The 144,179-nt window shown below is 42.7% G+C and overlaps 8 protein-coding genes and 1 long non-coding RNA gene across 15 annotated transcripts in view; 3 read left to right on the forward strand and 6 right to left on the reverse strand.

Annotated features, from left to right (window-relative positions):
• Nucleotides 1–18,992: 18,992 nt before the first annotated feature.
• ehd1a (EH-domain containing 1a) lies at nt 18,993–29,834 on the reverse strand. Its single transcript, XM_024428779.2, has 6 exons — nt 29,298–29,834; nt 26,546–26,643; nt 25,062–25,303; nt 22,296–22,466; nt 21,729–21,893; nt 18,993–19,910 (listed from the first exon to the last, which is right to left on the reverse strand). The coding sequence occupies exons 1-6, from the start codon at nt 29,684–29,686 to the stop codon at nt 19,371–19,373; spliced, it is 1,605 nt and encodes a 534-aa protein (XP_024284547.1). The 5' UTR covers nt 29,687–29,834; the 3' UTR covers nt 18,993–19,370.
• Nucleotides 29,835–37,860: 8,026 nt separating this feature from the next.
• On the forward strand, nt 37,861–41,672 carry LOC112255932 (UBX domain-containing protein 1). The gene is made up of 10 exons (XM_024428783.2): nt 37,861–37,948; nt 38,607–38,669; nt 38,774–38,827; nt 38,945–39,075; nt 39,234–39,318; nt 39,592–39,783; nt 40,396–40,447; nt 40,565–40,714; nt 40,912–41,095; nt 41,334–41,672. Exons 2-10 carry the CDS (start codon nt 38,611–38,613, stop codon nt 41,372–41,374), a joined length of 948 nt encoding a protein of 315 aa, XP_024284551.1. The 5' UTR covers nt 37,861–37,948; nt 38,607–38,610; the 3' UTR covers nt 41,375–41,672.
• A 142-nt stretch (nt 41,673–41,814) lies between these two features.
• Nucleotides 41,815–48,020, reverse strand: si:ch211-114c17.1 (pre-mRNA-processing factor 39). Of its 2 annotated transcripts, none has more exons than XM_024428780.2 (14): nt 47,915–48,020; nt 47,100–47,341; nt 46,757–46,882; nt 45,793–45,911; nt 45,464–45,631; nt 45,092–45,254; nt 44,799–44,903; nt 44,398–44,664; nt 44,166–44,292; nt 43,809–44,080; nt 43,388–43,572; nt 43,087–43,161; nt 42,758–42,935; nt 41,815–42,672 (listed from the first exon to the last, which is right to left on the reverse strand). In XM_024428780.2, exons 1-14 carry the CDS (start codon nt 47,976–47,978, stop codon nt 42,598–42,600), a joined length of 2,166 nt encoding a protein of 721 aa, XP_024284548.2. In that variant the 5' UTR covers nt 47,979–48,020; the 3' UTR covers nt 41,815–42,597. The 2 variants fall into 2 exon arrangements, with proteins under 2 accessions (XP_024284548.2, XP_024284549.2); XM_024428781.2 differs by lacking the exon at nt 47,915–48,020 and adding an exon at nt 47,650–47,905.
• A 1,147-nt stretch (nt 48,021–49,167) lies between these two features.
• On the reverse strand, nt 49,168–66,029 carry LOC112255935 (neutral alpha-glucosidase AB). The gene is made up of 22 exons (XM_024428785.2): nt 65,862–66,029; nt 64,754–64,864; nt 64,420–64,528; nt 64,139–64,266; nt 63,621–63,800; nt 61,895–61,970; nt 59,099–59,177; nt 58,784–58,880; nt 56,682–56,862; nt 56,373–56,526; nt 55,150–55,385; nt 54,848–54,974; nt 54,637–54,716; nt 54,417–54,557; nt 52,722–52,920; nt 52,186–52,494; nt 51,990–52,066; nt 51,798–51,872; nt 51,517–51,630; nt 51,307–51,419; nt 51,106–51,206; nt 49,168–50,872 (listed from the first exon to the last, which is right to left on the reverse strand). The coding sequence occupies exons 1-22, from the start codon at nt 65,879–65,881 to the stop codon at nt 50,763–50,765; spliced, it is 2,817 nt and encodes a 938-aa protein (XP_024284553.1). The 5' UTR covers nt 65,882–66,029; the 3' UTR covers nt 49,168–50,762.
• Nucleotides 66,030–66,474: 445 nt separating this feature from the next.
• Nucleotides 66,475–70,500, reverse strand: LOC112255934 (integrator complex subunit 5). The gene is made up of 2 exons (XM_024428784.2): nt 70,284–70,500; nt 66,475–70,059 (listed from the first exon to the last, which is right to left on the reverse strand). The coding sequence occupies exons 1-2, from the start codon at nt 70,361–70,363 to the stop codon at nt 67,086–67,088; spliced, it is 3,054 nt and encodes a 1,017-aa protein (XP_024284552.1). The 5' UTR covers nt 70,364–70,500; the 3' UTR covers nt 66,475–67,085.
• A 79-nt stretch (nt 70,501–70,579) lies between these two features.
• LOC112255936 (phospholipase A and acyltransferase 4) lies at nt 70,580–84,191 on the forward strand. The gene is made up of 6 exons (XM_024428786.2): nt 70,580–70,699; nt 80,495–80,594; nt 80,849–80,957; nt 82,121–82,257; nt 83,064–83,195; nt 83,398–84,191. Exons 2-6 carry the CDS (start codon nt 80,580–80,582, stop codon nt 83,527–83,529), a joined length of 525 nt encoding a protein of 174 aa, XP_024284554.1. The 5' UTR covers nt 70,580–70,699; nt 80,495–80,579; the 3' UTR covers nt 83,530–84,191.
• Nucleotides 84,192–86,423: 2,232 nt separating this feature from the next.
• Nucleotides 86,424–112,693, reverse strand: LOC112255937 (N-terminal kinase-like protein). 6 transcript variants are annotated; one of them, XM_024428791.2, is made up of 19 exons: nt 112,242–112,693; nt 111,236–111,376; nt 111,100–111,105; nt 110,802–110,924; nt 108,618–108,838; nt 108,372–108,462; nt 108,054–108,209; nt 107,760–107,918; nt 107,265–107,372; nt 107,037–107,150; nt 106,704–106,859; nt 94,191–94,379; nt 91,592–91,667; nt 89,988–90,194; nt 88,983–89,152; nt 88,733–88,819; nt 88,061–88,366; nt 87,788–87,866; nt 86,424–87,660 (listed from the first exon to the last, which is right to left on the reverse strand). In XM_024428791.2, exons 1-19 carry the CDS (start codon nt 112,347–112,349, stop codon nt 87,533–87,535), a joined length of 2,625 nt encoding a protein of 874 aa, XP_024284559.1. In that variant the 5' UTR covers nt 112,350–112,693; the 3' UTR covers nt 86,424–87,532. The 6 variants fall into 6 exon arrangements, with proteins under 6 accessions (XP_024284559.1, XP_024284557.1, XP_024284556.1 ...); XM_024428789.2 differs by having other exon boundaries at nt 86,424–87,657; nt 88,724–88,819; XM_024428788.2 differs by having other exon boundaries at nt 88,724–88,819; nt 112,242–112,692.
• Nucleotides 112,694–128,705: 16,012 nt separating this feature from the next.
• On the reverse strand, nt 128,706–132,588 carry LOC112255938. The gene is made up of 2 exons (XR_002954351.2): nt 130,497–132,588; nt 128,706–130,381 (listed from the first exon to the last, which is right to left on the reverse strand). It is a non-coding gene; the product is annotated as an uncharacterized LOC112255938 (long non-coding RNA).
• A 5,349-nt stretch (nt 132,589–137,937) lies between these two features.
• LOC112257020 overlaps nt 137,938–144,179 on the forward strand; it is a 14,193-nt gene continuing 7,951 nt past the window's right edge. The window contains exons 1-4 of the mRNA XM_024430605.1: nt 137,938–138,519; nt 138,658–140,218; nt 141,243–141,271; nt 141,637–141,765. Of these exons, the coding sequence (XP_024286373.1) occupies nt 138,239–138,519; nt 138,658–140,218; nt 141,243–141,271; nt 141,637–141,765 (2,000 nt within the window). The 5' untranslated portion in view covers nt 137,938–138,238. The remainder of the gene's footprint in view (nt 138,520–138,657; nt 140,219–141,242; nt 141,272–141,636; nt 141,766–144,179) is intronic.

Genomic DNA, 144,179 nt, shown 5'->3' on the forward strand with positions numbered 1-144,179 from the left:
CTAGTATATTACAGCTAGTATATTACCACTAGTATATTACCACTAGTATATTACCACTAGTATATTACAGCTAGTATATTACCACTAGATAATTACCACTAGTATATTACCAGTAGTATATTACAGCTAGTATATTACCACTAGTATATTACCACTAGTATATTACAGCTAGTATATTACCACTAGATAATTACCACTAGTATATTACCACTAGTATATTACAGCTAGTATATTACCACTAGTATATTACCACTAGTATATTACAGCTAGTATATTACAGCTAGTATATTACCACTAGTATATTACAGCTAGTATATTACCACTAGTATATTACAGCTAGTATATTACCACTAGATAATTACCACTAGATAATTACCACTAGTATATTACAGCTAGTATATTACCACTAGTATATTACCACTAGTATATTACCACTAGTATATTACAGCTAGTATATTACCACTAGATAATTACCACTAGTATATTACCACTAGTATATTACAGCTAGTATATTACCACTAGTATAGTACCACTAGTATATTACAGCTAGTATATTACAGCTAGTATATTACCACTAGTATATTACCACTAGTATAATTACCACTAGTATATTACCACTAGTACTAGTATATTACAGCTAGTATATTACCACTAGTATAGTACCACTAGTATATTACAGCTAGTATATTACCACAGTAAATCACCACTAGTATATTACCACAGTAAATCACCACTAGTATATTACCACAGTATATTACCGCAGTATAGTACCACTAGTATATTACCGCTAGTATTTTACAGCTAGTATGTTACCACAGTATATTACCAATAGTATAGTGGGTCTCCTGAGAGGCGCAGCGGTCTAAGGCACTGCATCTCAGTGCTTGAGGCGTCACTACAGACCCTGGTTCAATTCCAGGCTGTATCACAACCGGACGTTATTGGGAGTCCCATAGAGCTGCCCAGCGCAGTCTGCGTTACGGTTTGGCCAGGGTAGGCCGTCATTGTAAATAAGAATTTGTTCTTAACTGACTTGCCAAGTTTAAAAAAGGATAACTCAAATAAAAAAAGAGTACATCTAGTATATTACAGCTAGTATATTTCCACTAGTATATTACAGCTAGTATATTTCTACTAGTATATTACAGCTAGTATATTTCCACTAGTATATTACCACTAGTATATTACAGCTAGTATATTACCACTAGTATATTACCACTAGTATATTACCACTAGTATATTACCACTAGTACATTACCACTAGTATATTACAGCTAGTATATTACAGCTAGTATATTACAGCTAGTATATTACCACTAGTATATTACAGCTAGTATATTACAGCTAGTATATTACCACTAGTATATTACAGCTAGTATATTACAGCTAGTATATTTCCACTAGTATATTACAGCTAGTATATTACCACTAGTATATTACAGCTAGTATATTACCACTAGTATATTACAGCTAGTATATTACAGCTAGTATATTACCACTAGTATATTACAGCTAGTATATTACCACTAGTATATTACAGCTAGTATATTACCATTAGTATATTACCACTAGTATATTATCACAGTTTATTACAGCAGATATATTACCACTAGTATATTACCACTAGTATATTACAGCTAGTATATTACAGCAGCTAGTATATTACAGCTAGTATATTACAGCTAGTATATTACCACTAGTATATTACAACTAGTATATTACCACTAGTATATTACAGCTAGTATATTACCATTAGTATATTACCACTAGTATATTATCACAGTTTATTACAGCAGATATATTACCACTAGTATATTACCACTAGTATATTACAGCTAGTATATTACAGCTAGTATATTACCACTAGTATATTACCACTAGTATATTACAGCTAGTATATTACCACAGTAAATCACCACTAATATATTACCACAGTAAATCACCACTAGTATATTACCACTAGTATAGTACCACTAGTATATTACAGCTAGTATATTACCACAGTAAATCACCACTAGTATATTACCACAGTAAATCACCACTAGTATATTACCACAGTATATTACCGCAGTATAGTACCACTAGTATATTACCGCTAGTATTTTACAGCTAGTATGTTACCACAGTATATTACCAATAGTATAGTGGGTCTCCTGAGAGGCGCAGCGGTCTAAGGCACTGCATCTCAGTGCTTGAGGCGTCACTACAGACCCTGGTTCAATTCCAGGCTGTATCACAACCGGACGTTATTGGGAGTCCCATAGAGCTGCCCACCGCAGTCTGCGTTACGGTTTGGCCAGGGTAGGCCGTCATTGTAAATAAGAATTTGTTCTTAACTGACTTGCCAAGTTTAAAAAAGGATAACTCAAATAAAAAAAGAGTACATCTAGTATATTACAGCTAGTATATTTCCACTAGTATATTACAGCTAGTATATTTCCACTAGTATATTACAGCTAGTATATTTCCACTAGTATATTACAGCTAGTATATTTCCACTAGTATATTACAGCTAGTATATTTCCACTAGTATATTACCACTAGTATATTACAGCTAGTATATTACCACTAGTATATTACCACTAGTATATTACCACTAGTATATTACCACTAGTATATTACCACTAGTATATTACAGCTAGTATATTACAGCTAGTATATTACCACTAGTATATTACAGCTAGTATATTACCACTAGTATATTACAGCTAGTATATTACCACTAGTATATTACAAGCTAGCATATTACCACAGTATATTACCACTAGTATATTATATATAGTATATTACCACTAGTATATTTCCACTAGTATTTACCAGCTAGTATATTACCACTAGTATATTACAGCTAGTATATTACCACTAGTATATTACAGCTAGTATATTACCACTAGTATATTACCACTAGTATATTACAGCTAGTATATTACCACTAGTATATTACCACTAGTATATTACAGCTAGTATATTACCACTAGTATATTACAGCTAGTATATTACCACTAGTATATTACCACTAGTATATTACAGCTAGTATATTACAGCTAGTATATTACCACTAGTATATTACAGCTAGTATATTACCACTAGTATATTACAGCTAGTATATTACCACTAGTATATTACAGCTAGTATATTACCACTATTATTACAGCTAGTATATTACCACTAGTATATTATCACAGTATATATTACAGCAGATATATTACCACTAGTATATTTACCACTAGTATATACAGCTAGTATATTACAGCTAGTATATTTCCACTAGTATATTACAGCTAGTATATTACCACTAGTATATTACAGCTAGTATATTACCACTAGTATATTACAGCTAGTATATTACAGCTAGTATATTACCACTAGTATATTACAGCTAGTATATTACCACTAGTATATTACAGCTAGTATATTACCATTAGTATATTACCACTAGTATATTATCACAGTTTATTACAGCAGATATATTACCACTAGTATATTACCACTAGTATATTACAGCTAGTATATTACAGCTATATTACAGCTAGTATATTTCCACTAGTATATTACAGCTAGTATATTACCACTAGTATATTACAGCTAGTATATTACCACTAGTATATTACAGCTAGTATATTACAGCTAGTATATTACCACTAGTATATTACAGCTAGTATATTACCACTAGTATATTACAGCTAGTATATTACCATTAGTATATTACCACTAGTATATTATCACAGTTTATTACAGCAGATATATTACCACTAGTATATTACCACTAGTATATTACAGCTAGTATATTATAGCTAGTATATTACAGCTAGTATATTACCACTAGTATATTACAGCTAGTATATTACCATTAGTATATTACCACTAGTATATTATCACAGTTTATTACAGCAGATATATTACCACTAGTATATTACAGCTAGTATATTATAGCTAGTATATTACAGCTAGTATATTACCACTAGTATATTACCACTAGTATATTTCCACTAGTATTTACCAGCTAGTATATTACAGCTAGTATATTACCATTAGTATATTACCACTAGTATATTATCACAGTTTATTACAGCAGATATATTACCACTAGTATATTACCACTAGTATATTACAGCTAGTATATTATAGCTAGTATATTACAGCTAGTATATTACAGCTAGTATATTACCACTAGTATATTACCACTAGTATATTACAACTAGTATATTACCACAGTATATTACCACTAGTATATTACCACTAGTATATTACAGCTAGTATATTACAGCTAGTATATTACCACTAGTATATTATATATAGTATATTACCACTAGTATATTTCCACTAGTATTTACCAGCTAGTATATTACCACTAGTATATTACAAGCTAGCATATTACCACAGTATATTACCACTAGTATATTATATATAGTATATTACCACTAGTATATTTCCACTAGTATTTACCAGCTAGTATATTACCACTAGTATATTACAGCAAGTATATTACCACTAGTATATTACAGCTAGTATATTACAGCTAGTATATTACCACTAGTATATTACAGCTAGTATATTACAGCTAGTATATTTCCACTAGTATATTACAGCTAGTATATTACCACTAGTATATTACAGCTAGTATATTACCACTAGTATATTACAGCTAGTATATTACCACTAGTATATTACAGCTAGTATATTACAGCTAGTGTATTACCACTAGTATATTACCATTAGTATATTACCACTAGTATATTATCACAGTTTATTACAGCAGATATATTACCACTAGTATATTACCACTAGTATATTACAGCTAGTATATTACAGCTAGTATATTTCCACTAGTATATTACAGCTAGTATATTACCACTAGTATATTACAGCTAGTATATTACCACTAGTATATTACAGCTAGTATATTACAGCTAGTATATTACCACTAGTATATTACAGCTAGTATATTACCACTAGTATATTACAGCTAGTATATTACCATTAGTATATTACCACTAGTATATTATCACAGTTTATTACAGCAGATATATTACCACTAGTATATTACCACTAGTATATTACAGCTAGTATATTACAGCTAGTATATTTCCACTAGTATATTACAGCTAGTATATTACCACTAGTATATTACAGCTAGTATATTACCACTAGTATATTACAGCTAGTATATTACCACTAGTATATTACAGCTAGTATATTACCACTAGTATATTACAGCTAGTATATTACCATTAGTATATTACCACTAGTATATTATCACAGTTTATTACAGCAGATATATTACCACTAGTATATTACCACTAGTATATTACAGCTAGTATATTACAGCTAGTATATTTCCTAGTATATTACAGCTAGTATATTACAGCTAGTATATTACCACTAGTATATTACAGCTAGTATATTACCACTAGTATATTACAGCTAGTATATTACCACTAGTATATTACAGCTAGTATATTATAGCTAGTATATTACAGCTAGTATATTACCACTAGTATATTACCATTAGTATATTACCACTAGTATATTATCACAGTTTATTACAGCAGATATATTACCACTAGTATATTACCACTAGTATATTACAGCTAGTATATTATAGCTAGTATATTACAGCTAGTATATTACCACTAGTATATTACCACTAGTATATTACCACTAGTATATTACAAGCTAGCATATTACCACAGTATATTACCACTAGTATATTACGACAGTATATTACATCTAGTATATTACCACTAGTATATTTCCACAAGTATATTAAAGCTAGTATATTACCACTAGTATATTACATCTAGTATATTACCACTAGTATTTTTCCACTAGTATATTACAGCTAGTATATTACCACTAGTATATTACCACTAGTATATTACCACTAGTATATTACAGCTAGTATATTACCACTAATATATTGTCACGAGTATATTACCACTAGTATATTACAGCTAGTATATTATAGCTAGTCTATTACCACTAGTATATTACCATAACAATTTATACACTGAGTATGCCAAACATTAAGAACACCTTCCTAATATTGAGTTGCACTTGCACACCCCATTTTCACTCAGAACAGCCTCAATTCGATGGGCTCTACAGGGTGTCGAAAGCATTCCCCAGGGATGCTGGCCCATGTTTACTCCAACCACTCCCAGAGTTGTGTCAAGTTGGTTGGATGTCCTTAGGGTGGACCATTCTTGATACACACGGGAACCTGTTTAGGGTGAAAAATACAAATCACTGCACGTCTCCACAGCTGCGTCTGGCACCTACTACCATACCCCGTTGAAAGGCACTTAAATATTTTGTCTTGGGCATTCACCCTCTGAATGGCACACACAAAATCCACATCTCAATTGTCTCAAGGCTTAAAAATCCTTCTTTAACCTGTCTCCTCCCCTTCATCTACACTGATTGAAGTGGATTTAACAGGTGACATCAATAAGGGAACGTAGCTTTCACCTGGTCAGTCCATGTCATGGAAAGAGCAGGTGTTCTTAATATTTTGTACACTTGGTGTATAGTCCTGCAACCAGTCACTTTTCAGCCCTGTTTACATATATCTGCGTATCACGCCTACACGGACACTCTGGCACACACACTCACCACCACTTATGCTGCTGCCATACTGTTTACTATTATTATTCTTATTGTTTATCCTGCTACCAGTGACTTTCTCCTCATCTCCCACCTACATGTAGATTTCTACCTCAATACTCCAGTATCCCTTCACATTGTACATGTGGTATTGGCACTGACCCTGTATGCAGCTTCCTCTCTTATGTCTCATGTTTTCTTTATTATACAGTGCCTCTGGAAAGTATTCACACCCCTGGACTTTTTCCATGTTTAAATCATCAATCTACACACAATACCCCATAATGACAAAGTGAAAACAGGTTTTTAGAAATGTTTGCAATTTTATAAAAAAAATTCAAACAGAAATACCTTATTTACATAAGTATTCATACCCTTTGATATGAGAATCGAAATTGAGCTCAGGTGCATCCTATTTCCAATGATTATCCCTGAGATGTTTCTACAACTTGATTGGAGTCCACCTGTGGTAAATTCATATTGGACATGATTTGGAAAGGCACACACTTGTCTATACAAGGTCCCACAGTTGACAGTCCAACTGAGCAATCGGGGGACAAGGGCCTTGGTCAGAGGTGACCAGGAACCCGATGGTCACTGACAGAGCTTTAGAGTTCCTCGGTGGAGATGGGAGAACCTTCCATAAGGACAACCATCTATGCAGCACTCCACCAATCAGGCCTTTATGGTAGAGTGGCCAGACTGAAGCCACTCCTCCATAAAAGGCACATGACAGCCTGCTTGGAGTTTGCTAAAAGACACCTAAAGACTCTCAGACCATGAGAAACAAGATTCTCTGGTCTGATGAAACCAAGATTGAACTATTTTCCTGAATGCCGAGCGTCACATCTGGATGAAACCTGGGACCATCCCTACGGTGAAGCATGATGGTGGCAGCATCATGCTGTTGGGATGTTTTCAGTGTCAGGGACTGGGATACTAGTCAGGATCGACGGAAAGATGAACGGAGCAAAGTATAGAGAGATCCTTGATGAAAACCTGCTCCAGAACGCTCAGGACCTCAGACTGGGGCGAAGGTTCCCTTCCAACCGGACAACGACCCTAAGCACACAGCCAAGACAACGCAGGAGTAGCTTCGGGACAAGTCTCTGAATATCCTTGAGTGGCCCTGCCAGAGCACAGACTTGAACCTGATCGAACATCTCTGGAGAGACTTGAAAATAGCTGGGCAGCGACGCTCCCCATCCAAACTGAGCTTGATAGGATCTGCAGAGAAGAATGGGAGAAACTCCCCAAATAAAGGGTTTGCCAAGCTTGTAGCGTCATACCCAAGAAGACTCGAGGCTGTAATTGCTGCCAAAGGTGCTTCAACAAAGTACTGAGTAAAGGGTCCGAATGCTTATGTAAATGTGATATTTCAGCTGTTGTGTTTTTATACATTTGCAAAAATTTGTTTTTGCTTTTTCATTATGGGGTATTGTGTGTATATTGATGAGGGAAAATGTTGTTTTAATACATTTTAGAATGAGGCTGTAAAGTAACAAATCGTGGAAAAAGTCAAGGGGTCTGAATACTTTCCAAATGCACTGTATCTGTGACCAACAGATGCATATCTGTATTCCCAGTCATGTGAAATATATAGATTAGGGCATAATGAATTTATTTCAATTCACTGATTTCCTTTTATGAACTGCAACTCAGTAAAATATTTTAAATTGTTGCATGTTGCGTTTATATTTTTGTTCAGTGTAGTATATTTAGTCTACACATTTACTAGGTCTGTTATTGTGAGTCTTCGGAAATTAAAGGTTCACATTATAGTTGCATCAATCACCTATTTGGGTTACAGTATGGGATAAGTTCTGTCCCTTTGGGTTACAGTACGGGATAAGTTCTGTCCCTTTGGGTTACAGTATGGGATAAGTTCTGTCCCTTTGGGTTACAGTATGGGATAAGTTCTGTCCCTTTGGGTTACAGTATGGGATAAGTTCTGTCCCTTTGGGTTACAGTATGGGATAAGTTCTGTCCCTTTGGGTTACAGTATGGGATAAGTTCTGTCCCTTTGGGTTACAGTATGGGATAAGTTCTGTCCCTTTGGGTTACAGTATGGGATAAGTTCTGTCCCTTTGGGTTACAGTATGGGATAAGTTCTGTCCCTTTGGGTTACAGTATGGGATAAGTTCTGTCCCTTTGGGTTACAGTATGGGATAAGTTCTGTCCCTTTGGGTTACAGTATGGGATAAGTTCTGTCCCTTTGGGTTACAGTATGGGATAAGTTCTGTCCCTTTGGGTTACAGTATGGGATAAGTTCTGTCCCTTTGGGTTACAGTATGGGATAAGTTCTGTCCTTTTGGGTTACAGTATGGGATAAGTTCTGTCCCTTTGGGTTACAGTATGGGATAAGTTCTGTCCCTTTGGGTTACAGTATAGGATAAGTTCTGTCCTTTTGGGTTACAGTACGGGATAAGTTCTGTCCTTTTGGGTTACAGTACGGGATAAGTTCTGTCCCTTTGGGTTACAGTACGGGATAAGTTCTGTCCCTTTGGGTTACAGTATGGGATAAGCTCTGTCCCTTTGGGTTACAGTACGGGATAAGTTCTGTCCCTTTGGGTTACAGTATGGGATAAGCTCTGTCCCTTTGGGTTACAGTATGGGATAAGTTCTGTCCCTTTGGGTTACAGTATGGGATAAGTTCTGTCCCTTTGGGTTACAGTATGGGATAAGTTCTGTCCCTTTGGGTTACAGTACGGGATAAGTTCTGTCCTTTTGTATCGGACAGGTGCACCTCCCCCTGTCTACTCTGCTGAACACCACTCTGTTATGTCAACCTTCAACCAGCAGAGCGCAATCATTGCCTACGGTATACAAATGTGGTTCATTCCAAGAGCCGTTTTGGTTTGGGTCTACAGTAGCTTCTTTGCTCTCTAGATCAATTCTATCATTCATGTATTCTCACAGTACAACAAAGGTGAGAACATTTCAAAGGGGATTGTTCTCTAATTGTGTAGGTGGAGCAACATTCTCCTACCTAGAGAGCAAGATAAACAAATCCCTAAAGCGCCACTTTACCCCCTTGGGCTTTTCAAGGTGCATACAATGCAAAGGGAGAGATAGAGTTGAAATGTTACAATTTTGAGTTTGCATCCCAATATTATACATCACAGAAGAATGAAATATAACAAAACTGTTTGACATAGAAACACTGGATTTTCTGAGGGTTTTTTAAACTATGTTTATTAGTTATAAAATTATGAAAAATAGGAATCCCGGAGGCTACAAGGTCATTTGACTGCAGGAAAGAGCTATGGCCTCTAGAAGTGCCAATGATATAAAACACAAAATATGAAGTAATATGCTGTAATGTTTGTAAACACTTTACCTAGCAGCCAACCTGCTTGCACCAATCCCTTGTAATTAAAGTAAAATACTGTGAAATATAAACCCCCCCCTTCTACTAATTTCATTCAGTCATCCATTAATTGATTCATTCCAATTATGGTAGCATTGACCTTTTTCAGTATAATACAGTACATTGTACAATATTGTGTTGTGTCATTACACAGTACTTGCTTTGATACCATATTCATATTACAGTAGGTGTACAGTAATATAAAATACAGAATTTTACTTGCCACCAAGCTGCCTGTAAGCTACTGTCAAAATCACAGTAACCCCTTCACAATGTATATCCCCGATAATGGGATGGTGTGTACATGGTGTGTGTGTGTGTGTGTGTGTGTGTGTGTGTGTGTGTGTGTGCACAGAGGGAGGGAGTTAGAGAAAAGGAGAGAGATTGTGAAAACTTCAAAAACAACAAACTCATGCAGACCAACAATGGGCGTTGTGCAATGGTAGTGTATGTTCCATTCTCACCATTCCAGAATGCTGCCCCCATATATCTGTTTCCAAATGTACCCTGTGTGTAATAAGAAACATGAATACAGTGTCACGTTCGTTATAAAGGATCGGACCAAGGTGCAGCGTGGTATGTGTACATTCTTATTTATTAAAAGAATGAACACTGAACAAAATAACAAAACAAACTGTGAAGCTATACAAATGAGTGCTGACAGGCAACTACACATAGACAAGAACCCACCAACACAAAAGGGAAAATGGCTACCTAAATACGATCCCCAATCAGAGACAACGATAAACAGAAAGAAGAAAAACCACCCCGAGAAGAAAAATGCCTCCCTTCCAGAAATCTATGGAGCTGATGCATTTCAAACTAAAAAAATTCCTTGGTTGGTTCCTCTATTATAGTCTATTGTTCTATTCTATAGTCATTCTAGTGGTCTATAATAAGGTGGTAATGTTCTTCTGTTATGCTTTTTCAAGTGACAAGAAAACATTAAGTGTGCAGTATTTGTATTAAATTCCCAAACAAGTTACCTGTGAGCAATTTTGCTGCTCTTAACATTATGGTAAATTATTGTGTCCAATAAAATGCAAGGAATGCTAACAGTTGTCTATTTGTGTGCTGTAACTGCAAAGGTGAATGTAGAGTGTTTACCCCCGTGAGAAGACCCTTCCCCTACTGGACAAGACCAAATTCCTGGTTCCATTCCAGCTGACCTTGGCTCAGTTCATCTGTCTACTCAGGTGAGCACTGTTTGGGTGTGTGTGAAAAAGGATGTGTATTATGAGGAAATCAATGTGCATTTGCTGACAGTCTGTGTGTGTGTGTGTGTGTATCTCAGGCCAATGAAGCGACATGCAGATTGTTCAATGCTAGGAGGCAGTATATATACAGTATAGGTTATATACTGAATCATAGGCTGCAAGAGGTTACTAAATGACATTTCCAGAGGCACACTGACACACCTAATGATGAAGATGAAGCCATAGGCTGCGATGGCAGATGCGCTCGTCAAGGCAGCCTATCTCAAGATGATCTACTTTGAAAAACAGTGCTGCTGTTCGACACAATTTGGGAGTTGTTGGGAAAATATTTTTCTATTGGTTCTACAGACAGATTAGTCTTCTCTTTTCAGCAGTAGGCATTTGCTTTCCAAACGTTTTTCCCCACAATTGTATTTTGAAATCTGCAAAAGGCAAACTGACAGCCGCAACCAACCATAGAAATATAAACCATAGACAGCAGTTTCCATTGAAGTCAGGACTGGCATCCATTGCTAGTTTAACAGTCATATTGCCAGGGTTAGAGGTTACAAAATCCGTCTATGGAATATTTGTCTATGATCATGAAGGAACAAGCTGTAGCCTATAGTTAGTATGCTGCCCAAGCTGCGGCCTTCCCAACTATAGACATACCATAACTGCCAAAATAAAGGAAACACTAGCGTTTACAAGGGATACAAAGTATATGTTATCGTGTGGGGTGCATTTTTCTGGCATTGTTTAGGTCCACTTGTAGAATCTATGCCGAGGCGCATTGAAGCTGTACTGGCATCTGGTCATTGCGCAACACCCTTTTTACTTTTTAAGACACTTTATGTTGATGTTTCCTTAATTTTGGCAGATACCTGCATGTGCTTGTGATAAACTTAAGCTACCTGCCTCCTCTTGTGGTCCTTTACAATAAACACTTGCTGCACCCTGTGCTTGAAACCAGCTCTCTGTCTCCCATCGTGTTCATTACACTCCCAGTACAGCGACCCAGGTGGCTTCCTCTTCATCACCTACACCTCACAGGACATGTCCAGAGGGGATGTGAATGCTACCCATCCCCGCTGAGCCCAAACTATGGGCTCCTTCTTCACTGTCTGAAAGATCTGTCCTCACCTTGCTTCCTCTCTTTCACTGCACTGATCTGGAAGAACTCTCCAGGTGAAGCCAGTCCAGGCAATGATGAGCTTCCACCATATTGTTTTCACCTGTCAAGTCTTTGACGAGGAAGTGACAGTGTAGGGGAAGAAAGGTTGGATTTTCAATCAATTGAGATTAAACTATGGGTTCTGTTCTCCCAGCCTTCTACCTGATGAATGGCCTGTGAATCACTGTACTGCACCTCCGTCCTTCTCTTGGTTAGTTTCTGACCCGTTCCTGCTCTGCCGGAGTTGGACTGAGATGATTGGACTCTATTTGATTTATTGATTTATTCAATGAGATTTAAGAAATAGAAAGAAACCTCTATAATAACTCTCTAATAATTGAGCAAAATATCAATAGAGATCATTAGCGTAACAGCAGAGAGAAATAGGTTGAAGAGGGATGTCCTAGCTTGTGGGTACTCACCCTGACACAAGTGAAATTCCCTCCTGTTGGGATATTGTATCACCTCCAGGAACCACTGAGGTCTGTTGGGTGATCTGGGGTCCCTCCCAAAGAAACATGTTGAAACTTGCATACTCCTTGCATACTCGCTCCTCCTCTCCTTCTCAAAACCCATTGGAGGAGAAGGTCAGAGGGGCGGGAACTTTGGCTTTCAAATCAAATGGGTTTTGTGAAGGAGACGAGGAAATAGGACGCGAGGAGTATGCAATTAAGATCATCCCATCGTCTGGTCTTACGTTTTAGCACGTAGCTCCTTTAAGCTCTCCTTTCTGTCTTCCTCATAAAACATTATCATCCCTTTCTGTCTTCCTCATGAAACATTATCATCCCTTTCTGTCTTCCTCATGAAACATTATCATTCCTTTCTGTCTTCCTCATAAAACATTATCATTCCTTTCTGTCTTCCTCATGAAACATCATTCCTTTCTGTCTTCCTCATAAAACATTATCATTCCTTTCTGTCTTCCTCATGAAACATTATCATTCCTTTCTGTCTTCCTCATAAAACATTATCATTCCTTTCTGTCTTCCTCATAAAACATTATCATTCCTTTCTGTCTTCCTCATAAAACATTATCATTCCTTTCTGTCTTCCTCATAAAACATTATCATTCCTTTCTGTCTTGCTCATGAAACATTATCATTCCTTTCTGTCTTCCTCATAAAACATTATCATTCCTTTCTGTCTTGCTCATGAAACATTATCATTCCTTTCTGTCTTGCTCATGAAACATTATCATTCCTTTCTGTCTTCCTCATGAAACATCATTCCTTTCTGTCTTCCTCATAAAACATTATCATTCCTTTCTGTCTTCCTCATGAAACATTATCATTCCTTTCTGTCTTCCTCATAAAACATTATCATTCCTTTCTGTCTTCCTCATAAAACATTATCATTCCTTTCTGTCTTCCTCATGAAACATTATCATTCCTTTCTGTCTTGCTCATGAAACATTATCATTCCTTTCTCTCTTCCTCTGTTATTACACACGTTACAAGTTTGACAAAGTGTTACATGTGTTATTATTAGATGTGTTCATGTTGTATATCTGTGTTTTGTAAAATTCAATCTAATTGAAATTCCTAAATGAACTCCGTCCTTTTAGTGTATACTATGGTTTGATTTTTGGCTAGTCAAACAAGCTTGTAATTTACTATTCCCCATCCTGACAGCCTTGTGATCATGTAACAACATGTCTTTTTTTGTTCAAGGACACAAAGTCATGACTTCACATGCATCACCCGAATCTCAGTAACTTCAGAGAGTCATGAGTTATATTAGTCATGTGTGGGAAAGAGGGATAGCTAGTCAGTTGTACAACTGAATGCCTTCAACTGAAATGTGTCTTGTGCATTTAACCCAACCCTTCTGAATCAAAGAGGTGGGGGGGGGGTGCCTTAATCGACATCTTTGGCACTGGGAAAACAGTGGGTTAACTGCCTTGCTCAGAACTACAGATTTTATGTTGTCAGCTCAGGGATTCGATCCAGCAACCTTTTTCCTTACTGGCCCAATGCTCTAACCACTAGGCTACCTGCTGCCTGTATGGTTACTGGAACTAGACATGTGCCCCAGACATACCATCTCTCTCTCTCACACACACACACACGTGTTACAAACCCCCTGGCTGCTTCTAGTGCCATTTTGAAGTAGTCGACTGGGTGGGATTTTATATGGGTTAAAGACGGATCACATAATTCCATCCAGGTCATCAGGAGGGATCAGCCAATGAATGATACTGGTGAGGAAACATTCCATAACTGCAGGTGGCAGTAAGTCGCCAACCTTGGCTTTATACCTGTTCTAACAACACACTATAGATGGCAGTGCACCCTTTCAGTTGGTTTGCCAACTCATAGAAGTAGTAGAAGAAGAAAATGTATTTATTTCAAAATGATGTGCAACATCAATGGCCTCAATGGCACTGCCCATGCTCTCACAGACGGCATAGTGGAACCGATACAATGTTGCAATGTCTATCTAGGTCTATGGGGCCGAGGTACTTTCAGATAAGCACAGAATGACAGTGACGCAGAAATGGACTGATGGAGGTAGAGAGAAAGAGAAGGAGAGAGAGAGACAGCTTTACAAACAGGGGTAGAGAGAGACAGCCTTACAAACAGGGGTAGAGAGAGACAGCTTTACAAACAGGGGTAGAGAGAGACAGCTTTACAAACAGGGGTAGAGAGAGACAGCCTTACAAACAGGGGTAGAGAGACAGCTTTACAAACAGGGGTAGAGAGAGACAGCTTTACAAACAGGGGTAGAGAGACACAGGGGAAGAGAAAGACAGAGGGAGAGAGACAGGGGAAGAGAAAGACAGAGGGAGAGAGACAGGGGAAGAGAAAGACAGACAGGGAGAGAGAGACAGGGGAGGGAGAGAGAGAGACAAACAGGGGTAGAGAGAGACAGCTTTACAAACAGGGAAGAGAGACAGAAAGACAGAGGGAGAGAGAAACAGGGGAAGAGAAAGACAGACAGGGAGAGAGAGGGAAGAGAAAGACAGAGGGAGAGAGACAAACAGGGGAAGAGAAAGACAGAGGGGTAGAGAGACAGGGGAAGAGAAAGACAGAGGGAGAGAGACAGGGGAAGAGAAAGACAGAGGGAGAGAGACAGGGGAAGAGAAAGACAGAGGGGTAGAGAGACAGGGGGTAGAGAAAGACAGAGGGAGAGAGACAGGGGAAGAGAAAGACAGAGGGAGAGAGACAGGGGGTAGAGAAAGACAGAGGGGTAGAGAGACAGGGGAAGAGAAAGACAGAGGGAGAGAGACAGGGGAAGAGAAAGACAGAGGGAGAGAGACAGGGGAAGAGAAAGACAGAGGGAGAGACACAGGGGAAGAGAAAGACAGAGGGAGAGAGACAGGGGAAGAGAAAGACAGAGGGAGAGAGACAGGGGAAGAGAAAGACAGAGGGAGAGAGACAGGGGAAGAGAAAGACAGAGGGAGAGAGACAGGGGAAGAGAAAGACAGAGGGAGAGAGACAGGGGAAGAGAAAGAGAGGCAGTCGGAGGATAAGGGTTGAGTTAAGAGGACGATATGCACATCGACTCACTTCACACCACCGTAGCCATTCTAGCACCCTTTGCACAATGTGGTCGAAAACTGAAATACTGCTTTTGAAGAGTGGTTTAAACCGGACAACTGGGTGGGTCTCTCTCGGCTGTACATTCAGGCCATGGTGGAGTCAATGTTATGAGTGGCAAGGTTATTTTTGACATACTCTACTGTGCATGGCGTGTTATCTGTTCTATTTAATCAAGTGTGTGAAGAACACAGAGCGATGCTAAGGAAGATTTGTGAAATGGCTAATTAGTGTCTTGTCACATGTCTTACATAATGTGCTGTTGGTTTACTTTAGAATACTGATAGCTTTATACTACTACTGTTATTATGATGACTTTGAAGTATAGAAGCAAGATCATTTGAGCGATTAACAGATTGTTCTAGTTTAAGTGTGCTGTACAGATACTTTCAACACAGACATACAGTAGCCCATTACAAACACATCACCAAACACTGGATTGATGGAAACTTTTGAAACAGTATCTCACCCATATCCATTACTCACAAGAGGAACTATAGCATTTACAGGTCAGTCAGCAGAACAGTAACATATACATCGTGTGTAGGAATAACTCAAGAGATTGCCCAAGTCCCAATCAAAATGAAAACAGTGTAAACCAGTTCAAACCTAATCCTGTCTCACCAGAGGCATGTTGTTGGGATCATGTGGAACAGGGTCAGAGCATAACAGAGTAACACACAGTCTGAGTTTCATGCTGGGCCCCTAGCTGAGGGTTTGACACAAGGCGTGTGTGTTTGATGCTAGCGAAAGATAACATAAACCCCCAAAATCAGGTTCTAAAGGGGATAAAGATGCAGACAAATTCCAAGCTGTCATGGAGACACAAAGGAAACATAGAAGAAATCAAGTGCAGTCACCATTGTGCAGTAGGTATAACCTTTGTGTGTAATGGGCATCAAGTTCAAATATTAAGCGGTGCAACAGAGCACAAAAACAAGCTTCAAGGTGTAAAGACACAGCTGCTTCTACAGATGTAAAATAACCCACATGCTGCATTCAAACAGCAGATGAGCCTGCCATACATGCACCGACTAACACACAGGAAATCAGATCAGAGTACCTCTGCGTAACTCATCATAATGGTATGTGAGTTGTGAAAAAGTAAACATTGTCAAGTGCAATCAATCAAGTACATAAACTCAGCAAAAACAGAAACGTCCTCACTGTCAACTGCGTTTATTTTCAGCAAACTTAACATGTGTAAATATTTGTTTGAACATAAGATTCAACAGAGACATAAACTGAACAAGTTCCACAAACATGTGACTAACAGAAATGGAATAATGTGTCCCTGAACAAAGGGGGGGTCAAAATCAAAATAAGTCAGTATTTGGTGTGGCCACCAGCTGCATTAAGTACTGCAGTGCATCTCCTCCACATGGACCGCAACAGATTTGATAGTTCTTGCTGTGAGATGTTACCCCACTCTTCCACCAAGGCGCCTGCACGTTCCCGGACATTTCTGTGGGGAATGGCCCTAGCCCTCACCCTCCGAACAAACAGGTCCCAGACGTGCTCAATGGGATTGAGATCCAGGCTCTTCGCTGGCCATTGCAGAACACTGACATTCCTGTCTTGCAGGAAATCACGCACAGAACGAGCAGTATGGCTGGTGGCATTGTCATGCTGGAGGGTCACGTCAGGATGAGCCTGCAGGAAGGGTACCACATGAGGGAGGAGGATGTCTTTCCTGTAACGCACAGCGTTGAGATTGCCTGCAATGACAACAAGCTCAGTCAGATGACGCTGTGACACACAGCCAGACTATGACGGACCCTCCACCTCGATCCCGCTCCAGAGTACAGGCCTTATTCCTTCGACGATAAACGCAAATCCGACTATCACCCCTGGTGAGACAAAACCGCGACTCGTCAGTGAAGAGCACCTTTTGCCAGTCCTGTCTGGTCCAGCGACGGTGGGTTTGTGCCCATTGGCGATGTTGTTGCCGGTGAGGACCTGCCTTACAACAGGCCTACAAGCCCTCATTCCAGCCTCCGGCGGACAGTCTGAGCACTGATGGAGGGATTGTGCGTTCCTGGTGCAACTCGGGCAGTTGTTGCTATCCTGTACCTGTCCCGCAGGTGTGATGTTCGGATGTACCGATCCTGTGCAGGTGTTGTTACACGTGGTCTGCCATTGCGAAGACGATCAGCTGTCCGTCGTCTCCCTGTACTGCTGTCTTAGGCGTCTCACAGTACAGACATTGCAATTTATTGCCCTGGACACATCTGCAGTCCTCATGCCTCCTTGCAGCATGCCTAAGGCACATTCACGCAGATGAGCAAGGACCCTGGGCATCTTTCTTTTGGTGTTTTTCAGTCAGTAGAAAAGGCCTCTTTAGTGTCCTAAGTTTACAGAACTATGACCTGAATTGCCTACCTTCTGTAAGCTGATCGTGTCTTAACAACCATCCCACAGGTGCATGTTCATTAATTGATGGTTCAAGCATGGGAAACAGTGTTCAAACACTTTACAATGAAGATCTGTGAAGTTATTTGGATTTTTACTAATTATCTTTGAAAGACAGGGTCCTGAAAAAGGGACATTTTCATTTGCTGAGTTTAGTTTGTTGAGTGGAAGTGTAAACATTTGGTTACTCTCTCAAGTGCTCACAGTTTGAATCAAATATATGGAAATAAGAAAATTTGAATTATGCTAAACTGGCACATCTAGACATGCCAACAATATCTAGGGTTGAGGTGAAACCAGTCTAGTAGTTTAAAACCTGCTTTTGAAAGCTTCAATAGTTTCAACCCAAAAGTTTCTCTTTATATATGTCAAAGTTCTGGAACTTTCTCAACTGTGCTTCCAGATTTCTAAATGATCTCCACATGTTCACCATGAATGTGTTCCAGAATCTCATAATCACTTCCTTCTTTCTCTGTCAGTATCTTCAGTTGATCAGTAGGCCTACAGCTGTATCTCTACACCCTTGGTCAAAACATATTTAACAAGCAGATACATAAGTGGAGTCCTGTCCTCAGGTGCTTGTGTCCAGCTCAGCTGACAGTGACCGGTTCTCACCTACAGGGGGTACTTATGTATTCAATTCAATATAGGTAGACATTTCAAAATAAGAGTTTCCAACATACACTACTTAATTGGGATAAATTAAATGTTTATTAAATGGGAGAAAATAATCAAACGGAAGCATTTGAAAACATCTCATAGTAAACTGACAGGAAATACAAAAATATAGATAAAACAATTCTAAGTTAGAATCTTTTTTCTCCAAAAAGAACAAGTTCATTATGTTTCTTTGGATCAACATATGGACAGTATATTTTAAATGTCTTTAACCCGTTTCCCATCTCCTCACGCAGCATCAACACATTATGTTGCATTACTCTCCACCCGCCCAACCCTCCCTCAGCAAATATTCATTAACATTTCCCCCACAACGCAAAACAAGCCCTCCCTAACCCAGCCCTCCCCAGGTTCATCAGATTGCATTTCCCCCCCTTCCTCCCAGCCCCACATCACTCTCCCATATCAATCTCCTGGTGGCGTTTAGAAGGTGGCACCAGGTGTTCCGGAAGTTTACCCGGCAGCTCATGTCCCTCCAGCTTCACTCTGATCAGGTGATTGGCCAACGCAAACTCCTCGTCGTCTAGGTAACCATCCTTATCCACGTCGGCCAGCTTCCAGATCTTGCCCAGGACCGTGTTGGGCAGCTTGGACTTCACCATCTCCTTCTTGGCTGCCGCGCCCGACACTTTACCATTGATCGGTGACAGCGTGTAGAAAATCTCATCGTACGAAGGTTTGTCCCGGGCCACCACCCACTCCAGCTCATCGATGCCTTCCCCGGCACCCTCTCCGTAGCCGTGACCGAAGGGGCCAGACATGGTGCCCTCAAAGGCACCTCCGTGGACAGCCTGGCTGGGCATGGCGGCTTCCTCCTGGCGGACCAGGGTCATGAGGCGAGCGATGTCGTTGGCCAACATGTCCTCCACAGCCTCCAGTAGCTTGGGCTTCATGGTAGGGAACTTAGAGAAGTCGTGGCCAGCCAGGAGCTCCTACAGAGACGAGAGAGAGTGGAGATATATACTATACTGCTCTAAAAAAATAAAGGGAACACTAAAATAACACATCCTAGATCTGAATGAATTAAATATTCTTATTAAATACTTTTTTCTTTACATAGTTGAATGTGCTGACAACAAAAATCACACAAATTATCAAAGGAAATCAAATTTATCAACCCATGGAGGTCTGGATTTAGAATCACACTCAAAATTAAAGTGGAAAACCACACTACAGGCTGATCCAACTTTGATGTAATGTCCTTAAAACAAGTCAAAATGAGGCTCAGTAGTGTGTGTGGCCTCCACGTGCCTGTATGACCTCCCTACAACGCCTGGGCATGCTCCTGATGAGGTGGCGGATGGTCTCCTGAGGGATCTCCTCCCAGACCTGGACTAAAGCATCCGCCAACTCCTGGACAGTCTGTGGTGCAACGTGGCGTTGGTGGATGGAGCGAGACATGATGTCCCAGATGTGCTCAATTGGATTCAGGTCTGGGGAACGGGCGGGACAGTCCATAGCATCAATGCCTTCCTCTTGCAGGAACTGCTGACACACTCCAGCCACATGAGGTCTAGCATTGTCTTGCATTAGAAGGAACCCAGGGCCAACCGCACCAGCATATGGTCTCACAAGGGGTCTGAGGATCTCATCTCGGTACCTAATGGCAGTCAGGCTACCTCTGGCAAGCACATGGAGGGCTGTACGGCCCCCCAAAGAAATGCTACCCCACACCATGACTGACCCACCGCCAAACCGGTCAAGCTGGAGGATGTTGCAGGCAGCAGAAAGTTGTGATAGAGTCGGTAGACACCGTTGACATCTGTCACATGTGCTCAGTATGAACCTGCTTTCATCTGTGAAGAGCACAGGGCGCCAGTGGCGAATTTGCCAATCTTGGTGTTCTCTGGCAAATGCCAAACGTCCTGCACGGTGTTGGGCTGTAAGCACAACCCCCACCTGTGGACGTCGTGCCCTCATACCACCCTCATGGAGTCTGTTTCTGACCGTTTGAGCATGCACATTTGTGGCCTACTGGAGGTCATTTTGCAGGGCTCTGGCAGTGCTCCTCCTGCTCCTCTTTGCACAAAGGCGGAGGTAGCGGTCCTGCTGCTGTGTTGTTGCCCTCCTACGGCCTCCTCCACGTCTCCTGATGTACTGGCCTGTCTCCTGGTAGCTCCTCCATGCTCTGGAAACTACACTGACAGACACAGCAAACCTTCTTGCCACAGCTCGCATTGATGTGCCATCCTGGATGAGCTGCACTACCTGAGCCACTTGTGTGGGTTGTAGACTCTGTCTCATGCTACCACTAGAGTGAAAGCACCGCCAGCATTCAAAAGTGACCAAAACATCAGCCAGGAAGCATAGGAAGTGAGAAGTGGTCTGTGGTCACCACCTGCAGAACCACTCCTTTATTGGGGGTGTCTTGCTAATTGCCTATAATTTCCACCTATTGTCTATTCCATTTGCACAACAGCATGTGAAATTTATTGTCAATCAGTGTTGCTTCCTAAGTGGACAGTTTGATTTCACAGAAGTGTGATTGACTTGGAGTTACATTGTGTTGTTTAAGTGTTCCCTTTATTGTTTTGAGCAGTGTATGTTAAAGGTCTGACATCAGTAACAAATAATATATTCATCATTGGATGGTCTTCATTACTTCAACAACATAATACAGAGGACGGGATAAGACCTCAGTTTATAGAGTCACATTGATTAACCTCTGGTGTGTACCGAAAATATTCCAGCAACATTTCTCTGAGGAAACAAAGGCTAAACTAGATATTGATTCAGAGGCTCCATCTCACCTGCATCTTCTTGAGTTTAGGGAAGTCTCCAGGGGAGATCTGATGTTCCCTCTCTATCTTCAGGTACGTCTCTCCCAGGTTGGCGATCAGTTCCTTCTTCTTGTTCTCCTTTCCAAACACACTGGGCATCTCCTTCTTCAGAGAGATGATGATGTAGGCATGGACCTGGACAAAGGTTAAAAGTTCACACAACCTACAGAAACAAGCTATTGACCAGACTGACATTCTGCCATAATGAACCATCTAGTTGAGGATGTAGACATGGACAAGGGTTCAAACATCCTCGAGAAACTACCTGTTGGCCCACAACAAAACACTACTAGCTTTAACGCTGCTCCTTTCTGTAAAAGTGCCCTCTTGGATATTCCCTTATTCCAAGTCCCATTCTTTTAATTTAGCTTAAATAGAACGAGTAAATAATGGTGAGCGAGTGTTGCAGCTTTTCAATAATACATTAAAAAAATATATATGTTGCACCTCGACTCCCGTTGGTTGAGTGCCCTCCACTTCTTTCTCTTTTCCTATACCCCCATACATTCCTACAAACATCTGGACCCCTCCCCTCACCTTAGCCAGCCGTGCCCTTTTGATGAGGTCGTTGAGTTTCCGTATCGCTGCATTCCGGGGCAGCCCCTGGATGTCCTGGAACAAGTCCTGTTCCTCAGCCTCAAACAGCTTCCTGTTGTCAGCGATCAGGAGAGGCTGGGCCCAGAACGACCCGATGTACACCCTGACCACCTAAGGACCACAATACACATAAATCAATAAAGACAAAGACAAATAAATATATGGGCTCCTGAGTGGTGCAGCGGTCTAAGGCACTGCATCTCAGTGCTAGAGGTGTCACCAGACACCCTGGTTCTGTGGTGGTGTTTGTGGCTCAGCGGTCTAAGGCACTGCATCTCAGTGCTAGAGGCGTCACCAGACACCCTGGTTCTGTGGTGGTGTTTGTGGCTCAGCGGTCTAAGGCACTGCATCTCAGTGCTAGAGGCGTCACCAGACACCCTGGTTCTGTGGTGGTGTTTGTGGCTCAGCGGTCTAAGGCACTGCATCTCAGTGCTAGAGGCGTCACCAGACACCCTGGTTCTGTGGTGGTGTTTGTGGCTCAGCGGTCTAAGGCACTGCATCTCAGTGCTAGAGGCGTCACCAGACACCCTGGTTCTGTGGTGGTGTTTGTGGCTCAGCGGTCTAAGCATTAATGCTCAGCATTAACATCTGCTAACCATGTGTATGTGACAAATAAAATTTGATTTGATTTTTTTTATATCACAACTGGCCATGATCGGGAGTCCCATAGGGTGGCGCACAATTGGCCCAGCGTCGTCCAGGTTGGGGTTTGTCCGGGTTCGGCCGTCATTGTAAATAAGAATTTGTTCTTACCTGACTTGCCTAATTAAATAAATCAAACATATATACCGTACCAGTCAAAAGTTGGACACCTACTCATTCAAGGGTTTTTCTTTATTGTAGAATAATAGTGAAGACACCAAAACAATGAAATAACAAATATGGAATCATGTAGTAACCAAAAAGTGTTAAATCAAAATGTATTATATATTTGAGATTCTTCAAAGTAGCCACCCTTTGCACACTATTGGCATTCTCTCAACCAGCTTCATGAGGTAGTCACCTGGAATGCATTTCAATTAACAGGTGTGCCTTGCTAAAAGTTAATTTGTGGAATTTCTTTCCTTCTTAATGCGTTTGAGCCAATCAGTTGTGTTGTGACAAGGTAGGGTTGGTAAACAGAAGATAGCCCTATTTGGTAAAAGACCAAGTCTATATTATGGTAAGGACAGCTCAAATAAGAGAATAAGAGAAATGACAGTCCATCATTACTTTAAGACATGAAGGTCAGTCAATCCGGTAAAATTTCAAGAACTTCTAAAGTTTCTTCAAGTGCAGTCGCAAAAACCATCAAGCGCTATGATGAAACTGGCTCTCATGGAGGACCACCACAGGAAAAGACCCAGAGTTACCTCTGCTGCTGAGGATACGTTCATTAGTTACCAACCTCAGAAATTGCAGCCCAAATAAATGCTTCACAAAGTTCAAGTAACAGACCTCTGAACAGTTAATGTTGAGATGAGACTGCGTGACATCAGGCCAAAGAAACCACTACTAAAGGACACCAATAAGAAGAGACTTGCTTGGGCCAAGAAACACAAGCAATGGACATTAGAGACAGGTGGAAATCTGTCCTTTGGTCTGATGAGTCCAAATGTGAGATTTTTGGTACCAACCACCATGCCTCTGTGAAACGCAGAGTAGGTGAATGGATGACTTCCGCATGTGTGGTTCCCACCGTGAAGCATGGAGGTGGTGGTGTGTGGGGGCTTTGCTAGTGACACTGAGGGTGATTTATTTAGAATTCAAGGCACACTTAACCAGCATGGCTACCACAGCATTCTACAGCGATACTCCATCCCATCTGGTTTGCGCTTAGTGGGACTATCATTTGTTTTTCAACAGGACAAAGACCCAACACACCTCCAGGCTGTGTAAGTGCGATTTGACCAAGAAGGAGAGTGATGGAGTGTTGCATCAGATGACCTGGCCTCCACAATCACCTGACCTCAACCCAATTGAGATGGTTTAGGATGAGTTGGACCGCAGAGTGAAGGAAAAGCAGCCAACAAGTGCTCAGCATGTGGGAACTCCTTCAAGACTGTTGGAAAAGCCTTCCAGGTGACTACCTCATGAAGCTGGTTGCTTTGGTTGCTACATGATTCCATGTGTTATTTCATAGTGATGTCTGCACTCTATTCTACAAATGTAGAAAATAGTAAAAATAAAGAAAAACCCTTGAATGACTAGGCGTGTCCAAACTTTTGACTGGTACTGTGTGTCTGAGATATAGATAAGTACTCAGATCCAAACTCATTGAGAAAAAACTAACATCCATGGGTGTGGGGTAGCATTTGCCGTAGCAAGGAGTCTGGGTAGCCAGGCACGGCCCCAGCAGGACCACAATGGAAATAAGTTGGTTGACTTTCCGGTAAACTTGACGGTACACTTCACATCCTTAATGTTTGTGCTGTAGTCTGATGACTAAGGCAACTCTATATGCATTTTAAATTGTCTGCATCTGAAATGGCATCCTATTCCCAAAATAGTGCGCTAATTTTGACCATGGCAAAGTAGTGTACTATATAGGGAAGAGAATGCCATTTGAAAGACCTGTGGACCCTGTTTAAAATAGGTGCACTATATAGGGAATAGGGTGCCATTTGGGAGACATGTGTGGACCCTGTTTAAAATAGGTGCACTATATAGGGAATAGGGTGCCATTTGGGACGCACTTGGTCGAAATGAATGTTTTTCAAATTTTACCTCGGGGGTGTTAATGATCTTTCCCAGCGACCACATGAGGGCGCCGTAGACCCTCATCAGCTGCTGCGTGTTGATCTGGTCAGCCTTGTTCAGCACCACGCGCATCTTGTCCTCGTGGTTCTTCAGGGCGCGGATCACCTCAGAGAACTCGTCTGAGATGTCCAGCTTGTGGGCGTCAAACAGGAGGATGATGCGGTCCACGCGCTCCGCAAACCACTCCAGTACCGCCGCAAAGTCATACCCTTCAGAGATGCAACGGGAGGAGGGTTATGGTGTACACACACACACACACACACAGCAATAATTATGTTGAGGAGGAACCCCAAATGAGACTGAGGAGAAAGATGAGATGTTGGAGACAAAATAAAGAGGAAAAGTGGGTTTGGGGTTTTGGATTGTGGTGTATTCTGAGGGTTGGACACGAGCATGATACTATAATTGACAATTACACACTGAAACTATAGACAATATATAACATGTTTCAAAACGTTGCTAATGCAGCGATGAGACAAGATCGTAATTGGGGGGGTGTAAAATACATACATATATAAAAATAAATAACGTATTCAGTTCCATCCTCTTTGACCTATTTAAAAAAACAACAGGAAACGGGCTGAAAAACAATTGGAACAGAGGCCTTTTGCTTTTCTGAACAGAAGTCTGGGGAGTTCTGGCACAGCGAGCCGAGGCTCTTTAAAAATAAAATAAAATAAAGAAATAGAGAATGATGGTTTTGATTGGTGCCGGTGTCATCTGATCTGAGAAGAATGCAGTCAGTCTGTCTAAAAATCTCATCTACGCAGCTGACCACACAACCAGCACCAGCTCTGCTGCACATGCATTGCAGGGGGACACTTTGTGAGTGCGTGTCGTGGGGGGGGACCAGGGGAAAGAGTGTGTGGGAGACAGTCTACCAAGTGTCCCCACAATGACAACTACACCACTCTCTACAGTCTACCCATGTTCAGGCCTTCCCCACTATCGCTGCACAATGCCAAGTGTTGCTTCTAACCCAGTCCCGGGGACGGTCATACTGCTGATGAACAATACAGTCAGCCCTGTGTGTGGAATCATAGCCGGTAGGAATGCGGTATTCCAGTATCACACCCCCCCGGTAGGATCCATCTCCCTCTTTCACTTGTAGGGGAAAAAACTGACCCAATAAAAGATGATTTTACAAAATCAGCAGAATCAGCCAATAAGGAAAATATTGGCGGAGCAATATCTGAAGAATGCAAAATAAGGGGATATGGGGAAATTCAGTCATCTCTAGTCAGCTTCCCTTCCTAGGACCAATGTCATACAAGACAGTTGGATTAGATGCACTCCTCTTGACAGAAAACATAAGTATTTGATACTATTCTCTCCTCTTAGGTGAGTTTTAAATGGCGTGTGTTAACTCTGACCTGCTTTGAGTGGTTGACACTGTCAGGCTTAACACATTTATTGAGATAACGGTGATATATTGTTCGTGTGTGGCTGACCTCTGCTTATTCTCTGTTTCTCTCCTGACAAGATTCCAGGGGGATCGATGATACTGATGCTCTCCAGGACTGGGTTGGGCATCTGAGCACACATAAATCTACAAGGAGAGAGAGGGAGAGAGAGAGAGGTGAGGATGTTGAAACTAAACTAGGCATTAATGTAGGCCCAAACTATGCTTCCAGTCAACCTGTCACTGCTGGAAATGGAAACTGAATGGTTTGACTGGAAGTGGAACGAAGCTCAATTCAAACAAGGAGAGAACTGTTTTCTGTTTGAGTTGAATGCTGCATCATTTCTTCAATTGTCCATAGAATAACCTTGATTCACTGTCCAAGCCCATACAACACATGATGTTGTCATCTTGCATTAGTCACCCCAAACAAAGGTTTTTCAACAAAGTTGGAGCAAACAATGACACAGATATAATCACATGTTTTGTATCTGGAGAGAGAGGGCAAGGTCAGTCAAACAGACAACTGCAGTTCCCTCAAGCAGGAACAAAGAAGGGGATTGTTACGCTTTACAATTTCTATTCCTTCTCAACCCAGAACTCTGCTGTCACACCGCTCCCTCGGGAACAGACATTCCCGGACACCGCTCCCTCGGGAACAGACATTCCCGGACACCGCTCCCTCGGGAACAGACTTTCCCGGACACCGCTCCCTCGGGAACAGACTTTCCCTCGGGAACAGACTTTCCCGGACACCGCTCCCTCGGGAACAGACTTTCCCAGACACCGCTCCCTCGGGAACAGACTTTCCCGGACATTATGCTACAGGCATTAGGTCACAAGACTACTAGAACTAAGCTCTTAACTTACATTTTGCCAGGAGAGCAGATCTATCCTACAACTGGAGAGGGGGAGGGAGAGAACCTTTAAGGCCAAACAACAAGTCAAAGAAATATGGGGGAGGGTGGGAGATCCTGTGGTAGAGTAGTATCATATTACAATGAGAATATTTGCCAAGTATAACAAAAACGTAAATTTTTCCACTTCAGCTTTTCGTATGTTATACATTCTGTGGCAGTCTGTCCAAGCCTTCCCGTTTATCTAACATTTTCCACACAACGCTCCACACAATTGGGCTAACCTCAGAATCTCTCTCCATCACACACTCAAACAGTAACTCACATCCTGCTGTCCCCCTCCTCACCCCGAGCCCCCACCAGGCAGACCTTCAACTTCCCAAAGTGAAGAAATACTATCAGCATTGCCATTCATTGTATGAGCGATGAGGACGTGGTGGAGTGTACTTCTGTGCAAGACAAGTAGGCCTGCGTACTTTACAACACATTTCACTTTGAGTGTTACTGGAAGCCCACATGCAGTAATGTGCAGTCAGTCAGTGTCCTGAAATAACAGGCTGAGTTCAGTAAAACGGAACCCCAACCCATTCCCGCTGACTCTTACTACTCCATCTCGGTTACAAAAGTCATCAGTCTTGTTGTGAAACAGCCCGTCTCATGGGCCTTGTGATGCCTTGTTCATCTCATCAATTAGCCTCTAAGCAAGGCTAATTATCAATTGACTCTCATTGACCTTCACGGCTATGAATCAACAAAAATCAATTGTACATATGCATCCTGGGTAATGTAGTACCCTAGAACAGGGATGAGGAGGAGTTTAATCCAGCATCAGTGTTGACCCATGTGTCTTGAGCTAGCATATGGCGGTGTGTGAGGCACCACAGCTAATCTGGGGTTGAGGAAATCCCCTATCGTCGCCAGGTTGAGCACAGGACTTCCTCCAAAACCCTTAGTCAGTCAGTCTGTGTCTCTCCAACATGGAGAGAGACAAGGCCAGGGTTATCAGACCATCTGTTTGAGTGCTGTGTATTGTGGTGCCAGCAAAGCTCTCACAGAGGGGAGATAGACCTTCTCTCTAGAAGATACTTCAGCAAAGGACACTACAATAAATACAACCTTGAAGGATTGTGTGTTTGAAGCCACAGAACAGACAGACAGACTAATCGACTGCTGTCATAATGCCACGTTGAACAACTGACTGTGGTGTCAGAATGCGCCATAGAGCAGTCTGGATTGCTGAATCACTTTGATGTATCATGATAATGAGTAACTCAACACACAAGACCAGCTGAGACCTGAGAAGCCATAGCCTAGATGCTGACTGACTGTGCTGTCACACTACCATAAAGAACATACCAGCACTGCAATTTGACTAGGATTTCCTAATGCCTCATAGCAGGCAGAAGCCTCAGTGAGAGTTGGCCAGCTGTTACTACTGATGTGGCAACTGTAGCCTGCCCTGGGGTGTGCAACTAAGGAGAAGACAGATAACACACTTTTGCCTGGCTACTCAAAACACAAACCATTATTTCCCATTTACCTTACAGTGCTGCTGCAGGCTAAACAGGCTAAACAATGCTGACAGACTAGGTCGTGACTATAGTTTAGATTAGGCTAGGTATTGTTATACTGTTCAAACAGCCCAAGGGGAAAAGGATGTCTCAACTTGGCAGGGTGACTTTTACAGGTGGGTTAACAGACATGGTGGATGGAACAGATACTACAATCTGTTGTGGTGATGAAATAAAGGGGAATGACAGGAGGAACAGTAGAGATCGTTTTGTTTCAAAGAGTCCCTACATGCAGAGGCTTGTGAGGGAGGTATTATGGAATGTTGAGAGAGGTGTTACCATAGAGATCCTATTAAATTCCTCATTTATGAGTGTCACCTGACAGCCATAAGCTCCCCTGGGGCCTGGGAATGTGGCATGAGTATTTATTTACCTGTTGAGGAACGCGTTACCAAATGCGTTGAGTTTGCGGAAGGGTTTTTTGGGGTCGACAACCAAGGCGTTTCCAGGTATCATCCCGTCCTGGTCACCGTGCATCACGGCTATGAATGAGTCTGTCGTCGGCTCGGGCCCTATCCTCATACCGGGAAAATCCTGCTCCATCAGGTGCCGAATAAAGGTGGTTTTCCCGGTCGAGTACTGACCGACCAAGAGAACCATGGGTTTGTTGTCGAAGTCGGCATCTTCGAGCGACGGTGAGTGAAAGTCGTGGAATTGGTAGGTGTCCTCCAGGGGAAAGAGTTTAGTCCGATATAGTTTTTTCAACCCTTGCGAAACATCCTGGAACTGTTCAGGCGTTTTTTTGTCCCTACTGCGGAACATGTTGAGCTGGTTTGACACAGCAGTGTCACTTTCGATCTGAAAACAAGAGAGAGATGGCGAAGTAGCTAGCGCAACTCTATCACATGCAACAGTAGGAGAGTAACATTAGCTAGAGATGCTAAAGTAGGCGAGGTCTGGAAGTGTTGATCGTTCCTCCTTCCTGACTAGCCAAACACGCCCCAGCTAGTTATTACTAGTAGCCAATCAACCGCCAAGCACAAATCCCACTCCATTACCTTGAGAATTAATGTATCTAGACAGCTATCTTTGTAGGAGTTGCAAGCGTAATTTAATTTTTTTTAAATATTTTTTTTATTAATATCAAATCAATACATAAAGCACATGAGGGAACACAAGCATACATAGATTACAAACAATGGACAATCGAGCTAGGGGCGGGGCTGGGGCGGGGCTAGGGGGTACAATATCCCATTACAATTACACAAGGACCTTAAGGGACATGCATATACTTACAATTCTAACAGCTTTTTTGTTAGTAGAGCATTTAACCGTCTTAAAATACAGTTCAATTTCTTTTTGTAGGGTACGAAAATGTGGTTTTCTGTTTGTAAATTTATATTTGTGTATATGAAATTTGGCCAAAAGAATAATGAAATTAATTACATAAAAATGATTCCGCTTATTTCTATTGTATGTAAAGAATCCAAACAGTACATCTCTCCACAATAGTGTAAAATCTTCATAAATGTGTTCAATTATAAACCTACTGATGTCACTGGCTGGCTGACACTTGCGTGTGTGTGAGACACGCAGGAAGCGGAAGTGGAATGTGAACGTCAAAATAAATGTCCCAGCGAAATAATGAAGTGCGTAGGCCTATGATTGCTCAAACTCATTCAGATGATGATGAGGAATCAGGATGAAGTAACAGCCAATTAATACCTGACTTCTCGTCGTCTCACCAAGTCTTGTGACAGCTGCTGCACATTGCTTGTTTGGCCTCCCTATTCTGCAATTCATTAAAAGATGGACTCAGCTTTATAGTGGCCCATCTGATAGCCAAAGAAAAATCTGCTGTGTGTATGATTGTGTGTGTGTGTGTGCGTGTTCATTGTTGGCCCAAATATGTGGTAGGCTGTGTTAAAGACCAGATACCGTGACAAGGAGAGACAATTACCATAAATACCAGTATCTTTATTGTGAAAAGAAACATTATACAAATACAGTAGAATTGAAAGTGCTATTCAAGTACATACAAGTACATAGACAACGTCACATACAGTAGATTTAGGTCTACACCGTGCATCCAGGGTGATGACCAGAGGTGTCTCTCCGCCCATAACAACAGCTCCACTGGAACTCTGAGCTATTCCATATGGAGATGCTGTTACAGCCAGCGAGCACCAGACACTGGAGCTACACTGCACCTTATCACACAGCCATAAACCCACAATATTCAACAGTAAACCATTTAAGTACTGTATCACAAGTCTCAAGGAGTCATGTCATATAATATGTGTGTGTGTGTGTGTGTGTGTGTGTGTGTGTGTGTGTGTGTGTGTGTGTGTGTGTGTGTGTGTGTGTGTGTGTGTGTGTGTGTGTGTGTGTGTTTTTTTGCTGGCCTATTGTTTAGGTAGCATCATTGCAGATAGGCTGTGATGTACAAAGACCAGATACAGTGAACAGGATACTTTATTGTGAAGGGTGCAATGTTACATCCACATTACAATGGAAAACACATTTCTAAGGATCCTGGAACTAAACACCTCCCTCTGCAACTAGATCCTGGACTTCCTGACGTGCCGCCCCCAGGTGGTGAGGGTAGGTAGCAACACATCTGCCACGCTGATCCTCAACACTGGAGCTCCACAGGAGTACGTGCTCAGTCCCCTCCTGTATTCCCTGTTCACCCACGACTCCAACACCATCATTAAGTTTGCAAACTTAATGATGGTGTTGGAGTCGTGGGTGAACAGGGAGTACAGGAGGGGACTGAGCATGCACCCCTGTGGAGCCCCACTGTTGTGTTGTCTGCAAACTTAATGATGGTGTAGGCCTGATCACCGACAACGACGAGACAGCCTATAGGGAGGTCAGAGACCTGGCTGGGTGGTGCCAGAATAACAACCTATCCCTCAACGTAATTAAGACTAAGGAGATGATTGTGGACTACAGGAAAAGGAGGACCGAGCACATCCCCATTCTCATCTACGGGGCTGTAGTGGAGCAGGTTGAGAGCTTCAAGTTCCTTGGTGTCCACATCAACAACCAACTAGAATGGTCCAAACACACCAAGACAGTCGTGAAGAGAGCACGACAAAGACTATTCCCCCTCAGGAAACTAAAAAGATTTTGCATGGGTCCTGAGATCCTCAAAAGGTTCTACAGCTGCAACATTGAGAGCATCTGTACTGTACTGGTTGCATCACTGCCTGGTACGGCAATTGCTCGGCCTCCGACCGCAAGGCACTTCAGAGGGTAGTGCGAACAGCCCAGTACATCACTGGGGCTAAGCTGCCTATCATCCAGGACCTATACACCAGGCGGTGTCAGAGGAAGGCCCTAAAAATTGTCAAAGACCTCAGCCACCCCAGTCATAGACTGTTCTCTCTACTACTGCATGGCAAGCGGTACCGGAGTGCCAAGTCTAGGACAAAAAGGCTTCTCAACAGTTTTTACCCCCAAGCCATAAGACTCCTGAACAGGTAATCAAATGGCTACCCAGACTGTTTGCATTGTGTGCCCCCCCAACCCCTCTTTTTACACTGCTGATACTCTCTGTTTATCATATATGCATAGTCACTTTAACCATATCTACATGTACATACTACCTCAATAAGCCTGACTAACCGGTGTCTGTATGTAGCCTCGCTACCTTTATAGCCTCACTACTGTATATAGCCTGTCTTTTTACTGTTGTTTTATTTCTTTACTTAACTATTGTTCACCTAACACCTTTGTTGCACTATTGGTTAGAACCTGTAAGTAAGCATTGCACTGTAAGGTCTACTACACCTGTTGTATTCGGGACACGTGACAAATAAACTTTGATTTGATTGTAGAATAATAGTGAAGACATCAAAACTATGAAATTAACACATGGAATCATGTAGTAACCAAAAAAGTGTTAAACAAGTCCAATATATTTCAGATGTTATATTCTTCAAAGTAGCCACCCTTTGCCTTGATGACAGCTTTGCACACTCTTGGCATTCTCTCAACCAACTTCACCTGGAATGCTTTTCCAACAGTCTTGAAGGAGTTCCCATATATGCTGAGCACTTGTTGGCTGCTTTTCCTTCACTCTGCGGTCCAACTCATCCCAAACCATCTCAATTTGGTTGAGGTCGGGTGATTGCGGACGCTAGGTCATCTGATGCAGCACTCCATCACTCTCCTTCTTGGTCAAATATCCCTTACACAGCCTGGAGGTGTGCTTGGTCATTGTCCTGTTGAAAAACAAATTATAGTCCCGCTAAGCGCAAACCAGATGGGATGGCGTATCGCTGCAGAATGCTGTGGTAGCCATGCTGGTTAAGTGTGCCTTGAATTCTAAATAAATCACAGACAGTGTCACTAGCAAAGCACCCCTACACCATCACACCTCCTCATTCATGCTTCATGGTGGAAACCCCACATGCAGAGATCATGCTTCAGAGACCGTGCTTCTACACCAGCATTGCTTGCTGTTTTGGGTTTTAGGCTGGGTTTCTGTACAGCACTTTGAGATATCAGCTGATGTACGAAGGGCTATATAAATAAATTTGATTTGATTTGATGATCCATTCACCTACTCTGCGCCTCACAAAGACATAGTGGTTGGAACCAAAAATCTCAAATTTGGACTCATCTAACCAAAGGACAGATTTCCACCGGTGTAATGTCCAATGCTCATGTTTCTTGGCCCAAGCAAGTCTCTTCTTCTTATTGGTGTCCTTCAGTCGTGGTTTCTTTGCAGCAATTCGATCATGAAGGCCTGATTCACGCATTCTCCTCTGAACAGTTGATGTTGAAATGTCTCTCCGCCCATAACAGCAGCTCCACTGGAACTCTGAGCTATTCCATATGGAGATGCTGTTACAGCCAGCGAGCACCAGACACTGGAGCTACACTGCACCTTATCACACAGCCATAAACCCACCATATTCAACACTAAACCATTTAAGTACTGTATCACAAGTCTCAAGGAGTCATGTCATGTAGTGTGAGATTAGACTGCCTCCTGTTGGTCAAGGACAATTACAACACAGAGCTTCAAAATTGATACATACATCATGTTGTTACTTTTTGATCTAGCTTTTTGCTAATTTTCAATACAGATTGTGTATCACTTATTATGGCAATAAAATCATGGTGATTATCTGAATGATAGAATATGACTAAAGGGCATGGTGATTATCTGAATGAAAGAATATGACTAAAGGGCATGGTGATTATCTGAATGAAAGAATATGACTAAAGGGCATGGTGATTATCTGAATGAAAGAATATGACTAAAGGACATGGTGATTATCTGAATGAAAGAGTATGACTAAAGGGCACGGTGATTATCTGAATGAAAGAATATGACTAAAGGGCATAGTGATTATCTGAATGAAAGAATATGACTAAAGGGCATGGTGATTATCTGAATGAAAGAATATGACTAAAGGACATGGTGATTATCTGAATGAAAGAGTATGACTAAAGGGCACGGTGATTATCTGAATGAAAGAATATGACTAAAGGGCATAGTGATTATCTGAATGAAAGAATATGACTAAAGGGCATGGTGATTATCTGAATGATAGAATATGACTAAAGGGCATGGTGATTATCTGAATGATAGAATATGACTAAAGGGCATGGTGATTATCTGAATGATAGAATATGACTAAAGGGCATGGTGATTATCTGAATGATAGAATATGACTAAAGGGCATGGTGATTATCTGAATGATAGAATATGACTAAAGGGCATGGTGATTATCTGAATGATAGAATATGACTAAAGGGCATGGTGATTATCTGAATGATAGAATATGACTAAAGGGCATGGTGATTATCTGAATGATAGAATATGACTAAAGGGCATGGTGATTATCTGAATGAAAGAATATGACTAAAGGGCATGGTGATTATCTGAATGATAGAATATGACTAAAGGGCATGGTGATTATCTGAATGATAGAATATGACTAAAGGGCATGGTGATTATCTGAATGATAGAATATGACTAAAGGGCATGTTGATTATCTGAATGATAGAATATGACTAAAGGGCATGGTGATTGTGCCCGCCAGTGCAATGTTCTCAAAGGGTTGGTATCAATCAGCACATAGGTAGTCTGGGAGTCCTGCAAAGGGGATTCAGTTATTCAACTTCAATCAATGAAATACTTTTTTATGCATTCATGAATGAATTTCAATTACATTTATTGAATTGAGAGGATTTCAAACAGTATTGAACTTACTATGATAAACATAGTATAAATCCTAGACCTTCTCTAGTTCCAAAATATTAGGCCTTCTCTTTTTTCTGCCCTTCCCAGAATCTCTCTAGACTTTGACTCACTGATCTTTACCCCCCACCCTTCCAGCTTTGCAAAACTAAAACAATAAAAAAACAGAGTGACTTTGGACCCTTACTGCCTCCTTCAACTTTGTTCACCTTTCTGTCTTACATGTTGCTCTCTTTCTATATTTTTGCATTCATTTGAGTTTCTTTGTCTGATCAGTGAATTCACATATCACAAAATATAATTTGTAATCATTTAGAATTACAAGTACTTCATCCGTTAAATCAAGTACGGAAACAAGTTCGGAAATTAGCCGACTTTCTCTGTGCCTGTCAGTTACAATAAGAGAAAACCACAAGATGAAAGGCTACCAGTGTTCTAAATAAAACTGACTATGGATGGAATGATCTATTGCACTTTACTACATTTCTTAATCTAATAATGTAGACAGATTGATTTAAACATAAGAATTTGAAAACAAACTGAACCTACTCACGCTCAGGAACGGAAGTTCAGTAAAGGACTGGTCAAGGAAGTGAGTGAGGGCTGCTTAAGGCTGTGAGAGGGAGAGATAAATGAATAATTATATGTACAGTAAATATGTAACAGGCCCTGCCCATAAACTCTGCATCCTGTTTGAATACCTACAGGTATACAGTCATACAGTAAAACCTTAGCAAACACACAAAGCCTACACACATGGGCGCACACACACACACACACACACACACACACACACACACACACACACACACACACACACACACATGCTCACACACACCCTAAACCCAAATAGTATCAGTAAAAGCATGCTCAGGAATCAGATATAGCTTTATATATAATACAGAGGGCAAACAAAAGTGGAGATTACCCATAATGAAACTATAATGCGTGTGTATAAATCACACAGTGTTCAGAAAATGTTAGAAAGACCCTGTTAGTGTAGTGTTACCTGGCTACCCCATTCACATCGCTCCAGCCAACTGTTTCTTCTCCGTGATCGTTAGAGCAGCAGCAATTAAATTCAGGGTGACGTCAGGGAAGGTGTAAGGTCCACTAGACAGGGATGTGTAAGGTCCACTAGACAGGGATATGTTAGGTCCACTAGATAGGGATGTGGTAGGTCCACAAGATAGGGATGTGTAAGGTCCACTAGATAGGGATATGTTAGGTCCACTAGACAGGGATGTGGTAGGTCCACTAGACAGGGATATGTTAGGTCCACTAGATAGGGATGTGGTAGGTCCACTAGGGGATATGTTAGGTCCACTAGATAGGGATGTGGTAGGTCCACTAGACAGTGATATGTAAGATCCACTAGACAGGGATGTGTAAGGTCCACTAGACAGGGATGTGTAAGGTCCACTAGACAGGGATATGTTAGGTCCACTAGATAGGGATGTGGTAGGTCCACAAGATAGGGATGTGTAAGGTCCACTAGATAGGGATGTGTAAGGTCCACAAGATAGGGATGTGTAAGGTCCACTAGATAGGGATGTGTAAGGTCCACTAGATAGGGATATGTAAGGTCCACTAGACAGTGATATGTAAGATCCACTAGACAGGGATATGTTAGGTCCACTAGATAGGGATGTGGTAGGTCCACAAGATAGGGATGTGTAAGGTCCACTAGATAGGGATGTGTAAGGTCCACTAGATAGGGATGTGGTAGGTCCACTAGATAGGGATGTGTAAGGTCCACTAGATAGGGATGTGTAAGGTCCACTAGATAGGGATGTGGTAGGTCCACAAGATAGGGATGTGTAAGGTCCACTAGATAGGGATGTGTAAGGTCCACTAGATAGGGATGTGGTAGGTCCACTAGATAGGGATGTGTAAGGTCCACTAGATAGGGATGTGTAAGGTCCACTAGATAGGGATGTGTAAGGTCCACTAGATAGGGATGTGTTAGGTCCACTAGATAGGGATGTGTAAGGTCCACTAGATAGGGATGTGTAAGGTCCACTAGATAGGGATGTGTAAGGTCCACTAGATAGGGATGTGTAAGGTCCACTAGACAGGGATATGTAAGGTCCACTAGATAGGGATGTGTAAGGTTCACTAGACAGAGATATGTAAGATCCACTAGATAGGGATGTGTAAGGTCCACTAGACAGAGATATGTAAGATCCACTAGATAGGGATGTGTAAGGTCCACTAGATAGGGATGTGTAAGGTCCACTAGATAGGGATGTGTAAGGTCCACTAGATAGGGATGTGTAAGGTCCACTAGATAGGGAGGTGTAAGGTCCACTAGATAGGGATGTGGTAGGTCCACTAGACAGGGAAGGCATAAGGGCCACTAGACAGGGAAGGCATAAGGGCCACTAGACAGGGAAGGCATAAGGGCCACTAGACAGGGATGGCATAAGGGCCACTAGACAGGGATGTGTAAGGTCCACTAGACAGGGAAGGCGTAAGGGCCACTAGACAGGGAAGGCGTAAGGGCCACTAGACAGGGAAGGCGTAAGGGCCACTAGACAGGGATGTGTAAGGTCCACTCGATAGGGATGTGTAAGGTCCACTCGATAGGGATGTGTAAGGTCCACTCGATAGGGATGTGTAAGGTCCACTCGATAGGGATGTGTAAGGTCCACTCGATAGGGATGTGTAAGGTCCACTAGACAGGGAAGGCGTAAGGTCCACTAGACAGGGTAGGCGTGAGGTCCACTAGATGGCAGCAATGAGCTATGAATGAGAATGTTTGGAAAATGTGGTCATTTTCTTTTATCCTATCGGGCCTCCGTACTTGCATGTGGACTGTACGGTCAGAAAGCGGTGTTGTGGATTGACTGATTCTGAATGTGAGTTGCTAACGTTAGCTAATGTTGCACAAACAAATAATGCTATTTAGTAAAATAACGTTTATGAAATGGTTGAGCGCCAACATTTTCACAAGTGCAATGTAATAGTCACCCTAGATATATTTTACAGGCTATCATCAATTTACTCTGGAAACAGTGTTCTTGTTACAAGCTAGCTGGAGAGTCTAACTGAAATTAGCCATCTCATTCCTCCATCATACTAGCTACCGTCAGTTTACAGCTAGATAGCCCGCTAGCCAGCTATATGTGAACACAGATAATACGGCAAAGTTACTGGACAAATCTTATTTGGTTTATGAATGATTTTCATGTGATGGTCTGTAGATACTAAAATGTTTCCTGCGGGACGTTACCTAAGTGATGCTGCTTTGTTAACTTCATAGCCAGTTCAGTCCAGACAAGTACGTTAGCTAACTTAACGTTACACAACTTGCGAGCCAGCACATTCTGGACCTATGTAACAGCCCATCTAACTAAACTAGTTATACAGGTAGCATGTAAGTGGTTAAACCTGAATCTCAATCATATAGACATAACGATACATGTTTGTGGCCCTTGGATCTACTTCACATGCCCAGCTACTTGCTTACAGTATCAGACTACAAAGTAAAACTCTTCTTCACTTTCATATTCTCAGCAAGATGGCAGAACAAACAACATTGGACAGCCTGCTGGAAATGGGCTTTGACAGAAACAGGGCGTAAGTAGCTAACTGAATTCATGTGGTTATTCTTCTACAAACTAAAGATCATGATAAGATGATGTGATCAACTCTGATCCTGTCCATATTTCTTCTGCTTGCAGGGAAAAGGCTGTGGCACACACAGGAAACCAGGGCATAGAGCGGGCCATGGACTGGTAAGTCAACTGATAGGGCATTGGTGAGCTGGTCTCTGAGCATTTTTCATCCTCAGTTAAGTTATTCACATTGGATAACTGATTCATGATGTCTCTTCTATCATGCTTCTTCCACAGGTTGATGGAACATGAGGGTGACCCAGACATTGATGAGCCCTATGTACCTCCTGTGGGGAACGTGCTTGGAGGAAGTGACCCACAACTGCCCAGTCCAGCAGCCCAGCCCACAGCAGAGGGAGCAGACCCTGGTAAGTGGTCAGTTGTCGTGACAGCATTTTGTATTATGGTAACTTATGTTGTTATGATCGAGTTATAACAATGGCTTCCCATTACATAGGTTAACATGGTTGTTGGTTTACATTGTCTTCTTGTCCCTCACCTCTTATATGTTAACTCTACCTTTTAGCTACAGATGGGGGTGACCAGATGATCCATGACGGGGATACCAAACAACCAATGACAGAGGAGGAGAAACGTGAGCAGATAAAGAGGTCAGATAATTAACCTCTACCTCTGTTTACACACATCTTATTCTGTCAGAAACTGGGGTTTGGTCAAAAGGTGTTACTCAATGAGATCAGCAAAAGGGTAGACCTTCTGTTGGAAATACAAAGAGATGGCATACAATGAAACCTGTGTGTGTCTGCCTGCGTGTCTGCCTGCGTGTCTGCCTGCGTGTCTGCCTGCGTGTCTGCCTGCGTGTCTGCCTGCCTGTGTCTGCCTGCGTGTCTGCCTGCGTGTCTGCCTGCGTGTGTGTGAACCAGGCTAGAGGATCTGATGCGGGTGAAGCAGGAGGAGCGGAGAGAGAGGGAGCGAGCGGAAGAGGTGGACAGAGAGAAGCAGAGGAGGAGGCAGGGCCAGGAGCTGCTGCAGGTCAAACAGAAACTGCAGGAGGATGAGATGAAGAAAATGGTCGACCTGCGCCAGAGAGAGAAGAACGACGACAAAATGGCCAAGTAAGCCATGAAGTCAATGGGCTTGTTAGTCATTTCAGTCAGCATTGCAGGTGACTGCCAATTTTCTGATCTACAAAATACTTATTATATTATTTGTAGATCATTTAGTCAGTCACAATTTACCCACAATACATCACGGATGGATTTGATGCTCTCGACATGGCCAGTGGCTGTTGTCTCAAAGCACATTGGAGGAGAGGATCCAAGGTTCCTCCCTCGAACCTCTTCCAATGAGCTTTGAGAGGAATTTAGGAAACAAAAATAGCTAGTAATGTTTTCAGACACAGCCAATAGTTGCTTCTCCTAAACGGCTTCGTGCAAATTAGGTCTATTCCCACTCCACAACTCTTCCCTTGCTCCCGAGTGGCGCAGCGGTCTAAGGCACTGCATCTCAGTGCAAGAGGCATCACTACAGTCCCTGGTACGAATCCAGGCTGTATCACATCCGGCCGTGTTTGGGAGTCCCATGGGGCGGTGCACAATTGGCCCAGCATCATCCAGGTTTGGCCGGGTTAGGCCGTCATTGTAAATAAGAATTTGTTCTTAACTGACTTGCCTAGTTAAATATATATATATATTTTTTAAATCAAATGACTGCTCTCTCTCTCTCAGGCAGCGGGTGCGAGACAAGATAGCACGTGACAGAGAGGAGAGAGCACTTAAGGTACTGACTGCACCTACAGCATCTGACCCGTATGCTGAACTGTTGCAAAATAACGTCTCCATGTCTTTCATAGAAAGAGTTGAACGCACTAACCCCTTCTACGCCTCTCTTCTCCAGTTTGGAGGTGGTTCTTCTAGTAGAGCTGTAACCTCCCCTTCAGCAGAGGGCCCTCCCTCCTCTCCGCCCAGTCAGGGCCCGCCTCCCTCCTCTCCGCCCAGTCAGGGCCCGCCTCCCGCCAAGAAGGACTATAACGAGTGTAGAATCCAGGTAAGGGGCCATGGATGTCTATGGCTTAGTTCTCATTCTGTTCATACTCACAACAGATGTACAACGCATTTGACACAACAGTTGTAATACAACAGATCTTTTTTATGAGTTTGTTTGCACAATAATCTTTAAGACAACCGTTGTTTGGTGTCTCTCAACAGTCAATAAAGTTTATTCATTCATCCTCCTGTCCGCAGGTGCGTATGCTTGACGGCTCGGCACTGACCTCCGTGTTCAAGGCCCAGGAGCCGCTGGCTGCCGTGCGTGTCTACATCCAGATGAATGGCGACGCCCCCGAGGGCCAGGACTTCACGCTGCTGTCCCCGTACCCACGCCGCGTTTACACAGAACTGGACATGGAGAAACCTCTACAGGAGTTGGGTGAGCAGACAGGACGATGCCCCTCTTACTGGGCTTGTACAGTTACAATAGTCCAAAGTGACTTCCTCTGCACTAATCTGAAAGGACTGGAGAGGTCAAAACCAGCCAAAGACATATTGCTTTCTTCTATGCTGTGTTGCAGTTATAGATTAATCTAATATGAGATTGAAGGTGTTCTAGTTTGTGTAGCGACCAATAACATTTGATACGGTCTTAAATGTTTTGTGTCATTGTTCAGGTTTGGTGCCTTCAGCTGTGCTGGTCGTTGCAAAGAAATAAGGACCTGAAGTAATAAGATGCTTTATGAGCCAACATCATTTATCACCCCCAACAGGACAGAGACCAGGATGTCAACTATGGATTGATTCTCCTTCAACAAACACTTTGAACTTTAATCTGAATCTTTAATGGCAACACAAAATGGATGACTGTATTGATTATCATGGGGCCTAAAGTTAGACCTGGCGCGTTGACACTGTCCACTGCATTGTAAATTGTAGTTTTTCAAAGTTAAATCATTTTACAGTGGTGTTATTGCATACTCACTCAAACTTGAATAAACTTACTTGGAGAGTAATGTGGTGGACTGAACATACTTTCCACAGAGAATGCAACAACTCAAAATGTACAGGAATAATCTGTTATTTTTTATGAAGCTGCACAATCCAGGGCTCCAAATCAGTTTAACAGATACTTAATCTACATACATCGAATTCACATTAAGCTGCACTGAAATGGTTTATTGAGCAAGGTTAAAAGTGAAGATTAAAAAGTTACATTTTCAAAAACAGTGATAAAGGCAAAAGTTTGGTTTAAGTGGATTGACAAACATTTAACAGTTTCCTACTCCTAAAATTTGACCAAACATGACCAATGCTGTTAGTTTTGGAAATGTCCATTAGGTACAGCACAGCGTACATCCACTTATTACGCCTTGCTTGACCAGAGGCACTGGTACCTGCATACAACAACATGGCTTCCCTATCTTCTGTCTGGAGGACTCAACTGGGCAGAAACTTCAATGGCGATCCCCAAGCTTTGAATGAGGGACAATAGATTGATCTTAACCTGCTCGTATATGAAAGAGCTCCGACTTCATACTATAAAACACCATTATGTACATTAGAAAAAAAGACTAGCCTATACTTCTGGAATGATGCAAGACTTTAAATAATACAGGACCTGTGGAGAGAGGGGTTTGCTTAAATTGAAAGGGGCTGCATGTAGAAGAGAATACAAAAATAGTTTATCATTAAAACAATGTACAAGAGCACATTTTCAAAGACCAAACAAGTAGTAGATGTCACACCCCTGTTCCTGATATTAGTTAAATCCCTAATGGCAACCTATTCCCTACAAAGTGCACTACTTTTGACCTGGACCCTGGTCAAAGATAGTGCAATACATAGGAAATAAGGTGCCATTTGGACTCATCCGTGGAATTTAAAGTGAGGTGGTGGTGAGTTCACTGAACAATGGTGTCACAGCATTTCTCTTCCCCCTTAGCTGGGAGGGTAGTAACCCTGATTGTAGTTCCAGGGTTGCTGGTAGCCTCCGTATCCCCCGTACTGTGGTTGCTGAAAGAGAAAAAAACATTAATCAACACTTGAGTGCAGGGGCATTCAAATCTTACCCTATGAGGTTACCCTATCCCTGTCGTACCTGATACCAGCTTCCATAGCCTGCGTAGCCTGCATGAGCCGCACTCATGTCCCCACCCATCATAGGTGGAGGTGGTGTCGTCATGGGAACATGGGGCATTGTGGGAGGGGCTGGTGGTGGAGCGGGCACAGCGGAGCCGTCTTCTCCTTTACTCATCTTCTCTGGGTCCTCGCTGTCTCTGCAGATCAATCAATACAACAACTACGTCAATAACCAATCCATGAAGTTTATACATTTGCTTCTCCATGGTTGACTGTCAAATCTCAATATTGAGTCACCACATCACACTATTTTATTGGTAATGATAGACAGATGTGCTATAATCTCACCCGTTCTCAGCCCTTCTCTTCTTGTTGCCAAGCTCTTTCAGCAGCTTCTGATGCTCCTCATAGACTGTTAGCACACTGCAGGCCAGAGGACAGCAACAGTAACATTTAAAACATGGTAAAGTGATGCTCTTCATAGACTGTTAGCACACTGCAGGCCAGAGGACAGCAACAGTAACATTTAAAACATGGTAAATTGCATTTCTCCCACTTTCATTCATTCAATAAAATGCCTTGACATGTTTATTTTTCTCTGGGTTCCTGATTGTATCTAAAAACAACAAACAATCCTGTGACCCCTGACCTTTGCACAGAAGTCCCATAGTCCTCAGCGTACTGTAGGCCCCTCTGGGAAAAGAGGATCTTGGTCCGTGGGGAGAGGGGTGCGGCCAGCGCCCGAGTCACACACTGCTGCACCCCCTCGGGTGACCCTCTGGGGTCACCAGACACCTCCAGCTCCAGCAGGTTCAGGTGCAGTTTACCGTTATCCTGGGAAAGGGAGAGAGAATAGGTGGAGAGTAAGGGAGGAAAGAGTGGGACAGAGAGTTATAGCCTACTGCTTGGTCAAGAGATCATCAAGAAAGGGAGATCTGGCATCAAACCATAAGTGATATCTTCTCTGAGGTTTAGGTTAAGGCTTCATGTAAAAATTAGAGCAAGTGATCTTCTTCCCCTCTGTACTAAAAGCTTCCAGCTGTTATTCCCTCAATCCCCCCTTCTCTCACTGGGCTAATCTCCAGCGCCTCCTGCAGGACACCCCGGGCCTTGCTGGGGTTCTTGCAAAGCTTCAGCAACAGCCGGGCTAGTTTGATGGAGTAGAATGCATGGAGGTGAGGAGTCTCTTTGGCTTGGTCCACCGCGTCCCTGAGCAGAGCTTCTGATTCATCTAGCCGGCCCGCCCGTCTCTCTAGCCCTGCCCTGCGCAGCCGGACCATGGCCAATCCTGGGATAGAGGTTTCCAGAGATTCTAGAACACGCCGTGCCTCTGTTAGATCACCTGGGAGGAGGAGGGGAGGAGGGCGTGAGTGAGCTACAACACTGGGTAATGATATCCTGTAGTTTCATGTCTCTTCCTCTCTCACCATGCCTCTCCTCAAAAGTGGCCCACTGCAGGTGCATGGTGTGTTTGTGTGCCAGGTGGATCTCACAGGCTCGCCTGAACACTCCCCGTGCCTCGTACAGACTCTGAGGTTCCAGGTACTGAACATACTGAGAAATATGCATAAAGCATATATTAGTTACACTGACATACAAACATGTTACTGACACACACACATGCGCACCCACACACACACCCCTGCAGCCCCTCCTTACCTTGGTCCAGAACTCCTCGTAGAGCGCGCAGGCAATCAGACAGCGCTCAAACAGGATCCGTACCCTCCGGTCACCCCCGGAAATGATCCCACTGCTCTTTGACCCCTCTTTTTGCTCCTCTTCCTGGCCCTCCATGGAGTCTGGTTCGGTCTCCACCTCCTTTTCACCCCCCCCTCCCAGCTGGGTGAGCTCCCAGTCCAGGTAGGAGTGCCAGGCTTTCAGCTGCGTCCGGTCCAGAGGTTTCACGTGGAAATAAGGACGCTTGATCTGGAATGGAGGGAGGAATGGGAACAGAAGAGAAGTGAGTCAATGTTTCCAACCAATGAAAGTATCACACTTCAATCGTAACTTCGGAGTTGCACATAGAAGGGATGTGTGTGTGTCTGTCCGGGGTAACTCACAGCTTCCTCAAAGTTCCACCTCTTCCTGACCTCTCCCTCAAGGTCCTGGTACACCTTCTCCCTGCGAGCCAATAGGAGTTCTCGCATCTTCGGAATCACCTCTTCCTGATTGGGTGAACCATAACATGACAGTTATAATGACAGACTTTTAAATCAGTTTAACAGAGTTAGATCCTACGCCGTAACCTCACTCCACAACTTGAAATGTCTCCACTATCTGCTATTTTGGCAGCATCTGACATTCATGTTAAATCTTCTCCAACACTAGCAGGGATTTGTCATTTGTAAACCACCTCTGTAGGTTCCTTCTCTTCCCCAGGCGGTAACTCATCTTCCCCCTCAGCCAACTCAGCCTTCTCAGTCTTGTGTATCTGTTTAGATTCCTCAAGCAACCCCTCATACTCCACTGCTGAGAGGACGTCCTTGGGCGCATGAGCATTAAGATGAGTCTTGAATCTGTGAGAGAGGAGGGATGGAGAGAGTGGATAAGATTCACCAGGTCAGCAAATAAGAGGTCCGCATTAAGAAGTGAGCATGATAATCATACAATTATCAAAATCTAGAATTTAATAAAATGTTAACATTTCATAATTTTGACTGATTTGAAGCTCTACTATTTCTCTTAGTAGAGAAAATGTACTGTTTGTGACTGTGTATAGTCTCACTTCTCATAGTGGCTGCTGTACAGCTGAGTGGGGACTCTGAGGATTCTGTCGTAGACTCCAGTGGCAGCCTTCATGTCTCCCTGCTCCTTCTCCCACTCGATGTACAGCTCCCACAGACGGTCAGAGTGGAAGTCTAGTCCTGCCGCTGCCACCGCCTCTTCAAATGCACTGGGGAGAAGAGACAAGAATCAGTCAATCAGATTGATAGAAAAAAATTGTTGAACAATAAGTATGGAAAAAGGTGGTGTTCTGGCTAGAGTTGAATGTAAAGCTGGCAAAAGAAGTAAACAAATGTGTATAAGTGTGACACTGAGTTTGAGAGTGTATACCTGCGAATGCACTGAGAGGACTCTGGCAGGTTCATGTTCAGCGTGCCCAGTAGCAGGTTAATGTAGTGGATCCACAGATCTACGCTCAGAGGGATGGCCTTCAGACCCTGAACACACACCTGGAACAACACAAAAACATTATGAAGCAATCATGTCACTTACATAATTTCCTAGTGCCAAAGACTTTCAAAGAATGTAGCACTTACATAATTTCCCCTTGTTAAGTCAATGGCTATTAAACATAGCAGATGCTGGTTATTAAACAACTAATTGACCGACATCGGTTCAATTACTGGAATTCCATTTAGTGTGTAATATATATATATATATATATATATATAAAGAGAGATAGAGAGAGATGAAAGTATAGCTTATCTACTTTGAAAAACTAGTAAAATAATTGTCAGACAGCATACCTCGGCAGGCTAGTTAAATAGGATGACTACTGACAGTTCAGTATGGGGAGCACAGAGATAACGGTAGATTGTTGGCTGGCAGGATGCTACTGCCTGTGCAGAGATTAGTCAAATGTTTTATTTAACTAGGCAAGTCAGTTATTAAGAACAAATTCTTATTTACAATTACGGCCTACCCCGGCATAATCCGAACACGGAAGACGCTGGGCCAATTGTGCGCCGCCCTATGGGACTCCCAATCATGGCCGGTTGTGATTGGGAATCCCATAGTAATTTCCTTTTTTTCTATATGGACCTGATAGAGACAATGAATATTTTCAATGTTTTGGCAATTGAATGTTTGCTATTTTTGGCTTTCAAATGTCCATTAAATAGGTATTTCATAATGCATTTAATGTTTTAAAAAATAATTGAAAGAGAAATCGAAAACAGTGATTGTTTTTTAAATAATCTAACCAAAACATCAACAAACAAAAAAATCACGAATCGCTTAGCACTACAAGACACACATCCGTATCACTTTTACCAAACACTCTTCTTCATCATACCTCCTGAGCTTTGTTGGTGTAGCCTGCACGTCGCTCCAAGTCGGCAAACTTCTTCCAATATCCATAGCACAGGGGGTAACGCGCCAGAAAGGCAACCAGCGCTCGACGTGATGCCGTCATGTGACTCTGGGGACCATTAGAAATCTGGGTTAGCTGCAAATTCACTAGGTAAAAATGAGTTTAGTTGTCATCATTATTGATGTGAAGTGTTGGTTTCAACTTCAACACTGCATTCCTTAACAACAGTGGTACGGTTAGCTACGCATTAATTATTCATGCAGAAGATCTTTGGTTATGTCAAAATGCCAATAGGAATCTTGTCTGTCCCCTCAGCTCTTCTCACCTCTTGCTCACTGTACTGCAGCAGGTCAGTCCAGCTAGAAAAATCCTGTGGATTGTCATGGGCCAGCTTCCAGAGTCGGTCAAAGTCCGCCGGCAACTCTCCGTCCTCTTCCTCCTCATTCTCCACCAGAGGCATGTTGTATGCTGTCGCAGCTGCTGCTTCTGAAGCCTCTTCTCCACCATTTTCCTCTGATACCTCTTCCATCTCTGTTGAATGTTGGACAGCCTCCGTGGCTTCCGGAGCTTTCAAATGAGAAATTGAGAAAGTTACACAGGGAAGAAAACTGTTTTATCTATAACACAAATAAATGGCTGGCCTGCTCGATAATACATAAGCAGATGTCATTTACAGACTAAATGTAAATTAATGCCATTATAAAGGAAATTTCAGTCACTGATGGTGTTTTTAGCCATTCATTCATTAGGATTTCAACATACTACACAGAGATCATGACGTCGGCAATGTCAACAAACGGCATAAACTTCCGAAATTCTGCAGGGGAACAGCGATTTATGTCTGCTTCTACAGTCGTTAGATCAGATTAACATACCATAACAAAATACCCGGGCTAGCAAGTACTAGCTAGTTGATTTACTCTGGTACTAGCTAGGGGAAAGACGATTTCTGTTTCGCCAGTTTGCGCACCAAAAATTAATGTTAGCCATGTCAGCTAGTTAGAAAGCTAGCCATCGTTTCACATGCGTCCTTGCGACTGCTAGCTGACCTGTGAAGTTACAAACGACTATTCGTATGATCACTACGTCACTATCGAATAGCTTCATCAATATATTTGTATTATTTTATGTTTTTACAACCCGAAGGACCCTCCATTAGCCCGTTGCTGCTCAGGTCTTCTAAAACGGAGCCTTCGGCCGCCATGTTTGAAAATGACAGAATAACGTCATTCCTATGCGACAAGTACCTTCTGCAAGAGGTAGTCACTAGTTACCACAGCCACAAAGTCATAACCCCCACCCATTTCTAACCCAAACCCTATTTATATTCTTTAAAATGTTGATTTTAACCCTAACCTTAACCACACTGCTAACCTATTGACTAACCATAACTTTACATTTAGACTAAAAATATGTTTGTTTTCATGAACGTTGACGATATAGCCCATTTAGACTTTGTGGCTGTGGTAACATTGGTCCGTGCTATCCGGGGTCCTTGGGACGGCCATACCCCCCCCATTACTCCATTGAAGATGACATTTAAAATGGGTTAAGGTTAGAGTCGGTGTTAAAGTTACGGCACAAACCGTGCAGTATGAATATAGGCTAAAACTGCTTATTCAATAGAAATCCCCGATCACACTTGTAGGCGATGTCATTGCGACGTTGGCTAGCAAAGCTCATGACGTCTACCACAAGGCTGCTGAATGGAGATCGGCTCTTAATAATGGCTTGGAATGGTATCAAACGCATGGAAACTGTGTTTAATGTGTTCGACTCAATTCCATTTATTCCGCTACAGCCAGTAATATGAGCCACGTCCTCCCTAATGTAGGTGCCACCGGCCACAAGTAATCGGGTCTAACGGTCGTCTCCCGTCGAACTGCACATGTGCAGTCCGTCAAAATCAAAACTCCTTCGATATAAAGTTGTTTTTGACGGAAATTAAAACATGTCACTTCACGAGGTTGGAGAAATAACATGTTCAACTACTTAATTGGCTCGAATCTAGGTTGTGCTTTTAGATTTCGAGAAAATTATCTTAAGGAATCATTTTTCACTTCTCATTGACAACTCAAACCCTGGCGTGGTCTATTTTGCAAGTGTTTTCGGAAGTCTCGCGATGTTGCATATCTGGGTTACGGTTTAGGATAGTAGATATGTTCCTAGGTTCCCGAAAAGCATTGACCGAATAAAATTGGCACCGAGCGTTGTTTTAGGGTCAGTTGATATATTTCACAGAAAGTATTCATAGGAATAATATAAACCAGCCTTTCTTAAAAACGTCCGGTATTATTGTAGTCCAAATTCGTATTCGGCAGACACAATTGTATTGAAAAGCTTTAAGTTTACAAAATATATTTCTTATGTACAATAAATAAACAGACATTTGATTGGGAATGTAGTTACTTTATTACCCCTATCTACGTAAGCTGCATGAATTCATATGATTAAAAACAACAATGCTCTCACATTTGGTCAAGTTTATTTTCACTTGGTCTGCCATCTTATCACATACAACTGGCCTCCTTCCTTCCTGGTTCCAACACAATTGCTGAGAATGTTGCAGTAAGATTTTAATTCTCAACCACAAAATAAATCAAGAAAAACTATTCTAAAACACTTTATCGACAAGGACAGTAGGGAACGCAACAACCCCATAAAGAGGTGCTATTATCAACCAGGACCGGTCCCTTGTCTCCAGAGTGAACTGCATCTTTGTAAACTAACTGAATATATCATTATTTATTTCCTTAGTCACATTTAATACATTGACAAATTTTATGAAAAATATTAAGAGCAAGAGACACTGAAGACACTGGACCGTGAACGCCAACCCACAAATTAACCCCAATGCCTGACCCTAACTGCTTTGAGTTCAATCTAGGAAAAAAAGCTCTCACCTTCCTCTCAAGTGCATTTGATAATCAAGTAAACAAATTGAACAAGTCAGAACAGAAACATGTTATTAGGATGAGTTTCCACAAAGTCAGTGGTCCTAACCCCTGAATAATTCCAATATGAGCAAACTTAAAAAGCCAAATCCTCTTCCATTAAGTTGTTACTGACCATGTGTTTGTCTTTTACCACCAGTACATAAAAACATGGCATAGTAATGACTGATGTAAGTGCACACAATCTTATCAGAAACTAATTTGGGGATAAATTAGGAGGAATGAGTAACCTTAAATTAGGGATATCAGAGGTAAGACTCAATACACCTTATGGCAATAAGAAGAGAAATGCCACGACATTTACAGATGGTCTTGGATCAGTGCTGCATTGTTGCTTGGTGGAGTTTCTAATAAAACTAAATAGAATGTGGCACAAGTTGAAAGTAAAGGGAGCGGTTTGGCTATCCTGTTGATTGCTCTTCAGTAATTACAGGGGGTAATGGAATGAAAACATGAAATAAGAAGAAATAAGAATTTAAAGTCATAAGACATGGCCAGATATGGAATTATTAACACATACTAACTACACTACAGCCTCTGAATTGAGTGTCTTAATTTTGTTGTCAGCAAACTTATTCAATGATCTCTTACATCTAAAGCATACTTGACAGAAAACCTAAAATAATCATCCATCAAACTTGAATGTCTTTGAGTACTTCCAAACATTCACTACAACATCATGATTTGAACTGTGAAGAATTTCCCTAAAATGCAACTAACAATAAATCTACCTAGCAACCCTTCAGTAACTTGACCAACTGTCAGTTTGACTGAACGCAAGATGGACATGGAAGAGACACGGTTTTAGATCTACAGGCAGTGTTTGTATGCAAGCCTGGTATGAAATATTGTATGCTTGGTATGAAATAGTGTATTTGGATAGTCCTCTATCCCCTGTCCAGTCTGTGTACCACATTAAAGCAGTTGGTCAAATATCTTGCTTGGTGCGTTACAATTGCAACCCGTGTCCACTAAGTTCCTCCATCTCTCGTTCAGTCCGGTTCAGTCATCGTCGTCCTCCCCCTTCTCCATTGTTACTGAAGCACCACAGTCCAGTCCAGCCCTGCGTTGACACCTGGCTTGCGAAGGGTTAACACCGACATGGAGGCATCAAACTCAAACTCCAGCTGACTCTCCTTGCCATCTACAGAGAAAAGACATCAGAATAGATCAATAACAGTCATTTGAGACAGACCTGCCATTATACACACACAGTAATCAATAACCACAAAGAATGACAGTTTATTGGCCAACTGTTTCCATCTCATAATTGCCTACTTGGGTGTGAAAACAGGAAACATTCAAACACAATGACTTACTGGCATCTTAACTTGGTACACTGACCCATAATATGAATAAGACACTGGAAAAACTCACCAGGAGTTTTCAGAGTGGCCTTGCTGGGCTTACTGGCCCCCAATATGACAATCTTCTCAACCCAGGAAAAAGTGGTGAACTGAGAGCCAGGGGCCAGGTTCCTGCAGGGAGAGAGAATTCAGTTACATTCAACATAGACAAAAATCAAGGAGAGTAACAACAAAAATAAACAGAATATGTAAGAGAAATGATTTGACAGACCTGGAGGACAGGGCGTTATTGGCAAAGGAAAATCTTCTGTGGATGAACTGCTTCTGTTTGTCAAAGTTGAAGGTGTGGCCGTCGTCTATGTAGAGCTCACCCTGGGCAAATCGCTAACAGACATAACATTTGAAAATGTTTAAAGGTCAAATCCTGAACCCATCCAAATTTGGGGCAACAGTATAAGTGACACGGTGTGTTTTGTGTTACCTTGGGGCTGAGAGCAACGAATAAGGTGTAGGGGTCGTGTTCCATGCATGAAGATGACCTTCGAACCCGGGCCTTCCTGGGAATAATGGAACCACCGCGTTGGAATACCGGAATCTGGTAAGGAGAGAGAGTCAGTCAGGGAGTGTCTTTCCAATCTTACCCAGTTCTCTCAACAGAACTTTCAGGATATGGTCTTAACTGTATGTGACTGTTTGACTAAGCATGTAGCCCCCTGGGCGTGACTGACTGGTTGTTAGTGAGTGTGTTGTAGAGTTTCTTACAGAGCTGATGGTGACAGGGATGTAGAGGTTCTGGGCTCCGTTGTGTTTCTGGAACGTGTGGACGTCAAACCAGACCTGAAGGACACAGAACAGAGCAGCTAGGAGAGGGTTTCAATTAGACGGCTGACATATAACCTACATAAGACTGTTATAATAGTGACAATGTTATGACAGTTCCTGAGAGAGACTCACCTCTCCTTTTCCAGGCAGGTAGGCAGTAACACCCCTAGCCCCCTCCTCAGTCACGGGGTGCACCAGCAGATCTCTCCCTGAAACAGCAGGATAGAAGGAATGTGACTCAGTCATGGTATCAGTCATAAAGGGTACGTAAAGACAGGAATATCTATTGACACTGAGCTATACTAGGGAATAACACGATCTCACTCACCAAGCAGGAACTGGTCATCCATGGAGAACGTGGCCGTATCCTGAGGATACTCCACCCACAGAGGTCTCATGACGGGCTGGCCAGAGTGGTGGGCGTGGTAGAACAGCTGGTACCAGTAGGGCAGGAGGGCGTAACGCTGGCGGACAGCCTCCCTGATCAGAGCAGTGTTCTCTGGGCCAAACAGCCAGGGCTCCCTGCGGGGGGTGTCCAGATGGGCATGGGCTCGGAAGAAGGGCTGGTACGCCCCCGTCTGGTACCAACGCACCAGGAGCTCAGTACTGGGAGACTTGAAGAAGCCACCCACATCAGCTAGGAGAGGGGGAGAGAGAGGAGGATGAGGAGTGGTACAGAGATAACAATGTAGTGAGGTGTAAACAAACAGGCAACGAACCATAATAATGTAATGTAAACAAGTCATGTAACACCAAAACACCAAAATAAAATGTAGCAAAATATTTCTGATGTATTAATTGCTTAGCTGTGACTTTTAGTAGAGGGGGAAATAGTGGTATTAGCTAAGATTGAGTCAGACTCACCTCCACAGAAAGAGACACCAACCAGGCCCAGACTGAGACACATGGGGATGGAAATCTTCAGATGTTCCCACTCAGCAGCGTTATCACCTGTCCACACAGCACCGTAGCGCTGGGAGCCAGCAAAGAAGGCTCTGGCCAGGACAAAAGGTCTCTCCACTCCCCCTGAGCGCTCAATCAGACCCTCTGCTGTGGCCCTTTGCTGAGGGAAAGAGAAGAGGTGGTTACTGCAAGTTCAAGCAGCAAAGCTCGGTAGAAACATTAACAGTAATTTCTTTTTAAAAAAACAGTAAAATGGAGGTCCTACTACTACAGAGGGAGGCTTACTGGATATCCTGTCTAAAAACATTGACCCCTAGTGGTCTGAATATTGACTTTGATCTCAGGCCCTTCTCATGAACAATTATTCCCTCTTCTTTATGAACAAGTCTAATAAATTATTATTATAAATGTGGTTTGAACCCTGAATGCTGATTGGCTGACAGCCGTGGTATATCAGACAGTATACCACGGTTATGATAAGTTATTTTTATTGGTCTAATTACATTGGTAACCAGTTTATTATAATAGTAACAAGGCACCTCAGGGGTTTGTGATATATGGCCAATATACCACGACTAAGGGCTGTCTCCAGAAACTCTGCGTTGCGTCACGCAAATGAATAGCCCTTAGCCATGGTATATTGGCCATATACTACATCCCCTTGGGCCTTATTGCTTAAAATGTATTCTTTCTACAGCTTATCAGCGTACACTCAATATGTTCCCCCTGTTGGTGATGCTTATTATGCATTATGGCATCATGGAACAAAAATAACACTGGAAACAATGAAATTTAATTAAAATTTTAATTTATCCGTTATTTTACCAGGTAAGTTGACTGAGAACACGTTCTCATTTGCAGCAACGACCTGGAGAATAGTTACAGGGGAGAGGAGGGGGATGAATGAGCCAATTGTAAATTGGGGATTATTAGGTGACCGTGATGGTTTGAGGGCCAGATTGGGAATTTATCCAGGACACCGGGGTTAACACCCCTACTCTTACGATAAGTGCATGGGATCTTTAATGACCTCAGAGAGTCAGGACACCCATTTAACGTCCCATCCGAAAGACAGCACCCTACACAGGGCAGTGTCCCATTGGGATATTTTTTTAATATATTCTTTTAGACCAGAGGAAAGAGTGCCTCCTACTGGCCCTCCAATACCACTTCCAGCAGCATCTGGTCTCCCATCCAGGGACTGACCAGGACCAACCCTGCTTAGCTTCAGAAGCAAGCCAGCAGTGGTATGCAGGGTGGTATGTGAAATTAAATTAAACAATGTATGTTGATGCTAATATTATGTAAAATATCTAATTATGTTTCCATATGATAACAGCCTAATATATTCTATATGCTGTAACCTATTGTCTTTTAACAGTTTCACTCAATTCATTCTAATCAACTTAATGAATATGACACACCCTTCTCTATTGTCAATGGTTGCACTAATTGCATATTTTGTCTACATAACCTGATTCAAGCATTCATGACATCACCCTGAAGGCAAAATGATGCCGAGACGGTGTTTCACCAAATACATTACTGGGTTAAATATATAATGTGCGACTCTATTATTCAAGAAAAAGTCTACCATTGCAAGTCCAAGTTCTACTAGAGTGACGATGTGCACATACAACACAGGCAAACACTCACCACATATAATCCGTAGAGGTTGTGGAGATCACGGTTCTCCCAGTTCCCATGCAGGGCATCTTTATGCATGGTAACCTCTGGTCCATTAAACACTGACGGCTCGTTCATATCGTTCCATGTATACATGTTCTCCATGGAACCCTGAGATCAGAGATGGGGGAAGAGATATTTCATCAATAGAACGACACATATGGGTTAAACCCGGGCAGAATGGACTTACCTCATACTGATCGTAGGCAAACATACTGGCCCACCAAGCTCTCATCTCAGGGTTGGTAAAGTCTGGGTAACCAGAATTACCTACAATAGAATGAGGAAAGATTAGAGGGAGATGTTCAGTAATTGCAATGTGTTTTTATGCAATGTGTAGCTGCAATTAATTTCCTTCCCTTTCTTTGATTGTGGGTCAGACCAATTTCGCCATCTCTTACCAGGCCAGCACCAGCCCTCATAGTCTCCGCCATCTTTGCTTTTGACGTAGAAGCCTTTGGAGCGGATCTCATTGTGGATCTTGTAGCTGCTGTCCACCTTGATGTGGGGGTCCACAATGGTCACCATCTAAATCGTACAGGGAGAACATGAGGGAGAAGGAAAATAGCAAAAATGAAACGAGATGACTTGTCAACGTGTCTCAGAACCTTTTACTTTCTCCATTCATCCAGTCGACAGAACCCAGAAACATCTACTACAAGGGAGCCCTGGCCAGACAGCTGTAACACATTAATGTGCTCACCTTGCGTCTCTTGTCTAAAAGACCCTGCAGCATGTCTTTGGGCTGGGGGAACTTGTGAGGGTCCCAGGTGAAGTAGCGCTTGCCGTCCGTGTGCTCTATGTCCAGCCAGATGAAGTCGTAGGGGATGTCGTGGTCATCAAAGCCCTGGTCCACCGCCGCCACATCCTCCTGGTCGTTGTAGTTCCAGCGGCACTGATGGTAGGCCAGCGCAGACAGGGGAGGGAAGGCCTGGGTACCTGGTGGGGGGAGAGAGCTGGGTGGTCATATACAGACAGTTGTATTATGAGGGACCCTGGTGGCAGGCCAGCGCAGACAGGGGAGGGAAGGGTACCTATATGCAAAGGCACAAGGTCTGGGGAGGATGTCAGGTTCTCTGACATTTGAAAATGGGAGAAAAATATTCTGGGGAGTGGCCTCCCAAGACGTTGGTTGACGTTTATTGGGACGAATCTTGTCCTGAAGGCAGAGTTGAGCGGATATAGAGAGAGAGATCTATATATATTAACAATTCCTGAAAACACAAATGTGCTTTTTTGTTCTTAATTTAAGGTTAGGTCTCAGGTTAGCAGTATGGTTAAGGTAAAAAAAAATCTGATTTTATGACTGTGGCCATGCCAGCTGACCGTTCCAGCTAGTGACTACCCTGCTCCCGAGTGGCGCAGCAGTCTACCGCATCCCAGTGCTAGAGGCGTCACTACAGACCCTGGTTCGATCCCGGGCTGTATCACAACTGGCCGTGATCGGGAGTCCCATAGGGCAGCGCACAATTGGCCCATCGTCGTCCGGGTTAGGGTTTGGGTTTGAAAAGCATTGTAAATACAAATATTGTTTTCTTTACCGACTCGCCTATTTAAATGGTTAACAAATAATAACAACACTTTTTTTAAACTACCCTGCAGAGCTGCCTACAGTACCATGAGTCATCTCAATAAATGCCAACCTGCTCTTCAGATAGACAACTCTAAGCGGGCCTTGAAATTCAGGTGGGAATTATGCTAATTTGTAGCTAGGGCAACAAGCGGATACGGCAGCGATGTTACTGGTGACTCGTCCCATTTCCGACTGGTCCTCTCGGTCCCAATTGACGCCAGAACTTTTAGCTGGAGCGATGATACATTGCCAGAAGAAAACCGTCTGCCTAGAGAGACTAGGTGTGTGAGGGTGATGAGGGAAGTGGAAATGGACTGGGAATATGAACTGGGTTTCTGTAGTGGGAGTCTGACCTGTGAGTGAGGCGTACTGGGAGAAGACATCAGTGGGAGTGGGTCCCAGCATGATGAAGACGTCGATGATGCCGCTCTCTGAGATCCAACGCACGTCTGTCTGTGGCGTCTCACTGGAGCCCTGAACGTAGTCCAGCATCTGGCCAAACACTGTCTGCACCACCAGAGAGAACCAGCATAGGGGTAAGAGGGTGTGTGTTCTCTCTGACTGTACCCTTCAATGTCTATACACAGGGTGGCTCAGATGTGTTTGTCTCACTCAGAACCTGAAGAAAGAGGATTGAATGACTGTGTGTGTGTCGGTCTTACCTTGCCGGCGGTGTTGGAGCTGATGTCCACCCAGGTCTCAGCAGCGTTGAGCCAGAAGATGCCCATGGTGCGCTGTGCACTGTGAGACAGCATGACAGGGATGGCACCGTACAGGGCCATGGGGTTGAACACCTCATACTGGAACACGTCTAGGTTAAACAACCGGTATGGATCCCCTCCACTGGAAAACGCATAAGTATATATATATATATATATATATATATATTATTGTATTGTCATATAGTCGGTCATTTCGTGTTATTTAAAAATCTTCAACCCACAATGTTGAAAAAGATCAAATCAAATGCATAAGGCTGTCCTGCACCGTTAGAAAATACATACACTAGTTCTTAGTTAACTACTGTCTCAATGTTTTTTTTTTTTCACCTTTATTTAACCAGGTAGGCCAGTTGAGAACAAGTTCTCATTTACAACTGCGACTTAGCCAAGACAAAGCAGTGCGACAAAGCAGTGTTACACATGGAATAAACAAAACGTACATATAACAAAATAGAAAAGTCTATGTACAGTGTGTGCAGATGAGGTAAGATAAGGGAGGTAAGGCAATAAATAGGCCATAGTGGCAAAGTAATGAAAATTTAGCAATTAAGCACTGGCGTGATAGATGTGCAGAAGACGAATGTGCAAGTACAGATACTGGGGTGCAAAGGAGGAAAAAAACAATATGACAATATGGGGAGGAGATAGTTGGATGGGCTATTTACAGATGGGCTATGTACAGGTGCAATGATCTGTAAGCTGCTCTGACAGCTGATGCTTAAAGTTGGTGAGGGAGATATGAGTATTCAGCTTCAGTGATTTTTGCAATTCGTTCCAGTCATTGGCCGCAGAGAACTGGAAGGAAAGGCGGCCAAATGAAATGTTTGCTTTGGGGGTGACCAGTGAGATATACATGCTGGAGCGCGTGCTACGGGTGGGTGCTGCTATGGTGACCAGTGAGCTTAGATAAGACGGGGCTTTACCTAGCAAAGACTTATAGATGACCTGGAGAGCCAATGGGTTTGGCGACGAATATGAAGCGAGGGCCAGCCAACGATAGCATACAGGTAACAGTGGTGGGTAGTATATGGGGCTTTGGTGACAAAACGGATGGCACTGTGATAGACTGCATCCAGTTTGCTGAGTAGAGTGTTGGAGGCTATTCTGTAAATGATATTGCCGAAGTCAAGGATCGGTAGGATAGTCAGTTTTACGAGGGTATGTTTGGCAGCATGAGTTAAGGATGCTTTGTTGCAAAATTAGGATGCCGATTCTAGATTTTTGGATTGGAGATGCTTAATGTGCGCCTGGAAGGAGATTTTACAGTCTAACCAGACACCTAGGTATTTGAAGTTGTCCACATATTCTAAGTCAGAACCGTCCAGAGTAGTTATGCTAGACGGGCGGGCAGCGATCGGTGGAAGAGCATGCATTTAGTTTTACTTGCATTTAAGAGCAGTTGGAGGCCACGGAAGGAGTGTTGTATGTCATTGAAGCTCGTCTAGAGGTTAGTTAACACAGTGTCCAAATGTAATTTTACGTCCGTCCCCTCCTCCTCTTTCCGCAGCAACCAGTGATCCGGCTCAACAGCATCAATGTAACAGTATAACTTTAGACCGTCCCCTCGCCCATACCCGGGCACAAACCAGGGACCCTCTGCACACATCAACAACAGTCACCCACGAAGCATCGTTACCCATCGCTCCACAAAAGCCGCGGCCCTTGCAGAGCAAGGGGAACCACTACTTCAAGGTCTCAGAGCAAGTGACGTCACCGATTGAAACGCTATTTAGCACGCACCACCGCTAACTAGCTAGCCGTTTCACATCCGTTACACAAAGAAGGGCCAGATGTAAACAGAATGGTGTCGTCTGCATAGAGGTGGATCAGAGAATCACCAGCAGCAAGAGCGACATCATTGATGTATACAGAGAAAAGAGTCGGCCCGAGAATTGAACCCTGTGGCACCCCCATAGAGACTGCGAGAGGTGAATGTGGCTGTTGAGTCGAAAACCTAGGCCAGGCCAATGAATACGGCTGCACAGTAGTGTCTTTTATCGATGGCGGATTAACCAATGTCATGGTCAATGTCAGTCACTTACTCAGTGGCTTTGAGTTTGAGGCTGTCTGCGTGTTCTGGGATGCCATAGACGTTCTCCACCCCTGGCAGAGAGAAGTCTAGACTGATGGAGGAAGGGCCTAAGAGAGATAACAGCCAATCAAGATACACTCAGAAAAACACATCAACAATGACTGGTCACTGTGCCTAACGCAAGTCATAAAACTCATCCAATCATAAAATAATATCTCCAGGAGATGAGCGGTGAGTACTCAGGATCAGAATACCAAGTACTCAACTGCAAGCCGCCTCATTCACCTGTCAATTGAAATTAGGGTCCACAGAAAAGTATACGTACCATTGGGTTTGCTGTCTGTGTGCGATTTGAATGTCTCCTCCCACATTCCATCTTCCACTTTCTCATCCTCCTTCGCCTTCTAGGAAGGAAGGAACAAAAGAACAAAGGTGGAGACAGATGGAAATAATTGCAGAGGAGCCTTGTGGTGCGAGAGAGAATGGGAAAAGCAACAAGGGGTTTGATTTCAGCCCAGAGGCAGTAATGTTACAACTAGGGATGAAATGGTTACCGGCTTCACGATAAACCATGGTAAAATTCCCGAAGGTTAGTATTACCGTTTCAAATTTTATATAAATCATTAAAACCGTGTTTGATTGCCACGGTTTGAAAAACACACGGTAAACACTGTCCAACATCAACCAAAGTTAGCAACAGTCTGGCGCAGCATGCAACATGGGTTTTGTTTTGTGTGAAAACATGGCAGAAGGCAGTGACAGCGCTCGGGAGATTTTTCTGCCGTCTAAGAGGACCAAATCTGAAGTGTGGTCGTATTTTGGGTTTTACAAGAGTGCTGAGGGAAACTTAATCGAAGATGGTCACCATGTCTGCAGAATACGCAACAACAACAAAAAATGCATATAAGGGGGCAACAATTCAAATCTATTGAGTCATCTTCGTAACCACCACCCACTACTTTATAGCGAATGCAAAGTAAGTTAAGTTTTAGCTCAATGCATGATGTAGGGACTTTGAACGGGGGAAAATGTCATGTGTCTGTCTAACTTGCTAATAGCTTGTCAATGATGTAAACGGAAAATGTCAGTGTTTCCTACTCTGGTAAAAACACTACATGTTGTTCTGCTGCTGTATGCGCCGTGTGTCTGCAACTACTGACCTCTGGACCAGTGAAATCCGGGGTGGTCAACCATACATCAGCTTCACTATCTATTACCTCACCCCAGACTGGCAACTGGAATCAAAACTGCCTGGAAACACAGTTCTTCCCAGAAGATCACTCGGCTCACAGTTTGAGAATATGCTGGAAGAGTGGGGGATCAGCAAGAAAGACCTGGTCTGCATAACCACAGACAACGCAACAAACATGACCAAGGCTTTTGAAGAGTTCCCAGATCTGTGGCTTGGGTGCTTTGGCCATAATTTGAACCTGGCCATCTCAAAGGCTCTGAAAATTCAGAGAGTTGACACAACAGTCAGGGCCTGCTGTCATCTGGTCCAAGGCTTCTCACTTAGCTGGAAGGAGAGAACTGAGAGAAAAGCACGCTGCCCTTAACATGCCACAGAAGGCTCTGATCCATGTGGTGACCGGATGGGGATCTACATACAAGATGCTTGAGCGTTTCCTCAGCCAACAGCAGCCAGTCTGTGTGACACTGGCTGGAGAAAGAGGAACATGGCACCTGATGGCCAAGGATGCCGACATAAGTGTCATGGAAGCAACTGTGCCAGCTCCTTGAACCTCTGAGCAAGTTTACAGATGCACTTGCCTCAGAGACATGAGTGACACTGTCAGCCATCAAGCCTGTCCTGGACCACATCACCTGTGATGTTCTGGTGGAAAAGGATATGGATCCATCCCTGACCAAGGAGATGAAAAGGGTAATGAGAGAAGAGCTTAACAACAGATACACATTAGGCAAAGAGTCAGGCACATGGCTTGTTTCATTGACCCCTGCTTCAAAGGGAGCTTTTCAAGTGAGCCTGAGGCTGCAAAAGTTGACACTGACAGCCGTGTCCAGGAGGCCTTGAAGCTGGCAGCTGCACAAGTCAGGGAAGAACCACAAAGCAGCACCTCCACCACCCCCACAGCGGCATCAGAGGGGAAAGGCCTGGCTGAGTTGCTGAGAAAGATCACCTCTCTGCTGCCTTGTTGAGGTAAAGAGGGTCAGATTCCAACCTCCCCAGAAGACAGAGTGAAAGAAGAGATCAAGATCTACCCGTCTCTGCCACCCATTCCAGCAGAAGAGGATCCACTGGTGTGGAGACACTATGTATCAGAGCTGCCTCAGCTTGCCACGGTTGCCAGGAAGCTTTTGTACATCCCAGCAACCAGCGTGCCAGCGGGCACATAGTCTCCCCTTGTAGATCACTACTTCAACCAGACAAAGTAAATATGCTGACATTTTTACATTTCAATCTCACGTGAACAACGACGCATACATACAGGATGTTAGGCCAGCAGCACCTTTTTTCCTTATGAAGCAGAGAACGGACATACAATCAGTGCTGTTCATTTGATTTCTTTACATATTTTGTGTTTAATGTCAACACCTGCACATTGGATGTGTTTACATATGGTTGTATTGTTCTTACATTCACATTGCTTTACTTGTGTTGCTTTTATATGCACATTTGATTTGCTTACTTAAGGTTGTGTTCATTAAAACCTACACAAGGGAAACTTTTACCTCATGGCCACATGGTGCCATCTTTAATGATATTATTTAATGTTTATGCACACAAAAAGTGCATAGTGCTGCTAATTCATTGTTTGTTGGTTTTCAATATAAAACTTGGTGAAATGATTTCAGTGTGTGTGAGTATCAGTACTTTCTGCACGTTTTAACAATACCGCAATAATACTGCTAACCGTGATTATTTTGGTCACTATAATCGTAATATGAAATTCTCATACCATTTAATCTCAGAAAGGGTTCGATTTCAGCCCAGGGGCAGTAAGGTTACAACATAAAGAAGTTGATTTCAGCCCAGGGGCAGTAAGGTTACAACATAAAGGGATTGATTTCAATATTTAAAAAAACCTTTAACTGCATCTTTTGTTCAGTTTACTGATCCTGATCAAAAGCCTGGGGGAATCCTTCGTTACCCCTCCCATACCTCTTCCTCTCCTTCTGCCGGTTCGTTGGCAGCCTCAGTTTCTTCTTTATTCTCAGTTCCTTCTGGGTCTACCTTGCTGTGGGAGAGAGAGAGACACATAACCTGCTGACAACTGAGTAAATAAAAATCCCAAATGGAATAAGAGGCACACATGGAAAAGAGAACAGAAGGAAAATCATGACCCCACACAGCCTTCTCACTAGAATCAAAATAGTGTTCGTGTCAACCTACATAACCTTTTAAAATTTCACTCTAATGACAAAGGGGAACAAGAGGAGAACAATTCCCTACCTTGTGGTTATTTTGATGTAAACACCAAGGGACTAACCCCCAAGTGACTACCGGTACCCTGCCTTACACAGACTTCCTCAGTGAACACATACATACTACCCCTGTGAAAGCACACACTGACCAGAACAAACAAGCCTTGAGGGGAGAGACATCGTGGTCTACTCAGTGCTATGGGATTAGACTATGCCGCCTCTACATATGACATGACTGTTGGGTCAACAGTGTGGTGAAATGGCTGTATCATGAAGACATTTGAAGTTAAGAGAAATGTGGAAATGTGGGAGGAAAAAGGCATGTGAGCATCTCCTCTGAAGACCGGTAAAGAGCAGACCAAATGGAAGTGAGCCTAGAACTGGCCTTCATGCCTAGACAGGAAAATATTTCAGAAAATGCTACCAGCCCAAGTCACCACATCCTTGAGCCATTTGGTCATGTCATTTTTGGATGTCTAAACTTCTTGGATGTCTAAACTACAACTCAATTCCATACTCCTACATTGCCAGCACAGACAAATACAAACCTACAAAAGGTGAAGGAATTTACCTAGAGAATACCCACTTGATGTTTTCCCACATGCTATTAACTTTGGTTTTTATCTTATAGGAGATGCTGAGAGGTAGAAGAGAAGAACGGGACAGAATGGAGGAAAATAATGATGAAATGGAGAACAATAGCAAGCAGTGAAAAAGCAAGAAAACAAAGAAACATGTATAATAAGGGGTGTGTGGGATGCGAGGGGTGTGTGGGATGCGAGGGGTGCGTGGGATGCGAGGGGTGCGTGGGATGCGAGCGGGGGATGCGTGGGATGCGAGGGGTGCGTGGGATGCGAGGGTGCGTGGGATGCGAGGGGTGCGTGGGATGCGAGGGGTGCGTGGGATGCGAGGGGTGCGTGGGATGCGAGGGGTGCGTGGGATGCGAGGGGTGCGTGGGATGCGAGGGGTGCGTGGGATGCGAGGGGTGCGTGGGATGCGTGGGGTGCGTGGGATGCGTGGGATGCGTGGGATGCGTGGGATGCGTGGGGTGCGTGGGATGCGTGGGGTGTGTGGGATGCGAGGGGTGCGTGGGATGCAAGTTGGTGCGTGGGATGTGTGGGATGCGTGGGGTGCGTGGGATGTGTGGGGTGCGTGGGATGCGAGTTGGTGCGTGGGATGTGTGGGGTGCGTGGGATGCGAGTTGGTGCGTGGGATGTGTGGGGTGCGTGGGGTGCGTGGGATGCGAGTTGGTGCGTGGGATGTGTGGGGTGCGTGGGATGCGAGTTGGTGCGTGGGATGTGTGGGGTGCGTGGGATGCGAGTTGGTGCGTGGGATGTGTGGGGTGCGTAGGATGCGAGTTGGTGCGTGGGATGCGAGTTGGTGCGTGGGATGCGAGTTGGTGCGTGGGATGCGAGTTGGTGCGTGGGATGCGAGTTGGTGCGTGGGATGTGGGTGTGACTCACGTATCCTTGCGGATCCGGAGGTGCTCGAAGGCCAGCAGGCCACGGGAGTTAAGTGACAGAAGAACCTCCCGCCCCTCCATGATGTCCAATCGGAAAGGCTTAGCGCTGACGATCAGCCGCTGAGAGTCTGCCCCCAAAGACAGAACCACCCCGTTCTCATCCCGAGACAGGAGAGACAAACTGAAGGAGAGGGAGAACAAGATGTGTGAAATAGGTAAATTGATGGGCGGAAGAAACAGAAAACACCCAACAAATAAATTATTCTGTGCCATCTTGTCTCCACTGTCTATTCACAGATGTATTCTCTCTTGGTGCTGGAGGTTATGATATTATCAACTGAGAGACAGGCAATTTATCTACTGCATGCCCTCAGGTAGTGTTTGCCTGCTTCCTCCACTAACTACATTTTCTTTTAACTCCATTGCTGGTCTCTGTCCTAACCAATTATTTAATTCTCCCCATCCACATGGCTCAATGTCACCCATCCACTACTCCAGATAGCTCCCTATGAGACTTACGGCTCTGTGGGTGGGTCATTGATGAGCACATCGGGGACCTCAAAACGAGGCTTCAGTGGCTTCAATTCATTTATCTTCACCCTGGTCATGTTGCCCTGGAGACGATAGAGCTCAAGCAGCAGACGCACCTGAGGGAGCGGGGGAGAGGTGGAGGGGGGGTAAAAAAGACGAGACCAGGACCCAAAGGGGTTTCAGCACACCTGTTAATACATGTATGGATGTATGTACAATAACATATTACATCATCTGTGAATTAAAGTCTGTGTGTGTGTCTAACAAACCTTGTTGTTGTCATTGATGAGCTGCAGTGTGAGTTTGGTGTTGGTGAGCTCCAGGGTCTCCAGCAGGGCTCTGTATGGGGACTGGCCAGGCTTTAACGCTCGCTGACGCCTGAGTGCACAAACAGAGTTAAAACATGTTTATTAAGGTTTGTGTTATGCCAACGTAGAAGTACATATTGTGAACACTGGACCATAAGTGTGGAAGAGAATGGAGGTAGACTTGTTGACTTACACGTTACCATCAGTTACTTAGACTGACAGTCTACTCTCATTGACTGTGTACAATCTCTATGAAGGTGCTAAGTGGTGTAGCTGCGTATCATCTAGAACTCACTTGCAGAATGCACTCTGGTCACAGGTTTTGAAGTTCCCCCGGTCCACTGCCCAGGTCCCACTGAGGCAGCCAGCCAGCCACAACACTAACAGAGGCCCCATCTTGAGAGGGCTGATGAGAGAAACAGAAAATTGGAAGTAAATGTTAAGTGGAAAAATACTACATACATTCAGCTCTGTAACGTTAGTGATAGATAACGCTGACAAAAAGTCATAAACATATTCCAACTGAGATCCTCGAGTACTCCCAACAGCACATGTCTGTTGTGCCCCAAGACAAGCAGACCTGATTCTACTGGTCAACTGGTGCACCCGATTAGACTACAATCACCACATTAAAAGGAGGAAATCATCATAGCAATCACACCCTTCACAACATGAATGTTGTACCCCACATGTGAGATACGCGTTACCTTTGAAGTGAATCAGACAAGTTGAATCAAGTGTTTTTGTCTGGGGTTACAACAAAAATATATGTTGTACTCAAGGACCCGAAGTTGCTGCTTCCGGGTACCATATCCTGTTGTTGATTAACCTCGTCTAACTGTTTTATGAATCACTAACGTTATAGCTAGTTAACTTAGCTATATATGTTAATTAGCTAGTATGCATGGTTAACAGAAAGGCCATCTTTGGCAAACTATTATCTGGCTAACATGGCTTCTTGTCATTTGCGCTCGCTGCGTCCTAAAATGCTGTTAGAGCTATTCATCTGGCAAGCTAACGTTAACTGCTAACGTCGATTTGGTCCTGTCAAATCTGGCTAGTTAGCCAACACCGGTTGCTAGCTACCTAAATCCCCGTCGTAATACAAGATGTAGGACAGAGATACGCACATATGATATTTCACCGATCGAAATAGTTACCAATGTATGTCCATCATTATCTAGCTAGATAGATCATCATCCCAAAAGGTTAACGTTAGCTGCTTAGAGAGCGCTGTCAGGCCGCTATTTCAATTAAAGGCTCGAGCTGCTAGCTAGAGACAGTAAAAAGATAACTCAACCTGTCTACTCCTGGATATTGCAAGCAAATCACTGTGCATGCGAAATATTTTTCGAAACCACTAGTTAAATGCATAATTTAACCGCAGAAATGCTTTGTCTTACCTTACTACGAAGGCGGCCATCTTGGTTTAGTTTCAACCTTAGCCCACCCCGGTTTCACTCAAACTAGCAAATATCGTGGAGTAACAATATTTTTTTGTAGTCTTTAAATATGTAGGACGAAATTCGATATTGGTGGATTATTTTCAGTATTTATTTATTATATATATTCAATTTTCATCGGCAATTAGATTTGAAACTGTTATTTTGTATTTATGAGTCTTCTGGAATTATTCACAGTTTATCCCCTCCTTGTATTTCTTTATCCTCTCAGACAAGGACACGTCAGCTTGAGGTGGTCAGTTCTGGAGCAATTCTCTGTGATTATTTTGTACTATGGTTGCACTGCACTTGCTTATTTTTCCTTCAGGGACAAACACACTTACAGGCTCTACCAATATAAAACTACATTGTGAAACATTTGCACAGAGCATATGGAAGTCAGAGACAATGATCTTTTACAGATATGTAATGGCTCTGTTTAGAATGGCATGCACATTTGGGGTCAATTCAGATTAATTCAAATCCAATTAATGAATTGAAAATGGCCCATTAAGTGTCAAAGGTGTAGTGTTGATAGAATTCCCCTCTAGGTTGACAAAATAACAGTCTCAGCTTTGCTACACTCTTGCACATTTATTAGGAGATCTGGTTCAAACATAAATTGTGCTGTATGTAAAGACATTTTAAGGAATGTTTGTGTGATTCATCATATACCTGCAGGCTGTGTTAGTTGATGTAAAATGATTACATTATCATTGATGTACCTTCTCATTAAAGTTGTACTTCTGTTTCAATTCGAGAAAAAATAAGTTGAATTGAAATTCAGAACTGCTGTAACTCGAAATGTAGACAGTCAAGTTCAAAGGCCAGATATTTGAAACAACAAAATTATGATCACTCCCCTTTCTGCTAATTTATTTATGGTATACTACATGTTTTTATCCCCCTACAGTAACAGCTACATAAAAAATTATACTTAATCTATAAAAATGATACAAAACAGGAGAAAGATAAACAGTAGATATAACATGCTCAACTATGCTTCAGAGCGCATATAGATCTAGATTCAAGTTAGAGCAACAAACAAGAAAACAGCAAAGCAACATCTCCACAATTCCCGATCACCAACCACCCCTATCCTCATCTTTCACAAACAATTCCAACCGTCCCACTTCTTGCACCTTTTTCCTCTCCATCCCGCTATCAGTTCTCTCCTTCCCTTGTTCAGAGCTGGAAACGCCAGCATAGATGCCCCAGCCGGTCAATGTTCTTATGCAGGACACTGTGAATGGGTGCTACGTATCTCGCCACATCTCCGTCCCGCGAGAAATCCCGGCAGAACAGGCCCTTCTCGGCACTGAAGACAAACTTCTGTGGCATGGGGCCATTACCCCTTACATATTCCCACACAGCCAGGAGGAGAAGCCTCACTTCGAACGGCGTCAGGTAGGGGAAAGCCTCGTGGACGTTGCCCAGCACAGGGGGCAGCAGCTGGCCCTCGCCCATACAGGACACCAGCATGCATGAGGCCTGGAGGTGCCACGGGGAGTCCATCGCCAAAGCCTCCCTCGAAGCCTCCCAGTGGGCCAGCAGAGTGGCCAGCAGGCCCCGGAGCACCGCAGAACAGTAACAGAGAGCAGGACGCCCGGCAGCCACAACATGGAGTAAAGGGAAGAGGACAGGGTGGGCCTCGAAGCAGCGGCGGATGTGTATGTCACGTTCTACAGTTGTGCGTGCATGTTCCTCTGGCGGCCATGACAGTTCCCCGTTGGCCACGTCGGGGCAGATATACTCCACTAGCGTCACTGCCATCATTTTGGCCGCCTCAGCGTTGATGGGCGGCGGCTCGTCTGGAACGGAGGGCTGGTGTCGGGTGCCTCCACCGTTGCCGCCATTCCCGGATGGTGCACTGCAGCACTGGACAGTGACAGCCAGCAGGGTCTGGACATTCTGTATGACACTGGCGGCGTCGGGGTGAGGGGTAGCGCTGCGCTGCTTCAGACCCTTCCCTATCACCCCAGCATGGAACACAGACCACACACTGCCAGAGAAGTTGACCGTGGTGCCGAACCTGCAGTTGATGTCCAGCAGGGAGCCCACCCGGTCAGGGGCCAGGGACGGGGAGATGGGGGTGTCCCCTCCAATGTCCTCACTCTGCCCTCCGAACAAGTCAGTGTTTCCTTTATGTAGAGCTCCCTCTACCAGGTGCTGCAGGACACATTTGAGGGTTAGAGGGGAGTAACCTACCAGACGGGACAGGAGGAGCACCGAACAGTTCACCGCCTCTCCTCCCTGGCCTTCGTCTCTCCCCTTCCCTGTCTCTCCTCTCCTCCGCAGTGCCAGAAAGAAGTGTGTGACGGCAGCCCGACAAACAAGCAACAGGTGGGAAGGCAGGGCAGCACGGGGGAGGGGGCTGCGGGACAGGAGCCGCACGGCAGCGTGGGATACCGCCGGGTCACCGTGGAGGAGCAGAGGACAGAAGTCATGGAGGTGTCCTGAGACCGCTGCTCCAACCTGCACTGCCATGGAGGACTGAGGACTAGCACCTCCTCCTCCCATGCCTCCTCCTGGGCCCCTCCTCTCCTCCTCCTGTACACTCTGCATGGCAGAGCCCAGGTTGAGAAGGAGCTGGCAGAGCTGCCTGGGTCCCAGGGTGTGTGTATGGATCTGGGCCACGCAGCGGATCACTGCGGCAGGGATGAGGCCCGGCAGGCAGGCGGACAGTGGGGTGTGGAGCTGCCAGGCCAGGGCCAGCTGGTCTGGGTTCCGGGCCAGGGTGAGCAGCTGACAGAGGGCCTCCGTGGCCACGCTAGGGCCCCCGTATACAGACAACAGACACAGCAGACACAGCAGCTGGTGCAGCCAGAGATGACGCTTCCTCTCCAGTCTCAGCATCTCAGCACAGAGCTCTCCCACGTGGGACTGCAGCTCCTCTAGGAAGGGGACCACACGGGGCGCCTGGGAGGAGGGAGAGTGGGGGCGGCTGTAGTAGCCATCATCCCCTTCTGAGCGGGTGTAGACCAGCTTGTGGAGGTGCAGCAGGAGCATCTGGAGGAGGAGGTCGCAGGCCTCCCGGACCCCCTCGTGAGGGGAAGACGTGGGGCCGGAGATGATGACAGAGGCGGGGGTGGCCGTGTCAGCTAGGAAGCGGAGGATGCGTGCCCCTCCAGCAGGGCTCTGGGCGATGAGGTGGACAGCCAGCCTCAGCATGTTGTCAAGCTCGTCCCTGGGAAGGCCCTGTAGAACAGCCTGGAGCTGGAGCAAGACTGGAGGCCGTAGAGACTCCACCAGCTCTGTAGATACGGCGCCCAGAAGAGAAGGAGACAGCGCCGCCAGCTGGAGAAGGAAGGGCACTGTGGCTCTGCGGAGCTGGGCTAAGTGCTCCAAGGAGGTGGACCCAGAGCTGGGGGGTATAGTCGGGGGACTGAGGCTCTCCTGGAACATCCTCAGCAGCTCCCGCTGGATGCTGTCAGAGTGCCGCGCCTCCAGGTGGCCTAGGATCCCCACCACAGAGACGATCTTAGGCACTCGGCTGCTCTTGTCTCCCTGACACTTGTCAGCCGTCCCGTGGGAGCAGAAGTCTTTAAGGCCACAGGCCAGGACACGGCTGATGATGGTGCCCGGGAAGGAGGATCCGATGTGAGCCACCACCCAGTCGAAGTGGGGGGAGTGCTGCACGGAGGTGTCCAGGAGAGCGTCCACACATTGGTCAGGACACCAGGCTATCATAGCTGCCAGGCACTGGGTATAGGCCTCCATGAGGGAGCGTGTAGCCGCACAGGACATCCACAGCTGCAGCAGCTCATTGAGGCTGGAGGAGTGGGGAGCTGCCCTGCGGCCAGCATGCTTGGAGCTCAGCTGCCCCAGCAGGTCTACAGCCCAGGTTGAGACAAGGGGAGCCCAGGCTCGGGGGTTGAGCTTAATGAACTCCGCCAGGACGCCATGGACCTCCGTGATGACATCCTCCAGGTTTGAGTCCCCGTCGCCATCGCCGTTTGTCTCTAGATTGTGAAGAAAGGCTGAGACGTGCTCGTTGTACACGCCCCTTAGGTGCTCGAGGACCGCCCCGCGACAGGCAGGCACAGACCGTAGTAGACGCACCGCACAGCGGGCATGCTCACGGACGCTGAGTTTACGACCCTGGGTCTGGTCCACGCCACTGATGAAGGATTTTATCTCCTGGGACAGTTCCTGGGGGCTACACACACGATAAAAGTTAAGTTTCCCTCTAAAAACAATTGGTATCAATTGTATTTTCTCTCAGACTATAATATTTCATTAATATGCTTGAAAAATGCTGACCACTGCATCTAACCTTAGCACAATAACAGCCTTAGAACTTGTTGGTACAGTAGGGAAGCAGCCACATAGCTACAACTACTGGCTAGCTAGCTAGCATGCTAGCTATGCTAAGCAACTCACCTAAATGCATTCTGCGGTGTGTGAGTGAGAGAGGTCTGCATGGTGACTGTCAGGGAAGTCCCGTCAAACACGGCACACATCGTTCAACTTCCCAAACTGAAAATAGAACATGAAGAACTCTCCCCTTATATCATCATATTTGACGTGTAGAGTTGATTATTCGTAGCTTGTTACAAGTGCGCTCCAAAACCGGAAGTCTTTATTTTCTTATTCTATCATTGTCTTTCGAGGGGTAATTTATTGCCATCTACTGGCCTGACACTGTACTTGGAAACCACGTCAGCACGCACGCTGCCAGGAGATACGCCCTCGGATTGGTTTGCTTTTTTTCCGAGTCAGCTGATCGTTGACGTCTAAAGTCATTTCTGTGTTCGATGTAAAGCAATCAACATCGTAGCAACGACACGGAACTTACTGTAAGTTATAAGAAGGGTCAAGTATTTAGTGATTATCTAGACTAAAGTACTTGTGAGAATTACAAATATCTAGCTAGCTAAATGGGATCGAAAGTCTTGACAGCATGCAAACATAGTCTATGTTTTGTGCCGTTTTGTGGTCAGTTACAATAACGTAGTTAAAGTAGCTAGCTATTTCCTTGCATAATTAATGTTTTTTTTTACAGTAGCGGTGCGTGGGTAAAATCACTGAGGAAGCCAGAAAAAAAGCCATATTACAACCTATGTGTTGTGATAATGGTGTTGTTTGCTCTATAACCTGTTAAGTAATATGTTGCCACAGTGTTATTTGGGCCTAAAGCCCGAGACAATAAGACAGTTGCAGAATAAATTCACCCAAACCTTTGTTTTATCACAAAACTGGATAGCAACCTCTGTTCGGTTTAGTCCACATTGCATGTTGCATGTAATAGACAGTTACATGACCTCAAGCAAGTTAATGTTTCCCTCATTTTCGGACCACTAAACTATTGATTTAAAATCACAGATATTTACCACAAGTTGCAAATAAAACAGGAGTTGCCTCCACTATTCCAACACCATTTCAACATCATCAAATCACCGTTGCTTAGTCTAATACAGTGACAACTAAAAGATTCCAAAAACAATTTAGTCCAATCAAGATATATATTATGTTTTTAATTTTTTATTTAACCATTATTTAACTTGGCAAGTCAGTTAAGAACAAATTCTTATTTACAATGACGGCCAACCAAAAGGCAAAAGGCCTCCTACGGGGGCTGGGATTCAAAATACAAAATAAAATAAAAATATAGGACAAAACACACATCACGACATGAGACACCACAACACTACATAAAGAGAGACCTAAGCCAACAACAGCATGGCAGCAACACATAAAAATACAGCATGGTAGCAACACAACATAAAAACAACATGGTAGCAACACAACATGGTAGCAGCTGTCGTGACTAGAGGACGACAGATTATGATTTTTCAACGCCGATACCGATTATTGGAGGACCAATAAAGCCGATACCAATTAATCGGCCGATTTTAAATGTTTATTTTTTTAATAATGACAATTACAACAATACTGAATGAACACTTATTTTAACTTAATATAATATATCAATAAAATCAATTTAGCTTCAAATAAATAATGAAACATGTTCAATTTGGTTTAAATAATGCAAAAACAAAGTGTTGGAGAAGAAAGTAAAAGTGCAATATTTGCCATGTAAGAAAGCTAACGTTTAAGTTCCTTGCTCAGAACATCCTTTTAACATGAGTCTTCAATATTCCCAGGTAAGAAGTTTTAGGTTGTAGTTATTATAGGAATTATAGGACTATTTATCTCTATACCATTTGTATTTCATTAACCTTTGACTATTGGATGTTCTTATAGGCACTTTAGTATTGCCAGTGTAACAGTATAGCTTCCGTCCCTCTCCTCGCTCCTCGCTCCTCCCTGGGCTCGAACCAGGAACACAACGACAACAGCCACCCTCGAAGCAGTGTTACCCATGCAGAGCAAGGGAAACAACCACTCCAAGGCTCAGAGCGAGCGAGTGACGTTTGAAACGCTATTAGCGTGCGCTAACTAGCCAGCCATTTCACTTCGGTTACACCAGCATCATCTCAGGAGTTGATATGCTTGAAGTCATAAACAGGGCAATGCTTGACGCACAAGGAAGACCTGCTGGCAAAATGCAGAAAGTGCTGTTTGAATTAATATTTACGCGCCTGCTTTTGCCTACCACTGCTCAGTCAGATACTTAGATACTTGTATTTTCAGTCAGTTTATACGCAACGCATGACACGCTAGACAATATCATCAACCATGTGTAGTTAACTAGTGATTATGATTGATTGTTTTTTTATAAGATAAGTTTAATGCTAGCTAGCAACTTACCTTGGCTTACTGCATTTGCGTAACAGGCAGTCTCCTTGTGGAGTGCAACGAGAGAGAGGCAGGTCGTTATTGCGCTGGACTAGTTAACTGTAAGATTGGATCCCCCGAGCTGACAAAGTGAAAATCTGTCGTTCTGCCCCTGAACGAGGCAGTTAACCCACCATTCCTAGGCCGTCATTGAAAATAAGAATGTGTTCTTAACTGACTTGCCTAGTTAAATAAAGATTAAATAAAGGTGTAAAAAAAAAATACAGATTTCTGATTGTTATGAAAACTTGAAATCGGTCCTAATTAATCGGCCATTCCGATTAATTGGTCGACCTCTAGTCGTGACGTGACTCTCATTAATGTGATGACTGTTATTCATCAAATAATTACCTACTATGTCTAATTATTACCAGATTAAATTAATCATGTAACAATTAACTCATTAGGACTTTGGGGCACCACGGGAGAAATTGTTTAACGAGTTACCATCTCCCAAATTACCTAAAGGATATATATATCAAAAACAGTCACTTATTAATCATTACCTCATATCAGTCTCATTCTGAACGTTGCAGACTTATTGAATCTGCACAAACCTGAGTCTTACTGATAATTTTGTACCACATAAATTTATTTCATTATTTATTTACTAACACACTAAATGATAACACAGGATACACACAGACACAGTATAGGTTATTGATTAGAAACTTAACATGATGACAGGTACCTGGCGGACTTACATAATATGACAGTTGTTACAAAAGATGGAGAGAGAAAGAGAGACAACACTTGGATACTTTGGGGAACTATGCTCACAGTAACCCTAATACCTTGCCCCAAACTGCTGCCCCTTTGGGTAAGAAGTATGCATGTATTTACATGTTGAAGGTCTTTGTCGTGTATCTCTGTTGGACCCAGGCCTTTGTGAAAAGGGTTCGATTGGGCCTTCTCCTTCGTTCTCAGGTGTAAGGCTCTGATCGTTCACAACAGGTCACAATGCCCTTCTTAGTTGTCTGTTTACTTCCACTTGTTCTTGAAGAGTGGTCTTCTGAGGACGGCTAATCAGCCGTGTCAATGATCCCAAGTGGTGATGAAAGCAGTGTAGTCGGTGATGATTTGAAAAGAGTAACCAGGTGTTCATACTCAAATTCCCTTTCTTAGATATAGCTACTCAACTGTAACATTGACTGTTAGAAGCTACTTCGTCTACTTCAACCTCATGTTGATTTTCATTGGTCATGACCTAGCTGCAGCTTATGGTCCGTTTAGTCTGGTATGTTAATTCTTAACTCAATCTTTTATACCTTCTGGGTAAAAGGGGCATTTTCATCATGATGACATGCTCGTTGGGCTCCCTGGGGCGTGGCTAGTTAAGAGGCAAAGTATTATAATTACTATGATCTTGTTAGAGAACTAAAATCACAATCCTATCATCACAAAAACATTCTCTTCATCCTTGATATTTTCTACACCACATAAAGGATGTAAACCTGATATACACAGTGTAAAAGCTCCTCAAGTTACAATTTTTTTCGTTATAACGTGTTTATACCATTTTTAATGACATCATAATATAGACATTAATTTTCCAAATTCCATCTTTCATCATTCCCAACATTCAGATGTTGAAATATATTGTCCCAGTGTTCCTTGTTGGATGTTGTGGGTGGCAAAATCTTCTGTAACAAAGAGACATTCCATTCACCCATACTAGAGACCAAAAGGAGTCGTCTGCTGCCCACAATTTACGATCGAAGTGAGGTGTCATAAAACCCCCCACATCAATCCCTTCCCCCCTCTACGGGTGAGAAGGCTCTGTAGACGCTGATCCACTGTAACCTGATCTTTGGATCATCAAAGGAGAGTCATGACACAGCACAAACTATGGTACAAACATTATTGAGCACAGACAGCACCACAAATGGCAAGAAAGTAGAGACAACAATACATCACGTGAAGCAACCACAACTGTCAGTAAGAGTGTCCATGATTGAGTCTTTGAATGAACAGATGTAGATAAAACGGTCCAGTTTGAGTGTTTTTTTGCAGCTCGTTCCAGTCCTTAGCTGCAGAGAACTGAAAAGAGGAGTGACCCAGGGATCTGTGTGCTTTGGGAACCTTTATCAGAATGTGACTGGCAGAATGGGTGTTGTATGTTGGAGGATAAGGACTGCAGTAGGTATCTCAGATAGGGGGGACTGAGGCCTAAGAGGGTTTTATAAATAAGCATCAACCAGTGGGCCTTGAGATGGGTATACAGAGGTGGCCAGTTTACAGAGTAGTATAGAGTGCAGTGATGTGTCCTATAAGGAGCATTTGTGGCAAATCTGATGGCCGAATGGTAAAGAACATCTAGCCGCTCGAGATCACTCTTACTTGCCGATCTATAAATCACGTCTCTGTAGTCTAACATGGGTAGGATGGTCATCTGAATCAGGGTTAGTTTGGCAGCTGGGGTGAAAGAGGAGCGATTACCATAGAGGAAACCAAGTCTAGATTTAACCTTAGCCTGCAGCTTTGATATGTGCTGAGAGAAGGACAGTGTACCATCTAGCCATACTCCCAAGTACTTGTATGAGGTGACTACCTCAAGCTCTAAACCCTCAGAGGTAGTAATCACACCAGTGGGGAGAGGGGCATTCTTCCTACCAAACCAGATTACCTTTGTTTTAGAGTTGTTCAGAACAAGGTTAAGGACAGAGAAAGCTTGTTGGATACTAAGAAAGCTTTGTTGTAGAGCGTTTAATACAAAATCTGGGGAGGGGCCAGCTGAGTATAAGACTGTGTCATCTGCATATAAATGGATGAGAGAGCTTCCTACTGCTTGTGCTATGTTGTTGATGTAAATTGAGAAGAGCGTGGGACCTAGGATCGAGCCTTGGGGGTACTCCCTTGGTGACAGACAGTGGCTGAGACAGCAGATGTTCTGACTTTATACACTGCACTCTTTGAGAGAGGTAGTTAGCAAACCAGGCCAAAGACCCCTCAGAGACACCAATAATCCTTAGCCGACCCACAAGAATGGAATGGTCTAGCGTATCAAATGCTTTGGCCAAGTCAATAAAAATAGCAGCACAACATTGCTTAGAATCAAGGGCAATGGTGACATCATTGAGGACCTTTAAGGTTGCAGTGACACATCCATAACCTAAGTGGAAACCAGATTGTGTACCCGAGAGAATACTATAGACATCAAGAAAGCCAGTCAGTTCATTTTTGACAAGTTTTTCCAACACTTTTGATAAACAGGGCAAAATAGAAATAGGCCTATAACAGTTAGGATCAGTTTGGTCTCGCCCTTTAAATAAAGGATGCCCAGTGGCTGCCTTCCAAGCAATGGGAACCTCTCTAGAGAGGAGAGACAGGCTTGGTGATGATAGGGGCAGCAACCTTAAAGAAGAAAGCGTCTAAACCATCTGGCCCAGATGTTTTTGTTGGGGTCAAGTTTAAGGATCTCCTTTAGCACCTCGGACTCACTCAGTGACCGCCTGCAGGGAGAAACTTTGAAGCGTGGCAGGGGAAAAAGATGGAGCAGCATCAGGGATAGTTGCATTAGAAGGGGTGGGATATGATTAAATGTTTAATGGTTCAAGGAGTCATGGCTGAGTCAAATAGGAATCCTGACTTAATGAAGTGGTGATTAAAGAGCTCAGCCATGTGCTCCTTGTCAGTAACAACCAGATCATCAACATTAAGGGACATGGGCAGCTGTGAGGTGGAGGGTTTATTCTCCAGGTCTTTAACCGTTTTCCAGAACTTCTTGCAGTTAGACCCACAGAGAGAGAACTGCTCCTTAAAGTAACTAACTTTGGCCTTCTTGATAGCCTGAGTGCACTTATTTCTAATTTGCCTGAACGAGAGCCAGTCAGCCTGAGTATGCGTGTGCCGAGCGATTTGCCAAATGGAATTCTTGAGGTGGAGTAACTCTGACAGATCACGGTCGAACCAGGGACTGAAACTATTTTTAATTATCATTTTCTTTATGGGTGCGTATTTGTTAACGATTCCACTGAAAATTTAACAAAAGATGGTCCAGGTCTCTTCGACAGAGGGGATCATGGTGGCCGATAACACCCAGCAACAGTCAACAAAGAGTTATTTGAACGTTTAATGCGTGAAACCAGGAAATCAAGTTGTTTGGGGACAGACTTGGTGGAGACAACCGAGCACTGAAGATCTGTCTTGCCGAAAAAGGTTAGAACCAGAAAGGTTAACATCAGTATTCAAAACACTCTTTCTTAACCACGTCTCAGTAATGACCAACACATCTGGATTGGAGCTGTGAACCCACACTTTCAATTGATACATTTTATGTTAAAAACCTTCTAGTGTTAACATGTAGAAAACCCAGGCTTTTACGAGAGCAGAAATCCGTAAAGCAGATATCAGAGCAGAAACCAGAATTGTGGTTAGCAACAGTAAATTGGCCTGGGTATACATGCACAAGATCATATTGTAAAGCAATTTCATCAGGTAACATGAATACAAAGCTGGCGAGAGGTGGTTAGAACCCACGGTTGGGTAAACAAGAAAGTTCATAGTCAACAAAACACGTGTGGCCGATGTGAAATGGCTAGCTAGTTAGCGGTGGTGCGCGTTAATAGTGTTTCAGTCGGTAACGTCACTCGCTCTGAGACCTAGAAGTAGTTGTTCCCCTTGCTCTGCAAGGGCCGCGGCTTTTGTGGCGCGATGGGTAACGATGCTTCGTGAGTGACTGTGGTTGATGTGTGCAGAGGGTCCCTGGTTGGAGCCCAGGTTGGGGCGAGGAGAGGGACAGAAGCTATACTGTTACACACGCAGGAGTCATGAGGCAAATAGCATAAAGCACCAGAGAAACAAAGAACGACTTGGGGCTAGCAATTGTAAGTTCAGAGTCACTCGCCCCAACAGTGTGAGTGACGGCGAATGGTCCTTTTAAGACAGCCGAATAAAGTTGTCCTGTGGCTATTGTATTTTGGAGATTCTAAGGAGGATATCTTCTGATGTGATCAAAGCAACAATATTGTTTCTTATTGATGTAATTTACAATTGAAGGCTGCATATCAGTTAAAAATAGAGATGAATCCAGGGGGTACTGTATTTCAATTCAATTCAATTCAAGGGTTTTATTGGCATGGGAAATGTGTTAACATTGCCAAAGCAAGTGAGGTAGATAATATACAAAAGTGAAATAAACAATACAAATGAAAAGTAAACATTACACATACAGAAGTTTCAAAACAATAAAGACATTACACATGTCATATTATGTATATATACAGTGTTGTAACAATGTACAAATGGTTAAAGTACAGAATCAAATCAAATCAAATTTTATTTGTCACATACACATGGTTAGCAGATGTTAATGCGAGTGTAGCGAAATGCTTGTGACGGGAAAATAGGGAAGGGAAGGGAAGGGAAAATAAATAAGCATAAATAAGGGTTGTATCTATAATGGTGTTTGTTCTTCACTGGTTGCCCTTTTCTTGTGGCAACAGGTCACAAATCTTGCTGCTGTGATGGCACACTGTGGTATTTCACACAGTAGATATGGGAGTTTATCAAAATTGGGTTTGTTTTTGAGTTCTTTGTGGATCTGTGTAATCTGAGGGAAATATGTGTCTCTAATATGGTCATACATTGGGCAGGAGGCTAGGAAGTGCAGCTCAGTTTCCACCTAATTTTGTGGGCAGTTACCTCTGCACCAATGGGACGGGAAACTCTCCTGCCATTGTTAGGCTCAAGAGTTTTCACACCTCTCACTTCACACTTCTGTGCGAATTTCAGTCAGTTTCTTTCATAGCAGCTTCATAACCTTATTTATTAAGCTTTATATAACACAATTACCAAGAGATTGTCTTTTAATTTTTGGCTTCAGAAGTAATTTTCATCTCACCAACAATAAAAACTTGTGAGGAGTACTATGAGAACAAGCATAACACAGTATACAAAAAACAGAAGTCAGGGAAACCGGAAAGAGGTATCCTGCATGTTTTCAAGTTAAAATTCTCCATTCTATATTACTAATATTTCATGGTTTCATTTAGGCCTATCTACAAACCTGTAGGCATTGCAATTTAGGCTATCATTTTGGGTACTGGTGTCTTGCAGTACTCTATTTGTGTTTTATTACTGCTTTTATTATAGGCCTCCCCTTAAAAAGAGGACCCAGCTCACAGGCCTATAAATATAGCCTCTAAATACATTTGAAACTAAATAGTTGAAGAAGCACATGCAGTGGCTAATAGGATAGGGAAAACCAATCTGGCAATAAGAATAGGCTATTCATAGTCTTGACCATTTGGGACCCCTTGGCTATTTAGCTCAGGACAGGTTATAGCCAAGACTTAATCAATATTTCTTTAATCGAATTTATTGATATGGATATAGCCTCTGCGTGATTAATCAATATTTCTTTAACCTAATTTATTGATATGGATATAGCCTCTGCGTGATGGGGTTGTGCAATGCAAATGGCTACAAGCCTACATACAAAGTGGAATTCGCAAATACAACAGTCAAAATGCCTAGTATAAGGCCTACAGTCCATGCTCCCAAATACTGGAAAAAGTGTACATGATCACCACAGTAGCCCCCATGCGGCTATAAAAAATAAATGATGCAATTATATGACTGTTAGATAACACACAACAGTATGGCATATTTAGATTGTGGAATAGGCCTAGCCTAAATCATATTTACTTTCTATTTTGCAGCTCAGGTGATTATTTTAGACAAGGGTCTTCTGTGTCTTTATAATACAATTCTCACACAAGTAATTTGCTGAAGGCCCAAGCCTGTATTACGTCATCTACTGTTATAACGTCCTTATCGAATGCTCTAGACTTTTATTCTGGAAATTAAACCGGAAGCTGCAAATCAACTATAAAGTCTTGGCTAGAGTTGCTTGATTGACTAGCTATCTTTGACTAGCTACATTCGGTTCATGTCCTTTGCAGATGTCACATTCCTGGCAAAAGTTTGTGTGTATAAAAAAAGATGTGTAACCCGAGTAAAGGGAGACGTAAAGTAAGAATGAAACGTGTAAATGTTCATCCATAGTCGTATCATAGGGGTTTGTACGTTTACAGATCTAATTTAACGTGTAAATGTTCATCCATAGTCGTATCATAGGGGTTTGTACGTTTACAGATCTAATTTAACGTGTAAATGTTCATCCATAGTCGTATCATAGGGGTTTGTACGTTTACAGATCTAATTTAACGTGTAAATGTTCATCCATAGTCGTATCATAGGGGTTTGTACGTTTACAGATCTAATTTAACGTGTAAATGTTCATCCATAGTCGTATCATAGGGGTTTGTACGTTTACAGATCTAATTTAACGGTTACGTTTTCTGTTTCACACATGGCTTTGTACGTTTACAGATCTAATTTAACGTTAAATGTTCATCCATAATTAATCATAGGGGTTACAGATCTTAGGATTTGTACGTTTACAGATCTAATTTAACGTGTAAATGTTCATCCATAGTCGTATCATAGGGGTTTGTACTAACAATTTACATTTCGATTTCCTTACGATACGTACGTTTTAGCTTTTGGCAGCTATCTTGCTCCATAGATACATTCAGCCTCTTGGGAATGAATTGAAGAAAAATTCTGAAACAGAGAGACAAAAGTAATTGAAAAATTATATATATATATATATATATATATATATATATTATATTATATTATATTATATATATATATTTATTTAATTTTTTGGGTGTACCCTGGCTCTCCTTGGCATCCATGAATACACTCCACTGATTTTTTTATAGACACCAGAACACAGTGAAATTAGATCAGTATCTAGTTTATTGCCTAATATTTTGTTAGCTAATGTCTTAGGAAAACAGTCCCCCTAAATATAACACACAGATTTTGTTCTGACTTTACAGGGTCGAGATAAAAGCTCAGGAAAAACGTAAAGTTATTTACAAGCAGAAGGGAAATCAAAACTGTGGAAAGGAAATAACGGTAACCATGGCTCCAACATTGGTAAGTAAAGTCCAATCCAAATGTTGATTGTGTCCACTGTCTCTGTGTAATCTGTTTTTATGCAAATATTTACATTTTGTTTGTACAAAGTAGTGTTTACACGATGAGATCTGAGCACTTTCCCTTTCAAAACGGCATACTTGGCAGTTGGTTGGCGGTTGCATACTTCAACAAGAGGGTGTCTAGCAACAACACCCCTGTATGTGGCAATACACAGATTTGCCAAATCCTACTTATTATTTCTCCCTTGACAGTACGATGAGAAGCCAGAGCCAGGGGACCTGATAGAGATATTCAGATGCAACTTCCAGCACTGGACTTTGTACGTTGGTGGCGGTTTTGTCGTTCACCTGGCCCCACCCTGTGAGTTATACTGTTGAGTATGATCAAATCTTTATTTTAGAAGATATCGTGCACTCAACAATTTATATACAGTAGCCTACATACAGTGGCTTGCGAAAGTATTCACCCCCCTTGGCATTTTTCCTATTTTGTTGCCTTACAACCTGGAATTAAAATAGATTTTTGGGGGGTTTGTATCATTTGATTTAAACAACATGCCTACCACTTTGAAGATGCAAAATAATAATAAGATATTTCAGTTTTTATTTTTATACATTTGCTAGCATTTCTAAAAACCTGTTTTTGCTTTGCTATTATGGGGTATTGTGCGTAGATTGATATTTTAGAATAAGTCTGTAACGTAACAAAATGTGGAAAAGTCAAGGGGTCTGAATTCTTTCTGAATGCACCGTTTTTTGATTAGAAGTATTCATCCCCGAGTCAATGTTTGAAACACATTTGGCAGTGATTACATCTGTGAGTCTTTCTGGGTAAGTCTCTAAGAGATATTGTACACTTGGATTGTACAATATTGGCTCATTATTCTTTTAAATTAAATTCTTTTAAATTTTAAATTATTATTTTTTATCCTCAAGCTCTGTCAAGTTAGTTGTTGATTATTGCTAGACAGCTATTTTCAAGTTTTTCCATAGATTTTCATGACGATTTAAGTCAAAACTGCTACTAGGCCACTCAGGAACATTCATTGTTGCCTTGGTAAGCAACTCCAGTGTATATTTGGCCCTGTGTTTTAGAATATTGTTCTGCTGAAAGGTGAAGAAAAAAAAAACATATTATGTGACTTGTTAAGCAAATGTTTACCCTTGAACTTATTTAGGCTTGTCATAACAAAGGGATACTTATTGACTGAAGACATTTCAGATTTTCATTTTTAATTAATTTGTAAACGAAAATTGAAAAGCATCCTTCCACTTTGGCATTATGGGTTATTGTGTGTAGGCCAGTGACACAAAATCTCAATTTCTTCCATTCTAAATTCGTACGTAACAAAAATGTGGAAAATGTCAAGGGGTGTGAATACTTTCTGATGAAAACTAATGTGACAAAACTCAACTTTAAACTCATCTTTGGCACTGATGATATGTTTTATGACATGTTTTGTCTGTGCACCCCCTCCGTTGGAACTTTTTCCTCTCCTTCTCCCATGTCTCTTTGCTCCCCAGCCGAGGTCCCTGGAGCCAGTTCCAACAGCCTGATGTCTGTGCTCAGTGACAAGGCTAAGGTGAAGAAGGAAAAGATCTGGGACGTGGTGGGGCATGATCAGTGGTGCATTAACAACCAGCTTGATCAGGATTACCAGGTAAGTACAGTGAGTACAGTATTGTTGTGACCCAAAATAGCACCCCACGGGGCCCTGGTCAAACATAGTGTACTACTTAAGTATTTTTGGGGGGTATCTGTACTTTACTTTACTATTTATATTTTTGCCTACTTTTACTTCACTACGTTCCTAAAAAAATATGTACTTTTTACTCCATACATTTTCCCTGAAACCCAAAAGTACTTATCAAGAGAACATCCCTGGTCATCCCTACTGCCTCTGATCTGGCAGACTCACTAAACACAAATGCTTCATTTGTAAATGATGTCTGAGTGTTGGAGTGTGCCCATGGCTGTCTGCGAATAAATAAATAAAAAGAAAATGATTCTGTCTGTTTTATTTAATATAAGGAATTTGAAATGGTTTATACTTTTGCTTTTGATACTTAAGTACATTTTAGCAATTCCATTTACTTTTGATACTTAAGTATATTTAAAACCAAATACCTTTTAGACTTTTACTCAAGTAGTATTTTACTGGGTGACTTTCACTTTTACTTAAGTCATTTTCTATTAAGGTATCTTTACTTTTACTCAAGTATGACACTTGGGTACTTTTTCCACCGCTGGGAATAAGGTGCCAGCCTGTGTGATCCTATGTGGCTCAGTTGATAGAGCATGGTGCTTGTAATGCCAGAATAGTGTTTTGATTCCCGCTGGGGCCAACCAAATGAAAATGTATGCATGCACTAGTGTAAGTTCGCTTAAGATAAAAACATCTGCTAAATGGCATAAATTGCTTGACATAAAATGATCTGCTAAATGTCATGCATTATATTATTATAGGTCAGACCCATCTGTGAGATACTGAAGGACGCCCAGGCCTATGTGGACCAGGAGCTGCCCTTCTGTGTCTTCAAGGGGAACTGTGAGCACTTTGTCACAGAGCTGAGATATGGGAAGGCTGAGTCTCGACAGGTAGGCACACTGGACTGGTGCTCATCAATAGGTGTACTGTGCTCAGCATAGAGTTATCTTGTGAGCCATAATGACATTCTCAAGCTATGAATGTGTGTCAAGAGAGTGTAGAGTAACTGGATTACTTGTTGTTATACATTCAAAGCATCTATGACTATTTCTGAATCAGTCATTCATTCAAATGAATGTCTTTTTCTGCCAGGTTCAGCAGGCTGTGGAAACAGTGGGAATGGCCGCAATGGTGGGCTTCGGAGTCCTTGCTGTTGCAGGTATCGCGGCAGCCATCTTTGGAGGTGGAAGCAAAAAGAAGAATAAAGGGGGAGAATATAAGTGAGCACCTGTATGATGGCTTCCTGAGCAGCCAATCACCAATAGGCCTGATAGAGATTAATTATTCAACTACAGTACTACTGCCCTCGTCACTTGAATAATTCTGTTGTTTTCAGAAGGGAGGATTGAGTATTTCCGTACATCTTTTTTAAAAACTTTTACAATTACACAGATGTGATTTGAAAGCACAAAGGAAACGAGGAACAGTGTCTTGTTATAATTCTGAGGTTTAAAGCCTTGGAGGTGTCATAGCCTTGCAGGCTTCTAGCTGATTTAACAAAAAAATTATCATTTACTTATAAGCTATGAAGTTTCCCTACTAAAGTTTCAACATATTTATCTAGACTGAGATCTTTTTATAATGGGATAAAATGGTATTCCACTGAAGTTCTGATATTTCTATCATGAATTCAATTGTCTTTAGGACTCTCAGAACTACTCCTGGTTAGGGTCGGAGTGGATACGTCCAGTGGGCTGTCTTGAGCCCCCACCTGTTTAGCTAATAAAAAAATAAAATATATATATATATTTTTTAAAAACGTGTGCCTGTTTTACATGTTATTTTGGCAATTAAACGTGTCACATATCAGTTTGCAAACATTGTACAAAAATAATAATAATAATTTTTAAAGAATCATTGAGTTTAATAAAACAATACAAACATGGTCTCTTTTTTGCTTTTTTGAGTAAGGCAGCTCCAAAATGGAGGTGGTTCAGCCTAGCTCAGTGCTTTCTGTGGTGGTGGGGTAGCCAGCAGAAAATACGGAGCGTAGGGGTTGGCAATGTTCTCTAGTTGCGCCATGATTGGCTCAGTGTTCTGTCACTCATGGGGACACTACCTCACTGCGAAATCTACGGCTAGATCTTTAAAATTCAAACCCCTTGGGTGCTGCCATAGAGTTACATTAGAAGTGCCCATCCAAGAAGGCTCAAGGTCATTGGCCACAGATAAAAATGTCAAATCACGTTATATCTACCGTAGCTTTGATTGGACTGATCATGACAACATCATACTTTAAAAATCTTAGCTAGCAAGCTAGACAAGCAGTCATCGTCATGAATTATGTAGACAATCTACTGGAAAATCCTTTTCAATCCTAGTCATATAAAGAGAAATTATAGATAAAAGTATCGGTGCTCATCGGCCATTGGGCATAAACATTACAACAAGTTGGAAATCACAAATACAACAATGAGTGTTTTGGAAGGCATCAGTGGCTAACTGCAAGCGTTGCAAAGCAATCACTAGCCTGCTATTCAGTGGAGTGGGTGTGTGGTCCAAGTCTGGGTTTAAGGGTCTCTTTTCCAAGCTTAAAATAATAAACATTCAACACCATGGGCCAGAAAAGTTGTACTACATTGGCCATGCTCACAATCCAGCATGACTTCTGCCACGTTCAAAACAACTGGAAACTCAGAACTGGGAAATCTCAGACGTCAGTCAGTTCAATAGAACTGGGAACTCTGAAAAAAACTAGCTCCGACTGGGAAAATACGTTTTTAACGGTCATCTAACTTGTAATTCCAAGTCAGGAACTCTGGCCTCTTTCTAGAGATCTGCCCTGAAGACCACTGAAGTCATGATTCAACCTTGTTTTTTTCCCAGAGTTCCCAGTTGTCTTGAAAGCACCATAAATCCAGAGAATGCCAGACTTTGATGACAAAATTTTCCCACAAAGACCACTGCTCCACCTTCCTGTTCAAGTGAGCACAGCACAACAAGGTGAGTTCAAAAATGTATTTTATGCTGCTGCATAAATGATGTAATATGCCAGGGAGATTTGTATGCCGTAGCTAAGAAAGTAATACTAAGTGTATGTTGTGTAGTAAGCGGTTAATAGCCCATGTGCCTCACCTTAATAATTTGGTCCCTTTCCCCCTCATAACTTAGCCTACTGTTCTGACTTGGAGGTGTACATGTAGCCTATAGCCTGTTTTAGAGAAATATAATCATTGAATATTGTAAGAGCTTTCATTGTCTGCTTATATGCCCCCATTATTTATCCTACGGTTCTGACTTGGTGTACAGAGAGAATACTGTAAGAATGGCCCATATTCTAAATTCTGTCGCTGTACATTTCAAAAGTGCAGAACAAATAGTTATGCTGACTATGTCCATCCTAGCTCGCTCATCATCTTAATAGAAATTATGGATTGCCTCTTATCCACTCTTCGTCCCCTTCTGCCATAGTTTGTACATCTCAATTGTCAGTAGAAACCACATTTGTTTAAGCAAGTCAGCCATATCAGCAATGTTTTTTTTAAAGGCAGTAAATGAGGCTGAATGAACTGCTTTGCTGCTAAACAAGGCTCCACTGATAACCAGGTGTAGCGGTGGTAAGGATTCACTCCATGGTGCTGAAAAGAAAGCTCTGCTGTTGGGACAGCTTTATGTAGGCCCTAACAGTTTGTCACAGTCATAGTGTTGTGGCTTTGCAGGCATGCATCCAAAATATTTTGGGGGGAGTTTGTCCCACTCGATACATCTAATGCTCCTTATATCGCCTTGAAATGACTGACAGCGTTATGAACAAAATCTTTATTCATGAGTATACTAGCAATTTCTAGATGTTGGATTGAAAATATTTTATCTTAACCAGTGCTTGATCCGTAAACTTGTTTGCACATTAAGTTGAAATATATTGATAATGAATAAACTGAATCTCGTCATTTTTGATTAGTTGATCTGGTCTTGACATGCTCTGCAATGTAAGTTTGTACATTTTTAATAAACATATATTTGGTCTCTAGGTTTGTGGTCTGATTAACATACTTCTCTTCGTAAGCAGAAACACCTCTGTTGTCCCACAAGGAATTTTCCAGTGGATTTGGATGTTGGCAGAAGCAGAAATTGTTCTGAATATATATTTGTAAAACAGTTCACACCCTTTCGCATAACACTTTTTTGTCATGGTTTTATTTTGGGAATTGTACACAAGATTCTCTCTCTATAAAACAATGCATCTGATTGCACTGGACTTCCCTCCCTCGCCACCCACAACATATTTAAACATCAGAGCACAGTTCATCTGACTCCAGTAAACCGTGCTGCCATCAAATAAAAGGCACAAACAGAACCTTCTCTTTCCCTTGATCCACCCAACACTACCAATCTGACAAGATAGTTGATGGGCAGAATTCTCTTTCACTTTATGATTTGATTTTAAATAGCTAAGTGACTCCATAAATATATAGGAGGAGGAAGCTACAGATAAAATTGCATGATAACACCGTCCATGCTGAATATGAAGGCTTCAAGTCAGTCAACCCACCACCACTAATGATAACTGATTGGCTCCGAGGGGATGTAGGCCAGGTGTATAGTATTCATCTGTGTACAGTGAGGTACCGTTAATCAACAGAGACACGTTCAGTTGGCAAACAAATATAGAAATATCATGAATAGACTTGACATGATCCCTTATTCTATGTGAGAGGAATGTTTGTTCTACATAACATATTTCTATCAGACTGTTCCACAACATTGTGCCCTGCTGAACGTGTCCCACCATTACCCTTCAGGGAAGTACCGTATGCCTTCTGGTAGGTCACTCATATACAGACCCATGCATGCAGACTATCAGTCTTATTTCTGCAGTGTGACTGACAGCTTATCTAACATTCATAACCCATTTATGCGTATGTGAACATTCAGCATATACAAATTTTATATCAATATAATAAAAAAAAAGTTTCAGACAAATGCACCAACTATGTACATTTCTTTACATCTTTGTTTTTATATAAAAACAATATTTGAGTTGTAATATGAATGCAATGTTTAAACCCCGTAATAGTCTGGATGAGAAATGTCTCAGCTTCTGGCACTCTGATCCCCTCTCAGCCAATGAGCAGCTTGTACAGTCAAGTTCAGTGTCTCTTTTTTTCATTATGGAATGTTGAACCTTCCATACATTCCACCCTCTCTGTGGGAGTCAGGGGAGAGTCATCATAGCACTCTGTCTGCTTCGCTTCCTGTCTTCCACCAACCCTCCTCTTCCTTCCAGTCAGTCCAGTTTCCGAGCACCCAGTTTGAGAGGACCCTTCACTGCCTTGCGTTCTGCCCGTTTGGCCTCCAGTTCTTTCCTCCTCTCCTCACGTTTCTTCTTGGCCAGCTCTGCCTTGCTTAGGCCTGCTTAGGAAACAAAAAGACACACAGCTGTTATAATTTGACTTGAGCCTTATCTCATTAAAAGGACTCCCTGGTTTCAGATCATTGAGAGAGATGGAGAATAGAGAAGTTAGAGCAGGTTGAGACTCACCTTGACTTCCGTCCACAGACTCCCAGCTCTCCTCGGCTCCCCAGTCTCCAGCAGGCTCTGCACTCCAGCCATCACCAGCCTAGCATGAACCAGAAAGCACAGCGCACATTAAAAACATGCATTGTCCTTCCATTTCCACCTCAAAATGTTCCCCACTTCACATCAACACCTAACTTTGACCTCCACTTTAACAAGCCTGTTTATCAGTTCTTCAAAACACAAAGCCTACTCCTGTCAAACGTTTATTTATAAAGCCCCCCCCCCTCTCCTCACCGTAGCAATGGGGGTGGGCATTGCTCTCTGAGACACGTTGGCAAGGAAGTCTGTCTGCGTGGCTCCCTTACTGTCCCAGTCATACTCGCTGGCTAACCGAACCCCCTCCAGCAGAGCAGCACTCTTAGTGGCCGGCGCAGTCGTTCCCTCCTCCTCCCAGTCATTGCCCCACGTCTCCTCTCCTGGTGAACTCTGACCCTGGCCGTCAGCCTCCTTCTCATTGGACCAGCTGTCGTCGGCATCCCAGCCCGAGCTGCTCCAATCAGAGCTCTGCTTTTTCACCGCCTCAGAAGTTGCTAGACCCACCTGGATGGAAACAGAGACAGCAATGAATGAATACCCCCCATGAAGTTTCAGCATACACACAGTTTTAAATCATGGACCATTGTTCAGTAGGTTGGAACTTTCAGGAAATTGCAGACAGGAATGTATTTACAAATTAGTCATTTAGCAGAAGCTCTTATCCAGAGAGAAGACAGCTAGGTGAGGCAACCACATCCCTCAGTCATAGTAAGTACATTTGTTTTCATATCATCAAAGCCAGAGCTAGTAAGAAAAGACAAGTGTGAGTGTTAGTTACTTTACAGAAATAGCATGACTATGCAATGTGCCATTATCTTCGACTATTCAAACATTCTGCCTCCCTGAAAACCAGATACGTACTCCTCTTACACTGGCCTTCTTTTTGACAGAAGACATTCCTGACCAATCAGAAGAGTTCCAGTCATCTGGGTCTGCTGCCTGTACCTTCTCTGGGTCCTGTGGGGGGGAGAGAGAGCGCGAGAGTAGTTGAATGAGTTAACTGATCAAATAGAACATGCCTCTCCAATACAAACATCACTGTTCCCCATGTTCCGTGACAGTTGACGTCCCACGGTCCCAACTGTCAAATCACACCCCAAAACCACTCCATGCCAATTACCTCCAAACTTCCCCAGTCCTCGTCATCCCACCGGTCTCCGATTGGCTCCTCATTCTTTTCGGACACCTTAGGAGAGTCTGATTGGGTAGCAAGGCCAGAAGCAATGGGTAGAGTCATGGAGGCCGGTGGGGGTTTAACTTCAGAGCCTGGCGGAATGAGGAGAACGGTGGCTGTAAATAGCGGATGCCATTAACTGATGGATACAGCTTTGCCGGCTCTTCCTATGTTTCTATGGGGGATGCCACCCTTATGTATAGAATGACCACAAATCAAATTTGATTTGTCACATGTGCCAAATACAACAGACTTTACTGTGAAATGCTTACTTACAAGCCCTTAACCAACAATGCAGTTAAGAAAATAGAGTTAAGTTTATATTAGTAAATATTTTGTTAAGTAAAATACATTTTTAAAAGTTAGAATTAAACAACAGTAATGAGGCTATATACAGGGGGTACCGGTACCGGGTCAATGTGCGGGGGTACAGGTTAGGCGAGGTCATTTGAACATGTAGGTAGCGGTAAAGCGACTACGCATAGATAATAAACAGCGAGTAGCAGCAGTGTAAAAACAGGGGGAGGGGGTCAATGCAAATAGTCTGGGTGGCCATTTGATTAACAGTCTTATGTCTTGGGGATTGAAGTTGTTAAGGAGCCTTTTGGACCTAGACTTGGCGCTCCAGTACCGCTTGACGTGCGGTAGCAGAGAGAACAGTCTACGACTTGGGTGACTGGAGTCTGACAATTTTTTGGGCCTTCCTCTGACACCGCCTAGTATATAGGTCCTGGATGGCAGGAAGCTTGATGTACTGGGCTGTAGGCACTACCCTCTGTAGCGTCTTACGGTCGGATGCTGAGCAGTTGCCATACCAGGAAGTGATGCAACCAGTCAGGATGCTCTCGGTTTGTGCAGCTGTATAACATTGAGGATCTGGGGACCCATGCCAAATCAAAACAGAAACATATTTAAGATCCGAGTAATCCTGCAAATAAGTCAGTTCCTTACCCCCGGGTACTCCATCTATCACAGGGCTCCCAGCGCAAGGAGATGCAGTACCACCACCAGCAGGGGTGTTCTCAGCCGGGCTGCCCCCCTCTGCCCCCGGGCCAGTCCGGATGAGCTTGGAGGTCAGAGAAGACACCCCCGTCACTGCCCAGCCTGCCCAACTGGCCGCTGCCCCAGCCGGCTGGGCTGATGACATCACATCCTTTTCTAGGTTGAGAAGGAGATAAGTAATATTAGACACTCAAAGGCTGCAAAAAGATTCCTTTAAGGGATAGTTTGGGATTTTGGCAATGAAGGAAGTTACAGGTATACCACATGACCAAGAGTGTGGACAGCTGCTCATCAAACATCTCATTCCAAAATCATGGACATTAATATGGAGTTGATCCCCCCTACTATAACAGCCTCCACTCTTCTGGGAAGGCTTTCCACTAGATGCTGGAACATTGCTGCGGGGACTTGCTATTAGCCACAAGAGCATTAGTGAGGTCGGGCACTGATGTTGGGCGATTAGGCCTGGCTCGCAGTCAGCGTTCCAATTCATCCCAAATGTGTTCGATGGGGTTGAGATCAAGGCAGTCAATTTCTTCCACACCGATCTCGACAAACCATTTCTGTATGGACCTCGCTTTGTGCATGGGGGCATTGTCATTCTGATACATGAAAGGACCTTCCTCAAACTTGCCACCAAGTTGGAAGCAGAGAATCTTCTAGATTGTTGTATGCTGTGGCGCCAAGATTTCACTTCACTGGAACTAAGGGTTCTAGCCCAAACCATGAAAAACAGCCCCAAACTATTATTCCTCATCCAACAAACTTTACAGGTAACTTTAGGTAGCGTTCTCCTGGCATCCGCCAAACCCAGACTCATCCATCGGACTGCCAGATGGTGAAGCGTGATTCATCACTCCAGAGAACGCGTTTCCACTGCTCCAGAGTCCAATGACGGCAATCTTTACACCACTCCAGTCGCCGCTTGGCATTGACATGGTGATCTTAAGCTTGTGTGCGGCTGCTCGGCCATTTGAAACCAATTTCATGAAGCTCCTAGACGTTTCCACTTCACAATAACAGCACGTACAGTCGATCGGGCAGCTCTAGCATGGCAGAAATTTGACGAACTGACTTGTAGGAAAGGTGGCATCCTATGATGGTGCCACGTTGAAGTCACTGAGCTCTTCAGTAAGGCCATTCTACTGCCAATGTTTGTCTATGGAGATCGCATGGCTGTGTGCTCAATTTTAAAACACCTGTCAGCAACAGGTGTGGCTGAAATAGTCTAATCCACTAATGTGAAGGGGTGTGTCCACATACTTTTGTGTGTGTTATATATTTATAGTGTAGTTTGCGAGCAAATGATACCGAGCTTAGCGCAATGACTGGAAGTCTTTGGGTACAGCTAACACTAGTTAGCATTGGGTCACAAAACTACCTCTAACTTCCTTCATACTGGACACAGAAACATTTTTATCCACGAGATCATCGGACTCAGAAGCAGATAAAGGACTTCATTGCCAAAATCCCGTACTATCCCTTTAATGTGAGATCAGTGCTCGAGGCTTTGTTGTTTTTGGCGACCTGGACGTTTGCGATTGTGTACAGACCTATTTCAGCCAGCTTGGTTGGATCTTCAGAAACAGTCTCCAGCTTCGTCAAGAAACTCTTTATTGCTTTGAATGACTGAGGGACAGAAAAAAAAAAACATGTTTCACAAGCTAGGTTTCTATCCAATTGGCAAAAACTTTTCATTCAAATATATACACTGCTCAAAAAAATAAAGGGAACACTAAAATAACACATCCTAGATCTGAAAAATGAAATATTCTCATTAAATACTTTTTTCTTTACATAGTTTAATGTGCTGACAACAAATCACACAAAAATCAATGGAAATCAAATTTATCAAATCATGGAGGTCTGGATATGGAGTGACACTCAAAATTAAAGTGGAAAACCACACTACAGGCTGATCCAACTTTGATGTTATGTCCTTAAAACAAGTCAAAATTAGGCTCAGTAGTGTGTGTGGCCTCCCTACAACGCCTGGGCATGCTCCTGATGAGGTGGCGGATGGTCTCCTGAGGGATCTCCTCCCAGACCTGGACAAAAGCATCCGCCAACTCCTGGACAGTCTGTGGTGCAACGTGGCGTTGGTGGATGGAGTGAGACATGATGTCCCAGATGTGCTCAATTGGATTCAGGTCTGGGGAACGGGCGGGCCAGTCCATAGCATCAATGCCTTCCTCTTGCAGGAACTGCTGACACACTCCAGCCACATGAGGTCTAGCATTGTCTTGCATTAGGAGGAACCCAGGGGCCAACCGCACCAGCATATGGTCTCACAAGGGGTCTGAGGATCTCATCTCGGTACATAGTTGCAGTCAGGCTACCTCTGGCGAGCACACGGAGGGCTGTGCGGCCCCCCCACACCATGACTGACCCACCACCAAACCGGTCATGCTGGAGGATGTTGCAGGCAGCAGAACCTTCTCCACGGCGTCTCCAGACTCGGTCACGTCTGTCACGTGCTCAGTGTGAACCTGCTTTCATCTGTGAAGAGCACAGGGCGCCAGTGGCGAATTTGCCAATCTTGGTGTTCTCTGGCAAATGCCAAACGTCCTGCACAGTGTTGGGCTGTAAGCACAACCTCCACCTGTGGACGTCGGGCCCTCATACCACCCTCATGGAGTCTGTTTCTGACCGTTTGAGCATACACAGGCACATTTGTGGCCTGCTGGAGGTCATTTAGCAGGGCTCTGGCAGTGCTCCTCCTGCTCCTCCTTGCACAAAGGTCGGGGGTAGCGGTCCTGCTGCTGGGTTGTTGCCCTCCTACGGCCTCCTCCACGTCTCCTGATGTACTGGCCTGTCTCCTGGTAGCGCCTCCATGCTCTGGACACTACGCTGACAGACACGGCAAACCTTCTTGCCACAGCTTGCATTGATGTTCCATCCTGGATGAGCTGCACTACCTGAGCCACTTGTGTGGGTTGTAGACTCCGTCTCGTGCTACCACTAGAGTGAAAGCACCGCCAGCTTTCAAAAGTGACCAAAACATCAGCCAGGAAGCATAGGAACTGAGAAGTGGTCTGTGGTTGCCACCTGCAGAACCACTCCTTTATTGGGGGTGTCTTGCTAATTGCCTATAATTTCCACCTGTTGTCTATTCCATTTGCACAACAGCATGTGAAATTTGTCAGTGTTGCTTCCTAAGTGGACAGTTTGATTTCACAGAATGGGATTGACTTGGAGTTACATTGTGTTTAAGTGTTCCCTTTATTTTTTTGAGCAGTGTGAAACGTAAAAAAAATATAAGGCATTAAATACAATTATGCTCATTTTCTCACCAGATATGAATTTCCGTCAAATTTACTTGTGATCAAAAGTCTGACGTAGCGCACATAAAAATAGCTTTTGCGTTTAATTCCCATAAAAATACAAAAGTTAAAATGGATTTCCATCGCAATCAACTCCACTGATGGTTTCATCACCAGAAATGTTGCGCTATATAGCTAAATATACCCACTCTGGTGTTGGCACTGCGCTCTAGTTGGCACTTTGCGCTCTAGCGAACAGCTTGCAAACACAGTGCAGGTATAGCTTACATGATGACATTATTATGGACAAAGGAGCAAAATCATTTTTTGCTTGTCAAATGGAAGCCAAGCGTCGATCATGTCCCCAGAATAAGACCCTGGATATTTATTGGAAAGGAGCATCAAGCTCATCACCTTGTACTGTCACCACCCTGTGAAGTTCATTACTGATTTCATCTGTAGCCTAACAAACTGCATGCTTTCTCCAGTTGTAGTGAGAGGACCACACCACATGTCATCACGGGACTCAAAGTTTACTTCCATATGTTGGTTATTATATCAATATTTGCGCATAAAAGCATTTCCACAGCCATTTCTTGCATAATATATTTTACAGACACAAAAATCCCACCTTGTCTAGCGTATTTTGTTTTTTCAACATTTGGAAAGTTTACTGCCCGTCGTGGCATTTTTATACTTCATGTGCATAAAAAGGTTGGCTGGAACCTTCTTACAGATGGAATGTTGCAATGTGAAATGAGAGAGTTATGAAAATCTATTTTTACCTATGTAGATGGAGTGTTCAGGCTGAAATATTTCTAAACCTAATGCAAACTAAATGTACTAATGCAGTTATTTCAATGTGTAAGGTGTTTGTAGTGCTTCTCACCTGATCTCTAACGTTCTTGTCAGGGTCAACAGTGAGGGTACAGAGTGTTGGTAGTACCCGTGCTGCACTCTCTGTCACACTGTAGTAGTTGTGGGTCGCTGCAAAGCCCAGAACCCCGGCCGTCCGAGAGGCGGGAAAGGGGTCCTTAGTGGCCCGAGAGAACGCCGAGATCAACACTCGTTGCCGTGTCTGTGGAGGAAAGGAGGTATGAATAAGAGTACAAATGAGGGGGGAGAGTGAGAGCGAGAAAGGGGGAGACGGGAAGAGAAAGGGGGAGAGAGAGCGAGGAGCGAGCGAGCTAAACAGAGAGAGCGAGGGAGAGAGCTGCTCAACATGCTCTGCTCACACCTACTGTAATGGTCCGAGCCTAAACCACACAAAACACCACTAGACAGTACGGAAATCCAAGCTTTTACTATATCATGCTGGAATATACAAGGCCTGAGGTCATCTCCCTTTGGACTAAAGAGCAAGAACTTAGACTTCAAAGAAATTGGAAATACAGACATTGTCATCCCACAAGAAACATGGTATAGAGGAGGCGGACTCACGCGCTGCCCTCTAGGTTATAGAGCTGGTAGTCCCATCCACCAAACTACCAGGTGTGAAACAGGGAAGAGACTCAAGGTGTATGCTAATTTGGTAGAGCAGACCGATCCCACTCTATTCAATTAGTCATAACAGGAACAAATGAATAAGGAAATGATCTCAGAGAAAAATGTCCTCATGTGTGCTACCTATATCCCCCTACAGTATCCATGTACTTTAATGATGACAGCTTCTCCATCCTAGAGGGGGAGATCAACCATTTCCAGGCTCAGGGACATGTAGTTCGCCACAGACCAGCACATGCCAGAACACAACACCCTCAGCACACAAGGGGACAAACACCTACCTGGAGGTGACACCATTCCCTCCCTAATATGCCACCCTAGACACAACTATGACAAACATGGGTCACAACTCCTGGAGCTCTGTCGCATGCTGGGTCTGTACATAGTCAATGGTAGGCTTCAAGGGGACCTCTATGGTAGGTACACCTATAGCTCATCTCTTGGCAGTAGTAGTGTAGATGACTTTATCACTGACCTCAACAGTCTCTTCTCAGTGGGCTGACTGTGAACACTCTGACACACCTTCTCATGCTTTTTTTAATAAATAAAAAAAGCTGGACTCTGGCATGAGGGTCTGCTATACAAATTGATGGAAAGCAGTGTTGGGGGGAAAAACATACGACTTTATAAAAAACATGTACACAAGTGCACAGTTAAAATTGGCACAAAAAAAACATTTCCACAGGGCCGTGGGTTGAGACAGGGAGTGAGCTTGAACCCCACTGAAGTTCACATACACCTTAGCCAACTACATTTAAACTCAGTTTTTCACAATTCCTGACATTTAATCCTAGTACAAATTCCCTGTCTTAGGTCAGCTAGGATCATCACTATTTTAAGAATGTGAAATGTCAGGAAAAATAGTAGAGTGATTTATTTCAGCTTTTAATTCTTTCATCACGTTCCCAGTGGGTCACGAGATTAACAAACTCAATTAGTATTTGGTAGCATTGCCTTTAAATTGTTTAACTTGAGTCAAATGTTTCGGGTAGCCTTCCACAAGCTTCCCACAATAAATTGGGTGAATTTTGTCCCATTCCTCCTGACAGAGCTGGTGTGACTGAGTCAGGTTTATAGGCCTCCTTGCTCGCACACGCTTTTTCAGTTCTGCCCACAAATGTTCTATAGGATTGAAGTCAGGACTTTGTGATGGCCACTCCAATACCTCAACTTTGTTGTTCTTAAGCCATTTTGCCACAACTTTGGAAGTATGCTTGGGGTCAATGTCCATTTAGAAGACCCATTTGCGACCAAGCTTTAACTTCCTGACTGATGTCTGAGATTGCTTCAATATATCCACGTAATTTTCCATCCTCATGATGCCATCCATTTTGTGAAGTGCACCAGCAACCCTACAACATGATGCTGCCACCCCCGTGCTTCACGGTTGGGATGGTGTTCTTCAGCTTGCAAGCTTCCCCTTTCTCCTCCAAACATAACGATGGTCATTATGGCCAAACAGTTCTATTTTTGTTTCATCCAACCAGTACAATCTTTGTTCCATCCAACCAGTACAATCTTTGTTCCTATGTGCAGTTGCAAACTGTAGGCTGTCTTTTTTATGGCGGTTTTGGAGCAGAGGCTTCTTCCTTGCTGACCGGCCTTTCAGGTTGTGTCGATATAGGACACGTTTTACTGTGGATATAGATACTTTTGTACCGGTTTCCGCCAGCATCTTCACAAAGTCCTTCGCTGTTATTCTGGGATTGATTAGGACTTTTCGCACCAAAGTATGTTAATCTCTCAAAGACAGAACGTGTCTCCATCCTGAGCGTTATGACGCTACGTGGTCCCACAGTGTTTATACCTGCATACTATTGTTTGTACAGATGAACGTGGCACCTTCAGGCGTTTGGAAATTGCTCCCAAGAATGAACCAGACTTGGAGGTCTACATTTTTTTTTACCCCCTGTGGACTCGGCTGATTTCTTCTGATTTTCCCATGATGTCAAGCAAAGAGGCACTGAGTTTGAAGGTAGGCCTTGAAATACATCCACAGGTACACCTCCAATTGTCTCAAATTATGTAAATTAGCCTATCAGAAGCTTCTTAAGCCATGACATAATTTTCTGGAATTTTCCAAGCTGTTTAACCTTGTGACTAGGGGGCAGTATTTTCATTTTTGGAAAAATAACGTTCCTGTTTTGTCAGGACAAGATGCTAGAATATGCATATAATTGACAGCTTAGGATAGAAAACACTCTAAAAAGTTTCCAAAACTGTAAAAATATTGTCCTCCATCCTCGGATGGGGCCACAGTGTCTCCTGACCCCTCCTGTCTCAGCCTCCAGTATTTATGCTGCAGTAGTTTATGTGTCGGGGGGCTAGGGTCAGTTTGTTATATCTGGAGTACTTCTCCTGTCCTATTCGGTGTCCTGTGTGAATTTCTCTAATTCTCTCTTTCTTTCTCTCTCTCTCTCGGAGGACCTGAGCCCTAGGACCATGCCCCAGGACTACCTGACATGATGACTCCTTGCTGTCCCCAGTCCACCTGGCCGTGCTGCTGCTCCAGTTTCAACTGTTCTGCCTTATTATTTTCGACCATGCTGGTGATTTATGAACATTTGAACATCTTGGCCATGTTCTGTTATAATCTCCACCTGGCACAGCCAGAAGAGGACTGGCCACCCCACATAGCCTGGTTCCTCTCTAGGTTTCTTCCTAGGTTTTGGCCTTTCTTGGGAGTTTTTCCTAGCCACCGTGCTTCTACACCTGCATTGCTTGCTGTTTGGGGTTTTAGGCTGGGTTTCTGTACAGCACTTTGAGATATCAGCTGTTGTACAAAGGGCTATATAAATAAATTTGATTTGATATGATTGTCTGTGAGTATAACAGAACTGATATTGCAGGCGAAAGCCTGAGAAAAATCCAATCCGGAAGTGCCTCATGTTTTGAAAGCGCTGCGTTCCAATGCGTCCCTATTGAGCAGTGAATGGGCTATCAACTAGATTACTTTTTCTCCGTATTCCCCAAGGTGTCTACAGCATTGTGACGTAGTTTTACGCATTTATGTTGAAGAATACCCATAAGCAGCTACATTGCGCAAGTGGTCACCTGATGGCTCTGAGTGATTCTCGCGTAAAATACAGGAGGTAGCCATTATTTCAATCGGTCCTACTGAAAAACCAATTGTCCCGGTGGATATATTATCGAATAGATATTTCAAAAACACCTTGAGGATTGATTTTAAACAACGTTTGCCATGTTTCTGTCAATATTATGGAGCTAATTTGGAATATTTGTCAGCGTTTTCGTGACTGCAATTTCCGGTCGATTTCTCAGCCAAACGTGGAGAACAAACGGAGCCATTTCGCCTACAAAAAATAATATTTTTGGAAAAAAAGGAACATTGGCCATCTACCTGGGAGTCTTGTGAGTGAAAACATCCGAAGCTCATCAAAGGTAAACAATTTAATTTGATTGCTTTTCTGATTTCCGTGACCAAGTTACCTGCTGCTAGCTGGACAAAATGCTATGCTAGGCTATCGACAAACTTACACAAATGCTTGTCTAGCTTTGGCTGTAAAGCATATTTTGAACATCTGAGATGACAGGGTGATTAACAAAAGGCTAAGCTGTGTCTCAATATATTTCACTTGTGATTTTCATGAATAGGAATATTTATGTCCGTTGCGTTATGCTAATTAGTGTCAGTCGATTACGCTCCTGGACCCGGGATGGGGAGTCAGAGGTTAAAGGCACAGTCAACTTAGTGTATATTAACTTCTGACCCACAGGAATTGTGATAGTGAATTATAAGTGAAATAATCTCCCTGTAAACAATTGTTGTAAAAATTACTTGTGTCATGCACAAAGTAGATGTCCTAACCGACTTGCCAAAACTATAGTTTGTTAACAAGAAATTTGTGGATTGGTTGAAAAACTAGTTTTAATGACTCCAACATAAAATGTATGTAAACTTCGACTTCAACTGCATATATCAATTAATTGGCAGGGGCACTAGAACAGTCTACAGCCCCCGCCCTCACACTACTAGAATCTGAATCCACATCACCAACGAACTATCATGGTCCAAACACACCAAGACAGTCGAAGAGGGCACGACACCACCTTTACCCCCTCAAGAGACTGAAAAGATTTGGCATGGGTCCCCAGATCCTCCATAATGACAAAGCAAAAACAGGTTTTTAGAAATGTTTGCAAATTTAATTTAAAAAACATTTCCATAAGTATTCCAACCCTTTACTCAGTACTTTGTTGAGGCACCTTTCGCACCGATTACAGCCTCACATCTTCTTAGGTATGACGCTACAGGCTTGGCATACCTGTGTTTGGGGAGTTTCTCCCATTCTTCTATGCAAATCCTCTAAAGCTCTGTCAGGCTGGATAGGGAGTGTCGCTGCACAGCTATTTTCAGGTCTCTCCAGAAATGTTCAATCAAGTTCGGGCTCTGGCTGGGCCACTCAAGGACATTCAGAGACTTGTCCCAAAGCCACTCCTACATTATCTTGGCTGTGTGCTTACGGTCATTGTCCTGTTGGAAGGTAAACCTTCACCCCAGTCTGAGGTCCTGAGCACATTTTCATAAAGGATCTCTGTACTTTCATCCATACATCTTTCCCTTGATCCTGACTAGCCTCCCAGTCCCTTCTGCTGAAAATCCCCACAGCATGATGCTGCCTTCACCATAGAGAAGGTATTGGCCAAGTGATGAGCGGTGCCTGGTTTCCTCCAGATGTGACGCTTGGCATTCAGGCCAAAGAGTTCAATCTTGGTTTCATCAGACCAGAGAATCTGGCAAATTCCAAGTGGGATGTCATGTGCCTTTTACTGAGGAGTGGCTTAGGTCTGGCCACTCTACCATAAAAGCCTGATTGGTGGAGTGCTACCGAGATGGGAGAACCTTCCAGAAGGGCAACAATCTCCACAGAGGAACTCTAGAGCTCTGACCATTGGGTTCTCGGTCACCTTCCTGACCAAGGCCCTTCTCCCCTGATTTCTCACTTTGAGACTGATCTAGGAAGAGTCTTGGTGGTTCTAAACTTCTTCCATTTAAGAATGATGGAGGCCATTGTGTTCTCGGGGACCTTCAATGCTACAGAAATGTTTTGGTATCCTTCCCCAGATCTGTGCCTCGACACAATCCTGTCTCGGAGCTCTACGGACAACTCATACGACCTCATGGCTTGGTTTTTGCTCTGACATGCACTCTAAAACAATGCACCCTAAAAAAAAAAATCCAGGCCTTGTGGCCAGTGGCCATAGTGCCCTTCTCCTTGAGCGCTCCATCACATGGTTGGGTCTTTCTCACAGGCTACAAGTGAAGACAGACACATCAGGGAGACAACTGTGCATGTCCTTATCGAATTATGAGGTGCATATTGAAGATTTTAAGAACTGTCCACATTTACTTTGTCAGCCAACAGATGAGTAGGCCTAACAAACAGTTTAACAGCAAAAGCACTAGCCTATGTCAATCTACTAGCCTCCATAGTACAAAGTAGAGGTCGACCAATGATTTTTCAGCGCCGATACCGATTATTGGAGGACCAAAAAAAGCCGATACCGATTAAATCTGCCAATTTTTAGAATGTATTTGTAATAATGACAATTACAACAATACTGAATGAACACTTACTTTAACTTAATATAATACATCAAAATCAATTTAGCCTCAAATAAATAATGAAACATGTTCAATTTGGTTTAAATAATGCAAAAACAAAGTGTTGGAGAAGAAAGTAAAAGTGCAATATTTGCCATGTAAGAAAACTAACGTTTAAGTTCCTTGCTCAGAACATGAAAACATATGAAAGCTGGTAGTTCCTTTTAACAGGAGTCTTCAATATTCCCAGGTAAGAAGTTTCAGGTTGTAGTTATAGGAATTATAGGACTATTTCTCTCTATACCATTTGTATTTCATTAACCTTTGACTATTGGATGTTCTTATAGGCACTTTAGTATTGCCAGTGTAACAGTATAGCTTCCGTCCCTCTCCTCGCTCCTACCTGGGCTCGAACCAGGAACACATCAACAGCCACGCTCGAAACAGTGTTACCCATGCAGAGCAAGGGGAATAACTACTCCAAGTCTCAGAGCGAGTGACGTTTGAAACGCTAGCCATTTCACATCGGTTACACCAGCCTAATCTCGGGAGTTGATAGGCTTGAAGTCATAAACAGCCGCTGGCAACCGCAGGAAAGTGCTGTTTGAATGAATGCTTACGAGTCTGCTGCTGCCTACCACTGCTCAGTCAGACTGCTCTATCAAATAATAGACTTAGTTATAACATAGTAACACACAGAAATACGAGCCGTAGGTCATTAATATGGTCGAATCCAGAAACCATCATCTCGAAAACAAGACGTTTATTCTTTCAGTGAAATACAGAGCCATTACATATTTTATCTAACGGGTGGCATCCATAAGTCGAAATATATTCCTGTTACATTGCACAACCTTCAACGTTGTCATAATTACGTAAAATTCCAAGTGACACAATTTCACCTGGTTAATATTGCCTGCTAACCTGGATTTCTTTTAGCTAAATAAGCAGGTTTAAAAATATATACTTCTGTGTATTGATTTTAAGAAAGGCATTGATGTTTATGGTTAGGTACACATTGGAGCAATGATACGCACCGCATCGATTATATGCAACACAGGACACGCTAGATAAACTAGTAACATCAACCATGTGTAGTTGACTAGTGATTATGATTGATTGTTTTTTTTATAAGATAAGTTTAATGCTAAGATAAGTTTAATGCTTACTGCATTCGCGTAACAGGCAGTCTTCTTGTGGAGTGCAATGTAATCAGGTGGTCAGAGCGTTGGACTAGTTAAGGTTGCAAGATTGAATCCCTTGAGCTGACAAGGTAAAAATCTGTCGTTCTGCCCCTGAACAAGACAGTTAACCCACCGTTCCTAGGCAGTCATTGAAAATAAGAATGTGTTCTTAACTGACTTGCCTAGTTAATTAAATAAAGGTGTAAAAATATCTATCAGTGGAAAACACCATTATCAAAAGTGACCGCAAATGCAATGCTTTTATTATAAAAGGTGCATTTATGGTGAAAATCCATCTTCCCCAAACTTGAAACTCACGCACTGCTTATGTTAGGCTCTACACCCCTTGTGAAGCAGATTAATGTTCTTAATTTTAAGAAGTTACTTGGCCACTTAAGTTGTGATACAAACTTATAGGCCTATGGGCTAGGCTACATGAGGTGTGCGGCTATGATTAGAAAAAGGTCGCAAAAAAAGGCTTGGTTTCTTATGCTGGGCATCATTCATAAGTGATATATAATTCACAGGTGATAGGCTATATATTCTTGATTTAATCTCGTCTTTACATATATTATTTAGTGTATGTGTGAAATTAACTTGGATTTAGAATGGACCATTATCCTGCACAACAGGGGCAGCTGGAAAAAATACATGTCATCTATGCACTTAAATAGAGAAAGGAGGATGCTTTTCCTGTGGTTTATTTTCATGCCAGCCTGGTTGGTTATATTTACAACAAGAGTATAGCCTACGTGCTTAATGTTAAGAAAGCTGATGAATAAATATAGTAGACCGAGCCTATAGAAAACGGATCATCATTCTCATTTTCATAATTTTCTCACGCAATTGCATAGCCTATTGAAATGTTGCGCAACAAATCAAATCACATTTTATTGGACACATATACACTGCTCAAAAAAATAAAGGGAACACTTAAACAACACAATGTAACTCCAAGTCAATCACACTTGTGAAATCAAACTGTCCACCTAGGAAGCAACACTGATTGACAATAAATTTCACATGCTGTTGTGCAAATGGAATAGACAACAGGTGGAAATTATAGGCAATTACCAAGACACCCCAAATAAAGGAATGGTTCTGCAGGTGGTGACCACAGACCACTTCTCAGTTCCTATGCTTCCTGGCTGATGTTTTGGTCACTTTTGAATGCTGGCGGTGCTTTCACTCTAGTGGTAGCATGAGACGAGGTCTACAACCCACACAAGTGGCTCAGGTAGTGCAGCTCATCCAGGATGGTACATCAATGCGAGCTGTGGCAAGAAGGTTTGCTGTGTCTGTCAGCGTAGTGTCCAGAGCATGGAGGCGCTACCAGATGACAGGCCAGTACATCAGGAGACGTGGAGGAGGCCGTAGGAGGGCACCAACCCAGCAGCAGGACCGCTACCTCCGCCTTTGTGCAAGGAGGAGCACTGCCAGAGCCCTGCAAAATGACCTCCAGCAGGCCACAAATGTGCATGTGTCTGCTCAAACGGTCAGAAACAGACTCCATGAGGGTGGTATGAGGGCCCGACGTCCACAGGTGGGGGTTGTGCTTACAGCCCAACACCGTGCAGGACGTTTGGCATTTGCCAGAGAACACCAAGATTGGCAAATTCGCCACTGGCGCCCTGCGCTCTTCACAGATGAAAGCAGGTTCACACTGAGCACGTGACAGTCTGGAGATGCCGTGAAGAAGGTTCTGCTGCCTGCAACATCCTCCAGCATGACCGGTTTGGCGGTGGGTCAGTCATGGTGTGGGGTGGCATTTCTTTGGGGGGCCGCACAGCCCTCCATGTGCTTGCCAGAGGTAGCCTGACTGCCATTAGGTACAGAGATGAGATCATCAGACCCCTTGTGAGACCATATGCTGGTGCGGTTGGCCCTGGGTTCCTCCTAATGCAAGACAATGCTAGACCTCATGTGGCTGGAGTGTGTCAGCAGTTCCTGCAAGAGGAAGGCATTGATGCTATGGACTGGCCCGCCCGTTCCCCAGACCTGAATCCAATTGAGCACATCTGGGACATCATGTCTCGCTCCATCCACCAACAGACTGTCCAGGAGTTGGCAGATGCTTTAGTCCAGGTCTGGGAGGAGATCCCTCAGGAGACCAGCCGCCACCTCATCAGGAGCATGCCCAGGCGTTGTAGGGAGGTCATACAGCCATGTGGAGGCCACACACACTACGGAGCCTCATTTTGACTTGTTTTAAGGACATTACATCAAAGTTGGATCAGCCTGTAGTGTGGTTTTCCACTTTAATTTTGAGTGTGACTCCAAATCCAGACCTCCATGGGTTGATAAATTTAATTTCCATTAATAATTTGTGATTTTGTTGTCAGCACATTCAACTATGTAAAGAAAAAAGTATTTAATAAGAATATTTCATTCATTCAGATCTAGGATGTGTTATTTTAGTGTTCCCTTTATTTTTTTGAGCAGTGTCTATTAGCAGATGTTAATGCGAGTGTAGCGAAATGATTGTGCTTCTAGTTCTGACAGTGCTGTAATATCTAACAAGTAATCTAACAATTTCCCAACAACTACCTTATACACACAAATCTAAAAAGTGGTGAATGAGAATATGTACATATAATTATATGGATGAGCAATGGCCGAGCGGCATAGGCAAGGTGCAATAGATGCTATAAAATACAGTATATACACATATGATATGAGTAATGTAAGATATGTAAACATTGTTAAAGTGGCATTGTTTAAAGTGACTAGTGATCCATTTATTAAAGTGGCCAGTGATATGGTCTCAATGCAGACAGCAGCCTCTCTGTGCTAGTGATGGCTATTTAACAGTCTGATGGCCTTGAGATAGAAGCTGTTTTTCAGTCTCTCGGTCCCAGCTTTGATGCACCTGTACTGACCTCGCCTTCTGGTTGGTAGTGGTGTGAACAGGCAGTGGCTCGGGTGGTTGTTGTCCTTGATCTTTTTAGCATTCCTGTGACATCGGGTGGTGTAGGTGTCCTGGAGGGCAGGTAGTTTGCCTCCGGTGATGCGTTGTGCAGACCGCACCACCCTCTGGAGAGCCTTGCGTTTGAGGGCGGTGCAGTTGCCATACCAGGCGGTGATAAAGCCTGACAGGACGCTCTCGATTGTGCATCTGTAAAAGTTAGTCTGGGTTTTGGGTGACAAGCCAAATTTATTCAGCCTCCTGAGGTTGAAGATTCGCTCTTGCGCCTTCTTCACCACACTGTCTGTGTGGGTGGACCATTTCAGTTTAACTGTGGTGTGTACGCCGAGGAACTTAAATCTTTCCACCTTCTCCACTGCTGTCTCATCGATGTGGATAGGCGGGTGCTCGCACTGCTGTTTCCCGAAGTCCGTGATAATCTCCTTTGTTTTGTTGACGTTGAGTGAGAGGTTGTTTATCTGACACCACACTCAGAGTGCCCTCAGCTCCTCCCTGTAGGCTGTCTCGTCATTATTGGTAATCAAGCCCACTACTGTTGTGTCATCTGCAAACTTGATGATTGAGTTGGAGGCGTGTGTGGCCAAGTAGTCATGAGTGAACTGGGAGAACAGGTGGGGGCTGAGCACGCATCCTTGTGGGGGCCCAGTGTTGAGGGTCAGCGAAGTGGAGATGTTTCCTACCTTCACCACCTGGGGGCGGCCCTTCAGAAAGTCCAGGACCCAATTGCACAGGACGGGGTTGAGACCCAGGGTCTCCAGCTTGATGATGAGCTTAGGGGGGTACTATGGTGTTGAATGAATGCTGAGCTGTAGACAATGAACAGCATTCTTACATAGGTATTCCTCATCCAGATGGGATAGGGCAGTGTGATAGGGATTGCGTCGTCTGTGGACCTGTTGGGGCGGTATGCAAACTGAAGTGGGTCTAGGGTGGCCGGTAAGGTGGAGGTGATATGATCCTTGACTAGTCTCTCAAAGCACTTCATGATGACAGAAGTGAGTGCTACAGGGCGGTAGTCATTTAGTTCAGGTATCTTTGCCTTCTTGGGTACAGGAACAATGGTGGCCATCTTGAAGCATGTGGGAACAGCAGACTGGGATTGGGAGCGGTTGAATATGTCCGTATACACACCAGCCATCTGGTCTGCGCATGATCTGAGGACATGGCTAGGGATGCCGCCTGGACCAGCAGCCTTGCGAGGGTTAACAAGTTTAAATGTTTTACTCACGTCGGCCACGGAGAAGGAGTGCAGTCCTTGTTAGCGGGCCGCAAAAGTGGCACTGTGTTATCATCAAGGTGGACAAAGAAGGTGTTTAGTTTGTCTGGAAGTGTGACGTCGGTGTCCATGACGTGGCTGGTTTTCCTTTTGTAGTCTGATTTCCTGTAGACCCTGCCACCTACGTCTCGTGTCTGAGCCGTTGAATTGCGACTCCACTTTGTCCCCGTTTCCCAGCATTTCGCTTGTTTGATTGCCTTGTGGAGGGAATAACTACACTGAATACCAGGCAGTTAGCAAGTTTGGTAGGCTACCAATGACTTGGAGCTTGGAGAAGCCTAATTACCGTGACTAAACTGCCACGTGGAATTTGACTGCCTTCATGACTGCCTGTGTAGCGGTAATACGGTCACCGCAACAGCCCTAGTCCTTTGGCTCTGTTCACAAACAGACCCCACAGAGCCCCAGGAGAGCAACACCATTAGAACCAACCAAATCACAAGAAAAAAAAAAAAAATGAATTTACAAAAACTCAGAGCAAACTAGAATGCTATTTGGCCCTAAACAGAGAGTACACTGTGACAGAATACCTGACCACTGTGACTGACCCGAACTTAATTAAGGACATCTTTGACTATGTACAGACTCCGTGAGCATAGCCTTGTAGGCAGACCTGGCTCTCAAGAGAAGACAAGCTATGTGCACACTGCCCACAAAATGATGTGGAAACTGAGCTGCACTTCCTAACCTCCTGCCCAATGTACACACTTCCTAACCTCCTGCCCAAAGAGACACATATTTCCCTCAGATTACACAGACGCACAAATTTGAAAACAAATCCAATTTTGATAAACCATATCTATTGGATGAAATATCATATTGTGACATCACAGCAGCAAGATTTGTTGCCACAAGAAAAGGACAACCAGTGAAGAACAAACACCATTGTAAATACAACCCATTCCATCTATAGATCTATGGCGAGAGAGAGAAAGCAGGAGAGTTACCCCAGCGTTGAGGTAGGGGGCGATCTTTCCCAGGCACACGGTGGTGTTGCAGCGGATTGGTCCCTGCTCGTCTCTCGCCTGCAGCCGTGCAAAGTGCCTCATCAGCTCCTGATTCAGATTACTCTCATTCAGCTTGGGGGCCAGCAGCAGCATGGACTGGGAGAAGGAGAGAACAGAAAGAGGCATAAAAAACATTTAACAACAAGAACAGACCTTTGGGAACACCATTAACCATAGGGAAGGTATACTTTCAGTTCCACTTGAATAAAGAAGTGAGTGAAGCCACCTGGTCTTGTGAGCATAAGTCTGACAGAGTTGGTGAGCCAGTTATACCTTGACAGTCTGTTCTCTGATGGCTGGGTTCGTGTCTGTGAAACCGTGAACGACATGAGGGAAGATCTGCGAGTTCACCGCTGCATCGTTTAGATACTGAACAAACTGCTCCATCTGAAGGAAAGAGATGAGGACGGGTTGGAAAGAGGAATAAAACAAGAGATCTGCAGCAAACACTCATTCTGGTGTAATGGCTGTCTCTGTACTCTGATGTGTGGTACTCTGTACCTGTTGAAGCAGTCGTATCCTCATGGCCCGGTCTGTAGAAGAGAACATCTTCACAATAACAGGAATGATCTTCTGCTGGTACTCCTCCGCAGACAGGAACTTCCCCACCTGACAGAGACAGAAATAAAGAGACATGGAACATGTTCTGCCCTCTCGGGATCCTGTGGTGGGTTAGTGGTCTGTTGACATCCCCTTGGTGGTGTGTGTGGGGGGGTTATATTCTGCCTGGTTGGATGGGTATCTGTTGTGTCAACTACTGATGTAAAAAAAAGGCTTTACAAAATACATTTGATTGATTGGAGGGTGGGAGATGATTAGTTGCCAAAAGCATGTTTCCCCATGAAGAAATGTCTTTAAAAGCCATTTAATGATTATGCTTTACATAGATATGACAGTTTTCCCACTTCTGCATAAAAGAGAGGAGCAATTAAATGCCAGGCCGGTGATCCATTCTCCTATCTAAATCCCTCCTCTCTGCCTCCACAGCACACATACCTTAAACAGAGGTGTGAGGACGACAGCACCGGCGTTGCCAAACTCAAAGGCAGTGAGTAGCTGTGGCAGCACCTTGTGCTTACAGAAGTCCTCTGGGAATGAGTCCAGGTTCTCACTCAGGTCCTGAAAGAACTGCTGCTTCTCTGCTGGGTCTTTGATCTGGATCAGATTGAATAGATAAGATAGATTTCACTGAATAAAATGTTTTATCGGTAAGTCAACACATTTCAATGAGAGCTGTGTCACCTCTGTGTCAAGCTTTTTCTATATCAGGACAGGGGTCCGGAATCACACCTGGATCTCCTCTAGGAAAAGGTTGCTCTCAACGAAGCTGTTGCTAAGGAATCCTCCGGGAGCTCTGCAGTTTTGCAGGAAGCGGGCTGGGTTAGGCCGGGCCCTGGCATTGGCCCCCACCAGCTCACAGTAGTGTGGCACCAATGCTTTAGGGATCTGAGGGACAACAAACCATAATACGTTTCCCATCACTTCCAATTAATTCATGATCTTTGATTTTTTTTTGACAGGAGGACATTAGAATCACTTTAGGATTTTCTTAAAATGTGAGATGCTCTGGTAAAATGTTAGAAGGTAAAGGGTGGGAGAAGAGGGTACCTTTCCGAGGGAGCGTAGGGAGGAGGCTCGGGGAAGTGGACCATTGAACACTTCCCAGATCAGACAGCCCAGCCGCCACACATCCCCAGCCCTTGAGGACAGAGAGATGGACTCAGACAATACAAATATGAAGTATCTTCAGACTACATCAAGCATTGAACTAAAACCTTTGTATGGGAGATCCCAGGAAGACAATTTTTCATGAAATCAGTCTTTCATTCTTAACTTATTCTCTGTCCGCCTCACCATTTCTCTCCACTGTTTGGTGATTCAGGGGCATCGTATTTATCCATTTCAGGGTGAACAGCTTTGGCGGAGGGTAGTGATGTGGAGGCGTCCCCGTTCTCTGGGGTCATGTGGTCCAGACCGCCAAGCTTCCATTCTCCGGCTCGGTCCACAAACACAGCCCAGATACCCAGGTTGTTGTGGAGGAGGTGGCAGTCATTCACCAGGAAACTAAGGGCTTTCTACAGGGGGGAAATAGAGTGTGTGAGAGATAATCAAATAATTCCCAATAACAATGGACTAATTATTTTCCTGAATATGATTTGGTATAGATTGATATGTAATAAACATAATTTTAAGTGTGGGAAGACTCAGAGAAATGCATTCCTTTGAGGAAAGTTAGTCTAGAATCATCTGTTGTAAATGAGTACTGATGCTCTACCTTTGACCTGTTGAATGGTATGGTTAAAGTTTGACGCCATTCTGGGCTGGGGACACACTTATAATGTATCTGTGAACCTGTTTAACTCTGTAGCAGCTGATGTGACTTCCTACGAGCCTTTCGGGCTGGTGTTTAGAGAACATTCAGTACTGTGTGATTAATATATAAGTGCCTTCTAAGACAAGATGGAGTCATCTTTCCATTGAGTAAGAGATTGATAGAGAGGAAGGAGGAGGATAATGGAGTAGAGGTGGAAGAGGATTGATAATTAATTAATCCATGCTTTTGTCACTTCTAGGTTAGACTACTGCAATGCTCTACTTTCCGGCTACCTGGATAAAGCACTAAATAAACTTCAGTTAGTGCTAAATACGGCTGCTAGAATCCTGACTAGAACCAAAAAATTTGATCATATTACTCCAGTGCTAGCCTCCCTACACTGGCTTCCTGTCAAGGCAAGGGCTGATTTCAAGGTTTTACTGCTAACCTACAAAGCATTACATGGGCTTGCTCCTACCTATCTCTCTGATTTGGTCCTGCCGTACATACCTACACGTACGCTACGGTCACAAGACGCAGGCCTCCTAATTGTCCCTAGAATTTCTAAGTAAACAGCTGGAGGCAGGGCCTTCTCCAATAGAGCTCCATTTTTATGGAACGGTCTGCCTACCCATGTCAGAGACGCAAACTCGGTCTCAACCTTTAAGTCTTTCCTGAAGACTCATCTCTTCAGTGGGTCATATGATTGAGTGTAGTCTGGCCCAGGAGTGGGAAGGTGAACGGAAAGGCCTTGCTGTCTCTGCCTGGCCGGTTCCCCTCTTTCCACTGGGATTCTCTGCCTCTAACCCTATTACAGGGGCTGAGTCACTGGCTTACTGGGGCTCTTTCATACCGTCCCTGGGAGTGGTGCGTCACCTGAGTGGGTTGAGTCACTGATGTGATCTTCCTGTCTGGGTTGGCACCCCCCCTTGTGTTGTGCCGTGGCGGAGATCTTTGTGGGCTATACTCGGCCTTGTCTCAGGATGGTAAGTTGGTGGTTGAAGATATCCCTCTAATGGTGTGGGGGCTGTGCTTTGGCAAAGTGGGTGGGGTTATATCCTTCCTGTTTGGCCCTGTCCGGGGGTGTCCTCGGATGGGGCCACAGTGTCTCCTGACCCCTCCTGTCTCAGCCTCCAGTATTTATGCTGCAGTAGTTTATGTGTCGGGGGGCTAGGGTCAGTTTGTTATATCTGGAGTACTTCTCCTGTCCTATTCGGTGTCCTGTGTGAATTTAAGTGTGCTCTCTCTAATTTTCTCTTTCTCTCTTTCTCTCTCTCGGAGGACCTGAGCCCTAGGACCATGCCTCAGGACTACCTGACATGATGACTCCTTGCTGTCCCCAGTCAACCTGGCCGTGCTGCTGCTCCAGTTTCAATTGTTCTGCCTTATTATTATTGGACCATGCTGGTCATTTATGAACATCTTGGCCATGTTCTGTTATAATCTCCACCCGGCACAGCCAGAAGAGGACTGGCCATCCCTCATAGCCTGGTTCCTCTTTAGGTTTCTTCCTAGGTTTTTGGCCTTTCTAGGGAGTTTTTCAGAGCGCTTGCTGTTTGGGGTTTTAGGCTGGGTTTCTGTACAGCACTTTGAGATATCAGCTGATGTACGAAGGGCTATATAAATAAATGTGATTTGATTTTGATTTGATAAAGGACAAGCAGCACTCAACATAAAGAAACATCAGGAAATCAGAGCACTCATTTCCCCTCCAGTCTACTGACCACAGTCTGATGCAGGCCCCAGGACACCTCCAGCTCTCCAGAGCCCCCCCTCTCTGACTGGGCCTTCAGGTGGGCTGCCAGGGGGGTGACCTGCTCTGTGACCAGGTACAGGCTCTTCTCTGTCTGCAACGCACCAGAAAGAGACAACATTAATGCATTCACAATGACATTGTTAAAATGTGCATTAGTCTTAAGTATGGTTCTATTATACAGTTAGTACACTAACGACTAGCACACTAGCTAATGTTTCTCTCTAGAAGAGACATGGGAACTAACAGATTCAGTCCTTGATACTCACCACACTCTGCATGAAAAACAATTACAAGAAAAACAAATACAGAATACTGAGAAAATGGTGACAGAATGATTGTTTTAAATATCAACTAAATTGTGATGTTATTTGCATTTGGTAGGAAATACACACAGACACACACCTCCAATCCATCTACATAGGCCAGGATGTTGGGATGTCGGAGGGTCTTCATACGTTTGAACGCTGCCTTGGCTAGCTGGGTCTGTTCCTCTGTCCCTGTTGATACCTCGTACACAAACACCGATAGTGGTTCCCCACCCGTCTAAGGAGATGTCAAAATGTGACAATGTCATGATCCATCATTAGTATGAGAAGAGATGTTATTGAGGTTTAGCGGTGATGTTATTGTGACTTAGGGGAGATTAAGTTAGTCTCCCTGGTGAGGCCAGACCTCAAATCACAGGAGTGGTGTTGTTCGATCCTGAACCTTGCAATAAGGGTTGTTGTCATGTCACCATACGATGTCTCAGTCAACTAGCTACCTATTTAAGGTTAAACACAGCACGACACCTACACAAGTACGCCAAAGGTTCCACCATTGCATCTGCATGACATTGAACAATAAGTAAAAGGAACAAACAATGCTAAGCGGAACCTTTGACAAATTAGCCGATAACGTTAGTAGTTAGCTAACTAGCTACCAGGCAAAACAAGAATGACAGTGTGCTAACGACATCATTATTTGTCATGACAGTTTGTCGAAATACATTTTGCATTAGCATGTAACGTTAACTAGCTGACGTTTCTAGCTCGTTATAGGTGACACCAGTGGCTAGATAGCTAATGTTAGCTAGCTAATAAATGTAGCAGAGATTGACGTGGCGATAATACGTGTCCCTGCATAAACAAAACATAGCTAACATTAACTATGCTAGTCTACAAGTAACGTTCCCTAACCGTGTTGTTTTAACTAACGTTAGGCGATAAATATCCGGACAACGCCATCTATATATTAGACATACATCGTGATAATCATGTATGGCAATTTAACATTCAATTTCATCCCATAAATAAGAATGGTGTCCTGCATTGAACTCAGTCATAGCTAGCTAGCGAGGCCTTGCCTTGTATCAGCTAGCTAACAAGACATCTGTCAAATATATTTCTGCCCCCACTATTGTATTTACCTTTCGCTTGCCTCGATGCAGTGTCCATATTCCGGATTTGTCTTGCGTGTCCGGTAAAATGTCATAATTAAAGTCTTTGACTGGATCCCGAGCGAAAAAGGACCACATCGCTCCTACATCAAGCAAACAACTACGTAGCTATGGCGAACCGCAGCCTGCTAGCTAGCTACTCCGGATAGATCAGATCCTTCCCTGTCGTCGATTCCACCACTTGGGGGGGAAGCAGATGCCAGACTGGCGAGTGTGGGCAGTGGGTGATTCAAATGTTGACTTCTTCTTCTATGGTATTTTGGCGATCACACAATTTAATGTGCATCCCACCACCTACTAGGCTATTACCCCCCCAAAACGATTATTCTTTTGGTTATTATAAATAAAAATGTCGGTTAAAAATAAACAGATCGGATCCCTACAGTCTCAAGGGAAACCTGGGATGGCGTGTCTTCCGGCGTCAGTACCCCTTTCGATGTAAATCCTTCAGTCCCCGAAACCTTTCAACGGAAGCCACAATAATTCCTAGTTTCTTCGATTTCTTTGAGACTTGTGCTGTACAGTTTCTAACTGTGGAAATGAACTCAACAAAATCCACATTTTCAACACACAGGGTATCTTTTGTTTTGCAGCTAACATTTACCACCATCTCTTCACTAACATTACTTGTTTAACAAATTCTTTTAATCGCCCCCGCATTAGGGATTCGATTGACCGCTCCAACTTTTGTCACCTCAATTTACCCTTACAGGGCACTCCAGGAACTCAGGATCATGATCCCCACCACAATTGCGACCCCGTCGTCCTTCTACACACCTGTCTCCAGTATGCTCTGTTCGTCTGCACACACAATTCTTACACTGCAGTGGTTTGGGGACGAAAGCTCTTACGGCGTATGTTACATAAACAAGCTTCACATGTGTAGGTATTTGCTCTATCATAAAACAACAGGACCGCCAGACTTTCTTATTTTCTCCATTCGCCCAGCGGGTCATACGCCAGTCACCAGTCACACCAGGAATTCTCTTCAGCTATTCAACCTGAACATCTGTCTTCACCCCTGAGATTATCCCTTTGATTATCCTCTTTTGAGGCCCACTGAGCGATGCACAAAGGTCCCAGCGTCATTCGGGTTAGGCCGTTATTCTAAATAAGAAGTTGCTCTTAACTGGCTTGCCTAGTTAAATAAAGGTTACTTAAAAAATATAAAATGTGGGAAACCCATTTGAGGTGTCGAAAATGGTGAAGAATGCGCTTGGAAGCACAGTAGTAATGATAAAATAGTAATGTAACGACACTGGGTTTATAACCTGCCGCTCGAGCATGATTTTGGGGCACAGTCGATAGCGCGCTGGACTTCGGGCTAGAAGGTCGAGGGTTCGAGGCCTGCTCCCAGCCTGTTTCGTTACAATAATAAGGATAATAAATTAAACGTGTACTCTATGTGAAATAAATAAAGTTCAAATATATAAGTAAACATGAATTCATATCTATAATCACAGTGAACTGTTATAATAATAGAGGGGGATGTATAATAATATGACTGAATGTGTCTCCATGAAGAATCACCTCCACTATAGGTCCCTTCGCCCTTAATGGGACACCATCCCCATCAGCCTCCCCCCACCCCTTGACCACAATAATGATAATAATATAAATAAAAAAATATGTATACCAATATATATATATATATATATATACACACACATGTACAGCACATATTCATAGGACACTCAACTTATATCTTATCTCTTTCTGACATTTCCATCTGGAACGGAGTTGCTCTTCATCCCGAGGGAAGGCCTGCCCATTCACAGATGTTAGATAATCCGAGATGATCACATCACTTACATTCCAGCCCTTGGCAGCTCCAGATTTGACTACTTCAACTCACACCCTGCTGGAATCCCTGCATTCTCAGATTCCCCTCTGTTATTAATCTCTATATTGTAATCAATAGTGTTTAAAAAATGCTCTACTATTACTAACATATATGTTCATTCCTGAGAGAGAAGGGGTGTAATATCTCCAGGTGGGCATGTGGTACCCTTCCTCACCCATGCCAACAAGATGTTACTTCTTGTGGGGTCTTTGCCTTGAAAGTAAGTATGAGAGCATAAGTAATGTACAATTAACCTACTGAAAGAATACAGGCAAAACAGAACTGTCAAATTATATTATAGCTGTGTCGTTGTATACTTGCAAATTAGAATCTTAAGTGTAACATAATTTTGTTGGGAAAAACTGAAATGCCCATCAAATTATTTTCCCCAGTTTGCTGAATGTGTCCTGAAGGAGTCGATTATCTTTTCAAAAATGGACAAAGATGTTGACATCGTGAGAGAAGAAATAGCAGTCACTCTCCTCCAAAACACTGGTATGTTCAATTTCTAATTTAATATAATTGTAGATAAAAATATATATATTTATATGGATCTTTCAAGGTTATCTCTAATCCAACTTCTGTCTAGATGGCTGCTTAACACATGTATTTAAATAATTATGTTACAAGAAACCTATACTATTCCTTTGTTCCCTGTTTGCTCAGAAAAACACATGTAAAGATGTATAGACTACTTGACATTATGTTTTGCTAGATGACCTGAGCCAACTGTGCCACTTCTGTGGGGAGGTGGACAATAAAGAGGAAGACACTAATTGGGTAATTGCCTGTTCACTTCTAAAGGCACATTTTTAGGAGTACGAATTGGTATAAGCAGTAATATTTATTTAGGTAGTATCATCTGCTTTGTCTGATAATTAAATCATTGTAATTCAAGAAAATGTATTTGTTTAAAATATATTAACCTTTTTCATCATAGATTTCAGATTGGTTGTAACCGCTGCCCACGTTGGTTCCACCAGTCCTGTATGAAAACCATCCCATCATTGGATGATTATGTCTGCGCTGCCAGTCAGGACTAGGTTAGGCTTGAGTTCCAGGTGACAGTATCACCTGGAAAACTTTCCATAAAAAGTGGACTAAATGTTCAGACAAGCTGTTGCATCTTTCCAATATTTGTTTGTTATTTATTGTCATTTTAAATCTTATTATGCAAAGATCGAAATGTGTATTTCTTATTTAGTGTTTGTTAAAACTTCTTACGGCTGAGATCCCGCTAACGGGATCGATATGACAACAGCCAGTGAAAGTGCAGGGCGCCAAATTCAAACAACAGAAATCTCATAATTAAAATTCCTCAAACATACAAGTATTTCAAACCATTTTAAAGATAAACTTGTTGTTAATCCCACCACAGTGTCCCATTTCAAAAAGGCTTTACGACGAAAGCACACCAAACGATTATGTTAGGTCAGTACCTAGTCACAGAAAAACACAGCCATTTTTCCAGCCAAAGAGAGGAGTCACAAAAAGCAGAAAGAGAGAATTAATCACTAACCTTTGATGATCTTCATCAGATGACACTCATAGGACTTCATGTTACACAATACATGTATGTTTTGTTTCATATTTATATCCAAAAATCTCAGTTTACATTGGCGCAATATGTTCAGTAATGTTTTGCTTCCAAAACATCCAGTGATTTTGCAGAGAGCCACATCAATTTACAGAAATACGCATAATAAACATTGATAAAAGATACAAGTGTTATGCATGGAACTTTAGAAAAACTTCTCCTTAATGCAAGCAAGGTGTCAGATTTCAAAACAACTTTACTGAAAAAGCACACCATGCAATAATCTGAGTACGGCGCTCAGACACAAAAACAAGCCATACAGATACCCGCAATGTTGTGGAGTCAACAGAAGTCAGAAATAGCATTATAAATATTTACTTACCTTTGATGATCTTCATCAGAATGCACTCCCAGGAATCCCAGTTCCACAATAAATGTTTGTTTTGTTTGATAAAGTCCATCATTTTTGTCCAAATACCTTTTTTTTGTTTGCGCGTTTAGTTCACAAATCAATATTCACGACGCGCAGGCCAGACGCAAAGTCAAAAGGTTCCGTTATAGTTCGTAGAAACATGTCAAACGATGTATAGAATCAATCTTTAGGATGTTTTTAACATAAATCTTCAATAATGTTTCAACCGGAGAATTCCTTTGTCTTTAGAAATGCAATGGAACGCAGCTACCTCTCACGGGCACACGCCTGACTGAGCTCATGGCCTTCTACCAGACCTCTGGTTGAAACAGCTCTCATCATAGATTTCCCACTTCCTGGTTGGATTTTTTCTCAGGTTTTTGCCTGCCATATGAGCCCTGTTATACTCACATACATCATTAAAACAGTTTTAGAAACCTAAGAGTGTTTTCTATCAAAATCTACTAATAATATGCATATCTTAGCTTCTGGGCCTGAGTACCAGGCAGTTTACTCTGGGCACCTTATTCATCCAAGCTACTCAATACTGCCCCCCAGCCATAATAGGTTTTAATTAACAAACTTAACTTTCTGTGATGTTTTTTGTTATTGTGTGATAATATTTATGTTTTATCATTATTTTCTTAAACACTACAAAATGTTTCTAAAATAAATTATGTTTCTTTATACTCTAATTTTGCTTTCTGTGGCACACACTACTGGTCAACATGAGCTGCCAAAATGATTCTGAAGTGTGCCAGGCCTTGCAGTCCCAAGATAAAAGGGAGAAGGGGGGATTTCGGCAGGCCTTAATTTTGTGGCTAGAGTCAAATACTTTCTGTGGCACACATCAGAGTCAAATACTTTCTATAGAACAAACTTCATGTCAGGATAGGCAACCGAAATTAATAATTAATGTATGTGTGTTATATTAAACATAGAGGAGGGAGTAAAATGTAGGCAAGCAATAAACATTTCAGAACTACTAATCGAATAAGACATGGGAGAGGTGATGAATTTTGGCAAAGAGATTTATTTATAGACTAATATACTTGAAACAAACAGCCAATGCGAAAACTGCAGACATTAGTGCCTCCCCGCTGTTATCAAACCAAAATAAAAAATAAAATGAAACGCAGCCGAACGTGATCCGAAATCTCAACGAGCAAAGCAATGAAGAATTGAGTGCGTGCGCGTTCACGCGAAGGGGGGGATTCTGGCAGGGGGGAGCTTTTCGGCACAACGGCAGTAAATAAATCCTCTGCCTCTTCTACATGGTCATGGAACCTATTGTCCTGTCGGTTTACAATTGGCATTTTAGTAAATTAACAGACGCTCTTATCCAGAGTGAGTGCATCACAGTGCCATCCGTTTTGTCACCAAAGCCCCATATACTACACACCACTGCGACCTGTATGCTCGCTTCATATTCGTCGCCAAACCCACTGGCTCTAGGTCATCTATAAGTCTTTGCTAGGTAAAGCCCCGCCTTATCTCAGCTCACTGATCACCATAGCAGCACCCATCCGTAGCACGCGCTCCAGGTTTATTTCACTGGTCACCGCCAAAGCCTATTCCTCCTTTGGCCGCCTTTCCTTACAGTTCTCTGCTGCCAATGACTGGAACGAATTGCAAAAATCACTGAAGCTGGAGACTCACATCTCCCTCACTAACGTTAAGCATCAGCTGTCAGAGCCGCTCACAGATCATTGCACCTGCACATAGCTCATCTGTAAATGACCCATCCAACTACCTCATCCCCTTATTTTTTGTGGTTGTTCCTTTGAACCCCAGTATCTCTACTTGCACATTCATCTTCTGCACATCTATCACTCCAGTGTTTAATTGCTAAATTGTAATTACTTCTCCACGATGGCCTATTTATTGCCTTACCTCCCTAATCTTACCTCATCTGCACACACTGTATATAGATTTTTTTCTATTATGTTATTGACTGTACATTTGTTTATTCCATGTGTAACTCTGTGTTGTTTGTGTCACACTGCTTTGCTTTATCTTGGCCAGGTCCCAGTTGTAAATGAGAACTTGTTCTCAACTGGCCTACCTGGTTAAATAAAGGTGAAATATATATATATATATATTTTAAGTGCACACTTCATTTCGTACTGGTCCCCGGTGGAAATTGAACCCACAAACCTGGCGTTGAAAGTGCTAAACTCGACCAATTGAGCCACACGGGACCTGTTTGTATATTTAGTAATGAATTAGAGAAGCAGTATGTGAGACTGTTCTGTGCGGTTGTACTCCTGACATGCACCATTGCCTCTGGTACTGTGCTGATCAATAACAGGCCTTATGGGGACATCCCTCCCTCTGAATTCCTTGGTCATATAGGCTTACTGTACTCACTAATAAAATAAACATTTCATGATTCAGAAAAACAATCTGGCCACTGGCTTATTTCTTTAATTTAAAAAAAGCACATCGAGACATGTGTAACCCAAATAAAGCCAGAGAAATTGAAAGGTCAAGATTGAACACAAGTTTGAATTGTAATGTTAATTGATTTTGTTCATACAGTAACACCATTTCCAACAGTTCTCTCATGTCTCGAACTGCAAGTCATGATACTCACACCCAACCAATAGACTAATCCTTCCCCCAAAAAATCCAGTCGAAAATTCCAGTTTCTCATGACATTCAGGCATAGTTGTTTGAGTAATTGAGCAATTGTATACATGGAAACAGAGAGTTGGACAATTTATTGAAGATATGTAAAATGTCAAAACATTGATCTCTGCATATTGGAACACAAAGGTTTAATAAAGCAGATTGATATGAACTCTGTCATGAGGGGTGCATTCTAAACAGGGTTCATACTAAACAGGGTTCCTACACATTTTGACAGATGGACGTACAAAAAAAAGTAAGAGTAATGTTGTATTGACAGTGAGGCTGCTCTCTGATCCCATGTACCATCTCCTGCCATTATGCAAGGTACTTAACCACCCACAAAGTAGAATACCTGTTAGACAACTGTATTAAAACACACGATCAACCCTCAGTCTGGAGATCTACTGGGTGTGCAAGCCCTTCTGATCAAGCCCTGCTCAAAGAGAGACAGTTTATCAAGGTCCGGTTGAGCAGCTAACTTCACTTATATGGTTTGTTAGAGGGACTGGTATAAAAGCCTGCACAACCATTAGCTCTCCTGGAGGATGGTTGAACATAGGGCTGTTGCGGTGACCGTCCTACCGCCACACCCGCAGTCATGACCCTAGTAAAATTCAACGTGACCACTGAGTCACTGTAATCTCCTTATGCACTCAGGACATGCGTTGGTAGTATCCAACTCGCTAATGACCTGCTACTTAGGGCTCTATTGGCCTTCTAACCAATATCATCAAGGCAATTGAAAATCACAAACACTTTTACTTTTAAAACTCACCTCACTGCGATTGATCAATTTGAAGAAAGTTCAACAGGTTGAAAACAAGTGGAAAACATTGTCATTGCAGCTGTTGGATAGAAAACACTGTTCAAAGCCTAACAACGAAATGGGCAGCGTTTTCCCAGGTTATTAATTCAAAACACCCATATGCATAATAGATCTTATGCATATGCACAGGCCTATAGTGGCTTGGGAAAGTATTCACCCCCCCTTGGCATGTTTCGTATTTTGTTGCCTTACAACCTGAATTTCAAATGGATTTTTGGGGGGGTTTGTATCATTTGATTTACACACCATGCCTACCACTTGAAGATGCAAAGAAATAAGACCAAAAAAAACAGAAAACTTGAGCGTGCATAACTACTCACCCCCCTAAAGTCAATAATTTGTGTAGAGCCACCTTCTGCAGCAATTACAGCTGAAAGTCTCTTGGAGTATGTCTCTATGAGCTTGGCACATCTAGCCACAGGGATTTTTGCCCATTCTTCAAGGCAAAACTGCTCCAGCTCCTTCAAGTTGGATGGGTTCCACTGGTGTACAGCAATCATTAAATCATACCACAGACTCTCAATTGGATTGAGGTCTGGGCTTTGACTAGGCCATTCCAAGATATTTAAATGCTTCCCCTTAAACCACTCAAGTGTTGCTTTAGCAGTATGCTTAGGGTCATTTTCTTACTTGAAGGTGAACCTCCGTCCCAGTCTCAAATCACTGGAAGAGGTTTCCCTCAATTTCCCTGTATTTAGCACCATCCACCATTCCTTCAATTCTGACCAGTTTCCCAGTCCCTGCCAATGAAAAATAATTATTTTCCACCATAATTTGCAAATAAATTAGTTAAAAATCGTACAATGTGATTTTCTGGATTCTTTTCCCTCATTCTGTCTGTCATAGTTGAAGTGTACCTGATGAAAAAGGATGAGAGGCCTGTAATTTAAGTGGGAGAACTTGCACAATTGGTGGCTGACTAAATACTTTTTTGCCCCACTGTATTTATTTTTTAGAACACATCTCTGATTTGTACTTCTCCACAACTTTGTCCCTGACCTGTTAGGAGAGCTCATGGTCTTCATGGTGCCCCTTGCCTAGTGTTGTTGCAGACTCTCGTGCCTTTCAGAACAGGTGTAATGTAATATATTTACACACTGAGAACATGTGACAGGTCAAGTGACATTAAAAAAAAGTCCAACTGTATCGAATCTAACTAATTATGTGACCTTAAAGGTAATTGGTTGCACCAGATCTTATTTAGGGTCTTCTTAGCAAAGGGGTGAATACATATGCACGGACCACTTTTCCAATTTCACTTCACCAATTTGGACTATTTTGTGTATGTCCATTACATGAAATCCAAATAAAAATCTATTTAAATTACAGGTTGTAACGCAACAAATAGTAAAAACGCCAAGGGGGATGAATACTTTTGCAAGGCACTGTGCGTGTGTGTATATGAGCCCACGCTTAAAAAAATAAAAATATTCTGCCATTATAAAATACATAGCCTAACACATTTTACACGTCAGAAAAACATGAATCATCTTTGAGTGTGGACTGTATTATCATCGATACTGGATGGACGGGCTACCTTATGCTACGCGCCAAACACCCTACCCAGTAGTCTGGGAGAGAAAGTATAGGCCTAGCCGTTGGTTCATTGGTTGTGCAGCGCCGCTTAGTTATCCTACAATTATAGGGAGTTTGCATTTGATTAGCCTAGCAATGGGGAATTTTTTATATTTTCATAATTAATAGGCTGATATTACCATTAGCTACAGAATATCTCAATGAGTTTCCATCTCCTACCCCCATTCCCTTCAAGCACAAACAGAAGGGCTGTCAGTTTAATTACGCGTTTCATGGTGAAAACATCAATGTTGATGTTCCCAAACAGATTTCACTTGGTTTCCTGCTGGAACAGTGTTGGAGAGACCATGGCATACAGAATTTGAGCAGAATATCACTCGTTGCACAGCGAGAGGCTGCATTCTCCTCAAACAGGGTCTGAGTGAGTGAAATAACCAGAGTAGCCTACTGGCATAATTGAAAAACCAAAGAAGGCCATCAGACTTAAATAGCCATCACTTAGCAGCTTCCACCCGGTTAAGTAACCCTGTACATTAGAGGCTGTTGCCCCATATACATAGACTTTATATCACTGGCCACTTTAACAAGGGCACACTAGTCACTTCATTAATGCTTACATTTTTTGGTTTATTAATTTCACATGTATATATATATACACACTGTATTCTAGTCAGTCACTCCAACATTGCTCGTCCTAATAATTATATTCATTAATTCCATTCTTTCAGGTTGTGTGTATTGTTTGATACTACTGCACTGTTGGCACTAGAAACAAGCATTTCACTACACCCGCAATAACGTGTGTATATGACAAATAAACTTTGATTTGAAACAGGTGGGAAAGCAGCCCCCAGTCACTATTCGAGTGCATGGGTTACAGATGACACGTCTTTTTGCCCCCATTCCTGCCCATTTGATAATTGGCTACTAAATTAAAACTAATTATACTTATTAGTAAAGACCATATTTAATTTAGAATAGTGTGACGTGTGAAAATACAATCACTTGAGAACAGCATGTGCAGCCTGACGCAAAGGAACAGAGTGCAAGTTTTAATTGCGACTTTCAAATCAATGCAGCTCATATGTTTTAATTTAAGACATTAAGGTTTATCACTCACAACTAAAGTGGCAAGAAAAACTCCAGTGTAGCCTAATAGGACCTGTTTCAAATGATCACTTTCACACTTCATATACGCACTCACCTCAGGAATGGTGGAAAAAATATCCTTTCCATTTAATTCTACTAAATTCAATAATATTCTTCTTTAAATAAAGATAACACACGGAACAAAAATATAAAACGCAACATGAAATATAAGAGCCCATAAACTTTCAATACACACAAAGCTACTCTACAATTTTGAGCACAAATTAGTTTACATCCATGTTAGTGTGCATTTCTCCTTTGCCAAGATAATCCAGCCACCTGACAGGTGGCATATCAATATGACTAAAATGCATGATCCTTACAGGTACACCTTGAGCTGGGGACAATAAAAGGCCACTAAAATGCATGATCCTTACAGGTACACCTTGAACTGGGGACAATAAAAGGCCACTAAAATGCATGATCCTTACAGGTACACCTTGAACTGGGGACAATAAAAGGCATGCTGAAATGCAGATATGTCCACCTGAGCCGTTGCCAGGAATGTCCACCAGAGCAGTTGTCAGGAAATTGAAAGTTAATTTCTCTACCATAAACCACCTTCAAAGTTATTTTAGAGAATTTGGCAGGATGCCCAACCGGCCTCAATTGCAGACAATGTGTCTCGGGTCGACTCTTCACTGTATACATCAATGATGTCGCTCTTGCTGCTGGTGATTCTCCGATCCACCTCTACGCAAATGACACCATTCTGTATACTGTACACCTGACCCTTCTTTGGACACTTAACTTCCAGGCGAGCTTCAATGCCATACAACTCTCCTTCCGTGGCCTCCAACTGCTCTTCAATGCAAGTAAAACTAAATGCATGCTCTTCAACCGATCGCTGCCCGCACCTGCCCCTTCGTCTAGCATCACTACTCTGGACAGTTCTGACTTAGAATATGTGGACAACTACAAATACCTAGGTGTCTGGTTAGACTGTAAACTCCCCTTCCAGACTCACATTAAGCATCTCCAATCCAAAGTTAAATCTTGAATCGGCTTCCTATTTTGCCACAAAGCATCTTTCACTCATGCTGCCAAACATACCTTCGTAAAACTGACCATCCTACTTATCCTCGACTTCGGCGATGTCATTTACAAAATAGCCTCCAACACTCTACTCAACAAATTGGATGCAGTCTATCTGTACCATCCATTTGTCACCAAAGCCCCATATACTACCCACCATTGCGACCTATACGCTCTCGTTGGCTGGCCCTCGCTTCATACTCGTCGCCAAACCCACTGGCTCCAGGTCATCTACAAGTCTCTGCTAGGTAAAGCCCCGCCGTAGCTCACTGGACACCATAGCAGCACCCACCCGTAGCACGCACTGCAGCAGGTCTCTCTCACTGGTCACCCCCAAAGCCAATTCTTCATTTGGCCACCTTCCTTCCAGTTCTCTGCTGCCAATGACTGGAACCAACTGCACACACAAAAAACAATATTTAAATTACTGAAGCTGGAGACTCATATCTCCCTCACTAGCTTTAAGCACCAGCTGTCAGAGCAGCTCACAGATCACTGCACCTGTACATAGCCCATCCAACTACCTCATCCCCATACTGTATTTATCTTGCTCCTTGCACATCTACCATTCCAGTGTTTAATTGCTATATTGTAATTACTTCACCATGGCCTATTTATTGCCTTAACTCCCTTATCTTACCTCATTTGCACATGCTGTATATAGACTTTTACTGTATTATTTACTGAATGTTTATTCCATGTGTAACTGTTGTCAAACTTCTTTGCAAGTTGGCAGTTGCAAATGAGAACTTGTTCAACTAGCCTACCTGGTCAAATAAAGGTGAAACTAAAGTGTGTACGGTGTCATTTGGGCGAGCGGTTTGCGAATGCCAACGTTGTGAACAAAGTGCCCCATGGTGGCAGTGGGGTTATGGTATGAGCAAGCATAAGCTACAGACAATTGCATTTTAGCGATGTTAAGATGAATGCACAATGATACCGTGATGAGGCCCATTGTCATGCCACTCATCCACCGCCATCACATAATGCACAGGCCCATGTCACAATTCCTGGAAGTTGAAAATGTCCCAGTTCTTCATGGCCTGCACACTCAGACATGTCACTCATTAAGCATGTTTGGGATTCTCTGGATTGACGTGTACAACAGCGTGTTCCAGTTCCCGCTAATATCCAGCAACTTCGCACTGCCATTCCACAATCAGCCTGATCAACTTGATGCAAAGGACCTGTGCATGAGGCAAATGGAGGTCACAACAGACCTGATTCTCTGATCCACGCCCCTACCATTAAGGTATGTGACTAACAGATGCATATCTGTATTCCCAGTCATGTGAAATCCATAGAATAGGGCCTAATTAACTGATTTTGTTATTAACTCAGTAAAATCTTTTAAATTGTTGCATGTATATTTTGTCATTATTAAAATAGTACAGGACAGAATATATTGTCTGTTAAATGAACAAGCCCACCAGACTGTTCACAACCGACTCGCCTAGTTAAAAGTACAGCCTGTGGCATGGCCAGAACACAGTAGGCCAACTCAATTTGTTCGTGTTTTAGACCTGCATAAAAATCAATGGATTTTTTGTGATGTGCATATTAAATTGATTTAGTCGACTTTTATAAAATGTAGATGATCCAAAGGCACGCATGTGTGGAGGCCTGGAGATGCTAAACATGTTAACGGTCAATTACTATCAGACGGTAGTATTTTGCATGACATTAACCAGCTGACAAAATATCATTACACCCACAGCCCTATGTGACCACCTTTGATGTATAACATTGTAAACAAAAGTTACATTTAGAAAAAATGTATTTCAAAGATACTGGTTATAATTAAATTATGGACCTAGTGATTCGAGCCCTGAACACTGATTGGTATACATTTTAAAATACAACTGTTGTCAGCCAGTTGAACTTCATTTCTACTTCTCCAATTACATTGTTACAGTTTATAATAGCAATAAGGCACAGTGGGGTTATGGTATATGGCCAATATACCACAGCTAACGGTGTTGCATCAGTGCTTAACAGCCCTTAGCTGTGGTATTTTGGCCATATACTACACCCCCTTTGGCCTTAAAAATGCAGCTGAAGCAAACCCTAAGTCTGGAAACGTACCTTTTCCAGTTAGCTACCGTAGAAGTGCTTACTTTGCAGGCCATTGAGTTGTAGTCCCATACACAAAATGTCCAAATAAACTGGAAGTATCTACAGAGTTGATATTTTTATTCACAGCACCGCAATTGAACCAAATCTCAAATACAATGGCAAAGTCAATCATTGATTCATCAAAAAATTGTTTAAACTAAAAAAGTTATTTAACTTCATATGGCCTTATTCGAGTGTCAATGGAACAGTTTTTTGGACATGACACGAACACTAATACATAATAGCTAAACAGTTAACTACAGGGTACAATACATGTTCTGAATTGGCTACATAAGTCATTTTACAGGCTAGGCCTATCTGTTACTGCAAGGTCCGGCTGTCTTCCTCTCCTTGAGCAACGGCCCACTCGTCTCGCACACATGCAGGTAATGCAGCAAACACTGATGCGTTCAAGTGGCATTCTGATCCTGGCCGATATGTTGATTTATTTGAACAAAAGCCCAAAATGCCACTTAATTATGAACTTAAATTTCCACAACTTGCCCAAAACTGGAAGACATCCATTTTAAAAATCCACGACTGACAGGATTTTCAGACCCCATTAACAACCTCAAGACAGATTGGTTGTTCAGCAACGTAACAAACCAGACTAGGTTGGCTTATATTGTTGACGTCAGATAGTCTCCAATGCACTTGTCTCAAATACATTGTTACAGGGTTAAGCAAGCAAATTTGTCATATTAGCATTGACAGTCAAAACAAGATGTGGTATCAAGAATCAAATCCCTTATGATTCAGACATGGCAGTTCGTCAGTTAGTAGCGCCTGGCCATCCAGAATCACAACTTCGGCCCCATTGAAGCATGCACATTGTGACGTTGTCAGCTAACCCATCTACAAGACTTTATTCAATACTTTAAATTGCAATCTCACTAGAACTTAAAGTACCTAGGTTACCCTGTTTAACTATTCCTTGACTCAGCAGCAGGTTGAAAAAGCAAAGACTTCTCAGGGAATTGAACCCCATCCTGAGGAATATCAGGAGTGCCACCACCGGAGTCTTTTGCTTTTTTTTGTTGTTGAAGGCCAAAAAGCAAAACCTGGAGGAACAAACACCAAATGGTTTGTTCTCCCAGGAAAAGAAAAACCCTTACTACCTGCTGCTCTACACGAACCAGAGGACTTTAGCATCGTTGCGTGCCTGAAACTAGAGGAAAATAAGTCACCCCCCTCCCCAAAAGAGACTGCATTGGTACACTAAATGCCACAAATATTCCACAACATTACTAAGTTTCAGCCATGATACATGAAACTAGATTACCGACACTCGTCCGGATTCAGAAGTTAGTCAAACTTGCGAGGATCAAGCTCTTAAATTTGAAGCTGTAATAAGAAAAGAGACAATTACACACACCCCCCCACCCCAAAGCTGATATTCTCTGAAATTGAAAACCTTGGTCATTTGCTGTGACCCACCGAAACAGTACAAACCGCACCCAGACAATTTTTCCACACTGACAACTTCCTAGAACTGGACCAAATCAAGACAGACCGACTTCCTGTGACTCTGCAGTTGTGAGCTGTCCCAGTGCACCGTAGAAACAGAAGTTGACTCAAGAGATATCTGAAAGGAAGAAAGAAAGAGTGTTGCCCCCCCCCAACCCTCCCTGCGTCCACCCAGACTACTGGAATGTGCCCATTTTACGCAATAGCTACATGGAACATTTAGGTTATGTATTTATCTTTATGTTATGTAGAGCTATTGTGCATGCAGACAAAGGGTTGAATTACACAGCCATTGTGAGTTCAAAGTCAAAAGGGAACCAAAATGACTTAACTTTGTAAACAAGAAACTGAAGAGATGCTCAATTAGCAGCAAGACAAGCTTGTGGCTCTTCATCTGAAAGTGACTTGGTTCTCAGTGTTCCATTACGGGGCGGATCACAGATGCCAATTCAAGACCATTGTACTTCAGATTGAGAAATAGTCACCTGAGAAACCAAAAGGGGGAAAGGAAAGGAACAAACAGCACAAGAGGGAGAAGAGACTGAAGAACATCGGGCGGGGAGGACTTTAAGCTCAAGCCAATAGAGGGAGAGATGGTAGGTACTTCAATCAGGGGACACTCATTTGCGGACAGTTCCCGGCGGCTGATAGATGCAGGAGGCGCAATCGTAGGACAGTGAAACGAGAGAATGATCTGAAACGAAGAGGTGTCGACAAACATTCTCCCACCACAGCACTCACAACACCTACATGACGTTTCTTAACTTAGTGAAAGATGCAAAGCTTTAAGGCTCTAGGCCAAAGGGGTTGAGGTATATGCAGCTAAAAGCATTGTCTGACTATGGTCATTAATGGAAATTAACAGAAATCCAGTTGAAGCAAACAAAAATATGACAGGGGTCTTATTAAATGAAGAGTGAAAGAGGTAAACACCTTCCTACATGTTCCAGGTTAGAAGACATCATACGTGCTTGCGCCAGGCTCACTGACTTCTGTAGAGAAAAAGTGCATAAACCCCCTCCCAAGCCCAACAAATACCAATCCAAAAGCAACACATTTGCGCTGCATTCAGTCCAAATTACAGCTGCACAGTTGCGCAGTGTTCCTCAGCTACCTTAATTTGGGAAAGCTGTCACACAGTTGCGCGACTGCTGCAAGATCATTAAACAAAATGCTATACAGTTGAAAAGCTACTATGATATAAGACTGCCTGTGTCCTTGAACAGTTGCACAAGAGCTGGTAGCTGAGGTGATCTAATAGGTAAAGCTAGAAATGGTCTTGAATGTAACAAACGTGCTCAAACTGTCCTGCCTGTGTTGAGACGAGATCAAAGGACGGTGCGATTCCTGTGGTCACGTCACTGGTAGATGGCATTCTCCGGTAGGGCTTTTGCAATTCTGCAAGATCAAAAGCAAACAGCCAACACCCCTATACCCACCCTCACCAGAAAACACATTACCCATACCCAAAGTATGCTTTATAGTTTACATAAAATGAAGGGTTTCCACCAAATCTTCCTGTTGGAACAGAAGAGATTTGCACCCATAGGGAAAGCACAGCAGTGCAACTTCTACATACCACAAGTAGTGCTGAGCAGTTGCATTGCTAGGTAGATGCTTCTCTATTCAAGAATAAGCAACTGAGGCCAGAATAAGGCCCATTCAGACAGCCATGTCCCATATCTTGACTTTACCCATGTTCAGACAGATATGAGCTGGATTGAACTTCTGAAACCTTCACTTTCCACCATGTAAGAGCTGCCATCAAGCCCAGGTCACTTCCGTGCTCTAAAAGCACCAAGCTAAGACACCTGAAAAAGCACAAGAACAGCCCCCCCCAGACAAGATTCCCCCAAAGAACAAATGCATAACAAAATGTCTTCAATCACAATAAGCTATGTATTTATTACCAATTATGAATCCTTTACAGATAGCTCTGTTGAATCAATACAAAACATTACCTAATTTGCAAAGGGAGTGCAATTTATGTGTTGCCAAATGTTATGAAATATTAAAAAGGGAAATGTGAACACATTTGTAAGTGACCTTACTTGAGACCTTGTGAGGCGTTTTGAAGCGATTGAAAACGTTTACATACAATGAGTTAGGGGTGTTCCTGTTGGTCTTGAGTATTGAAAATGCAGGACACAGCACACTGAAAAATGCAGAAGGGAAAACAAGCCTTCCACCATTCCCACCCACACAGACAAACCCAAACAGTAACCAACCAAGACACCACAATTACAGTATCAAATTGTATTAACAGTTGCTAATATGAAAATATCAAAACCAAATTTGGAAATCCCAAATCATTAACTTTCCACACAAAAAACGTTAAAATACCACTGGCCTCTGCGTCACCGTTTCTCCTTAAGACACACGGGGGTAGACGTGGACCTCTAGTTGTTCTTTCATTGAACCGTTGGGTCACATAATAATCTGGAAAAGTCACAATTAAGCAGTCCCCTGACCCCAGAGACCCCAAATGCAACTTTATACTCCATGACATAGAAATGTGTCAATCTAAAGGTGACCATTACCACACTCCCTGGGAGAATACGAGTCGACTTCCCAAAACGTGGCCCGCCACTTGCTACACCCTTGTAGACACCGAGGAACCTCTACACCACAATGCGAAACGGACACCCGAAAGATGTGGACCACCCGGTTGATTCCTTGCTCCCCAAACCTCAATGCTAGCCATTTGGATCTTTAAATGCTGCTTTACACGAAGCTGTGTGAAAGAATTCTAGGAAGAAATTTGGATTAACACCCCCCCTCCCCCACAACCCAAATATGGCTGCCCAGTTCAAATGCATTGGAAGAAAAACACTTAAAGTATGGTAGTACATATTCAAATGTGATCAACTCACTACAGAAAACTAGCACAAAATACCTTCCTACATCACTTTAACGCCGGAGGGGTCACTTGATCCATCCTAGAACTATTTACGCGATGTCCCCAACTCTTTTTGATTAATGTGGTGGGTAGTACTAAAGAGGGACTCCCTTGGACGGTCAGCTTTGCTTTAAGGTGCGAGCCTGTGAAAAGAAGAACTCGGAAAATGTCCCCCCCATCCACAAAAGCACTACAGTTGGACCAATAAACACCAGACTAAATAGAAATTCAGGGATAATCCCCTAGTTACCAATATGAAGGCAAATGTAAATTTAATATCAATATTTAGCTAGGGGAATAGTTACTCCGCATGTGATCAGATCATGCATTTAAACTCACTGCTCACTTTAACCAGCAGATGTAGCTGCTCAGCACCAAAGGGGCGTTGCGGTACGGACGTACAGAAGACCTCCCACTCAACACACTCCCATGTAGACCGCATCTTGGGGGGGGGTTGACCTATTGAACTCAATGACAGGAGAAACTCCTCCGCCCCGGGGCACTACATCTGTGCTGCAGATGTAGGGTGAAATCCTTTTAAGACGGTCCTCCTCTCACCAGCCCACTACCAAGAAGGCCACGGGGGACTCATCACAGCAGACACTCAGCACACAGGAAAGGGAAACCAGGAAAATAAACTCTTTACCACACCATTACCTGAAAGAGGAAGAAACAAAACTTCGCGAGCAACTGTTCTTGACAGATTTAAAAAGTGACTTTTAAATTAAGACTCTTGGCCTCATTAAATGTTACCACTGCCCATCATACAAACCAAACACTTTTCCTGTGACTGGCGAAGCTAGTTGACCCTTTTACACGTATGCTCTTTAACACGTCTGCCTCATTGCTGCTGGGACCCACTGGCTGGCTTAGGGTAACAGTCGACCCGGAACTTCTCCGCGCTCGGCTCACTGCAAGGCTCGCTACCCTGCCATCTGGCTCGCTCCCTCTGATGAACACCCGGCTGCTTCCCACGACTGGCTCCCATCTGCTCCTCCCTCGATCCCCCTGGGTCCTGCCTCGCTCCCCGCTGGTCCTCCCAGTTTGCCTGTGGCCTGGTTCCTCCCTCTGATCCTGAAATAGTCCTTCCTTACACACCGCTAACTAGCTAAGTCCTTCCCCCCACAACTCAAACTTAGTCCATTCTCAAAAAAAAGCCTTCTTTTCTTCACTAGAGCCAATTGTGTTTTGAAAAAGTAAAAAAAAACATTTGAGGTGTGACAACAGGTCACATTTGAGCCTGCGATTCCATGAATTACAGCACGTGCTCTTAAGGCGACCACTTCACTTGGATACTTAATCAGCAGCACATCTGACATTTTAGGTTTAAAAACGTGGTTAATTCTTGAAGTAGCTCAAATGACTGATACAGGCACCGTCAGGCCAAATTCTCTTCCAATACTTCGCTTGCTATTCAAATGAGTAAGGCTTCACGTTTCATATCGTTCAAGTTTAGTAGCTTTTTTCTCTCACGTGTTACCTATACAGATTTTTTTCTGACAAGCAGACAACTATCAGAACTTGTTCTTCAAGTCAAGTAAAAACAAAAACGTCTTGAAGTTGCTAAAACACATCTGATAAATGGGACCATCAACCAACTTCCATTCTTCAATTTGTTGTTGGCTGTTCTCAAAGGCATCATATCTTTTCACAAAGTATTAAGTCTTGAAACTTGCATCCTACATTAACTTTCTACGATTGTCCTTACATTTAATCAACTATCAGCAGCTCCACGTATTCGTAATTTTAGGCTTAATATAACAAAAAAACGTTGAAATGCATCTGATATTCACCTAACTCCTATTGCTGAATCTTATTCGGTATAAAATGTATTTCTTCCCGATATGTGATCAACTTGCAACACCACTTGAAGTTAGCTTAACTGCTTGAGACCACCGCCCAACGTCTACTATTCAAATATTTAGCTGGCTATTCGTATGACGTCACAATTCTTCACAAGACCGTCTAGCAACGTGCATATTTAGCTTCTATGCTTCGTATTCACAAGGCCTCATATGGTTATTTTCTTGTAACGGTATTGTTCATCTTAGGAAAAAGATCAAATAGACACATTGAACTATACTGCCTCAGATAAATGGGAACGTCGTGAATCTTCCATATGGTTATTGAATTGTAACTTGGTTCTTTCGATAACGCTTCTTATACAACCTGATTATTTTCTGATCTTCGAAAATAACATTTGTAGCTTGATCTTCAGATAACTGCACCGAATCCCCAGGACATCCGTTTCTCCCTAATCGCCATTTTGAATCGGGCATACAAGTGCGCCACAAGACCCGTCTTTTGTTTGGCAAACATTTTTAATAACATTTTCGCTATGTTACTTAGCTTAGAATTAATGCCGACGCCAGTTCAGTTGAACTAAGCATACTTCTGAGGTATATTAGGTAACCTCCGCTGCTAAAAACAAGACCCTGCCACCTAACGTTAATCTCGTTTTTGTGGCCACCATCTTGACTTTTGTCAACTGACACGTCAGAATTCAAAAATGTCCTTAGCTAGCGAGTTGCTATGACTTAACGTCACCTTGTTTGTTTTTAAACAAATACAAAATCATGTACGAGCCGTCGCTAGAAAGCGATAGATATAGATAGTAACAAATCTAGGCGTCGAATGACAACTCAACAGCTAACGTTAGCTACATTATCTGGTCACTTCACCTAGTTTCACACTACACTGCTGCTATTAAACCTGCTATTAAACTACAGTTAACCATATCATTACGCACTACTCAAATAAAAGATGCAAAATACGCGATTCTAAAAATTCAAATAAAATCACAACGACCAGACAGCATCAACGCAGTGTTTAGAAGGGGTGGGTTGCTGACTGAATTTATAGTCTAGTTGTGATGCGGCTAACGTCACAATGCGAATACCTCCGACCTAGTGATTCTACGAAATAGGTCCAAGTTTGTCGAGCCTTTATGAAATGACTACGTACTTTTACTTACACTATGTTACTTCACCGTGAAACATAAGCTTACAAACCTATTCATTTTGATTTATGGTAAGGAAAAAAGGGGTTCAGAAGAAAGTAACTATGGGAGCCCATCAAAATGTGCACTTTGCTTTTATCTCATCCATGAACCAACCTATTTATATAAACAGTTTCAAACTTGGCAACCATAATACAGTACTGTACATATTGCCATTCTTTATTATAAAGTCTACTAATTTCGTTGGTCACAGACGCTGCAGTTGGAAGAGTGAGTCAGTCATTCGACATTTTCAAATAACAACAGCTGACGTCAAAGCATTTGGTGCTCGGATGAATACAGAGCTAGATGTGAACAGTCCTTACAAACCGGATGAAACTGGAATTCACTCGTTCATTCTACCGGGTCTACTTCTGTTATACTGCATTGCTGAAGTTGGATTTGACTGATTTCGGATATTGTGTCACACGTCTTTGATTGTGTAGCCTACCAACCAAGGACTCTCACCCATATTTGAAACAATATAACAACTACACATTTGCAGAAGAGCTAGATGACAACTGTGTGGGAGAACGAACCAGTTTAATTGTCCTTTAACAAAAATAGGCAGACGAGCTGTAAACATGACTCATCAGTGGCATTCAAAATATTACATCAGAACAAAACTCAAGATGGCTGCAGTAGCCCAGAACAAACCTGTGTGGTTTATATGCTGGAAAAGTGATGATTATTCATGAAGCCAACATTGGCAGCAGCCATACCAGATCCGTCAGCAGGTTTATTTGTGTCTTATAATCAGCCTTTTTAATGTGATATCTTGGCACAACAATCCGATTAAATAAAAGGGAGGAGAAAAAAAACGTAATTATTGAATTATCTGGGCCTATCTGTCTATTTAGACACCCAGTGATCAATATCTGCTAGCCAAGGGCATTTTGTGTCTTCAATCTAAAAGATAAAGCTGGAATCTTGAGAATCCAACAAAAGGCTCAGTTTGTGTCTGAGTGGAAAACTACTGCCTGGATCTGGAAGGCAGAGGAATGAGTTTGCATTCACCACCAGATGGCGCAAAGCTAATTCACAAAACCTTATGAGTCACTCGATTGTCAGACGTGTCATAATGAAGACCAAACTAGGAAAGGAATAGGAAGATCATCTCTAAAAGCGAACAGTAGGCCCAGATGGCGCAGAGCCTATATTTGGTTCTGAGTAGAATTCAGTCTCCATCACACTTACGTCATCATCACAATGACATCAAGGGACAAGCCCAGATTAATGTAGGAGGTTGATGAAGGAGAGTAGACTAAATAGGAAATATTATGGCCTGGGCCTATATAATAGAGAAGATATAAGCAAAAATACAAAACAACAAGTCCAAAGGTCCTGGAAGAACTGCTGCTTCTCTGCAAGGTTCTTTGAACTAGATCACACACAATACAATAGAACAGGCATTCATTTGGGTGGTGTCTGAACATGTACATTCCGAATGGCACAATCTGTCCTTATCAGTCGCTCCAGGCAAAAACACTATCAGTCAATGTGTTTTTATTTTTCAAGAGCAGGGCTGGGTAGCCTGATGCTATCACCATTGATTATGAGTGTTGCCAGCCTTCCTTTAGGCAACTAATCTAATGATTGGTGAGAGTAGGGAGTGAAGTTCTGTCCTCTGGATGTTGCTAGTTTCAGCCTCTCATGACCTCAACAGATTTAATGTAATCATGTCTTGTCTGGTGGGAGTTTAAACAGGATATAGTGTTTGTTTAGGCTTTGTTAAGTTATATGCCTCTATTTACAGTATCCTATTGTCATAGTATAGTGACTGCTTCAACAGCATTACATGTGAATTCACTTCTGTTACACATACCCTTGTTGGAAGTACAAGTTTGGGCTCACATTCAACCAGATGGCAGGCTACAAAATGGCCCCCAGTCTGCATGTGTTTCATGTGTGACAGGCCCAGTGCTTCATTTGTAAATTGGGAGGTTCAGGAACAAAAAGTGAGCAAGAGAGGGTGGTGACCTGGGAAGCTCTGAGGTACCGGAACGCATGACGGAAAAAAAAACCTTTATAATAAAATGTTGCATGCATATCATCGCATTTGAGTAGTGGCATTGAGCAATAGACTAGAGGCACTTAGAGACGTTGCGCACATGGGGAACATTTTAGTAGCCTATGGTAAATGCTGCCATATTAAAAACGCATTTAATCAAATTCATCATTGTTTTACATGACGAGACTTTGGCAGAATATTTTTTAATACCGCACAAATGATCGAAATGACATGCCACTTTGACACAGACAAACTGAGAATCTTGAATCCATCAATAGTAGGCCTAGGTGTGTGGAGACATATTGTGGGCTACAATATGAGGAGGAAATTACAGTCCTAAACAAACTTGCCAGTTTTACTGACTCACCCAATGATGTGCAGCTCACTCGCAGATAATGGCGATGAATTTGTGCCAAAAGCCTATATCTCGCTATTGTTTTACATTGGTTTAAAATAAATAAATAAAGTATTTCACCTTTATTTAACCAGGTAGGCTAGTTGAGAACACCTTTATTTAACCAGGTAGGCCAGTTGAGAACAAGTTCTCACTTACAACTGTGACCCGGCCAAGATAAAGCAAAGCAGTTTGACACATACAACAACACAGTGTAACACATGGAATAAACAAACATACAGTCAATAATATAGTAGAAAAAAGTCTATATACAGTGTGTGCAAATGAGGTAAGGTAAGGGAGGTAAGGCAATAAGTAGGCCATGGTGGCAAAGTAATTACAATATAGCAATTAAACACTGGAGTGATAGGTGTGCAGAAGATGAATGTGCAAGTAGAGATACTGGGGTGCAAAGGAGCAAGATAAATAAATACAGTATGGGGAGGAGGCAGTTGGATGGGCTATTTACAGGTGGGCTATGTACAGGTGCAGTGATCTGTGAGCTGCTCTGACAGCTGGTGCTTTAAAGCTAGTGAGGGAGATATGAGTCTCCAGCTTCAGGGATTTTTGCAGTTCGTTCCAGTCATTGGCAGCAGAGAACTGGAAGGAAAGATGACCAAAGGAGGAATTGGCTTTGGGGGAGACCAGTGAAATATACCTGCTGGAGTGCGTGCTTATGGGTGGGTGCTGCTATGGTGACCAGTGAGCTGAGATAAGGCGGAGCTTTGCCTAGCAAAGACTTGTAGATGACCTGGAGCCAGTGGGTTTGGGGACGAGTATGAAGCGAGGGCCAGCCAACGAGAGAGTACAGGTAGCAGTGGTGGGTAGTATATGTGCCTTTGGTGACAAAACGGATGGCACTGTGATAGACTGCATCCAATTTGTTGAGTAGAGTGTTGGAGACTATTTTGTCAATGACATCGCCGAAGTCGAGGATCGGTAGGATGGTCAGTTTTATGAGGGTATGTTTGGCAGCATGAGTGAAGGATGCTTTGTTGTGAAATAGGAAGCCGATTCTAGATTTAATTTTGGATTGGAGATGCCTAATGTTAGTCTGGAAGGAGAGTTTACAGTCTAAACAGACACCTAGGTATTTGTAGTTGTCCACATATTTGAAGTCAGAACCGTCCAGAGTAGTGATGCTGGATGGGCAGGCAGGTGCGGGCAGCGATCAGATGAAGAGCATGTATTTAGTGTTACTTGCATTTAAGAGCAGTTGGAGGCCACAGAAGGAGAGTTGTACCTGTACTTTATAAAACAATATTTCGGGGTTGATCAAATATTTTGTTAGCCCACAGCAGACAGATTAGTCTTCTTTTCTCAGCAGGATGCATTTGGTTTCCAACCTGTTTTCCCGCGATTGTATTTGAAATATTGCTAAAGGCCTGTTTTGTCTGCATGCTGTTTGTTCCCTGACAGATTTTTGTGAGTTCCCGACAGTAGGCTATGCCTTGTTATTGGGCTACACACAACCCAGAGCTAGGCTAATAAAAAATATAAAAAACTATTGATCCTCTGTGGCTAAATTATAGGCCTTTTCGCAGTGTAGTAGGCTACTCTGAATTATTTAGTTTAGTTCTGAACAGACAGCAGTTATTCTATAACTTTGGCAAATGTATTTCAATTTATCAGGGGTGCTACAGCTCCTCCAGAACGCTTCGTGCGGAGATGATTTTATAAAGAAATAAATGCACTTCTATAAAGAAGTGCAACCCTGGAGAGATGAGAGTTGCAGGGTCATGTCTATCAGAGCAGAAAGAGGGAGAGTGATCATAGAAAGTGCATCTCATTCTAGTTCTGTGAGAGATACAGTAGCGCTACTCACACTACTCACAAAGACGTGGCCACGTATTGTTCTCATCTCAAACATAGGTTACAATGTTATGCAAGGCCCAGAGGTGTACACATATTTTAAAGTACTACTTAAGTAGTTTTTTGGGGCATCTGTACTTTACTATTTAGATTTTTGATATCTGTTACTTTAACTTAAGTACATTCCTAAAGAAAACAATGTACTTTTTACTCCTTACATTTTCCCTGACACCCAAATACTCCTTACATTTTGACTGCATAGCATGGCATGAAAATGTTCCAATTCACGCACTTATCAAGAGAACATCCCCGCTCATCCCCTGCCTCTGGTTTGGTGGACTCACTAAACACAAATGCTTAATTTGTTATTATGTCAGTGATTTAGTGTGCCACTGACCATCCACCAATTAAAAAAACAAGAAAATGGTGCCGTCTGGTTTGCCTGATATAAGGAATTTGAAATGATTTATACTTTAATTTTAACTTTTGATACTGAAGTATATTTTTGAAATTACATTTATATTTAATACTTAACTATATTTAAATCAAATACTTTTATACTATTACCCAAGTAGTATTTTACTGGGTGGCTTTCCCTTTTACTTGAGTCATTTTTCTGTTTTAAGGTATATTTACTTTAAATCATGTATGACAATTGGCTACTTTTTCCACCACTGACAAGGCCACTGATCCATAATAATCAATGATAATAGTCCTATAAGCACTACAAGTGTGCCGCTAGAGGCCAAGGATAACCCCACACTTATAACAATAATCCACATCAATAGGATAAATGAACTGCACCAATGTTCTTGTTCCAGCTGTATCGGTTCGATCCTGTTCTGCATTCACGAGGACAATTGTCAGTCTCACGCTTTTAATTGGTTCGATGAAACACCATTACATCAGGATTCGATGATATTGAGTCAGGGATGTGGCAAAGCAAGTCAAACATATCCCTTCTACTGTCACGCAGCTATTCTAGAGTTGGAGGGCGAGGGAGACAGATGGATAGCAACAAGATGAGAGGCTAATAAACTGTCCAGAATAACTTAACAGCTGGATACTTAATTGAGATAATTACTTTCCCCTTTCAGCAGAAACAACTTTGGGTTCGTTAATTGGAAACATTTAAGATTTTTTTAAACTCAGACTTTAAAAAAATCCTTTTGGACATTTAGGCATTTGTGGTGTGCTTATCTTGCGGGACTTCTTATTCATTTCTCATTCAGACAGAACAGAAGTAACAAGGGTAACATGCTGACAGAGTGATGGTTGTTCATCTTCAGCTCTGGAGCTATGATCTCTGAGGCTGACAGACAGGGAGCAGTCAGACCCAAGAGGTCACCATCAGACAGACACAGGGATAGGGACAGGGATAGGGACTTCAGCCCCAGACGGAGATCAGAAGCTGACCAACACTATTTACAGGAGAGACATCAAGAGGGCATCAACGACCTCCCTGCAGGGAAGAGACAAATGATGGAGAAGTTTTTCACTCCTGTTCATAGTCCTCCTCCAGGTGGGATCACATCACAGAAGCACCGCCATCACCAGGATCAAGAAAGGGAGATACACAGGTAAGATCACTTTTGAGTTTCCCTTTCATTCAAGTTTCCTTTTTTAAACAGTAATGAGGAATGCACATTTGATGAAGATTACAATTGAGTGTGGTAATTGGATGAATACATAATTACTACGTCATCTCTCCATATCAGCTACAGGATGTCACGGGACAATGATAGACGCAGCAGTGAACGCCACGTTCACCACCATCACCGTGGTAACCATTTCCAAGATGACCAGGAGCAATGCCATAGACGTCACCATCATCATCCTCAGCACCTTCATCACGACGACGAGATGTCGGACCACCACACCACAGTCACCCTCTCCAGAGCATCTTCCTCCTCCCTCTCATCTTCCGACTCTTCCGACTCCGACTCTTCCATCGAATGGTCCGGCATTGACGACAAGTTCTCCCTGAAGCACGCCAGCCGGCCGCAACATACCATGTCCTGCTCCAACATTGCAGGAGGACGACAGTTCCGGGAGGATGACAGTGAGCTGCAGGTGTATGCCACGGTCAAACAGGGGCAACTGCACGGAGGAGGAAGCCCTGGGACCAACCATCGGGCCCAGGGGAGGGGAGGACAAGAGCCCAGCTACTCCGAGCTCAACCGGGGCCACAGCCGCAGTGAAGAGGGGTTGCTGCAGAATACAGGCACTGACAGAGGGAAAGCACGGACACCCCCACACCTGAAGCACGGACCCCTCTACAAGACAGCCAGCCTGGGCCGTAGCCTGGCCTTCAGTGAAGAGGTCCTGGCTGGGCCAAAGAGGGCAGTGTCCTCGATCCAGCTCCCCAGTAAAGGCATCCTGAAAAACAAGGAGGCGCCGCCGGACATCCGCAAGGCCAAATCCATGGAGGTGCTGTCCCCCCGTGTGGCAGGCAAGACAGCAGGGCCCAAGGGGAAGCAGGATGTGGAGGCTCTGAAGGATGCAGCCAGGCAGAGCATGGTGAAGGGGAAGATACAGTTCTCTGCCTTCCTGGATGAGATCACTAAACAGGTCATCAGCCCCGCCCGTCTCAATACTCTGGGGGTCCCTGTCGAGACTGTAGGACCGGGTCCAGCCAAAACCCCAGCATCCCCCAAATCTCAACTGAAAAGTCAGCCCCAGCTTCCCTTGAAAAAGCAGGGAGATGGGCAGGGGGAGGAGAGGGAGACGGTTACTAAACCTAGGAAACTGAGGAATGACTCTGACACAAGATCACGGAAAATATCTCTCCCTACAAAGTTTGGGTATGAAAGCAAGAACCACACTCCTCGTCTAGGCAGCCCCCCAACCCGCCACTCCAGCCAACCCTACCCGCCCCACCCACCGGCTGGCTATGAAGACCAACCGGCCTCCCTGCCTGACTTCCAGGGTCCGGTCGGTAATAGGCATGGGCGGTATGGCTCCCTTCTTACAGACGGCACTGTCAGCTCCAGCCCTGAGCCCAGCCATCAGAAACACCGGAGCTACAAACACCTTGACCAGAGCCACAGGTCCACCCATAGCCCACCTTCATCTCCACACACCCAGCAACCCCAGCTATCCCACCGCACCCCAATACGCACACACTCCCCTCCTCCAGTGCCAGGGCCCGAGTCGGAGTCTCCCTCCAGCAAGTCTGACTCATCCCGGAACAGAGACCGAGACACGGCCAGCCCCAGCTCCGAGCAGAGCGACCGCCACAACCGATCAACCTACCGCTGGCGTCCAAAGCCACACAGGGTGAGTCTAACTGATGTCAACTACAGATGTAGGGTCTGAATTTGAGCCAGTTTGCTACAGAAGGAAAATAATCCTGCATCAACAGGAAATGTGAATTATTATGTGGATTATAATTAATGGACGTTTTTGTAGGGGTTGATACATTTTGCGTTAGGACAAATCAAGTCTGAAATTTCAAACGGGAAATGACAGACTTTAAAATCCATTTTAAAACTCAAATACACTACACGTTTGCATTTCTTTCTGTGCAGGAGGATTCTCAGCAACAAAAGAGTGATCAAATTAAGATCTTACATCTGTATGCTGGTGGAGTCGAGGGGTCTAAATACATACTATAGCTAGTAGGTCCTAGCTGTAGAGTTAGGTAAATCATGCATTCATGTAAATTAGGATTTGTCCCAAAGTTCTTTAAAGTTATTGAAGTTCAAACCACACAGGGAGTGTCAGTTAGTGCCCTCAACCACAAAGCAGCAGTTATATAAAGCGAACTCAAGCGTCATCCTCTATCTGTGACGCTTGTCCACAATTAACCACATTAGGTAACAGGTAACCTTTATAGGCAATGTGTTGCATTGGGAACAACACGCTACCCAACCCGAGACTGCCTGAGTGCCAGCTAGCACAGAGAGGGCCAGAGTAACCATGCTGTGGCTCTGACTTTATTAACCTCACTGACACACAATCAATAGCTTTTCCTGGAGCGTATGAACTTAAGTTCAATAATCAATTACTTTGGCTCTATTATGTCCCTATCATTCTCTCTGCCCTTTTCATCTCTGTAAAAAAAACATTCCATTCAGTTTATGAAACTTTATTAGGAAGTGAAGAAACTGCATTGTACCTTGTCAAAGCTTCCAATAACAATATCCCTGATGTATATGGTGATGACAAATAATAATCAAAGAAAAAAACTGCACATGATAACATTACTAATACAACTAATATAACTGTACTGAAAGTTATTGAATTAGAAAATCATCAACATCTCTAATCGTCTCTTCTCTTCTGCTGTCTCTTTCCATAGGCCTTGACAGGTGACAAAGGCGAACTCCAGTGAGTGTGATTTTTTCCCCCTTCTTTCTCCCCTTCTCCTCTCTGTTTATCAATACACTCTAAAGAGCATCCGTTTGATTGTGAAAGGTCACTGAATATCGATTCCACTAATGGCTTCCAGAGCTCTCTCACCACCTCTATCAGTAAAGATGGATGAAGAACAAGATGAAGGAGAAATGTGTGTAACAATGGTACAACGCACAGCGTTCAGTCTGTATTAACAAGGCTATGTGAAATGTAACATCTCTAGAAGCTGACCTGAGCTACATCCATAGCATCTATTGTGCTAAAATGGCCTTAGGAAATGTGACTGCGCATTTTTGTAATAAAATTCCATCTCCCATGACCCTTCTGTGTGTAAATAGGGCACTGCAGGAGGAGAATGCTGAGCTGCACCAGAACCTGATGCAAACAGTAGTCTGCATTGAGAGTCTGGAGGCGGAGCTAGCCAGGGCCAGGGAGGAGCTTAGCCACATGAAGGAGAAGTTCAAGAGGTCAGAGCTAATTATAATATGATGATGCTATAGTGTTATATAGTAGAAGAAAAATAAACGCACACCTATTAAGACAAGGTGCTAGCTAGCGGAGTAGAAACTTGAAAATAAAACTCTAGGAGCTCAGATGCAAAAATGTAATACCAACGTTTCGACAGCCAAGCTGTCTTCATCAGGGTGTATATAAGTGTAGATTGTGTATTGGCTCTGTATAAAATCTAAGATACAGTACTTCAGTGTTCCGCTGGTTCATCTTCTATTGCCGGCATTCTAGAATACGAACAGACACCCATTCATTCACCCACCTAAAAGGATTGACAAAAGAAATATATAAAAACGGGTAAAATAATATCTAATTCAACTCATTTTTACAGCTAAAATTTTTGCATCTGAGCTCCTAGAGTGTGCGACTCTCTTTTATTTTCATAGTGTTATATAGTAACATGATAATATGATGATGCTATAGTGTTATATAGTAACATGATAATATGATGATGCTATAGTGTTATATAGTAACATGATAATATGATGATGCTATAGTGTTATATAGTAACATGATAATATGATGATGCTATAGTGTTATATAGTAACATGATAATATGATGATGCTATAGTGTTATATAGTAACATGATAATATGATGATGCTATAGTGTTATATAGTAACATGATAATATGATGATGCTATAGTGTTATATAGTAACATGATAATATGATGATGCTATAGTGTTATATAGTAACATGATAATATGATGATGATATAGTGTTATATAGTAACATGATAATATGATGAATCTATAGTGTTACACAGTAACATGATAATATGATGACGACTATAGTGTTATATAGTAACATGATAATATGATGATGCTATAGTGTTATATAGTAACATGATAATATGATGATGCTATAGTGTTACACAGTAACATGATAATATGATGAATCTATAGTGTTACACAGTAACATGATAATATGATGAATCTATAGTGTTATATAGTAACATGATAATATGATGATGCTATAGTGTTACACAGTAACATGATAATATGATAAATCTATAGTGTTACACAGTAACATGATAATATGATGAATCTATAGTGTTACAAAGTAACATGATAATATGATGAATCTATAGTGTTACACAGTAACATGATAATATGATGAATCTATAGTGTTACACAGTAACATGATAATATGATGAATCTATAGTGTTACACAGTAACATGATAATATGATGAATCTATAGTGTTACACAGTAACATGATAATATGATGAATCTATAGTGTTACACAGTAACATGATTCATTTGATGACGTCTATAGTGTTACACAGTAACATGATAATATGATGAATCTATAGTGTTATATAGTAACATGATAATATGATGAATCTATAGTGTTACACAGTACCATGATTCATTTGATGATGTCTATAGTGTTACACAGTAACATGATAATATGATGAATCTATAGTGTTACACAGTAACATGATAATATGATGAATCTATAGTGTTACACAGTAATATGATGAATCTATAGTGTTATACAGTAACATGATTCATAGATATAGAACATGATAATATGATGATGCTATGATGATAATATGATGAATCTATAGTGTTACACAGTAACATGATAATATGATGAATCTATAGTGTTATATAGTAACATGATAATATGATGAATCTATAGTGTTACACAGTAACATGATAATATGATGATGCTATAGTGTTATATAGTAACATGATAATATGATGAATCTATAGTGTTATATAGTAACATGATAATATGATGAATCTATAGTGTTACACAGTAACATGATTCATTTGATGACGACTATAGTGTTACACAGTAACATGATAATATGATGATGCTATAGTGTTATATAGTAACATGATAATATGTTGATGCTATAGTGTTATACAGTAACATGATAATATGATGAATCTATAGTGTTACACAGTAACATGATAATATGATGAATCTATAGTGTTACAAAGTAACATGATAATATGATGAATCTATAGTGTTACACAGTAACATGATAATATGATGAATCTATAGTGTTACACAGTAACATGATAATATGATGAATCTATAGTGTTACACAGTAACATGATAATATGATGATGCTATAGTGTTATATAGTAACATGATAATATGATGATGCTATAGTGTTATATAGTAACATGATAATATGATGATGCTATAACATGATAATATGATGATATATAGTAACATGATAATATGATGATGCTATAGTGTTATATAGTAACATGATAATATGATGAATCTATAGTGTTATATAGTAACATGATAATATGATGAATCTAGTGTTACACAGTAACATGATAATATGATGATGCTATAGTGTTATATAGTAACATGATAATATGATGAATCTAGTGTTACACAGT

Source organism: Oncorhynchus tshawytscha, linkage group LG08, assembly GCF_018296145.1.
Source record: "Oncorhynchus tshawytscha isolate Ot180627B linkage group LG08, Otsh_v2.0, whole genome shotgun sequence".
NCBI lineage: Eukaryota > Metazoa > Chordata > Actinopteri > Salmoniformes > Salmonidae > Oncorhynchus > Oncorhynchus tshawytscha.

Excerpts from the sequence above, each read along its gene's own strand:
- ehd1a (XM_024428779.2), bottom strand. The coding sequence starts at position 29,686 with ATGTTCCGCAGTAGGGACAAAAAAACGCCTGAACAGTTCCAGGATGTT. Across the intron at positions 25,304-26,545 it reads GAAACAGAGAATAAGCAGAG|GGTATGACTTTGCGGCGGTA; the intron begins GTCAGCCACACA and ends GCATCTCTGAAG. Across the intron at positions 22,467-25,061 it reads AGATCATTAACACCCCCGAG|GTGGTCAGGGTGTACATCGG; the intron begins GTAAAATTTGAA and ends TGTGGTCCTTAG.
- LOC112255932 (XM_024428783.2), top strand. The coding sequence starts at position 38,611 with ATGGCAGAACAAACAACATTGGACAGCCTGCTGGAAATGGGCTTTGAC. Across the intron at positions 38,670-38,773 it reads GGCTTTGACAGAAACAGGGC|GGAAAAGGCTGTGGCACACA; the intron begins GTAAGTAGCTAA and ends TTCTGCTTGCAG. Across the intron at positions 39,784-40,395 it reads AACGACGACAAAATGGCCAA|GCAGCGGGTGCGAGACAAGA; the intron begins GTAAGCCATGAA and ends TCTCTCTCTCAG.
- si:ch211-114c17.1 (XM_024428780.2), bottom strand. The coding sequence starts at position 47,978 with ATGGCGGCCGAAGGCTCCGTTTTAGAAGACCTGAGCAGCAACGGGCTA. Across the intron at positions 44,293-44,397 it reads ACGAGGAGTTCTGGACCAAG|TATGTTCAGTACCTGGAACC; the intron begins GTAAGGAGGGGC and ends CATATTTCTCAG. Across the intron at positions 43,573-43,808 it reads AGGCGCTGGAGATTAGCCCA|GATAACGGTAAACTGCACCT; the intron begins GTGAGAGAAGGG and ends TCCCTTTCCCAG.
- LOC112255935 (XM_024428785.2), bottom strand. The coding sequence starts at position 65,881 with ATGGCCGCCTTCGTAGTAAG. Across the intron at positions 64,267-64,419 it reads TCATCAATGACAACAACAAG|GTGCGTCTGCTGCTTGAGCT; the intron begins GTTTGTTAGACA and ends CCGCTCCCTCAG. Across the intron at positions 61,971-63,620 it reads CTCCGGATCCGCAAGGATAC|CAAGGTAGACCCAGAAGGAA; the intron begins GTGAGTCACACC and ends TCTCTCCCACAG.
- LOC112255934 (XM_024428784.2), bottom strand. The coding sequence starts at position 70,363 with ATGTGTGCCGTGTTTGACGGGACTTCCCTGACAGTCACCATGCAGACC. Across the intron at positions 70,060-70,283 it reads ACACCGCAGAATGCATTTAG|CCCCCAGGAACTGTCCCAGG; the intron begins GTGAGTTGCTTA and ends TCGTGTGTGTAG.
- LOC112255936 (XM_024428786.2), top strand. Across the intron at positions 80,958-82,120 it reads CGTTCACCTGGCCCCACCCT|CCGAGGTCCCTGGAGCCAGT; the intron begins GTGAGTTATACT and ends TTTGCTCCCCAG. Across the intron at positions 83,196-83,397 it reads GGAAGGCTGAGTCTCGACAG|GTTCAGCAGGCTGTGGAAAC; the intron begins GTAGGCACACTG and ends TTTTTCTGCCAG.
- LOC112255937 (XM_024428788.2), bottom strand. The coding sequence starts at position 112,349 with ATGTGGTCCTTTTTCGCTCGGGATCCAGTCAAAGACTTTAATTATGAC. Across the intron at positions 107,373-107,759 it reads TCCTCACACCTCTGTTTAAG|GTGGGGAAGTTCCTGTCTGC; the intron begins GTATGTGTGCTG and ends TGTCTCTGTCAG. Across the intron at positions 89,153-89,987 it reads GATAGATGGAGTACCCGGGG|CCACCGTTCTCCTCATTCCG; the intron begins GTAAGGAACTGA and ends CGCTATTTACAG.